Source organism: Salvia hispanica, chromosome 6 (assembly GCF_029641045.1).
Source record: "Salvia hispanica isolate PSC_SH4W2 chromosome 6, Shi_PSC_v1, whole genome shotgun sequence".
In the NCBI taxonomy this organism is placed as follows: Eukaryota; Viridiplantae; Streptophyta; class Magnoliopsida; order Lamiales; family Lamiaceae; genus Salvia; species Salvia hispanica.
The window spans coordinates 41685273-41823109 of record NC_142697.1 but is presented as its reverse complement, the minus strand read 5'-3'; the positions used below and the strand labels follow the sequence as shown (position 1 = coordinate 41823109).

At 35.5% G+C, this 137837-nt stretch overlaps 20 protein-coding genes, 1 long non-coding RNA gene, 1 other non-coding gene and 1 pseudogene across 39 annotated transcripts in view; 11 read left to right on the top strand and 12 right to left on the bottom strand.

The window, feature by feature from the left end:
* The window catches only part of LOC125204441 (NAC domain-containing protein 92-like), a 1657-nt gene extending 982 nt beyond the window's left edge, over window positions 1-675 (top strand). The window contains exon 3 of the mRNA XM_048103104.2: window positions 1-675. This exon is cut by the window's left edge and continues 41 nt beyond it. Coding sequence (XP_047959061.1) covers window positions 1-505 — 505 coding nt within the window. The 3' untranslated portion in view covers window positions 506-675.
* A 9749-nt stretch (window positions 676-10424) lies between these two features.
* On the top strand, window positions 10425-12421 carry LOC125208171 (transcription factor MYB16-like). 2 transcript variants are annotated; one of them, XM_048107750.2, is made up of 4 exons: window positions 10425-10732; window positions 10847-10976; window positions 11348-11654; window positions 11733-12421. In XM_048107750.2, exons 1-4 carry the CDS (start codon window positions 10600-10602, stop codon window positions 12249-12251), a joined length of 1089 nt encoding a protein of 362 aa, XP_047963707.1. In that variant the 5' UTR covers window positions 10425-10599; the 3' UTR covers window positions 12252-12421. The 2 variants fall into 2 exon arrangements, with proteins under 2 accessions (XP_047963707.1, XP_047963705.1); XM_048107748.2 differs by having other exon boundaries at window positions 10429-10732; window positions 11748-12421.
* A 4685-nt stretch (window positions 12422-17106) lies between these two features.
* Window positions 17107-21389, bottom strand: LOC125208173 (uncharacterized). The gene is made up of 9 exons (XM_048107751.2): window positions 21196-21389; window positions 20386-20426; window positions 20105-20159; window positions 19743-19819; window positions 19232-19498; window positions 19036-19162; window positions 18682-18967; window positions 18494-18607; window positions 17107-17677 (listed from the first exon to the last, which is right to left on the bottom strand). Exons 7-9 carry the CDS (start codon window positions 18835-18837, stop codon window positions 17216-17218), a joined length of 732 nt encoding a protein of 243 aa, XP_047963708.1. The 5' UTR covers window positions 18838-18967; window positions 19036-19162; window positions 19232-19498; window positions 19743-19819; window positions 20105-20159; window positions 20386-20426; window positions 21196-21389; the 3' UTR covers window positions 17107-17215.
* LOC148923836 (uncharacterized) lies at window positions 19124-24832 on the bottom strand. The gene is made up of 6 exons (XM_089061620.1): window positions 22671-24832; window positions 22496-22595; window positions 21789-22418; window positions 20105-20159; window positions 19321-19484; window positions 19124-19162 (listed from the first exon to the last, which is right to left on the bottom strand). The coding sequence occupies exons 1-6, from the start codon at window positions 24830-24832 to the stop codon at window positions 19124-19126; spliced, it is 3150 nt and encodes a 1049-aa protein (XP_088917746.1).
* Window positions 24833-34695: 9863 nt separating this feature from the next.
* On the top strand, window positions 34696-38533 carry MTO1 (Pyridoxal phosphate (PLP)-dependent transferases superfamily protein). The gene is made up of 11 exons (XM_089061366.1): window positions 34696-35276; window positions 35665-35768; window positions 36013-36086; window positions 36188-36356; window positions 36607-36666; window positions 36750-36953; window positions 37054-37140; window positions 37333-37440; window positions 37772-37867; window positions 37961-38079; window positions 38174-38533. Exons 1-11 carry the CDS (start codon window positions 34799-34801, stop codon window positions 38295-38297), a joined length of 1623 nt encoding a protein of 540 aa, XP_088917492.1. The 5' UTR covers window positions 34696-34798; the 3' UTR covers window positions 38298-38533.
* Window positions 38534-52302: 13769 nt separating this feature from the next.
* On the bottom strand, window positions 52303-53640 carry LOC148923834 (uncharacterized). 3 transcript variants are annotated; one of them, XR_016132930.1, is made up of 3 exons: window positions 53456-53640; window positions 53280-53361; window positions 52303-53053 (listed from the first exon to the last, which is right to left on the bottom strand). It is a non-coding gene; the product is annotated as an uncharacterized LOC148923834 (long non-coding RNA). The 3 variants fall into 3 exon arrangements; XR_016132931.1 differs by lacking the exon at window positions 53456-53640 and having other exon boundaries at window positions 52303-52672; window positions 52750-53053; window positions 53280-53444; XR_016132929.1 differs by lacking the exon at window positions 53456-53640 and having other exon boundaries at window positions 53280-53444.
* Window positions 52666-55382, top strand: LOC148923833 (SPX domain-containing protein 4-like). Its single transcript, XM_089061765.1, has 3 exons — window positions 52666-52949; window positions 54407-54572; window positions 54676-55382. The coding sequence occupies exons 1-3, from the start codon at window positions 52704-52706 to the stop codon at window positions 55119-55121; spliced, it is 858 nt and encodes a 285-aa protein (XP_088917891.1). The 5' UTR covers window positions 52666-52703; the 3' UTR covers window positions 55122-55382.
* A 299-nt stretch (window positions 55383-55681) lies between these two features.
* LOC148923832 (phosphate transporter PHO1 homolog 9-like) lies at window positions 55682-59505 on the bottom strand. The gene is made up of 13 exons (XM_089061890.1): window positions 58803-59505; window positions 58411-58681; window positions 58289-58337; window positions 58114-58185; window positions 57918-58047; window positions 57633-57753; window positions 57265-57523; window positions 57079-57183; window positions 56942-56986; window positions 56703-56855; window positions 56318-56608; window positions 56086-56222; window positions 55682-55935 (listed from the first exon to the last, which is right to left on the bottom strand). The coding sequence occupies exons 1-13, from the start codon at window positions 59341-59343 to the stop codon at window positions 55842-55844; spliced, it is 2268 nt and encodes a 755-aa protein (XP_088918016.1). The 5' UTR covers window positions 59344-59505; the 3' UTR covers window positions 55682-55841.
* A 1136-nt stretch (window positions 59506-60641) lies between these two features.
* On the bottom strand, window positions 60642-64588 carry LOC148923831 (phosphate transporter PHO1 homolog 9-like). Its single transcript, XM_089061963.1, has 13 exons — window positions 63890-64588; window positions 63445-63739; window positions 63297-63345; window positions 63131-63202; window positions 62930-63059; window positions 62648-62768; window positions 62283-62541; window positions 62094-62198; window positions 61959-62003; window positions 61723-61875; window positions 61326-61628; window positions 61094-61230; window positions 60642-60939 (listed from the first exon to the last, which is right to left on the bottom strand). Exons 1-13 carry the CDS (start codon window positions 64446-64448, stop codon window positions 60846-60848), a joined length of 2322 nt encoding a protein of 773 aa, XP_088918089.1. The 5' UTR covers window positions 64449-64588; the 3' UTR covers window positions 60642-60845.
* Window positions 64589-67864: 3276 nt separating this feature from the next.
* LOC148923830 (glycine-rich protein) lies at window positions 67865-69919 on the bottom strand. Its single transcript, XM_089061273.1, has 2 exons — window positions 68956-69919; window positions 67865-68206 (listed from the first exon to the last, which is right to left on the bottom strand). The coding sequence occupies exons 1-2, from the start codon at window positions 69871-69873 to the stop codon at window positions 68132-68134; spliced, it is 993 nt and encodes a 330-aa protein (XP_088917399.1). The 5' UTR covers window positions 69874-69919; the 3' UTR covers window positions 67865-68131.
* A 744-nt stretch (window positions 69920-70663) lies between these two features.
* Window positions 70664-79305, top strand: LOC148923829 (sister-chromatid cohesion protein 3-like; annotated as a pseudogene).
* A 299-nt stretch (window positions 79306-79604) lies between these two features.
* Window positions 79605-82197, top strand: PME31 (pectin methylesterase 31). 2 transcript variants are annotated; one of them, XM_089060231.1, is made up of 6 exons: window positions 79605-79794; window positions 79932-80281; window positions 80403-80480; window positions 80888-81075; window positions 81582-81755; window positions 81851-82197. In XM_089060231.1, exons 1-6 carry the CDS (start codon window positions 79785-79787, stop codon window positions 82011-82013), a joined length of 963 nt encoding a protein of 320 aa, XP_088916357.1. In that variant the 5' UTR covers window positions 79605-79784; the 3' UTR covers window positions 82014-82197. The 2 variants fall into 2 exon arrangements, with proteins under 2 accessions (XP_088916357.1, XP_088916358.1); XM_089060232.1 differs by having other exon boundaries at window positions 79606-79794; window positions 79900-80281.
* A 626-nt stretch (window positions 82198-82823) lies between these two features.
* On the top strand, window positions 82824-84731 carry LOC148923827 (uncharacterized). Its single transcript, XM_089060361.1, has 5 exons — window positions 82824-83168; window positions 83241-83327; window positions 83983-84132; window positions 84214-84411; window positions 84499-84731. Exons 1-5 carry the CDS (start codon window positions 82968-82970, stop codon window positions 84598-84600), a joined length of 738 nt encoding a protein of 245 aa, XP_088916487.1. The 5' UTR covers window positions 82824-82967; the 3' UTR covers window positions 84601-84731.
* Window positions 84732-84881: 150 nt separating this feature from the next.
* TRNAA-UGC (transfer RNA alanine (anticodon UGC)) lies at window positions 84882-84954 on the bottom strand. The gene has a single exon. It is a non-coding gene; the product is annotated as a tRNA-Ala (tRNA).
* Window positions 84955-85044: 90 nt separating this feature from the next.
* Window positions 85045-87195, bottom strand: LOC148923825 (Pentatricopeptide repeat (PPR) superfamily protein). Its single transcript, XM_089060402.1, has one exon. It carries the CDS (start codon window positions 87111-87113, stop codon window positions 85221-85223), a length of 1893 nt encoding a protein of 630 aa, XP_088916528.1. The 5' UTR covers window positions 87114-87195; the 3' UTR covers window positions 85045-85220.
* A 129-nt stretch (window positions 87196-87324) lies between these two features.
* LOC148923824 (ARF guanine-nucleotide exchange factor GNOM-like) lies at window positions 87325-93464 on the bottom strand. The gene is made up of 3 exons (XM_089060400.1): window positions 93309-93464; window positions 91692-92495; window positions 87325-91263 (listed from the first exon to the last, which is right to left on the bottom strand). Exons 2-3 carry the CDS (start codon window positions 92424-92426, stop codon window positions 87676-87678), a joined length of 4323 nt encoding a protein of 1440 aa, XP_088916526.1. The 5' UTR covers window positions 92427-92495; window positions 93309-93464; the 3' UTR covers window positions 87325-87675.
* A 4245-nt stretch (window positions 93465-97709) lies between these two features.
* Window positions 97710-103806, top strand: LOC148923823 (hyperosmolality-gated Ca2+ permeable channel 2.3-like). Of its 3 annotated transcripts, none has more exons than XM_089061741.1 (11): window positions 97710-97859; window positions 98179-98604; window positions 99363-99515; window positions 100420-100483; window positions 100577-100786; window positions 101210-101398; window positions 101756-102054; window positions 102181-102457; window positions 102661-102936; window positions 103047-103280; window positions 103392-103806. In XM_089061741.1, exons 2-11 carry the CDS (start codon window positions 98324-98326, stop codon window positions 103557-103559), a joined length of 2151 nt encoding a protein of 716 aa, XP_088917867.1. In that variant the 5' UTR covers window positions 97710-97859; window positions 98179-98323; the 3' UTR covers window positions 103560-103806. The 3 variants fall into 3 exon arrangements, with proteins under 3 accessions (XP_088917867.1, XP_088917869.1, XP_088917868.1); XM_089061743.1 differs by lacking the exon at window positions 97710-97859 and adding an exon at window positions 98797-98872 and having other exon boundaries at window positions 98478-98604; XM_089061742.1 differs by lacking the exon at window positions 97710-97859 and adding an exon at window positions 98797-98875 and having other exon boundaries at window positions 98478-98604.
* Window positions 103807-104708: 902 nt separating this feature from the next.
* Window positions 104709-111244, top strand: LOC125207599 (hyperosmolality-gated Ca2+ permeable channel 2.3-like). Of its 5 annotated transcripts, XM_089061370.1 has the most exons (12): window positions 104709-104818; window positions 105378-105807; window positions 106301-106453; window positions 107492-107555; window positions 107648-107857; window positions 108276-108464; window positions 109074-109372; window positions 109519-109795; window positions 109931-110209; window positions 110368-110601; window positions 110708-110908; window positions 110994-111244. In XM_089061370.1, exons 2-11 carry the CDS (start codon window positions 105527-105529, stop codon window positions 110864-110866), a joined length of 2145 nt encoding a protein of 714 aa, XP_088917496.1. In that variant the 5' UTR covers window positions 104709-104818; window positions 105378-105526; the 3' UTR covers window positions 110867-110908; window positions 110994-111244. The 5 variants fall into 5 exon arrangements, with proteins under 5 accessions (XP_088917496.1, XP_088917493.1, XP_088917494.1 ...); XM_089061367.1 differs by having other exon boundaries at window positions 110708-111244; XM_089061368.1 differs by having other exon boundaries at window positions 105347-105807; window positions 110708-111244.
* Window positions 111245-114092: 2848 nt separating this feature from the next.
* Window positions 114093-115236, top strand: LOC148923822 (uncharacterized). Its single transcript, XM_089060092.1, has one exon. The coding sequence runs from the start codon at window positions 114108-114110 to the stop codon at window positions 115227-115229; it is 1122 nt and encodes a 373-aa protein (XP_088916218.1). The 5' UTR covers window positions 114093-114107; the 3' UTR covers window positions 115230-115236.
* A 233-nt stretch (window positions 115237-115469) lies between these two features.
* On the bottom strand, window positions 115470-120317 carry LOC148923821 (SNF1-related protein kinase catalytic subunit alpha KIN10-like). Of its 2 annotated transcripts, none has more exons than XM_089061772.1 (11): window positions 120093-120317; window positions 119245-119434; window positions 118561-118745; window positions 118294-118476; window positions 118056-118187; window positions 117488-117673; window positions 117095-117184; window positions 116693-116776; window positions 116279-116413; window positions 115962-116183; window positions 115470-115838 (listed from the first exon to the last, which is right to left on the bottom strand). In XM_089061772.1, the coding sequence occupies exons 2-11, from the start codon at window positions 119429-119431 to the stop codon at window positions 115725-115727; spliced, it is 1518 nt and encodes a 505-aa protein (XP_088917898.1). In that variant the 5' UTR covers window positions 119432-119434; window positions 120093-120317; the 3' UTR covers window positions 115470-115724. The 2 variants fall into 2 exon arrangements, with proteins under 2 accessions (XP_088917898.1, XP_088917899.1); XM_089061773.1 differs by lacking the exon at window positions 120093-120317 and adding an exon at window positions 119888-120034.
* A 4636-nt stretch (window positions 120318-124953) lies between these two features.
* On the top strand, window positions 124954-129540 carry LOC148923820 (uncharacterized). 7 transcript variants are annotated; one of them, XM_089060187.1, is made up of 11 exons: window positions 124955-125155; window positions 125941-126074; window positions 126340-126529; window positions 126950-127033; window positions 127326-127739; window positions 127837-127969; window positions 128052-128214; window positions 128356-128484; window positions 128611-128805; window positions 128892-129014; window positions 129129-129540. In XM_089060187.1, exons 3-11 carry the CDS (start codon window positions 126364-126366, stop codon window positions 129237-129239), a joined length of 1518 nt encoding a protein of 505 aa, XP_088916313.1. In that variant the 5' UTR covers window positions 124955-125155; window positions 125941-126074; window positions 126340-126363; the 3' UTR covers window positions 129240-129540. The 7 variants fall into 7 exon arrangements, with proteins under 7 accessions (XP_088916319.1, XP_088916313.1, XP_088916316.1 ...); XM_089060190.1 differs by having other exon boundaries at window positions 124955-125173; XM_089060192.1 differs by lacking the exon at window positions 124955-125155 and adding an exon at window positions 125278-125298.
* A 365-nt stretch (window positions 129541-129905) lies between these two features.
* On the bottom strand, window positions 129906-132835 carry LOC148923819 (cyclin-dependent kinase C-2 C-like). Its single transcript, XM_089060439.1, has 7 exons — window positions 132240-132835; window positions 131526-132128; window positions 131195-131422; window positions 131029-131126; window positions 130849-130954; window positions 130355-130713; window positions 129906-130263 (listed from the first exon to the last, which is right to left on the bottom strand). The coding sequence occupies exons 1-6, from the start codon at window positions 132615-132617 to the stop codon at window positions 130366-130368; spliced, it is 1761 nt and encodes a 586-aa protein (XP_088916565.1). The 5' UTR covers window positions 132618-132835; the 3' UTR covers window positions 129906-130263; window positions 130355-130365.
* A 137-nt stretch (window positions 132836-132972) lies between these two features.
* Window positions 132973-135562, bottom strand: LOC148923818 (putative WRKY transcription factor 4). Its single transcript, XM_089060440.1, has 4 exons — window positions 134974-135562; window positions 133859-134463; window positions 133618-133779; window positions 132973-133508 (listed from the first exon to the last, which is right to left on the bottom strand). The coding sequence occupies exons 1-4, from the start codon at window positions 135388-135390 to the stop codon at window positions 133235-133237; spliced, it is 1458 nt and encodes a 485-aa protein (XP_088916566.1). The 5' UTR covers window positions 135391-135562; the 3' UTR covers window positions 132973-133234.
* Between the last annotated feature and the right edge of the window lie 2275 nt (window positions 135563-137837).

The following is a 137837-nucleotide window of genomic DNA, read 5'->3' as shown; positions in this document are numbered from 1 at the left end:
AGGGAAGAAAGTGCATATATCAGGTCTGACGAGTGGTGCTGGTGCTGATACCCGGTCTTCGGATTTGCCTCCACTGATGGAGTTCTCATCTGATGACAATCATCGCATGGCTACTACTGGGCCGGAGGTATCTAACGACACATGTTTCTCTAATAACCCAATGGAGAATAAATCTCAAGAGAAGGTCTTGGAAGAATTCACTTCTTCTTCATCAAGGAACTACGACTTCTCGCCCTTCCCATTCGCCTTCCCTGAAGTCTCGCCCTTGAATTGTTCTCCTTTTCTAACTCAAATCAATACTCGGGCCGAAACCTTGACCGGCCGCGACTCTGCCATGATGCAAGATGAGTCAGTAATGAGGCTTTTCTTCGACAACAATGGCATGGAGACGAAAACAGAGCCCGAACAGGGCATGCCCGAAGCCGGATTCAAGGCTTATCAAGATCAAGACATCCCTGTGATTTCCACTACCGGGATAGACCTTGATTGTTTATGGGATTACTGAAGCATCAAATTTTTTAGAACATTAGAAGTTTCAAAAGTCTACATTAGGAAAAAGGTGTTGTTTGAATTTGGTGATTGTGAAAAATACCAATTGTAGTTATTGTACATGATTCTGTACCTTAATTCTCTGTGGAAGTGTTGATTTTTCTTAGGGATCATTATTTATCGTTATCGCCTTGTTCAATCATTGAATGTTTATTTAATAATTCAACAATTTAATAGATTGGATTTAGATGTATGTAATAGTTAGCTACTTAATTATAAGTGTGACGTCTTTGTGTATGTTAGGCCATCAACTTTCTGTTTTATGACTAATAAAACTGCAACCGAAAAGTAGACTTTCCATACCAAGAACTTGATAAATAGGGTGATGAACCCCCATACTTGAGTGAGGGCTCCCATGTCATAATTTCTTGGTAAATTACTTGATATTTTTAGGTAAATTTGAATTTACACTTAGCTTTTTAAGACGAATTACACTGAGTTTTTGTCTTTTAAAAAAAAAAAATAACATAATTTGTATTATATGTACAGTGGCGGACATACCAAGAATCGACAAAGAGCATAAGCCCTTACCATTTCTTTTTTCATTTCCTTTTAATCGTAACTATATGTTGAGATCGACACTACTAAACTTTAACCTTTACCGCAATGGCAGTGTTGAAGTCCAAACATTCAATTCGAATTGAGAAGAGGTTGGTAAAAAATTACATAAATATAAATAAGAAGAGAAAAGTGAAAATAGTTTTTAACGATTTTAAACATATTTATATGTGATTTTATTATTTTTATAAAATAATTTGTAGAAAAGGAATAGCCTCTTCATGTAATGTCAAGTGTCATAAAGGAACAAAAAACACAAGTACAGCAACAATAATAATAACAAATAAGTACTCCCTCCGTTCCAAGGAAGATGAACCCTTTCTTGGGCGGCACGAGATTTTATGCAGTTAATTTTTGTGTGTTAAGAGGAGAGAGTAAAGTAAGTGAGAGGGAATAAAGTAGAGATAAAAGTGTTTTCATTTTAAATAATGAGTCATCTTGGTTGAGATAAACCAAAAAGGAAAGTAGGTTATTTTCAATGGGACGGAGTGAGTAATATATAATAATAATTATTACTAGTAATAAGATAAGAACATGGGTACACGGGGAACATGAGGTTGGAGGATGTGTCACACGTATCATCACTCGAAACTGGGCCGCAAACATGATACGTTGGGCCCACGGCCCATCCCACTCGTGGGCGCCTTTATCTGGGCCTATAATTGCCTGACGTATTAGCCGCCTAATCGTGCCACGTCAGTGAATAAGGACCCTACGCTTATTAAGCAAAGGGTGTGTGGGCCACGTGCGCGGTCACAAACGCAAATATGATAAACTTAACATAGACAAGTCATAATCGAATAGAATTGTTAGGCTCTCTTTCCCCATTTATCATTTTTATCAGTTACCATTCAATTGTACATTAATTTACATCAGAACTAATCCAAAATTTCCCCTCTTAACTTCTCATATAAATATAAAATTTATAACGGTATGTAACTATTAACATATATCATATATTAAATATATCATCTATTGAATTAAAAATTACACAATTTTAAAAAATAAAATAAATTAAACATGTCATAATAATATTAAAGCATCAATAAAATATATCACTATTCACTACTCATAAGCATACCATATCATACACTTAAAAAATTATCTAACTTCGTTTCAAAGTTTAAGATGAACATATTTAATTTTTATTTATTTATATTGAGATAAGTATTCTATAAGCCGAGCAACTTTGTTTGATATTATCTCAACTTTTGGTTGTGAAGTCTCATATTGCGATAAATATTTTTGAAATCGAGCAACTTTGTTTGAAATTACCTCAACTTTCGGTTATGGTATGATGGCTCAAGAAAAGAATTATAGAAATCGACCAACTTTTTTGATATTGTCTCAACTTTTGCTTGTGACTTCTCATGTTGTGATAAATATTTTTGAAATCGAGCAACTTCATTTGAAATTACCTCAACTTTCGGTTATGGTATGATGGCTCAAGAAAAAAATTTATTAAAATCGATCAACTTTGTCTGATATGATCTCAACTTTTGGTTGTGACGTCTCATGTTGCGATAAATATTTTTGAAATCGAGCGACTTTGTTTGAAATTACCTCAACTTTTGGTTATGGTATGATGGCTCAAGAAAACAAAATTATTAAAATCGATCAACTTTGTCTGCTACGATCTCAACTTTTGATTGTGACGTCTCATGTTGCGATAAATATTTTTAAAATCGAGCGACTTTGTTTGAAATTACCTCAACTTTCGGTTATGGTATGATGGCTCAAGATAAGAAATATAGAAATCGATCAACTTTTTCGATATTATCTCAACTTTTGGTTGTGACGTCTCATGTTGCGATAAATATTTTTGAAATCGAGCGACTTTGTTTGAAATTACCTAAACTTTCGGTTATGGTATGATGGCTCAAGATAAGAAATATAGAAATCGATCAACTTTTTCGATATTATCTCAACTTTTGGTTGTGACGTGTCATGTTGCGATAAATATTTTTGAAATCGAGCGACTTTGTTTGAAATTACCTTAACTTTCGGTTATGGTATGATGGCTCAAGATAAGAAATATAGAAATCGATCAACTTTTTCGATATTATCTCAACGTTTGGTTGTGATGTCTCATGTTGCGATAAATATTTTTGAAATCGAGCTACTTCGTTTGAAATTACCTCAACTTTCGGTTATGGTATGATGGCTCAAGATAAGAAATATAGAAATCGGTCAACTTTTTCGATATTATCTAAACTTTTGGTTGTGACGTCTCATGTTGCGATAAATATTTTTGAAATCGAGCGACTTTGTTTGAAATTACTTCAACTTTCGGTTATGGTATGATGGCTCAAGATAAGAAATATAGAAATCGATCAACTTTTTCGATATTATCTCAACTTTTGGTTGTGATGTCTCATGTTGCGATAAATATTTTTGAAATCGAGCTACTTCGTTTGAAATTACCTCAACTTTCGTTTATGGTATGATGGCTCAAGAAAAAAATTATTAAATTCGATCAACTTTGTTTGATATAATCTCAACTTTCAGTTATGGCATCTTTTTAGCAACTTGAATTGGAGAACTATAGTTACAATCATTTTAAACTCTTATGGTGTGCAAATATGTAATGTAATACATGTATTCACTACATGGTGCAACATTTATATATCTCAATAACGCACTGTTCATAATATAATTACAAAACATTCTTAATATGAACAATGCGTTATTGAGATATCAACAAGCTTGGAGAACGCAAAATACACATTTACATCTTTTATGTGTGCTTCTTCGTTTATTGCAAAACATGCAATACCGATTGCATGTTATACTTCTTTCCAAATGCATATTTTGTCTTCTTATTTGATTTTTGTAATTTAGTCATTTTTTTATTTTTATTCAATAGTGAATTTTGTTTTTGTTTTTAGGATTTTGTGATACGTTATCATTTTAAATCATTGATATTATTCTAATTATTATTTACTTAAAATTTCCTAATCTGTAATTTTATTCAATTTTTTACAATTACAATTATTATTAATATTATTATTTGTAATAATTGATGATAAAAATACAATTTCAAATATAATTGTGTCAGAATGGACCGAGGATTAATCATTAAACCATAAAAGCTAACTAATTAAATTAAAATGGAATGGTAAAAGGTTTCAGCCCATTAATTAAGTTTGCGGATATTAAATCAAAGACCAAAAAAGTGGCCATTTTTGTTTTGTAAATTTTTTTTACTATTATAATCTGCATATAGTTATTATTTGTAAGAATTAATAGTTAAAAATAAAATATAGAGTAAATTTTGGCTATAACAAAAAAAATTACTCCGTATAACATTCAATAATAATTTCAGCACATTTAACTGATTCACATTCCGGCCCACTAAGCCCAAATGAATAGAAAGAAAAAACCCATATCTTTCCCTAATTTAATTTTATTTAGATTTTTTTAATTAGCGGACAACTTGCTTGTAAAAAATATCCAGAGGGTCTTAAAATAAAGATAAAATAATCACTCTCTCAATAAAAGTCAAGATTTAAAAATAAAGCCATACCGATGAATATTTTTATTTCGTTTGATAGGTGTAGAACTGTTAACCTTTGTCAGTTGATTGGAAATGGAATAATAGGATAATTCACCCGAAATTTCTAATTTTTATGCATAGGTGGTGCATCGTTTGATTGATGTTCCTAAAAAAAAGGAAGATAAAAGGGAAAAGTGCATTTATCATCGATTAATTTGATGACTAAAATAAAAGGATTGTGAAAGGAATAAGCAGGTCAAGTGTGAGGTGGGGTTTGCCGTATAATTTTTAACCTATTTTCAACATTATTCTATTTAAAAGATTGTACGTAATTAAATGGAAAATTGAACCCCTAGTCAAGAAATAACGTACTCACTTGTTCCTAAAAGATGCTCAACATTTGAGCATGAGTTCAAACTTTTAACAAATCTAGTAAGGAGTACTATTATTATTTAGATTGTGAGGGGAAAATGAATCTCACTCTATTGTTGTTTATATTGTAAGGTGAAAATTATCTATTTTTATTGTTGCCTATATTGTGCGTGGTGAAATAATTCAATTAGGGGCATTCTTATGTAATAATTTTGGTTTTTTACGTGTTTAGATATTACTCCCTCCGTCCCCGATTAAGAGTTACACTTTGACCGGGCACGAGTTTTAAGAAATGTAAAGAAAAGTTGGTTGAAAAAGTTAGTGGAATGTGAGACCATTTTTTTATATTAATTTTATAATAAAATATGAGTGAAGTGAGCTAGTGGAATATGAGACCTACTTATCATTTATGGTAAAAATGAAGTGTGACTCCTAATTGGGGACGGACCGAAATAGAAAAGTGTGACTCTTAATCGGGGACGGAGGGAGTATAATCGTAGATTTTGAGTGGTTTTGATGATATTTAAGAGTAATAGTATGTTTTTATTTATATCTGCATTGGTTCTTGAGTTTTGAAAAAAATACGGGGTAAAAGCATGAGTTTCAGTCACTCTTTTATGATCGTCATTCACTTCACTTTCAAAAGACTTCTACATGGATATTTTGCGCGTAATAATCGAAGATTTGCATACAAAATATGATTATTTTACGAAAATTGACATATACTGAAGTCTACTATAGTTACCATCTTAATAGAATGGGATCATAGTAGTCAATTAAATCGAAGTCCTAGGATTACTCTTTATCACTGTATTTCCACAACTTGTTTTTATTCGCATTGTTTTAGTTCTTAATTTTTAAAAATAATTACCATCATAATTTGCTCAGTCTATATAGTACAAGACTACAAGAGGTTATATAAATTAGTAATAAGAATTAGATAATCAATCTTCGTAAATATGATCATACTTGTTTGTCATAGCTATACTATAGTACAAAAGTTGCACCCTTCACTTGCAACCTTACACTTTACATCTTGTAAAGTGATTGCAAAATATATTTCTATGTTCATGGATTTAAGAATATTTTTTTTGCTGCAAAATTTGGATTTAGTGAATTACTTATATTTAAAAAAAAAGCCTCTCAAGCAGGCCTGGATTTGGGCTGGATCTGACCCAAGCCCAAATTCTGACCTAAGGTACGGCAATAACATTAACTAAATAAAACTGTTCATTTACACTATTATCAAAGTTTTTGATTTTGTAATTGGATCTCAGGTGACATTTGTCATCTAGTTCATTTGCTAATCTATTTATTCAATTGTTGAAAATCCTGCATTAACTGATATTTAGTGATAAGAACGAAACAAACGCATTAGAAAATTTACTTTTTGGAAGCTGATTTTTCGTAATTTAGAGATTTCATCTTGCATAGTCAAATATGCAGATTGTTAAACAGAAAAATATAAAGCAAATTCGTTTTTTAACAATTTTTTGTAGCTAATATCTACGTTTAACATTAAACACAAAAATAAATATAATAAAAAATACAAGCATGCATATAATGACAATAAAATTTCATAGTGATATTGGTTTCCAAAACCACAAAATTAGTCAAATTCTGACATTTCTCACAAACTTTAAAAGTGGTCTAAAATATCATAAATTTCACGTTTTGTGTGTTATTTCTCAATCCGACTTTAAGTAAGAACAAAAATTCATTTGAGTCGTCCAATGTTTTACACAAAATTGAACACCATATACCACCTAAAATTTGTATACTACTAAATCACACCTCCATTGTATACAAAACATTTATAACTAGTGTTTATTACAATGTTGGACCATACAGATGGATGGAGCTGACAATAGTATTTAAGATGGGGATGGCCCATTTGGTCCTTTCCAATTAAAAACATTTGTTATTTTTTAAAATTTATTTTTGGGCTTGTATTTAATCTTGATACTTTTGGATCCCTATCAACACCCTTCTTTCAAAGCTAGTAGGCCCACTTTGTCTTTTCCTTTCTACCAAATCAATATATGAACCCATTCCTCTGCTCAACGAAATACCCTTTCTTATATTCCCAAGAATAAACTCAAGTTTGGTATCAATCTATTTTAATATGGTTAATTATAATTTATGGTCCAACCTTCCAAAGTAATATTAATAAATTCAAAAAAAAAAATAAAAATTCAAATACTTTAAAAAGGCGTTTTTGAAACTAGTCGGAAAAATCATTTAGTTTGAACTTGTTCTCAACTGTGGCGTGGTAAAAAATAACTAGTCATCTTCTATATTTAATATATTATTTATATTTTCACCAACGGTGTCGTCTTTTTATAAGTTGGCAGAATTGTTTAACTTGTCGATAGTAACGTCCACATATGATTTTTTAACCGCCGTGTCGATACAATTTCACCATATAATTTTTATCATAGGATAGTTAAGAACAAATTTAAAATCAAGTTTTTCAGCATATTTTTATAATTACGGAATGGACCATGATTTGACCATACTTTATGATATTACCGAAAATTTGGCCTTTGAGTTTTGCATATGATTAATGTAGAAATGTGGCAAAGGAATGTCCTCATCCAAATATTTGTAATCTATTTTTCTAGCAGAGTTATAGATTGTGGAATCAATAAGAATTTGATCATATTTTATAATTTCTTTTGACAATTTTACTTCGAATATTGCATATTTTGAATAATGTAGAAATGTCAAAGGATAGTCCTCATCGCATGGTCGTCATCAATAGATAGATCGTACATTTATGTAAATTGAATGCCTTCAAAAGTAAAAAAAAATATACTTGCGCGATAATTTCAGTTTTAGTATAAAGAAAAGAATTTGGTTCAAATTATAAATCGAATATAGTTGTACAATCGAATATAGGAGTACTATTATAAATCTTGATTGATTTTGGACAATCGAGATTGATTTTCACACATTTACTTTTCAAAATTCACTATTTGATGAAATACATAAATTTCTCATTCATACACCAATCTCTTCAATTAATTTGAACCTTTTTTTGATATATATTTACTCATCGACGTATTTCATCTTATGCTTCAATTAAAATAATCGACTGTCTTTGGTCCAATATTGGTTCATACTATGATTTAGATATATAGTTGTACCTATCACAAAGCAATTAATTTATGTAACTAGCTAATAATTTTAATTATGTCAAGAGACATAACAATCGAATTTAGCCCAATCTTTTTTTTTCACTATATTTTAAGAATTTTACAGAAAATGAAAAGGCTAATATGACACGGTTTAGACTCAATTTCAGGCCTAGCTTATTTAGTCCAATATGTTAAAAAAAAAACATCACATTATCACACAATATCAAATATTAAGTGAATGTAACATAATTAGAAGGGTAAACTACCCTAAAAATCAGAGACAAAGTCATAAAAATTGGATTTGTTGCAATTATACCTTGACAAAAAAAATCTGGTCACCTAAGTATAATATACTTATTATGTTTTTCACACGAATTAAACAACATCATTTTAAGTCTGAATAGATGACATCGTTTAACTGAACGACGACATCCACGTATGATTTCTCAATTATGATATAAATTTGCAATCAAATCTATACTTTATCATACTCAATTATGATATAAATTTGCAATCAAAGCTATACTTTATAGTTTTGCAGCATCAAAATTGAGTTGATATAAAAACAATATTAAAATAAAAAACTGTGGTTTTGTCGACAAATACTATTGAGTGGCCAATATGAATTTACCCCTGTGTTAAATGGGGAGGCGTAAGACAAATAAATATGTGCATTGAGTGTTTTGTTTTGTCACTTCAAATAGCTTTATGGAAGGTAATAATATTTGTACTCTCTCAATTATTTGATGATTTATTGATCACCGCTCACATAAATGCGCTGTTTTTGACGAATTCGTATTCACTACAAAGACCCTATCAAACTCCAATTATTGTGTCCGTACCCGTATTCACACAATATATAACAATTATTTAAATAATAGCAATATATAGTTGTGATTTTATTTGACCCATAACAGTTTGATTTTGAATTCTCTGTTCATTCAATGCCCTGCAAATTTGTCACTATTATTTTAAAGAGAATTGATTATGTTATCAAAACTAGAAAAGGTTATGGTGATATGGTCCGAATGAAATTAATAACTTAGATAAATTATTTATCTAGGAGCTATGTGACATTGGATTATTATTATTCTTTGTTTGCTAATAACTTTTGCATAGTACATGCATACAAAACGTGGACTCTCAAATGCTGAATAATTGAACATATAATAAAGAGCTTACACAACTACAAGAGTTATTAAGTAAAAAATTACCAACTTTGGATGTGATATAAAAATGCAAAAGGTTTTGGTGTGTAGTCAATTTCTCTTAAAATTGTATTCAGTGTGGCATGTCGAAATTTCCAAAATGATATCATCTTAGTCTTACATGGCATGTTGAAATAACTAGCTAGGAAGTTATTCATAAAAAAATTAAATTTCAAAGTGCATATACAAAATCCACCTAACTTATTTTATGTTTTATAAATTTGTCATTGGACACACTTATATAAGATTTAATTTTGTTATAATATTTGATCATGAATTGACTATACACTAAAAACTCATGTACTACTATTGTTTAACCACATTCAAGGTTAGTAGGCAAGGACTTGAATTGGTTCATGATTGACGTATTTTTCAATTACTAGACAAAAATGAACTACTAATCTAATTACTTCGATTCATTTTCGAGGCTTTTTTAGGGAGATTATATATTCCTGTAATATAGGAAAATTAGCCTTTTCATTTATTAACCACATTAATAGCAACAACGTTACATAAGTACATGCGAAAAGTCAGATTTTATCTTTTGGATTACAGCAAACTGAGCTAACTCATGGTCCCCTACCATAGCATTAGTTTTGTTATATATGCATTATTTTTATGGTGAATTTTATGTATAATACCACTATACTTATATTATTCATTGTATTTTTTTTATGTGAATATGATTAAAAAGAATTGCTTGAGGCCTCATGCATGCACTAAATAGTGATCATATTCAGCCCCATATTGTGAACGTACGAATATGACATTTATCTTAACAAAAAGGGGAAGGAGTTTCCAATTGAAAATTGAAAATTTGTTTTCATAAATCCATTACACAAATACACAAATTGAATGAGTATACATACCACATGTAAAATAACATACGAAACCGAGGAATTTCATAATACAAAAGAATCCAAATGCACTTTATCTTTACCGAACTAACATAAACAAAAACATGAAATTAGACAAAAAGAAAGCATCCAAAATAAATCATGATCTCCAAAGCTCATTAAATGAGAGCAATGTTATTATATAAGCTTTAAGGCGCCGGAGAAAGAGCATTTCATAAATTCTTTACTCAAATTGCAACCCTACATATAAGGGCAATAACGTTATTTTCCACTTGCAAAAAAACTTAAATACCTTCTTCTTCCCATCTCCATCCATCTCTCACTCTCTCTCCTTATTTACTCCTCACTCCTCTTCACTCCACTCTGGCCACTTACATCAATTTCAAAGCTCTCCCATCTTGATTTCCGTTATCGTATCAATGGGCCGGTCTCCGTGTTGTGACAAGATCGGGCTGAAGAAGGGGCCGTGGACGCCCGAGGAAGATCAGAAGCTCTTGGCGTATATCGAAAAACACGGCCACGGGAGCTGGAGGGCCTTGCCTGTCAAAGCTGGTGAAACTCACAAACAAACAACTTGTTACTTACTATATATAGTAGTGTTGTTGGATTAGGGTTTTTGGAGGTTGTAATGAAACTAAATAATTTTTTAATTTTTTTTTTGTGTAGGGCTTCAGAGATGTGGTAAGAGCTGCAGATTGAGGTGGACTAACTATTTGAGGCCAGATATTAAAAGGGGAAAATTCAGTTTACAGGAGGAGCAAACAATCATTCAACTCCATGCTCTTTTGGGAAATAGGTGACATTATAAATGTGTACTTTTAATTTAACTTTTTGCTTCTTCTTATCAATCTTTGCAATACTATGCCATTCACTATTTTAAGGTTTTATTTTTTTGATTCATTGCAAGAATTTGGTGGTGGCATTTTACTTGGTTTAGTATAAGCCTTGAACCTTTTCTCCCCAAAATTAAAGTAGGTCTAATTCTACTAGGAAAACAAAGTGATTATAGCAGTTAATATTTTTCTTGGTTTGGACATAGAAAAAGATGTCAATTCTTGTCCGTTTCTTGTCTTGGCGAATCCAAACAAAAAATGTGGAAGTAGCCAAGAACAATGATTGTGATTCAAAAGCCAATGTTTTTTTGGTTTGTTGTTGTCTTGTGCATAGGTGGTCGGCCATCGCGACCCATCTGCCTAAGCGGACAGATAACGAGATTAAGAATTATTGGAACACACATCTGAAGAAACGCTTGGCAAAAATGGGGATCGACCCGATCACCCATAAGCCCAAAAACGACGCCCTGTTGTCCAGTGACGGCCAATCCAAAAGCGCCGCCAATCTGAGCCACATGGCTCAGTGGGAGAGCGCCCGCCTCGAAGCCGAAGCCAGACTGGTCCGCCAGTCCAAGCTCCGCGGAGGTGGTGGCGGAGCTTCTGCCTCAGCCTCAGCCTCCGCCTCCTCAGGACCTTTTCAGGTCAAATTAATATAATTAATTATTTATTTTATTTGCCATACTCATTTCATTCCACTTTAAGTGACACGTTTTCCTAAGATTGTGAAAATGCAGGCAGAGTTCGCCTCCACTTCGGCTCAGTTTCAGAAGCCGGGAGGTGCGGCGCAGCCGTGCCTCGACGTGCTCAAGGCATGGACCGGCGGAGCGGCGGCGGGTGTCGGCGGGGAGCTGGAGTCGCCGACGTCGACGCTGAGCTCGGCGGCGGGGGTGGGGGAGAGCTCCGCCGCTGTGACGGAGTCCGACAGCGGGCTCATGAAGGAGGAAGGGGTGGAGGAGTGGAAGCATCTGGCGGCGCTGCCGGAGGCGGCGGAGTGGGCGGCGGCAGGTGCCGAGCACGTGCCAACCGGGAATTTCGTGGAGAAGTTCACCGATCTTCTTCTCAGCACGTCGTCGGGGGATCGGCGATTCTCCGACGACGGCGCAGAATCCGATAACGGCAGCGGCGGCGAGGGCGAGGGCGGAAGCAGGGGCGGTGATTATTATGAAGATAACAAGAATTATTGGAATAGCATTCTTAATTTGGTGAATGCTTCGCCTTCTGATTCGCCGATATTTTGAGGGATTAATCAATCTTCCATTTTGTGTTTCATCAAATTCAAATGTAGAGATCAGTTTTTTTTTTTTTTTCTTTGTTTCGGCCATTGTTAGATTAAACTCTTTAATATTTTCACGTGCCATGTTCATACCTCCATTTTCCTTAGATTCTAATAAAACTAAGCTTTATTCAACGTGTTCGTATATAACTTAATAATGAATTAAATTAAATTTATGTCATAAACTCATAATTCCCTTTATTCATTTTATTTTATTGACATATGTTGCACATGGCATAATGTAGTGCGTTCGATTTGATGATATTACTAAGTAAATGGTTGTCAATTTTTTGAATTTGTTTAATTTTTATTCTAAATTCAGCTAATTAAGTGTTTTCACCTTCTCTTAACATCAAACTTATATTTTAACCTATTAAATTCAGTCATTCGTTGGTTAGAAACTACGGGGAGGTAATAAAAATGAATTATATCCCAATGATCACTTGTTGTAAGCAAAAATTACATAGGAAAAAATTCAATTGACGAAATGGTGACGGACAGAATTTAATGCAATTAGTTTGATGTCACAATCCAGCAAACAATGAAAGATGTACATACATGCTTTTGATCATCTCTTGCCATCCACTAGTATAACTCAATTATAAACGTATATATATGAACATCTAATGTCACACTTGTCTAATCAAGTCCTTGTGTTTCAGCGTCTAATTATAGATACAAATTAATGTCATATGGAAATCTTATTATTTGAATTTAATGATGTCAATTTATACTTTGTGAAAAAATGCACAAGGAAAGTCACAGACCAAGTTTTAATTAGCATGTATACACCTAAAATAACACAATCTATTTTGTAGTGAAACCAAAATAATCAATTATATTAATAATCCTGAAAGAACAGACTTTTAAACTGTGTAACGTGTTATTTATATGGAATACATCGACATTCGACACGATGTTTGTCTACCGTATTTACGAAGTAAGTACTTAATATATATACATAAAAAAAAATTTAAAATTGCACGATATTATGTAAGTATATACATTTTGCAATATATAACATGCATGTTCGCCCTTATTATAAATGTTTGTTTTCATTTTTTTTTTAATTAGAGTACAATATATGCTCTTGCCGCAATAATAGGTGGAACATAAGGAAAAAAAAAAAAAAAACCAACACTAAGCTACCATAATCTACTCTTAAAAAAACAACAAATCACATCAACTTACTAACAACGAGCTAGTACTAATCAAAAGACCACATGCACCAAAATAACGTGGGGGCACCCACAACAACTAGCCTAAAACAACTCTCATCTCAAAGGCCTAGAGAGAAAGGTAAGCTAACAAATAGTCAAGGGACATACCAAACCATACGCAATCTCCGCAACAAACTAGTTGCAACAAACTGTTCGGTGATAGTTTAACATATTTGATGAGTGCTAGATACATCTTCTTTTTCCGACATTCATCTCATAAGAACTCTATGGTTGCATGAACTTGGGATGGTGAAAAGTTTATTAGGGAACGTGTGAATGGTGACAAAATATGTTGGAATGACTTGTGTTGATCAACCGTCAGTTAGTCTGAGAGATGGATCATTATACAAATGTAGCTGTCTCTTATCCATCTCATGATTCGCTTAGTTTCACTTTTTAACGATGTTTACATATTACAGTAACTATGCATTTAATACAACTATATATATCAAGAGAATGGTTTTTATAACCGTCCCTCTGTAGTAGAGGTGTTTCATTTTAAGTATACTCATTTTGGAAAAATAATAATAAATTGTTAAAGTGGACAGAGAATAAAGTAAGAGAGAGATAATATATAGAAGACTCTTCTCTATATTATTCTCTTTCTTACTTTACGTTCTATCTGTTTTAATTATTTATAACTATCATTTTCTAAAAATGAGTGTTGAAAATGAAACGCCTCCTTTACAAAGGGATGGAGAAATTATTTGGTTATAAACGGTGCTTAGATAGTTGCAAAATGTCACTTATGCATGGTTAATTTGTTTTTTTTTTTTTGGGTGACTAGATTTAGTTATTTAAATAAATTGCAATTAAATCAGAATCGGGTGTGAAATATAGGCTTTTGTCTTGGATTTCAAATGATTAATGAGTTCCTCATGAATCATCTTAATTAGAGCGTGAAGAATTAAATTTACACGTACCATTCATTTAATTAACATAAATACTTAAATGGTAGTACCAGTAATGGTAATAGTAGTACTACCTAATAACGCAACGATTCATAGTTTCACATGTAAAATCATTTTCACAAAATCTCATTAAAAATACATTCAACACCTAGAAGTTTCTGATATAACACTGGGGATACAATATTTGTCCCATTTATCATCTTTATTCCTAATGAAAATACGAACTTAGAAAATGATCAGTTCATTATATCAAAAACATTGCTCCTATTATGCAATAAGTCAATAGGGTCCACGACATTAATGCATTAGTAATTTATACAGACCTATCATCAACCAATAAAAAGGTCTGCTTGAAACTGGAAATAGGAAAACACAAAAACAGTTTCTATATTTATTAATTAATATTTCGGCAGCGACGTCAATTTTATGAATTTATAATCGACAATAATTAAACCAAATCTCTCAAAAACAATAATTAAAGCTAATATATATTGTCTCACATATATAAGACAAACCACTCGTGTTGACTGTCCAAATTTAACATGAAAAAACATATATTATCAGTAAAAACATATACAATCAAGACTTTAATAATTGATAAATAATAAGTTTTGTTTGATAATATTAATGCTTAATTAAGAAAAACTTAGATATCCAGCTAATTAGTTGTAATCACTACTTTAACAATATTACATACACATAAAATTGCCCTTTGAACTGATATGATCATTTCTATTTTTAACATTTAATAGAATGTGCGAGACTTAAAATTGTAGTCAATAATGTAAGAGAAATAGCAAGATTAATATATTTCTCTTTCATTATATATATATATATATATTTTCTCTCTCTCTCTCTCTCTCTTTTTTGAGTTTAACAATATTATAATTGTGCACGGATATAATTATAAATGATATGAAAACAGAGACTCCAATAATAACAGAAAACAGTATCTTGATGACACATTACTTTCAAGCATTTAATAAGTAGTTAAACATTGGGAAAGCGAAGCACATCACCAAATTAAATAAAATTAAATGAATAAAGAAGAGGTTGGCCTATTTGCTTAATAATGATACATAAAAATAGAGTAAAAAAACTCAAAAAGAGCAAATAGTAAATGTGAGATAGGGCATATGTGTGTATATAAATATCAACCAATTAATAACTGTATAATTTAGATTGGCATCATAGGATTTAATTGCGTGAGAGGACCAAACTTTTAATGGTTACTTTTATTTTTGCTTTCAAAGGTAAAAACAATCATGTGTCCTTATAGAAATTTGACAAATGGCATGAAGGTCCCCTCACGTTTTGTCATCAAACATTCATTAAATTCTGGATTTAATTCCATATCCTTTTCTTTTTGTTCTTTGAAATAATGTATTACAAATATTGTATCCATTATAAAAGAGACCATTTTTCATAAAATTAGATTTTTTATTACAATCATTATAAAGACATACAGTATAAATTTATTCATACTATTGTAAATTAAAGCGTGCACCTTTAAAGAATGGCTAAATTATTTACTCACACAATTTTTAAAAACATAGTATTTCCGGCCAACAAGCATGTGATGGAAATAGTAGAAATGAATTTATGAATTGACAGGCATGTGATCCATTTATTTTATTTATCAAAGTAAATGATATTAAAAATAACAATTGTTGAGATCTATAATCTCAAACTAAAAATGTGGTTCATATTTCACCATAGTCAACTTCATACACAGCCTGTCATAATAAATGACACTAACATTTAATGCCCAAAGGAAAAAAAAAGGTTAATTTCTAGTGTATTTTTAGATACTCTTAACATTTTATAATATACTTAATTATGTAATGATCATGCATGACAGTTAATTTAGTCGAATTTAATTTGCTAATAAATTGGCACATGGGGCAGTTTCGTTCTTGCCTTTTCTGGCATACATCTTGGTGTGGACTATATTAATTGTGCTATTTGATTTAGTCTTGTTCTTAATTTAAACATTGGAAAGAATCAGCTATATATCCAATCAAATTATTAGTTGTCTTAGTAATTTGTTAGGTTGCCACACATCAATAGGAATAAAATGCTAGGTTGTGTTTCAAAATTGAAACATATAATCCTATCAAGACATAATTAGAAGCTTAATACAATCTTAGTAGGACTACCAACATATACCAAATTTCATATATTCTATACCAATTTATAGGCGAAGCAACACTACAAAAAACGGTGCCTTAACCTAGCACCGAAAGTGCTAGGAAAACCCCGAAAGTGCTAGGAAAAATGGGGGTTTCCTAGCACATTTCCGAGCACCTTAAGTGCTAGTAATTCGCTCCCTCGGAATTTTCTCCGAGCGCATGTCCGAGCAAAATGCTGGTTTTTCCTAGCACCCGAAACGTGCTCGGAAAGTTGGTGAACTCCTCTATGAGATTCCAAGCACCAGAAGTGCTCAGAAGTTCGAAGTATGATACCTGACAGCATATCCTAGCACCAGCGTGTGCTCGAAATATTGCCATTCGAGAATCCTAGCACATCTTAGCTTGTGCTAGGAAAGGGATATTTCTGCCATGTAATTGTCCGAGCACTCATGTCCTCGGATTCTTTGATTATTTTATTATTATTATTATTATAGCTTCATTTTAAATTGTTAATTCAATGAAATCAAAATAGCATTAAACTAAAAGTAGGAATAATATATCAAATTAAAATACCCAATGGATTGATGAGAATAAAATTGTTTCACAGACGAATTAAAGAGTTGCACAATATCATGAGTCAAAATGCTCAAAGTCTCAAGTCTATATCTATAGTTTACCCAAATTTTTCAATTTTTCAGTAAATAAAGTCTGAAGGTGTTCTTGCATCTCTTCCTTCATCAATTCCATTTTCTTCTCCGACTCTTCCTTCATCAATTCCATTTTCTTCTCCGACTCTTCCTTCATCAATTCCATTTTCTTCTCCGATGCTTCTTCTATCTTTCTAACTCTCTCTTCCATCCGGGCTTCCGTTTGGGCTTCCATTCGCTCCCGTTCTTCTTGAAGTCGTTGCTCGTAGAGCTCGTCCATTTTCCTAGGGTCGCTGCCTGTCGAACGTCCAGATGCATATGCTGAAGTAGCTGACGGGAAGTATAATTTTGTTACACTTCCTGCACCGGGAATCTGCTTTCTCTTCTTCACCTTACCATGAAGCTCCAAGAAGATGGCATCTTTATCTGGATTGTCTATCCCTTCGGCTCTTAATTCTTCGGCCCTTCTCATAATATCAACCTTCCAATAAGCAAACACAAATCAGATACTATCACAAGCACGCGAACAAACAAACAGTTTCACAGCTTTCTCTTCAATAGTGCAATGCAGCATGTTATCATGTTGATTGAACAAGAGGCAACAACAGATGGTGGACTGACTAATTGGATTATGCTTCATGTATAATCATAAGTAATCTAAAGTTTGAAAATGCTCAGCAAGACAATAGTCAAATCAGAATTTTAGGGCAAGGCAACAGTCAAATTTCATGTACACTCAGAATTGCAGATGTTCTAGCATTTCTGTATTAAAACATTGAACTTTGAGAAGTATACAATTACAGAGTATAGACAATCCAAACCAAGTAACTAGTAAATGCAACATAGAAAATAAGCAGCAATTCATGTATGGATTTAAGCAGCAGAAAATAAGCAGCAACATAGAAAATAAGCAGTAACTTTGGTGAATTTAAACATTGCAGTTTCTATATACACATCAGGAATTTTCATGATTCATGTATGGATTCGCTGCGAGATATGGCAAGGTTATCATGAACTTTTAATGTGACAGGTAATGAATAATCTCATATGTACACTTCATAGAGCAAAGTGGAGAGGGGAATTAATTTAGTGTAGTATAGTATACTGTGTAACCTATAACTCAAGGAGAAGGGTCAACAATAACAATAAGATATCTACAAAACCATTCAAGTTGCAAATTCGATCAAATCTTAAGTTCCCCACTGAACCATTACCAGAAATGACACAGTTACTATCAAATAGAAACGAGCTAATCAGGAGGCTCACCAAGTAAGTAGAATATGAGAATGAATCTTACATTAATCCGAGTGGCGTTTTGCGAAACCATCCCTTGTGAATCTTTTGTTTTGAACGTGTGGGTCTTACCAAAGACATCTACAAATGGAGGTATTATCCCGTTGTTTTCCTCAGTCTGCAAACAACATTAAAAAGGATTTAAAAAATAACTAAAAAGTAAAAATTAAACTAGAAAAATATAAATTTTACCATTTTCTCAACGGTCTCTTCAAATGGAATACAACCATTACAATGTGTTTCCAAAGGCTTTCTCCCGCCCCTGTCTTCGATTATTCGAGCACCTCTCAGAAACCGTGATATTCTCAGGAAGATTCCAGGCATCGGTGCATTTCGTCCACTGGTCATCCGTGAAGTAGGCCGGTTTCTTCATTGTCTTTTTCTTATAACCCATGATATCGCCGTATCTAGCTTTGCATTGACTGTGAAAAGCTTTCTTGCATTCCACCTGATCATAAGCTTCACAGTTCGCATCTTTCTGCAAAATAATAAAGTATTAAATAATATATGATAATTGAGTTATAAATATAAAATGCACAATTTGACCTCAAATTCTTTCCAATAATGTTCAATATATTCATCCGAAAGCGTTGCTTGGCTGTATGCTCCCGGGTCAACTATGTGCTTAAAAGCCTTATTGCATATGTTGGCCACTACACCAGTCGGACACAATCTGCAAATTAATATACAATTAGTAACTTCAAATAATATATTGAGTGCATAAAATTATCCGAGCACGTACTTATCATCCCTTAGGTGTACATATATGCGCCCTCTTGCGTCCCTCTTATATCCATCTTTTTTTGACTTTTTTGCATTATTAGTACTTGCCCTTGCCCCACTTTCAATGCTATCACCGGTTGAATGTCCACCTTCAATGCTATCACCGGCTGAATGTTCTCCTTCACTGTTCTCATCCAATAACTCTAAAGTACCAAGTGGTGGAAAGTCATTGGAGTGTGTAATTGAGCGTCCCAATGATGATCCTCTCATTTCTACAATTAAATAACTACAACAGCCAAGTAGAATTGACTTTAAATTCAGAGCTGTTATAACTACCTCAGACAAGTAGAAATGAATTTAAATTCAATAAACATTGTCCACCAGCATATGTAACCATATTTAACAAACTCATGATTTATGGCACCCTATTCTTAAAGAAACATAAACATTAATCTGTTTGAGTTTGAGTTTGAGTTTGAGTTTAATATTCAAAATCATCTCTCCTCCCTCTCTCATTCTCCATATGTTACCTGACTGACTATATGCCCCAGGTGCTTTTCAAGGAATCCGACTTAAGATCTGAGATGCTCGTTTTATGGAATCAGTGCTACAAAAAAATCATGAAGACAATACAGAAAGAAGCATGTGATTAGTACTTTTCAGTAGCCATGTAGGAAGGAAAAATAATATAGTAATTTTGACTTCACATATATCGCCAAACATTATTGTCATTTTCAAACAAAAACTAATTTTTCAAACAAAATTGAGCACCATTTGGGTTAGCAAGAACATGAAAGTCCAACAATGTAGCAAACATAAAATCGATGTACTCTTCTTAATTACAGAGTGATATGGAATGGCAACGGTATGAACAATAGAGCAATTTCATTACCTAAATAAGTTTCGGATTTATCCAAGAGAGCAGGATGGTCACATAAAGCAAGAACCTGAAAAGTTAGAAGTCGGGATGTTTAGCGATAATAGTAGAGATGGATCTCTGATGATATCATCTGATTTGGTAATACTACCCTTTTCTTGCCAATGACTATGTCTTTCAATGTCATTTTAGAAGAAATAACTATGGTCTTTGACATTTATGGAAGTTATTATACTTGTAATTATATATATGAAGTGGGAAAATTAGTACATAAGTCTAAAAGATTTCCGGAATACCAGTTAATAATTTGAAAGAAGCCGGCAAGGATCTTTGGTGTCTGCAAATAAGACATAAAACTGAATTATAGAAGGAGAAATGAACAATCAAGGGAAATGATATCAGAAAATGAAACACATTAGTATTGCTATTTCATCAAAATGAGAAAGACTTATCAATAATAAAATATGTGTAACTATTTGTTTTACTGATAAATTACTTTATCTAAAAGCTCCTGCTAATCTAAAAGACTCATCACTCAATTGCTTGATCAATATCCAGCATTCCAGTGTATGGCGGTAAGGATTTCTCCCAAACAAATTAAGTTCCAACCATAATAGATACACGAATTGTAAAACAAAAAAAACATAATGATTATTTAAAACTGTAACTGTATATACAGGGAACAAAACATAAGATCCTACACAACTAAAAAGGTATCCGATCAAACCAGTCGTAAATATTAACAACAGGAAGAATTTGTAGAATACGAAATCTATTTTCATGTATAACCGCAACAGATAAGCACAAAAAATACTACTAAACACCAATTTCATGCATATTCTTCTAATTATAAAATTAGAAGATCGACCAAATAAGAAAAGTTATGAATAAGAAATCATCATCCTGTTCTAGCATATTCTTCTAATTAGTAACAAAATTAAACAAAAACCAAACCTACACCAACCCTAGCTAAACCAAATACACCGAATTCAACTAAAATCTAAAATCTCAGTGAAAGCACACGAAGCGATAATCATAGAATCAAAACACCTACAGCAGAAAACCTAAGGTTCCAAAGCATATTGGAGGTGTGACAAATCACTAACCTGCAGGTGTGAGAGAGAGTGGAGATCGGCGACCAAGCGGAGAGAGAACGACGGTAAAGCAGAGAGAGATCGGCGGCGGCCAAGCGGAGAGAGAGCAGCGAGAGGGAGAGAGATCGGCAGCGGCGAGTGAGAGAGAGCGGCGAGAGGGAGAGAGATCGGCAGCGGCGAGTGAGAGAGAGCGGCGAGAGGGAGAGGGAGCGAGCGGAGAGAGAGGGATCCAGAAATGTTTTGGCCTTTGGTTAATTAGAGAGGTATCCCTAATCAAGTCAATAATTTAGTAAATAGTTAATCAAGTCATCTTCGAGTCACTCAGAATAATTGGAATTTGAGAATTAATTCTTACTAATTAATTTGGGAATTTGGGAATCAAATAAGTGCTTCTGAATTTATTTAATGACACAAAATATGCATGACTAAGTAATGAGTTTGTAAATAACATTTAAATCAATGTTTACCATTTCATCATTGTCTTCATTTTCCTCCTCGTCTTCTTCGTCTTCGTCTTCATCTTCATATTCTTCTTCTTCTTCTTCTTCTTCTTCTTCTTCTTCGTATTCTTCATCTCCATCTTCATCTTCATCATTGTCGGCAACTTCTCTCAAAATTGGAATCATTGCACCACTAGGATCACATCGTGGAGGGTCTATTTGAACGTCATCAGAAATTTCATGAACTTCCACTTCATCTTCTTGAAAAGCCGTGTCTTCATTTTTTTCTTTTGGAGCGGCATGACTAGCATAAAATTTATTTACTCGAACTTTGAACACTGCTCGCCAATTCGCCTTGTCTCTTTTCTTGCTCGGAAAAGATACAAAATAAACTTGAGATGCTTGTTTGGCTAAGATGAATGGATCGTACTTTGGATACTCCTTCTGAATATTCACTTCAACAATTTTGTACTTCGGATGAACAATTGTACCACCGCGTGGAGCCGGAGCCGGATTATACCACACACAATTAAACAATACAACTTTCTTTATTGGTAATGCCCGATATTCCACTTCCACAATTTCTTTCAAAATGCCGTAGAAGTCATCCTCATCATAGCTGTAATTTGACCCTCTGATGCATACCCCACTATTGACTGTAGATTTACTCTTTCCATAGGAATCTGTGTGAAATTTATATCCATTGACAAAACAAACATTGTAACTTGTAACCTCGATTAATGGTCCTTGTGACAAATAGTATAGATGACTATCACGAGGCAAGTTATTACGGCCCTGTGTACCAAACACAATTAATGAATAATTATTTTTTCGACAAATAAAGTACAAAGAAAAAAATATAGAAAACTTACATATTCTTTGAACCATGATGCATAATGATCTTCTAATTGTTGCTCTATCTGAGGAGGTGTTATTCCCGGAATCCACTCACGCAATTGTGCAATGAACATACTGTTTTATAAAAAATAATTACTAAATTAACATTTAATCAGTTAAATAAACGAGTATTGAGGAAATCAAACTTACAGCTCGAATTCCTTTGCTTCTTGAGTATTAACTAATATATAAGTTTGTGCCGCTTTGTATTCCACTTCTGACAAGAATCGTCTTCGTCCATTCCCAACACATCTCGTAGCATATGTGAAAATTGGAAGCATATCTTTGGGGTGAGTAGAACCTCCTCCATCGTCATTACGAGGAACATCTCTGCCTCGGCAACGGACATGTGACTCGAAGTAATAAGTGCAGAAATGTGATGCTTCCTCAGTCAAATACGCATTGCATATAGATGCTTCAACTGCAGCTTTGTTCTTGACATTTAACTTCAACTTGCGCATGTACCGTTCAAATGGATACATCCATCGAAAATGCACCGGACCTGCAATCAACGCCTCATATGCTAAGTGGATTGGAAGATGCTCCATGGAGTCAAAGAAAGACGGAGGAAATATCATCTCAAGCTTGCACAAAGTAACTGCAATCGACTCATGATATTTTGTCATATCAATTTCCCTTATCACCGTGGCCGTAAGATCTCTGAAGAAATTGCTCAACTCGGTCAAAGGTTCCCATACTCTGTGTGGAAGTAACTCACGGAGTCCTATTGGTAACAATCGTTGCATAAACACGTGACAGTCGTGACTTTTCATACCGTACAACTTGTGTTTCTTCATATCAATGCACCTTGATAGATTGGAAACATAACCATCCGGGAATTTCAAACCCTGTACCCACTTGAGCAATAATTCCATACTTTCTTTGTCAAGCGTGTAATCAGCCTTATGATATTTTCCGTCACTTGGCCAAAGCTCTGGTCGTATACCAAGCAATTCCAAATCCCTTCTTGCATTAGCGTTGTCTTTTGTCTTGCCTTCTACATTCATAATGGTATTGAAAATATTATCAAAAACATTCTTCTCTATGTGCATGACATCCAAATTGTGGCGAATCACATTTGTTTTCCAATACGGAAGATCCCAAAATATGCTTCGTTTATTCCACCCAAAAATCTTGCTCAACTCAGAGTTTATTTCCGCACCTTCATCAAATACTCTCTTGAATTCAAATTGTTCCAGATGATCAAGTATTTGTTCTCCATTTAAGAATGGGGGAGGACCAGAATGCTCGGTTGTATTCTTTCTAAAGTTCTTTTTGTCTCTGCGGAATCGATGATTTCTGTTGAGAAACCTCCTGTGGCAATCAAACCAAGTGGTTTTCCGTCCATGCTTCAAGGAGAAAGCTTGTGAGTCCTCCATACAATATGGACACGCACGGTGTCCAGATGTGCTCCACCCTGACAACATTGAATACGCAGGGAAGTCACTGATAGTCCACATCAACGCTGCACGTAGCTGAAAGTTCTGTTTTCTTGATATATCATATGCAGGGATTCCTTCGGTCCATAAATCGTTGAGCTCTGCGATCAGGGGTTGTAGAAACACATCAATATTTTGCTTGGGATTCTTCGGACCCGGCACAATCACTGTAAGAAACATGTATGGATCTTTCATGCACATCAATGGTGGCAAGTTGTATGGAGTTAAAATCACTGGCCATAATGAGTACTGCGAACCGGTCTGACCAAATGGCTGAAATCCATCAGTACTAAGTGCTAACCTGACATTTCTTGATTCAGAAGCAAAGAAAGGATGTATCTTGTCGAAGGTTTTCCAGGCTACAGAATCTGCCGGATGAGACATCTCTCCTGGAGTCTGGATGTGCTCTGCATGCCATCGCATGGATTGAGCGGTAATTTCGGATGCATACAAACGCCTCAACCTTGGGCCTAAAGGGAAATAGTACATTTGTTTGAGTGGACTTGTGCCATTACCCTTAAATCTGGTCTGACCACAAACTTTGCATTCAGTTCGGTTCTCATCTTCCCTCCAGTAGATCATGCACCCTCTCTTGCAACAATCTATCTTAAGAACCGGCATATCTAAGGCCTGCATTTGTTTCTTGCACTTATAGAAGCTACTAGGCATACGGTTTGGTTTCGGCAGGCGCTCCTCCATAAATTGGCACAATTCGTCAATAGCTCGTTGAGACATTCGATGTTCAGACTTCATAGTCATCAGTCGAGCATTTGTTGACAGCTCAGAATAATCACAACCCGCCCACAAATCGGCCTGAGACGCTTCTAATAAATTATAGAACTGTTGCGACTCATTAGTGGGGGATTCTGGCATGTAAGTAGGCGGGACATATTGTTCGGAATGTTGCGCCTGGAAATGAAAGGCTCGTGAATGGCTGTCTGTCCCCACACATTGTGTACCATATGTTGGTATGGATCCGATGATGGATCGAAATGCATAGGTTCAACCGATATTGAACTGGATGACGCTTCCACATCGCAATGGAATCTCCAATCATAGTAATTTGGAGTAAACCCCCTTCTCACAAGGTGCTCTTTCACCGTATCAGTAGAAAAAAATTTGCTATTATCACAATGTTTACATGGACATCTAATTTTCGAACCATCCATTTTAGAGGGAAATGACATAGCAAAATTCATAAACATATCTAACCCGTCGATAAAGTCACGATTGAATTCTCCGGTGGGATGCTTTCTCTCATACATCCATTCTCGTCCAAGAATTTTATCCATTTCACTACAAGATCCTGTAGTATGAAATCCAAAGAAAAAAAAATAATACTTTCAATAAATTAACAAAGAGTTTATAGAAAATAATTAGCAAATAAAAATTACACTTGGTCATCAAAACATTACTTGAGTAAAAGTATTATTTCAAGTTATTAAAATTCTTAACTTAGCTAACTATTATTTTCATAGGTAAGTCCATTGTATATTAGTAACTTATCAATTTTACTATCCTATAACATAAATTAATACTATATATTAAAACAGATATAACAATATTTTAGATTATTTAACATAGAAGTTAGAGAGAGTAACTAATAAATATAAATTATACCTTTAGATAACAAAAAGATAATGAGGCGAGATGGCAACGGGCAAAGAGACTACTATGATTCGAAGAAATAAAAAGGTAAGATTGAAAATATGTAGGATAACCTGAAGAAACGAGCTGGAGAGAAAATGGAAGAAGTAAAATGGAAGAAGCCAGATCTAGATCTGGTTTTGAAAAAAAAATCATGGTTTTTCCGAGCACCTTCCAAGTGCTAGGAAATAATTCGAGCACATATACTTTGTGCTAGGAATATTCCAAGCACCTTCCAACAGCTAGGAATATTATCGAGCTGGCAAGTTGTGCTAGGAATTTCCGAGCACCTTCCAAGTGCTAGGAAATATTACAAGTAAAGTCAAGTTGGGCTAGAACAATCCGAGCTCCTTAAGTGCTAGGAATTGTTTCGAGCACCTTGCAAGTGCTAGGAAATATTACGAGTAAAATCAAGTTGGGCTAGAAATATCCGAGCTCCTTAAGTGCTAGGAATATTTCCGAGCACAATCAATCTGTGCTCGGAATATTTCCGAGCAGAATCAATTTGTGCTCGGAAATATTCCGAGCACAGTCATTGTGCTAGCAATTCTGTTGAGCAAGTTGACCATGCTCGAGCTGTGGTCGTATAGATCATAATTTCTTCAACATTCCGAGCACTATCAGAAAATGCTCGGAAAATGCTAGGAAAATTCCGAGCACATATTGGTGCTCGGAAATATGTGCTAGCTAAATGCGCGAATTTTTGTAGTGCAACTTAATCAATTGTTAAATAAAATGTCGTCTTATCCAAAACGAGATTACTAATCCAAATACTAAAATTATATATTGGTGACATCAAATAATAATGACATTTTGTGGCTTGTGGTAATAGGGAGCTTTATGGGCAGGCTTCCAAGTCACGTGGAGATTTGAATAATATATGCACTAAATAATGTCATTTAATGTTGAGTTCAATAACAAGAGAAGAAAAGCTGTAAGTATCAAAAATAAATAGCACGTTACACGTATCATATTAAATGATTTGTGAGGAAAAATCTATCATACTTTAATTCGGGCTCTAAAATCTTAATACATACGAGTACTACTTAAAATGTATTGCTTGGTGGTCAAAAATTTATAATTTTTTTTATGGTTAAATGAACATAAATTTAAAGACTATGCAAATATGAAGACATTTGATTTCAAAAATTCATAATTCTACATCATTGCTTTGTTATCAAAACTTCATTACTTTTAATTTGCGGTCCATCAAGTATGACATTCTATTATCGCTCAATAAAAGAGTTGTTTAAATTACTTTAGTTCAAATATATTGTACATTATCCATCATTTGACCTATATACTTTAAAAAAAACTTTAACAATTATTGAGCCCAATACTATTATATCCATCCATCAGACACAAAAATTATACAATGAGGCATCCTTGCAACAAAATTTCTAGGATTGCTAAATTGTAAATTGAATCCCATCAAAAAGAAAAGCCCAAAATTTGATTGAGGAGAATTGATATTCATAATTATTCTGTCCCAAAAATTTGTTTTTCTCAACATTAATAGTCTCCCTTTTTTCATCCCTTTTCCACCATTTCGATCCAATTTCACAAAAATCAATCTTTCATCGGGAAATTTTCTTCACTCATTCTCCGTTAACATCATTTTATTTAATTTTTCTATTTATCTTTTCTTATTTTATGAGTTTTACATTAAAATATACTCTCTTCGTCCAAAAAAAATAGAGTACAATTACCAATTTTGACAATTCAAAAAAAACAGAATATATTAATTTATAAAAAAATTTCAACAAATAATAACACTTCACATCATTCCACTAACTAACACTATTTCTCACTTTATTTTTTTTTCTGCTCTCTCTTACTTTTTTGACACTATTTCTCATTTATTTTTTCTTCTTCTTTCTTACTTTTTTCCCCTTCTCATAGCCTACACAAGTTGCTCTATTTTTAATGGACAAAGAAAGTACTTTTTTTTCTTCATTTATAAATTTCACATTTAAAAACAAAAATCGCTATTTTCTTGGACGTATATTATTAAATAGAAATGAATGGTTAAATTTATTGCAATTGAAAATATATTTACGTTTAAATCAAACAGCAAGTATAACATCATTTTAAATTATTTGTAATCAAAGTAGTTAATAGCTATGTTACTCATTTTAATTCAAAACTACAATTGGTTTCTATTTTAGGCAAATGTCTCCGGTTCGGTTTCAACTCCTTCATGAATCATGAGTCATGACACGCGCAGTTAGCCCAAAAACATAAAAATAGCAGATTATAGTATTAAACAAATTGTTAAATATACACAGAATTTCTGAATTAAAATTATTGCTATCAATTTCTGTACCCAGATTCACTAGATTTATTATTGTTAGCTGTGTACGATATTTGAGTCAAGCAAAAAGTTATTCAGATCAGTTACCAGATCCGATTGATTGAATCGAACATAATCAGGCTCCTCACCAAATACGCAACGAAATAAAACGAAAAAGAAATTCAAAATTTGAAAAAAAAAATATACGGGCTTTACAGGCAGCAAAAATATAAAGAAATGAATCGATTCAAGCTGCAAAGCGGATCCCAAAATCTTAACTATGCGCACGTTAATTATCGGCTACTGGAAATATATATTTTTCCACAGAACCGTAGTACGGTGCAGAATTACGCCAATTTCACGGATTCACAGTAATTTCATAGCTGAAATCGTAAACTAAGATATATCTAAATATAGGAATAACTATATAAATCACGAGAGAAGAGACATTTAGGAAGAAAGGAAGGGGAGAAGAGTAAGACGACGATGCGGTGGAATGGAAATTGTATGAGAGATTCGGTATTTATAGTAAAGTCCATCTGTTTAGGGTTACGGGCCCAAAATATTAATGGGCTGGGCTTTCTAATTTTGGATAAGATTGCTCTGGCCGGAGATGAGTCCAGTTTTTTGTTTTGATTAAAATTTTGGTTGCAAAAAAATCTATATTAACAGAAATATTACGTTCGTCTCTAAAATACGTGTACAATAGATGAGATGTAGCACAAATTCTAATAAAAATGGTTGGTATATTACGAGTGTATAAGGGGGGTCCTAACTACTACCTTGGACGTGTATTGATAATGATTCTTTCTCCAAATACAAAATACTAGTGCTTATCTTTTTTAATTGTCATAACTCTCTCCGTTCCATAGTAATATAGGCGTTTCTTTTCAGCACGCAGAGTAAGAAAAATTGTGTTAGGTGAATTAAGTAAAGGGAAAATAAAGTGGAAAAAGAAAAAAGGTAGAGAGATGAAGAGAGAGAAAAAATAAGAGAGAGTAAAGTAAGTGTGGAAAAATGTGTTGACTTTTACTAAAAAGAGAAATGACTCTATTATTATGGAACGTACCAAAAAAGCAAAATGACTCTATTTTTATGGAACGGATAGCGTATTTATCTGTGAATTAAAGTTATAAATCTCAAACTTTTAAAATTTCTTCTTAGATAGTTACTTCCGTTGAATTGAAACCGTGGGCCCGCCCCTACTCTACTGCATGATCTATTCACACCCTCAAAAATAATTTCATTTTGATAATAGAAGCATTACGCTACCATATTATAAATATCGTGGAAAAAATCAAGCCAAAAAACTGGATAGAAATTGATATTAATGCATTTGGTTGGTATCATTTGCTCCTCAGGTACCCCTGTTTCGATGAGGAATATAATAAAAAATCACAATTTATATATATGATACAAGTTGAAAATTAGAGACATACCAGTATCTCATATATACTCCATATAAACACTGAGCAATTATTCATTGCTGCAGTGAGTGTCTGGGTTGATGAGATGGGAATGGGACTACTCTCTTAAAGTACAAATATGTGGTAAGAGAGTAAAATATGGATTTGGATCCATGCAAAGTTGGGGTTGCTGTTACACACACTAAATTTTTTAAAATTAAAAAATTAATATTTTATATATTATTTTAATATTATAATTTATTATTTAAAAATTGGTTGTATCTTGGCTGTGTTTGGAGCCATAGCAGGAGATCCAAACCCGTAAAATATAGTGCTCCCTCCCAATGACGGACCTAAAAATATAGATCGTGGGGTCGGATACAATGCATTGAAAAATATTTATTATATTTAAATAATTATTTTTATTAATACATTTTAATTTTTGAAAATAGATTGGAAGTTATAAATTAAATATATTAATAAAAATCAAATCACTAAAGCTTAGTAATTAACATTTTTTAATATTTCAAGCATTGAATGAGTTTTCTAAAATCAAACTAAAACTTGGATCTATACTCAATTACTCATTACTCATAACTTAGCAATTAGTAGAAAAATCAAAATAAAAAAATATAACCCATCTTTCCACCTTTCCGAATAAATATGGGAAGGAAAAAAACTAGCATAGGAATTGTAAAACTTAAAATAATACAAGCAATTAAAAAAGCTTGTAGGTTTAACAGGCTCGCCGCTTCTTCTCAAAACCTTACTCTTCAGATTCAAGCTATCTTTCTCCTAATTCCTTCTAATTTCTTATCTTAATCCATTTTCTTTTATCAAAATATCTATTTCTCTCTTCCTTCTTAAATCTCAAATTTTGTGGGGTCGGATGAGGAGTTGCGCAGTTGCTCGGCGGCCAATCGCAGAGGTTTCCGACAGCACTCATCGGCCAATGGTGGGATTGGTCGACCCCACCCGACCCCACCTGGGTCCGTCAGTGCTCCCTCCGTTCTATAGTAATGGAGGCGTATCTTTTCGGCACTGAGATTAAGAAAAATTGTGTTAGGTGAGTTAAGTAAGGAATAATAAAGTGGACAAAGAAAAAGGTAGAGATCTAGATAAAGAGAAAAAAAAAGTAAGAGAGAGAAAAGTAGGTGTGGAAAAATGTGTTGACTTTTAGAGAAATGACTCTATTACTATGGCACGTACCAAAATAGCAAAATGACTCTATTACTATAGAACGGATGAAGTAGTATAACTAAAAATGAAAACTCTTATAATATTGAATTTTTAACAATTGATCCATCTTAAACATTTTTGTTGGTTGTTTGCAAGCCAGCACTCTAAGTTGCTTCATGGATTAATTAGTTTGTCCCATCACACCATTTAGTTGACTCTCAACAGTCCCCATTTAGCCTGATTGGTGGTTCATTTGTCATGCCATCAGCCCTTCACTATGCCCGCTAATACTCATTTGAAACATAGCTTATCAAAAGGAAGAGACCATTTGATTTATACATCCCTCTTTTATTGAGTTTCACAAAATCAGATTGATTATTATTCGGATCCGTGAAAAAATAAAAGAGAGTTATATATTCCCAATTAAAAAAGGCATACTACTATTAAGCATTTAAACATACACCAAACGACAAGCATGAAAAGTGGGTATCTAGCTGGACCACTTGGACCGCCAAATATTTTTTGTTTTATTTACATAATTATTAGTACTACTAATTATGTGGAGCACCGATCTATTCAGTTACTGTTCGAACAAAATTCAACTCACTAAAATACTAAAAAAATACGTATATTTTTATAAACGTTCCTAATTTTACTCATTTTAGTTATATTTGGTGTGCTACAGAGAATATATATAGTAGGTGACTGACACGGATTTTCTATTGCAAAATACGGATATTCGGTATGTGGTGACAATATAGTAGGTGCGTGACACGTATTTCCATATTAAAAAATTGGTGTATTACGATAAATTTGAAAAAGATGCGACCTCGGTTTTTTTGTGTATATAATACAATTTATATAATCAAACGAGGTCTATGTTTGGTTCAATTTAACTATAATTAAAGTTCAGTGATTGATTGATTGGTGAAATATTGGATAGCATAGACATCCTATCATGCATAGTGGAGTAGTAAACTTTATTATATATGCAAGTACAAATTTGAGATCCTTATTAAATAATTGCACTGGAAGAGAGGACTAAATAACTTTAATATATTTGCAAGTACAAATAATTGCGGAAAAAATTCTGAAAAGAGAAAACCTACAAAAGAATGAAGTTTTTGTAAAAAAAAATTAACATATTATTTCTGGATTTACATTATAACTCAAGTATGCATAATAGTATATAAAAATATGACTTAAATTATATACTCTCTCCGTCCCATAAAAGATGTCACACTTGTGGGATGATACATGATTTTAGGAGGTTTTGTTTTGTGTATTAAATGGAGAGAGAAAATATAATTTTTATATTCATATGAGAGAGAACTTTTTCTAAAAAGAAAAATGTGACATCTTTTGTGGGATAATCTAAAAAGGAAAGTTTGACATCTTTTATGGGATGAAGGGAATACTACTAAATACTAACATTTTTATTTGTTAAAAAATAAGTATATCGAATCAAAATAATGCACATAGAATTGACTATATAATGTTTGAAACAAAATTTCGATGAAGGTCGAAGTATTTTGTTTTAGGTATGAATACGTAAATTAACAACTTCGATTGTACAAATGCATTTTTCATAAAGCAATTACACGTTACTCGTTACGTATAACTCTATCTCTTGTTTTTTTTAAGTTTTCATGAATAGATAAACAGATATATTAAAGTTCACAGCAATATATCATTCCTCTTATACATGTAATGTTTATTCAATATATATCATTCCTCTTATCATTCCTCTTATACATGTAATATTTATTCAATAAATATCATTCCTCTTATAAATGTAATGTTTATTCAATAAAGACAAATAGATTATCCCAGATATACACGGAGTATTTTTTAATGAAGCCCACATATATACATTCTTAAAATTTATAGATAACGGCGAGCTTCTTTATAGGTCACTATGCAAGTTTTTCTCCTAATTATTAGTACTAATTTTTTAATGTGAGAAATCTGAGCAAGTAGGGCAATAAATATGAAATAACATCGCTATCACAATAATTGCATGCCACTGAAATGTTGTTCATTGTATGTGGCCAAAATTATTAATTGACAAACTGCTAGTTGCCTTTCACTATTTGTGACAACAAAGAACTCAAAATATCACAAATAACCAATATTGCAGGTTACATGGAGTAGGTAATTGTTCTCGTACACCAGGAGTTTAAATTCAAAAAAACTTTATTTTTTTAGTAATATCTTTGTATACATAAAAACTTAGATTTTGAATCTGTGAAACATTCCAAAAGGCTGCCAAACATACATAAACCCTTTTTTTTTTGGCAATACATGTAACATTTTCTAATAATTTAAAGTTTCATTAACATTTTCTCTTTTTAAATAGAGGCAAGGGAATATTTATCAATTTGCGTCTACCTTTATATATGTATGGTTGGAGAATGCCCAAAATGAAAGATGCGTCGCCAATTACAAGTAGAAACGGTTTCAATTTTTATGGCGACAAATTGGGCTTTAATTCTTTGCCTATTGAATTCTATGCGGTTTATTTATTTTATTAAAAAAAAAATTATGTTACAATTAAATATGAGGCATGTCTTTCACTCCCCACCAATCTTGGGCCCTCGGGTCATGTACACACAATGACTTAGTATTATATTACTCTAAATTATGTATTTTAAAATTTATTATTTTGGTATCAATGTATCATGTTGAAACTCATAATAAAATTAGCATATTTAACACAACATTTAACCTAATGCATTTTTGGCTTATGAAAAAAGAAAAAGTCAATACGTAAATTTCATTTTCTTAATCCGATTTTTGGATAAGAATATTCAAATAAATTTCATTTTAATAATTTAATTGAATATAAATGTTATCTAAAAAAATCAAATTAAATAAATTACATATTTCTAGATTATATGAGTTAAAAATCAAATAAAAAATTACATATATCAAGACAGGGGAGTGATAAAATTCAAACTCATATACTGCAAAAACTCCAAACTTTTCAATATAGTATCAACACAAAGTCAACATATTCTATTGCTATTATTTTATTCTCTGTTAATATTTTCTAAGTCTAGATCAAAGTTTGGAATTTGTACAATATTTAGAGTTCGCATTTCATCATACTTCTATCAAGATAAGTATGAGTTAAAAAATCAAATTACAAAAATTACATATATCGAGATAGGGGAGTGATCAATTGCTAACTCATCATTTAATTGCTAACTACAACTAATTTAAGGTCATAGGATTTTAGAAAACGTGTGGTCTACAATTTGCCACGTGTAAGTTTTAGATGAAAATGTCAATATAGTGTTTCGGAAATATCAACACAATGCTTTGAGAATGTCAACACGATGCTTTAAGAATGTTAACCCATTGCTTATATTGACATTCTACATGTATTATATTGACATATTTTATATAGTATGTTGACATTTCTGCTTTACAAAAAAATTGAAAAATTTTTGATTTTTTTTTTCAAATTTTGACGTCGGAACATATGCATATATGATATCGTTGGAACCTTTATAAAATTATCTCTGATTTGATATATGTTATATGAATTTAAAATTTTGGGATTTCTTTTAAAAGTTAGTTATAACTAAACATGTAGTTAATTGACATTAATACCCCTATTGATATTTTATGGAATTAATCCTATGGCTTTATTGACGTTTTTTGTTGATCGTATTGATATTTCTTGGTTGATGATTTAGGCCCTTAATTTGAATATTTAATGGCTATTATTTAGTTGTAGTTAGCAATTAGATATTGAGTTAGCAATATAACACTCCCCTGTCGAGATAATGATAGTTAAATAATTAATTATATAGATTTTTTAAAAAATTACTAAAATAGTAGTAATAAATAAGTTTTTGACTAGATAATTATAATTAATTTTGATTGATTATGATTATCGAAAAATGATTTCCAAAATTAACAAAGAATAAAATAATAGAATAAAATTACAAATTAGTCGTTATTATGGTAACACCATTATTTCTACAAATGATTTGAACATTTCAATTTCTCATCACCAAATGGTTTTTGAAGTAATTTCCTTTTCAAATGGAAGAAAATCGAATGGGTAGTAAAAAAGGGAAACAAATTTAAACAATTCTGAATTAAAGTAAAAAATGAAAATGAAGAAGTACAACAACCAAATCCAGTGGAATCAATATCGGAGGGCTATATAAGCACGACACTCTACCCCATTTTAGTACTTACACTTCCTAATCGAAATAGAGAATTTGTGAACTCTATTGAGCCTCCAAAATCCCAAAATTGGCCTCTTCTCTTTCAATTCCGAATCCTCCACCAACCCTAATGGCCGTTTCGAGCTTTGCTAGGGCATTTCCCTCGTTCGAGTGCCGCTCCGATCCCGATTTCTCCCTGCCGGAGATTCCTTCACCCGGTTACTCCGCAGGATCCAAATCCGCGCTCCTCCGCCGCGCCGCCGGAGGGTACGGCCTCTCCTCGCCGATCCTCAAGTTTCCTCCCAATTTCGTGCGCCAGCTGAGCGTCAAGTCGCGGAGAAACTGCAGCAACATTGGCGTCGCGCAAATCGTCGCGGCGTCTTGGTCGAACAACCATGGCGCGCCGGCTCCCACCCCGGCGGCTACGGCTGTTGACGCAGCCGCGGCCGCCGCCGCTGCAGCACCGGTTGAGACAACCGGTGCTGCGAATGGGGTCCTTCCTGCGAAGGATCCGTGTTGTGAAGGCGAAAACGTCCAGATTGACGATTCGCCTAAGCATAAATACGCTTCATTTTTGAATTCGGATGGCAGCGTTGCGATTCATGCTGGTATGTTACTACTGATTCGGATTTATTCCATCCTGTTTGTTTTCCGAGCTTGATTTGTCATATCTGTTTTTAGTACTTTATTTAGAGGTTGCGATAGCTTTAAATGATGCGAAGGTATATGAGGCTGGATTTCTGTGTATTTATGATAAAGTTTTTACCTAAACCTTTATCATTTTTCCGGATCTGATACTCGGATTGGTGCGTTCGTGGTCAATGTATATTCTATATAGTTCAAGATAACAATAAGAGTCTTAGTTTCTTTTGTTTGCTTTTCTTGCTAATTAAAGGTTTTGTTCACTTATTAAGTTTCGAATTTGTACAGCTTTAGGATAACTCACAAACGACTTCTCTATTCTTCTAATTATTGTGGATTTACCGATTTGTTCAGGTGAAAGATTGGGCCGCGCCATTGTTACTGATGCAATCACTACTCCAGTAGTTAATACATCTGCATATTTCTTCAAGAAGACTGCTGATCTCATTGACTTTAAGGTATATTCTACTGTTTCATTGTTAAAGTTACCTTGTTTGTTTGATAGACAAATATTTGATCTCATATAAAAGATCATGTACATTTCCTTGATGTAAACTCCAATCTGAACATGTATGATGTAGCATATATCAGTGGAGTAAATTGCCAGGGGGAAAGGATTACGTAAACCAGATTATAATTTGTGATTACTTAGTTCAGTTAAAACCAACCTTAGTTGCAATCTAAACTTCGTTCTCTTAACAGGAAAAAAGAGCTACCAGTTTTGAATATGGACGCTATGGGAATTATACTACTCTTGTTGCAGAGGAAAAGATAAGGTCAGTGAGATCACCCTTCCTTTCTTATACCAATAGAGTATAAGATAATGACATTAGTGCACTCACAAGTGGCTTCATTCAATTTCATGAAAATGTACCAGTGCACTGGAAGGGGCTGAAACCACACTTCTGATGGCATCTGGAATGTGTGTTAGCACTGTCATGTTGATGGCACTTGTTCCTGCTGGTGGGCACTTAGTGACTACAACTGACTGTTATCGGAAGACTAGGATTTTTATTGAGAACTTTCTTCCCAAAATGGGAATCACTGTATGTTCTTTCTAATCCAATTATCTGAGTTTGATTCCTTTTTTACCAATATGTAAGCCTGTTCACTGTATAACCATAATGCAAAAATGAGGTATTGGGACATTGAATTACATTGTATGTAAGTCCTTAAGCATGAATGTTCCAATATCTCATTTTTTTGCATGAGTGTGTTATTGAACAGTTGTAGACGGAATCTGGATCCAACTCCTGAGATGCCTAATCTTCTTCCTTCCATGATAATAAAATGCAGGCCACTGTCATTGATCCTGCAGATATTGGAGGTCTGGAGTCAGCTTTAGAGAAGAACAATGTTGGTGTTCAATATAAATTTCGTTGTACATTATGATTTGTTTGAAATTTCGATTCCTCATTAGTATTCAACTTTCTTTGCAGGTCTCAATTTTCTTTACGGAGTCTCCAACAAATCCATTCTTGAGATGTGTTGACATTGAGCGAGTCTCGAAGCTTTGCCATGACAAAGGAGCCCTGGTTTGTGTGGATGGGACGTTTGCCACTCCTATGAACCAGAAAGCCTTGGCTCTAGGCGCTGATCTTGTTGTACACTCTGCAACTAAATACATTGCTGGTCATAATGATGTATGCCAGTTTTTCCTCTCTCACATTCTTTACACACATCAATTACATTAAGACTCCAAACACTATATGCCTCATTATTAACCAGCAACACTCTATACAGGTCCTTGCAGGGACAATCAGTGGTCCTGAAAAATTGGTCTCTGTTGTTCGTAACTTGCATCATGTACTTGGCGGTGCTCTTAATCCTGTGAGTTAATTACATAAAACCAATGCCTCATACATCATGAGTGTTTTTTCATGCTTAGCTTGCTTCATTTGTACTTCAGATTCTGCTGAAGTGGATGAACTTGCTGTATACCTTCTATCAATCATTTTGCAGCTGTAGCATTTTGAGCTTATGATATAAGTGGTATTGTCTAACTTTTCTTTTCTTGACCAGAATGCTGCATATCTGATCATCAGAGGAATGAAAACGCTGCATCTTCGTGTACAGCAACAAAACTCGACAGCACAAAGGATGGCCGAGATTTTAGAGGCTCATCCTAAGGTAATCATTGAGCTAAAAAAGATTTATTCAGCTGTGAAGTTTAAGAATCTTTTCATTTTTCATTTTATTTCGTTTACCCCCTAAATTGGTAAAGATGAGCTAATCCTCTGATCATCATGTTCCTCTAGTTTTTTTCTTGGCCTTTTGATGAGCCTACCAGTCATGTTTTTGAAAGTCAGTTATGTATCCATGAAAGTATTTGGTTAAGCTTATTGACATAGTGTGTTGATAACTGTTGTCATGTTAGAACGCTACAAGGCTATTATTTATTTGTTTTGGTATTGACTATGGTTGTTACATATGTATAATGTTCGACTGAAATGAATTGCAGATCAGGTGTGTTTATTACCCAGGGTTAGCTAGTCATCCAGAACATCATCTTGCCAAGAAGCAAATGACTGGTTTTGGTGGAGTGGTTAGTTTTGAGGTCAGTAGATAGGTTTATACAGCTAAAGGCATTTCTTTTCCTTCTTTCTCCTTGGAAGTTAAAACAATTCATCTGAAATTTGAATGAAATTAGGTTGATGGGGATCTGCACAAAACTGCTAAATTTATCGATTCACTGAGGATTCCATACATTGCCCCTTCCTTTGGAGGTTGTGAGAGCATTGTCGATCAACCTGCTATAATGTCATACTGGTATGTACACATTAATGGCTTATCCGAATACAAGTCAAATAAAGGTTTATTATCGACATTCGCTGACCATTACACCAATTATTGTTCGAAATAGGGATCTTCCCCAGTCAGAGAGGGCGAAGTACGGTATCTTGGACAACTTGGTTCGCTTCAGCTTTGGAGTGGAGGACTTTGAAGACCTCAAATCCGACATTCTTCAGGCTCTGGAGATGATATAAGGCGTCTGGTCTGCTGCTGATTTTTCTTTTTGTTATTTTGGTCTGTCTTTGTACCTTGTTTTTGGCTCCGGCTTCGATTTCAATTGGAACCTTCCAACTTCTCAGTATTCATGGTTTAGAGATACTTGAGTTGTTCCCCCTTTTATTTTGGTGGTGTAATGTAACGCTGATGTAGCTATATGTTCACCCGAATATTGTTGTTGATTATTACTCTATTAAGTACTAGCATTATATAACTGTCTCGTTTGAGATGATATGATCACAGCTGCCTTTTGTTTCGGACATAAGAATTAAGAAAGTCGTGTTCGGTGATTACAGAGAATAAAATAGCAGATAGAAATGGATAATGAAGTAAGCTAAAGGAAAAAATGCAGGATGGATTAAAAGTCTATTTTTTTTGCCAAAAGAAGAAATATGTCGTTTAGAAATGCTTTATTAAAGTATATGAATCAAATTATTTTGGGACCGAGTGATCTGTGGTCTGTGGGTATCTCACTAGAATTCCTTCTTTATCAACACCACAATTTGCCGAATATTCTTCCACAACCATTTTATAAAATAATACTAATATCGTTTTCGTCGGATCTACATTGGAATATGCTCATACCATTTGTTGCATGGAGACACCTTAAACCTACACCAGTAAACAAATAGGCTTATATCCGATGATCATTTACAAAGCATATATTGATCAGAGTTTAGGGATATGACATCTTTTAGTATTTTCGGCTCCAATAATAACATCAATATTTTGAAACATTCCTTTATCTTCAAGAGAGTATGAGAGCTAGTAGGGTACCGACTTATAAATTCAGGGCCATTTGCCGACTTATCTTGTCAGCCCGTCCGAAATCGATTACGAGTCTGACTGAGCGAAAGAAAGCATTATTTTATTTATATATATACACATTCATTTAGTGGTTCTTATTTTTACTTTATTTGCAAAATTCTTTCCTATATTCCTTTTATCAAATTTCTATCCAATAATTATTTAGAGGGGGTGTTATAGGGTCATATTCTAATGCTTATAGCACCCTAATCTAAAATCAAGACCAAATTTCCACCCTTAAATTTTAAAATAAGTGGATGAGATTAAATCTTACGAATCTCAATAAATAGTAGACAAAATATCAATAAAAGGGTAATATTGTCATTATGTTATCATATGATAATTTTCGTGAATGTTTTTTATATCAACATAGTGCATTACAAATATCAACAATATGATATAAAAATATCAACACTAGTACAAGAAAATATCAATACATATTTATTGAGATTTTTACATGGTTTTATTGAGATTTTTTGATGTATTTGTTGATAAAAATCTGGTTATCAACATTTACGAAAACTGAAATAAAAATATCAAATTTCAAATTTCAAATTTCATCATCTGAACATCGTCGGAACATATGCAATTGACATCTCGTTGGAATCTTTATAAAATTATCTTTAATTTGATATATTTTTTGCGAAAAAATAATTTAAATCGAGAGAGTTGCATAAATTTAAAGTTTTAAGATGATTTTAATGAGAGAGAATTGACATTAATATCGTCTAATTTTATTTATTAATTTTATTAATTAAAAATATAATCAATGTGACATTATTTCAATCACTAGATCTTCTAATCTAATGGATAAGATTTAGTCTTAGTTTGAGATTGCTAATTAGTTAGCAATTGATCACTTCCCGGGTGTTATATTGCTAACTCATAACTTAATTGCTAACTACAACTAAATAATAGCCATTAGATTTTCAAATTAAGGGCTTAGATCATCAATCCCTAAATGTCAATACGATCAAGGAAAAACGTCAATAAGACCATAGAATTAATTCCAAAAAATATCAATAGGGGTATTAATGTCAATTAACTACATGTTTAGTTATAACTAACTTTTAAAAGAAACCCCAAAACTTTAAATTCATATAACATATATCAAATTAAAGATAATTTCATAAGGATTCCAATGATATCCTACATGCACATGTTCCGACGTCAAAATTTGAAAAAAATTTCAAAATTTTTTAATTTTTTCGTACAACAGAAATGTCAACATACTATATAAAATATGTCAATATAATACATGTAGAATGTCAATATAAGCAATGGGTTAACATTCTTAAAGCATTGTGTTGACATTCTCAAAGCATTGTGTTGATATTTTCGAAATACTATATTGACATTTTCATCCAAAACCCTAATTTGAAGTTTTTTTTTTATTTTATTAATAAAAACGAAAATTACACTTGGCAAATTGTAGACCACACGTTTTCTAAAATCCTATGGCCTTAAATTAGTTGTAGTTAGCAATTAAATGATGAGTTAGCAATTGATCACTCCCCTTATTTGGAGTCCATATAATTTTTTTTAAGTACATGTATATCAACCACTTAAATAATACTGAAATGTCCCGAAGAAACTACCTTCAACATCTTGTACTCACACTTTCCATATGAGCAGATTCTTCTCCACCTTCCAGACAGATGATGGAGTTCACAGGTTTTGGATGTTTTGGTATTCGACGCACTTTGAGCTACTCATCAGGGTACTCTTTTTTCCCTTGGGGAGTTTTATTCCATGGGGTTTTTTCCCTAAGGGATTTTAAAGAGGCCCGCCCACTCTGAGTTTAGATGGGTGACTTAAACTATGATCGTCCTTCGGCTTGCCCCGTGTTGTTCGTTTATTGGTTTTTACCATGCTGCTTTGTACTAGCCAACTGGTGGCTATAGCTCTTGTAATTCCCCGAGTATGCCCGAGTGTATGATGTAAACATTTGGCTTTGATTCTATTTGATTTATTTATTCATAAAATAAAATAAAAATATCCCCGAGAAACACTCATGTTTTTCTATTTTGTTCTTTTTCATCAAAATTAGTTCTATCTATTTATATTAAGTTTCTCTATAATGAAGTTTCAGCTAGTTATTTTTTATGCCTATTGTATAACTTTACCAATTTTGCATATAATCCATAATTAAAATTATTTTTCTTGGCTAAAAATTTAAAAGTAATTATTTAAATTTCTTGCACTAAAAAATAGTCCTACACGGTAGGATAGCGGCACAAAGCCATCCGGTCGGGTTGAGCATTCTGTCTCAAAGTGGGGAGTTCATCCGGCCGAATAAGCAGGCCTAGTGGCACAAAACCCAGACTGGAAGTTCTGTCGCAAACATGATAATCTGCACAAGTTTTTCTTTGATTCGGGCTTTGTCCTATCTCCATTTTCGTCCCAACTCATGTCCTATGGAAAAAAACATCATTACGAGTATAATAACAAAAAGAAAATGCACAAAATCTACGTTGAAAAAGATGAAATATTTGATTCACATCAACGACTCTTGTGCCTCACGTAGTAACATAACCACACCAACTGTTAGATCATATGAACAAATTCTTGCGATGCAAGCTGCTTTATGTGTTTCTGGCGATTCATACCGGGGAAATTGAAAAGTTCAACGATTTCTACGTCGGCAAGATTAGAATGCATGAAGCCGAAGAAGTTACCATGTCAACGTAGAAATCGTCGAACATTTCTCATCCGAGAAATCAAACATTGTGTGATATAGTATAAGTGAGTAGAGAAGTTGAGTTGGGAGTGAATTGGTTGTGAAGATGGTGATTATTTATAGCATGAATTGGTACAAGTAAAAAAAGGTGATATGGTGATATTTGGATGGTATAAAAGTATGTCCATGGTTTATTCCGATTCCTCATCAGAAGACTGCTTTATTTGAACAAACAACAATTCGACAACAATACAATGGGTTCCACTCAGATCTTTCCTTTAATTTAGGTGAATATATACATGATTTCTTCTTTTTTTTCGTTCTTCAATATTCAGATGGTTAAAGTTTTCAGCTCTTAATGGTTATTGTATCAAAGATGCCTCTTTTGTTGGAAGAAATACTACTTTAGTGGAGTAGTAAAAGAAGGTGGTATCATAGTCCCACCACCTCTCTTTTGCTGCCAACATGCAATCAACATTATGTGTACATATGTGATGGTGGAGTGGGCGGCCCAAACCCCTTGACCAGCCAGAAAATCTCCATGGCCGCCCCCTCTGTTGGCTTCCAACGTCGCCTTGGGAAAAATACTATTCGCCATAGCTCATAGTGTTTGAATTGTGCAGTTTTGGGACGACCTGAAAGCCCAATCTATTCCAAAACTAAGCCCATTACTCATTACCCTAACCAAATGTCCAATCCAACTCCAGGCCCAGTTCATCAAACCCAACCAACATTAAGGCCCTAAATCTGAATTACTATTCGCTAGTACATAAGTAGAAGTCATGCTAGGTGATGATACGAGAATTTAGGAGATATTGTTGTAGGGACGTAATCAAATGCAAACCCTAAATATTGTATAAATTCTAAATTATGATTTGAACTGTTAAAAAATGTTAACAGATGATTAAATAATAACAACAATAAATGTCAACATAATGTCAATGGTTGATCTTGTGTTGAAACTGTGTTGACATTTTTTGTTGCTATTATTCTGTTATCTGTTGACATTTTCTAACGGTCCAGATCATAGTTTGTAGTTTGTACAATATTTAAAAATTGCTTTTTATTACTACTCATTTTTTGTGTTAAATGGAGAGAGATTGAAATATATTTTTATACTATATATTAATATAAGAGAATATTTTAAAAAAGAAAAGTATCACATCTTTCTTGAGATTAAGTGAGTTTTAGCTTGGTTGTACAAGTCTTGATCCAACAAACAATTCCTCCGCTTTTCATGTTGATAAACTTATCCTCTTGCTAGTTTTTATGCAAGATTTCTAGCTGACCGTACGATATTGTCTCAAGAACTTCATAATTTTGTTAACATGAAAAGAGATGTCCGATCAATTGGCATCGAAGATTTGAGCAACATAATATTATTGAAATCAGAAAGATATTTTTATCCGTTAGCTTATCACTCAATTGAATTGATATTACACATAATATTATTGAAATCAGAAAGATATTTTTATCCGTTAGCTTATCACTCAATTGAATTGATATTACTCTAACATGTAATGACTTCATCTGTTGAAAGAATATTTATATTTAATTAATTTTTTATTATTTTATTCTTGATCCTGATTCAGCATTCTGCTATACTGTTATGATATATACGCAACACAATTCGTTATTATAGTTCAAGTAATAGGAGTGGTAAGTCAGTTCAGTCCTACCATATAGACATGGAAAATGAATCCAATCTACTAATAGTAATGTAAATATATTAGTAGTTCATTGAAACCATCGATAATAAAAGAGGGGTGATAAACAACCAAATTTTGTACAACCTAAATAAGGTTATATTAATAATTTGATGTATTTTATATATTAAAATAATAAATGTAGTAAGTGGACAAGTTAAAAGGATTTATTAGCCTTTAACTTCATTTTTTATTTTTATATTTGAATTTTCTTTCTATTATTTTTAAAATTTGAATTAAAGTATGCACTAATTACATTTATATTCCAAAAAAGTAAATAAATTATACACAAATCATAAATATGTGACCACAATATTATACACTTTCCATATAGTACTATATATGCATCCATATATTTTAATTAAATGCATAAATAAACCTATTTTTTTTAAAAAAAAACTAGTTTTTGATTGTATTTAATCACTTTGATCATAATAAAACACTTCTAATTACTTAATTGATTATACTCTGTCCCTCCTAATCGGATAAAGTATCATTTGGAGCATATCCTAAAACCACAAGAAATCACCAAACTATTTGGTGCTATGCCAAAATCCAACTAATCACACTTTGATACAAACAAAAATGTGCATAAACTTACTCACCAAAATCTTTTCTCCTATGATAAATCCAATTAAATCAAACCAAGACTACAAACAACATTTATCTATACAACCAAATTGAATTAGGATTTTGTAGCGAATATCCCCTCATAATCCCATTTCTACAGAAGCATATTCTTCCATCTTTACAATCTCAAAGTTGAATTCTTGCTTCCTTGTTAAAATAATCATACTTCGCAATTCAATCATCTCCTCGACCAATAAATCACAAGACTGCAATGGAATATTCCACCACGCCTTCAACCTCTTCGCATGATCTGCGTTTAATAAATAGGCGACATGATCGCGCAATTTCATGAAATTGATCTGAGGCATCGAGATCGCACGCAGAGGGAGAATGAAATTTGGGAGGGAATTCAGGATTCACTTGGAGAAAACCCTACCTGAATGGAGGGACAAGTATCTCCGATACAAGCTGTTGAAGAAGCAGCTGAATAATATGGCCCCGGCAGCCGGAGTTCTGCCTGTGAGGATGCCGACGCCAGAGTTTCAAGGCCGGTTTGTGGCGGTTCTTACTGCTGAAATTGAAAAGTTCAACGATTTCTACGTCGAGATGGAGGAGGATTTCATCATCCACTCTCAGGTATTGATTTGTGTTATTTGCAGAGATTTCATTCCATTCCCCAAGTTTAGTGATGAGATTTACTGTTCAATTTGAAGTTTGAAAATATAGAAAAGGAACTATTTAATTTTAGTTGATGAACTAAAGTAGGAAATTGAGCGATTGGACAGTGGAAAATAATGATCACGTAAGACTCTTACTTTTCATATTTCTGGATCCGCCGTTGCGTACGATTTTATCTCAAGAACTTCAAATTTTTGTTAACATGAAAATAAATGTCCAATCAATTGGTATCGAAGATTCGAGCAACCTATTTCGGAATATTATTGAAATTAGAAAGACATTTTTTCAGTTAGTTTATCCTTCAATTGAATTGATATTACTCTAACATGCAAAGACTTCATTTGTTGAAAGAGTATTTATATTTAATTAATTTTTTATTATTTTATTATCGATTCTGGTTCATCATTCTGCCACTGTTATGATATATATGCAATGCGATATTATTGTTCAAGTAATAGGAGTAGTAGGTCACTTCAGTCTTACCATATAGACATAGAAAATGGATCCAATCTATTAATAGTAATGTAAATACATTAGTTCATTGAAACCAACAATAATAAAACACTTCTAATTACTTAACATAGGTCTGATAATATTCTGTCCCTCATAATTGGAAGAAGGATCATTTTGAGCATATCCTAGAAGAATTGTGATCAATGTCGAATCAATTTAAAGAACGAACTAGAGACCAAATCTCATCCACCTATTAATCACATCTAATAATTATTAATAATTACACATTAACTAACTTTTTTATTTAATTAAATTGACACCAGAGTAGTTTTGGAAGACCCAAAATGATGCAATTACGTGTATACACCTCTTCCCTTCCCAAATCCAATCCACTTCTCTCTCACCTATCCCCGACCCAACTACCTCCATCGTGCGGCCTCCCCCGCTCCACCGCATCGGAGTTGAGGAAGAAACACCACTCTGCAAAGTGGATCTTCGATCTGGTGGAGATGGAGAAGCTCTCCGACCACACATGGAACGAGGCATACAACGTCATCGTGGAACAAGCTGATGGCGGAGCAGAACATATTCATGGAACGGATTCGCGGCAATTTCTCGCTGCATCGCGCATCTATGGGGCGTGAACGCGAATTTGGTGCAGGCAGCGTACAATCTGAATATGATGATGTCGGCGTAATGGTTGGTGGTGATGGGGAGGATGGTAGATAGCATGGTGTGCACTTACTGTTTAGCATAGGGAAGGTGGTGTATAAGAAGATAATTGATGAGGTTATGGGAATGGGCTGGAGGGGATGCTGGACGAGTTGCCGTCAGTGGCTGAGAAGAGGAAGAAGCTGCAGAGCAGCGTCACCTTCTTCAGTCATTGCGATTGATTGAAGGCATTTCTGAGTGGAGAAGAAATTATGGAAATCGTCATTATTTAGATTTCTATATTACTTCAAACACTTAGGCTATAATTTCATTCAGTTAGATTATTACTTCATTCACCAGAGTTATTACTTTATTTGACTAGGTAGGTTATTACTTCATTTTCTATTCTATTACTTCATTCAAATAGCGCCAAGGGTTAAAGTAGTCAGAAAGTTTCACGACTTGAGAAAGAAATAAAGAATATGTCCAAGCCTAACTGTAAATGTGACAAATGTGGCGAGGTTGGTCAGCTTGATTCAAGCAATTGCGACAAGATTCGCAAGAAGAAGAAGAAGAAGAAGAAGAACTGATGAGCTTATTTCCTAATAGTAAATTATTTATTCAAGTTGGTTTCGTACTTCATTCATGTAGTTATTTATTTCATTCTAGTTGTTTATTACTTCACTACACTTTGAATTTGAATTTATTTAAATTTTTGGCACAGCATTAAATCAAATAGACTATATGAAGTGTTTTATTAATGAAGTTTTTATTCTTTATTATAATGTATTCGTATGCTAAGACTGAATCTGCCTATTAATCATCCTTGTATGTTCAATACTTCATTGTCATAGTTTATTACTTCATTCCAGTAATTTATTAATGTGCGTGAACTAAAATCATTTGAATTTTCTCCAAAATAGCGAACTATTTCCAAAGTAGGAGAAAGTTGGTAAACCACACCATGCTCACTATATAAATCTCATAATCAAATACAAACTCTCCATTACAAAAAATAAAAACAAAAACTTTTCCAATATAATAAATCATCTAAAAATGACATACCAACGCATCTCAATGGGATGAGTCATGATTCTGGAAACTGCCCATTTGTTAGGCATGGGGATATCCCATTCAGCGACTGCGCAAATGTCCTCACCAATAGTGCCTCAACTACATCTCCAGGAACTCTTCATCCCCTCCTCCGATTTGATTTCTCATTCAGCTGTGAGTTAGAGGATTTTTTCCTAATATTTTGTTCACCTATATACAAGAAACACATACAACAATTCAGCATTTGAATCATAGTTTATATTACCTTATTAAAATAGTCTGTAACTTCATCATTTAGGTTCTTTAGTTCATTACAAACATACTTCACATCAAAATATGCATACAAAACAGGTCAGTTTATATTACTTCACCAATTAAATTATTTAGTTCATTCAATGTAATTTCTTAGCAAAATATGCATACAAAATAGTGAATTTATATTACTTCATTTCATGAGATTGTTACTTCATCAAGTAGGTTAGTTTATTGATTCAATGTAATTTCTAGCAAAATATGCATACAAAGCAGGCCAGTTTATATTCTTCATTCACTAGGTTATTACTTCATCACATAGGTTATTTAGTTAATTCAATTTTTATTTCTTCACAAATATACATAGAACACAGGTAACTTCATCGTATGAATTTACAATTTCATTATGACTAGGTCATACTTTCATTTTTACCTTTTGGCGTAGGGATTTGGCTTGCAGTACTTGCTTCCGGCTAAACATCAGACAAACTTTCCTTGCGATTTGACTTATCTATTGGCTGTGATTTAGCCACCGGCCTACGAGTATATTTGACGCATACGTTGACCTTCCTCCGCTCTGCTTCATGAACTAATTGAATAGAATCATAAAACAAATTAATCGGCGTTCTTAACCTTCGTTCAAAGAGTTGCGTGTTTCAACCATTTTTGAATCTGTGTCGGATTTGGATTCGCTATTGTAGTTGTCGAACTCAGGAAACTCGATTTGGAGACTTGAAGATGGAGATGAATTTGTTGTTGTAGTTGTTGAATTCGGCGACTGTAGCTGTCGAACTCACCAACTTGATTTGGAGATTTGAAGATGGAGATGAATTCGCTGTTGTAGTTGTTGAACTCGGCAACTGTTGTTATCAAATTCGGCAACTCGATTTGGAGATTCTGGGAAGAAGAAGAGGCGTGAATGTGAATCAGAGTAAATTGTTTGGATGTGTTCGTGGCGATTCATGATACCGGGGAAATTGAAAAGTTCAACGATTTCTACGTCGGCAAGATTAGAATGCATGAAGCATGAAGAACTTCTCCTTGTCAACGTAGAAATCGCCGAACATTTCTCATCCGAGAAATGGAACATTGTGTGATAATTAAGCGAGTAGAGAAGTTGAGTTGGAGTGAATTGGGTGTGAAGATGGTGATATATATAGCATGAATTGGAACAAGTAAAATGAGGTGATATGGTGATATTTGGATGGTATAAAAGTATGTCCATGGTTTATTCCGATTCTTCATCAGAAGACTGCTTTATTTGAACAAACAACAATTCGACAACAATACAATGGGTTCCACTCCAGATCTTTCCTTTAATTAATTTAGGTTCTTGCCAACAAGAATATATACATGATTTCTTTTTTTTTTGTTCTTCAATATTCAGATGGTTAAAGTTTTCATCTCTTAATGGTTATTATGATTAATGCTTATTGTATCAGAGATGCCTCTTTTGTTAGAAGAACTACTACTACTACAACTTTATTAGTGGTAAAAGAAGGTGGTATCATAGTCCCACCACCTCTCTTTTGCTGCCAACATGCAATTAACATTATGTGTATATATGTGATGGCCCATTCCCCCTTGACCACCCAGAAAATCTCCACGGCTGCTCCCTCTGTTGGCTTCCAACGTCGCCCCCGGAAAAAATTACTATTCGCCATAGCCCATATTTGAATTCTGCAGTTTTGGGTCAATCTTAAAGCCCAATCTATTCCAAAACTAAGCTCATTACTCATTACCCTAACCAAATGTCCAATCCAACTCCAGGCCCAATTTCATCAAACCCAACAACACTAAGGCCCTAAATCTAAATTACCATTCGCTGTATAAATATAAGTAATGCTTAGTGATGATATAAGAATTTAGGAGATATTGTTGTATGTATTAGGCGAAGAGGAATATAATATATTTTTAATGTATATTACTATAAGATTGAATATTTTTAAAAAATGAAAGTGTGATATCTTTTTTAAGATAGAGTGAGTACTACTTATTGTGAGTTTATGTATTTTTGAAGTTGAAGTTCTACGGTAGCTATTGAAGTATTTTTATTTACTAGATAGATAGATTTATTTTCATAAAGACCTAAAGTTTAATGATTCTTCTCGTACTATTAGTATGAAATGACATTCCAATCACTAACATGGATTATATTTGCTTCAAAACGAATACACACGAGAAATGATATAAGCTTTACTAACTGTATATGTCTATATGACTATTATTGCATGGAAAGATTTTGCTAGATAATTTGATAATTTTATATCTTATTCATTTATAAAATTAAAATTATTTTATTTCTTTTTAGTTCTTGCGTGACAATTAGATCATTCAGTTATATGATGTAATTGGAAGTAACGGTGTTAGTAGAGACTTAACGAAATGTATTATTTAGGAATACTAAATAAACTTTTTGTATAAAATTTATAAACTTAGTATTTTTGTACTAAATTGAAATAAAGGCAAAATATTTTGTATGAAACGTATAATTATCCCGTTATATACTACTACAAGAGAAGGGAAATCATCGTTCTAAATCGCCACATATTTGCTTGGTTGTACAAAATGTCTGTATTCAACAAACAATTTCTCCACTTTTCACGTTGATAAAATTGTCATCTCGCTAGTTTTTATGTATCCCTCCGTCCCATTAAAAATGACCCACTTTCTTTTTTGGTTTGTCCCAATCAAGATGACTCATTACTTAAAATGGAAACACTTTTATCTCTACTTTATTCCCCCTCTCTTACTTTACTCTCTCATCTTAACACACAAAAATTAACTGCATAAAATCCTGTACCGCCCAAGGAAGGGGTCATCTTCCTTGGGACGGAGGGAGTAGAAGATTTCTCATTAGCTGACCGTATGTTGTCTCAAGAACTTCAAATTTTGGTTAACATCAAAAGAGATGTCCGATCAATTGGCGTTGAAGGTTTGAGCAGCATATTTCGGAATATTATTGAAATAAGAAAGATATTTTTTTCCATTTGATGTAGAGGTTGAAATCTACCCGTTGATGTTTGTTCTATCTTTGATTGGATCCTCCATAATTGATTATTTTAATGGATAAAGAATCAATAACCTTAGATATAATATAGATATGGGGAGTGTTATATTACTAACTACAACTCAATAATAGCCATTAGATATTTAAATTAAAGGCCTAGATCATCTACCACAAAATGTCAATACGATCAACAAAAAACCTCAATAAGGCTATAGGATTAATTCCAATAAAAATCAATAGGGGTATTACTGTCAAGTTAGTTATAACTAACTTTTAAAAGAAATCCCAAAACTTTAAATTCATATAACATATATCAAATTAAAGATAATTTTATAAGGATTCCAACGATATACTACATGCATATGTTCCGACGTCAAAATTTGAAAAAAAAAATCTAGAATTTTCGTATTTTTTGTACACAGGTTAATGTCAATGCAGCTAAGATAATATGTCAATATAAAGCATATACAATGTCAATCCTAAATTTGTATTGACATTCTCAAAGCATTGTGTTGATATTTTTGAAACACTATATTCACATTTTCATCCAAAACCCTAATTTGGCGTTTTTTTTTATCCTTTTCGATTTAATTAATAAAAACGAAAATTACATGTGGCAAATTGTAGACCACACGTTTTTTAAAATCATGTGGCCTTAAATTAGTTGTAGTTAACAATTAAATGATAAGTTAGCAATTGATCACTCCCCATATATATATATATATATATGGACCGATAGTAACCTTATATATACATGTGTGTATGTGAATGCCTTAATCACATACATGTAATTGCCGTGAGATTCTTATAACATGCAACTACTTTAAACATGTATTCTCACAGATGTATATATACACCTTACATGTGTAACTACTATTATTTTGCATGCATGAGAATGCAATTACCCCTTTATATAAGAAATATATGGTTGTTCATGAATTGACGCGTCTGTTCAAGTTTAATAACTACATGGTAGTTATTAAACTTCTTTTTATTATGTCCAATTCAACCGCCACTTATTTCATTTAGGGTAAACAGACGGCACACACATAAATATATACACATATATTTATTTCATATATTATTAAATAATAAGGTAAGAGAGAAGGGTTATCAATACACCCGATTCTAATTCTTTAATCAAAACCGATCCATCATGGTATCGTCTTTAATTTTAGAACCTCTTTTAGTTTAATATTATGAACTTAAACTTTAATATTAAACCAATTGATACCTAGGTCACATAAGAATATAAATATTCTTACAGTAACGGTTTCATTTGTTGAAAGAGCATTTATATTTAAATAATTTTTATTATTTTATCCCTGATCTTGGTTCAACATTCTGCCACTGTCATGATACACTCCCTTCGTTCCATAAAGATTGTCCCATTTTTTTTATTTCTATCCGTCCCACAAAATTTATCTCATTTCACTTTTTTTTTATCATTTTTTATAATGGACCCTATATTCAACTAACTCATTTCTAGTCACATTTTATTATAAAACTAATATATAAAAGTAAGACCCGTACCCGGTTAAAATGAGACAATCTTTGTGGAACATATGGAGTATATTCAAATACGTTATTATTGTTCAACTAATAGGAGTAGGAAATCAATTCAGTCCTACCATATACACATAGAAAATGAATCCAATGGTAGTTCATTGAAACATCGATAATAAAACACTTCTAAATAATACTCCTTTCGTCCCAGATAATTCGACCCAATATTCCATTTCGGGTTGTGCCACATAATTTGTCTCATTTCACTTTTACCATTTTTAGTAGTGGACCTCATATTCCACTAACGCATTTCTACTCATATTTTATTATAAAACTAATACTTTAAAAGTAGGACCCACATCCCACCAACTTTTTCAACTCATTTTCCATTAGATTTCTTAAAACTAATGCTGGATTAAAGTGTCCCAAATTATCTAGAACGGAGGGAGTAAAACACTTCTAATTACTTAATTGATTATATTCTGTCCCTCCTAATTGGAAAAGGGATCATTTGGAGCATATCCTAATAAGAGACCACAAGAATTCACCAAACTATTTTGGTGCTATGCCAAAATCCAACTGATCACACTTTGATACAAACAAAAATGTGCATAAACTTACTCACCAAAATCTTTTCTCCTATGATAAATCCAATTTACATCAAACCAAGACTACAAACAACATTTTTCTATACAACCAAACTGAATTAGGGATTTTGTAGCGAATATTCTCTCATAATCCCATTTCTACAGAAGCATATTCTTCAATCTTTACAATCTCAAAGTTGAATTCTTGCTTCTTTGTTAAAATAATCATACTTCACAATTCAATCATCTCCTCGACCAATAAATCACAAGACTGCAATGGAATATTCCACCACGCCTTCAACCTCTTCGCATGATCTGCGTTTAATAAATAGGCGACATGATCGCGCAATTCCTATTCCAGATCGGATTGCATTCCGGAGCGCAATTTCATGAAATTGATCTGATACATCGAGATCGCACGCAGAGGGAGAATGAAATTTGGGAGGGAATTCAGGATTCACTTGGAAAAAACCCTACCTGGATGGAGGGACAAGTATCTGCGATACAAGCTGTTGAAGAAGCTGCTGAATAATATTGCGCCGGCCGCCGGAGTTCTGCCGGTGAGGATGCCGATGCCGGAGTTTCAAGTCTGGTTTGTGGCGGTTCTAACTGGTGAAATTGAAAAGTTCAACGATTTCTACGTCGAGATGGAGGAGGATCTCATCATCCGCTCTCAGGTATTTGATTTATCTATGGAGTTGTGTTATTTGCAGAGATTTCATTCCATTCCCCAAGTTTAGTGATGAGTTTTACTGTTTCATGTTCAATTGAAGTTTGATGCCTGATTAGAACAAAACAGAGGAAAAAATAGAATAGGAATTATTTAATTTTAGTTGATGAGCTAAAGTAGGAAACTTGAGCGATTGAAAAATTAAAAAATAATGATCATAAAAGACTCTTGTTTTTTTATTTATCAACAAAAAATGTGTTTTTCCCCTTATAGTAAGTTACTAATGAGTGGAGGTGAGTGTGCATGAAGATGGTGGTGAAGAGATTCAAGAATTTACTTATTTTGAAACTAGTTAGTCTGAGGCTCCTCTCCTTGTCCACGTAGAAATCGTCGAGCCTTTCTCAACCCTGAAACCGAACCTGCAAGAAAGAAACCATACAAAAGAAGGCAATTTAGCCATTTATATTTATACAATCATGTTATAGGGTTAGATTAGTGTGGGATGAAGCTTACTGTAGGCATGCGAAAGCTAGATAGAGACGGTACTTGTAGGAGCTGTATGAGATTGAGTGAGGTATGGTTGGAGTAATTATCTTCTAGTGATGGATGTTGACACTTAATAATAGAGTAGTGTTGAGGAAAAAAAATGATCTATTTTACTCAGCATTCAAAGTGGAGATGAGGACATCACCCTATGATGGATGGATGGTTTAAAGGATCTTCAGGGTATATTCTGATTTAGGGGATTTATTAAAACTATCAATAATTCACGTCTTTAAATGTCTTGATGTGTCAATCTGTTTTTTTAATAATAAATGCTTTACACCATGCTAATTTCCTACCAAAAAGAGTGTAAGGATAAACAGTGCTCAGTTCATGTGGTGTAGTTTTTATTGATTGTAAGGATCTCAGCAATCAGCATGAGAGACAAAAGGTCTGATAGATTTTGGTTGTCAGGAGAGCGTATATGCTCTCAGATACCGCCGGAAGATTTGGCTAAAAAGGAATGATGTCTAAAGTAGGAAATTAAATGTTGAAACTGGAAAAACTCCAACATGTCATGAAGTAAACTGGTGCTCTCTTTCTAATCTAGAATAGCCTCTTTCCACTGTGTATACAAAAGTAACAAAACGATGTCATGAACGTCATGGTTCATGTTTTAAGCTAGTTAGATTCATGGTTATTATTTGCCTTGAACATGCCTCTTTTTTCAGGAATTTTAGAAGATGATTACTTGTTCTATGAACTGTCACTTCTGACTAATATATATGGAGTATTTAACTTTGTACATATTTAAAGCTATGCTTTATAATCACACAAAAATTCTGCCTGATGAGCTGCCTACCATCGTGCTTTCTAACTCATACAAGAATGTCTGAGACATGCATAGTTGCTTCGATGATGACAACATGTTTTGGATCAACCAATGTCGTTTCTGATTATCATCTGATGCTGGTGTCTCAGGCCCTTAATGAGGCCATTAAGCAAGTGAATACTGGAGAACCATACCATGATATGTTCACCTCAGAGTTTGAGTTTAGCGAGTTTATGACTAAGATACGCAAGGACTTGGTTGTGATGCATGGTGAGATGATTCTTCTGATTAGCTACAGCTCCCTCAACTTTGCAGGTAAAAAAAAAGGGCTTCCCATTTGTCCAGTTCTCCAATTTAAGCTTATTAAACATAGAAATATGATAGTTGATGATGAAACACCTCGTGTATCTTCTGCTAGGCCTTATAAAGATATTGAAGAAATATGATAAGCGCACTGGGGCAATGCTAAGTATGCCTTTCACTCAGCTTGCCTTTCACCAGCCCTTCTTCAAAACTGAGCCTCTAAGAAGGTTAGTTCACGATTGTGAGGCCATTCGTGAGGTTTTGTTTCCACGTAGAGCAGAAGTGGTGGACAAGCACATGAGCACTAATAATGCCTCCTTGGAGACACTGTTGCTCCTAAAAGAGACCGGGGATGTGTATCGAAGCACCATGGCTACGATAAGCACTATAGAGGAACTGAAAAAGCCAAGCTCCACGTACAACAACTTGTCCATGTCGTATCTGTTTAGGGGCAAGGATGATGACACCACTGGTGCTGTTACTGCTGAAAACTCGCCCTGCAACTCATTTGTGGAGGATGAAGATGAAGATGAGGATGAGGACGTCTCTTCCCTTCGTTAAAATATGAACCTTTCTGGTTTCAGGTTGATCCTACTCTGAAATGAATTGTGTGTATATCATGCAGCCATTTCTCTGAATAATACAGTACTACAATAAAGCTGCTGATACAATGCTCTTTTCCTTGTTCATTAAATCCTATGTTGTTGTCGTCGTCGTCTTTATCACTTGTAATAAATCATATTGTCGATTGTCGTTATCCGTGCAGAAACCAAAACGTAAAATTGTGACATTTCGTTTTTAAAATCTTTTAGATGTTTATAACAGTCTGTTCTTGAGCTTTCGACAATATTTTTATCAATTCAATAACAGCTTGATTGACTTATTAATCAACATTTTGATATGTATTCGTCGGCAAATTTTCTTAAATCACACTATTATTTTGAATTTTCAACACGGAATTATGTTTTGATCTAATTTTATCTGTATTCACTTATTTGTCGTATCTTTTCCTATGATTTGAAGTTTAACTCCAAATTATCTAAATTGAATATCAACTATAGTTCAAAAGTAATTTCATCAGACCCCATAAAACTAGAAAAAGATTAACCAAATTTGATTTAACTTACATTCATTTAGAGCTCAAAACTGTACACAAAATTTCTCGAGTACTATCTCGATTGCATGAAGATTTCTACACACAACAAACAATAACCAAATTTGTCTGTATACCTCTCTGTCGTTTTTAAAGAGTCTGAAAGAGAGCAAAAAAATAATTTTCTATCAAATGATCTTCTCATCTTCGTAGTGAAACGGCAGTGGCACTGCCTTGAAAGCTCGATATTTTCCAACGTTGTTGAAGTGTTCATTCTCCACCCTGTCCAATTCAAACAAGTCTATTTGTTAAAGCCATTTTTGATTCTATGTCTCCACTAGTTTTAGGCTTTGGTTTCTGCTAAAAGATTAGGTTGTGTTTGTAGAGCTTTTGGAGTTCTCTGCATCTGAAAAAGATGAGGCAAAAACAAACCTAAAGAAGTTCCACATGCCACGACGGAGGATCTCTAAGCAGGCAATGAGTGCAACCATACCCTTTGGATGGAGGAACGAAATTTGAAAATCAAGAACTAGCTGCATCCATACTAGCCTCAGAAGCATGTTTAGTACCTGCAATTCAAGTAAACTGGAACGTTCAAAACTGCAATTTTTGCATACTGCAAACAATATAAACAGACCAAAAGAGGTCTTAGTAGAATACTCACAATGGCAACAAAGTATACAGCCTTGTTAGAAATCAGCAGCTTGTCTCTCAGCCATGGATTTCTTGAATTCCTTTGCATAAGCCCCCAATCAATGACAATATCCCAATATGTGTTGAAGATGGTTGTAAATCCCGACGTTGATGTTGCCATGATTTTCCAAAACAAGGCGCTAGGTCCCTTTTGCTTTTGACTAAACATTGTCCTCATCACAAGCGCCACAACTGTTGAGAAATACTTAAAGGCATTGACAGCTTGATTGTTATCTTTCTCCTCAATTAAGCGTCGAAGGCACTGAATTAATGTAAGCAACAGGGTTTAAGTTTAGGTTGCAAGTGAAATAAATGAAGATGGCTGACATGAATCTTTTATAGTTTCAACTCATAACCTGAAGAAAACGCGACCAGTACGGGATGATGGCAACAACAATGTACATAATATGGTAGTATTTGCTCTTCGTCAGGAACCCATTAGACCGTGTTGTGAAATCTCCAAAAAAGTAGTAGTAGCCATAAAAGAGCAAACTTCTGAGACTTTGCACCTGAAAGCAAATATATCACAAGCAAGACTAGTTCTAAGTTCAAATTCATATTCTTAATTACGATTTTGTTGAGGATGGTTACACACGTGACTTGTTAGCTGATCGGCCAAGAAGAAATCCGGAAGAGTGATCTACATAAACAGGAAGACAAGAAGTGAGAATCGAGGTAAATTTTCTCTGTTTCTTCGTGTCCTGTCTATTTGTTTTAAGTGCTTTTAAGTACCTTGTAAAGTGGAGCACAAAGACAATGCCATACACAGCGTATGAGAAAATAACGGCTTGAACGATATATTATGTTGAACGGGCAGACGGTTATAATAAACACAACCTGTAAATGAAACATCCATGAGTTAATCCGCACCAGGACAAATCGACACATGTATGACCCTTCAAGTAAAAAGGATCATACAAAGACCAAGGTTAATGGAACCAATTCCGTTAGAGTACTATATTCTTTTGTATCTGGATCCATCTCCATGTCGAGGTTTGAAAGCACGGCTACCAATGAGAGTACTGATAGGCCAGAAGCAAGGAGGAAGATTTCTCTAAAGCCTAGTTCTGTTCCTGGTCTGAATCCAAATATAAACGGGTAGTTCACCCGATATCGCCTCCAGAAAAACGTGTCCAGTCCATACATGAGCATGTGCAGGACAATAAAACCAAACAAGCTGCATTCAGAAAGATTATAGTAGTTGAAATTTTTTATTAACAACATAGAAATGAAGAAAAGAAAAGTGATTATGGTTTTAATGTGTTTGAAAGTGGCTAAAAAGGTACCTATAGAGTGGAAATATGGATTCCATGTATTTTGACCGTTCCTCCGCCTCCACGAGAGCACGACCATGCAGACTGACCATAATGGCGGCAACAAGTGCTATCGAGCAACCCGTAAACAGACCTAATGACAACAAATATTTCACCTTAGCCAAACAGTTGAAATCAAAGAGTACTTGTGAGAGTTAAATCTTTTTTATCAAACCAATGAACTGCCAGAAGATGAAACCTGTTCCAAATTTGCATATGAGATATTTTATTATCATATTACTACGTTTTTAAGCTTACCAAGGAAGAACGTTGTTCTGTGCTTCTCCCTTTTATGCCCCGGCTTCAAAGATTTCATCCCATTTCTACGATTTCCATTTGCAAAGTGTTTGATGAATGTAGCTTCTATTCTTGCCATGATCTTGTTCACCTATTAAAACGGGACATAAATGCAAAATCTCGTGAGAGTAACAACAACGCGTCTCAGAACACAAACCTCGTCAGAGGTGCCAAGACAAGAATTCTCCACCGTCTGTAAATAAGCTTTTGAAGCACTCCTCGAGGTGACCTGCAACAAAACAACTCCGAGTTTCAGCAACAGCAACGACAAACATAAAGACGCACATGTCAACATTGAAGCAAGCCAGCAGTATGTATGTATGTATGTATACCTTGTCGTACTTCTTCATAATCTTGGAGAAGGCAAGAACATTCATGAAACTGCAAAACCAATTCACCACCACAGCAGTAAAACAAACGCATTCGATTTATATTGGATAAGACATTTCCTCACCAATAGCTTTTGAGCAATCTTAGCTGCTGGTAAAATTCAGTCAAGGCATGCCTCAGTTGCACTTCCGCCTTCGTCAGCTCATCCTTGCTGTACGATAAATCTGATTTGTTACTCCCAACCATATTTCTCAAGGTTGAAACTGGAGCATCCGGTTCGACATTGATCTTTACATGATCCAACACATCCAAAGAAGCAGGCTTGTAATCCTTGTTTCCCGTAGCCGTCACACCATCGCCTTCATCTTCTCGAATCGTATCCATCTGCACTCTATCTACATAAGATCAAAACCCATCAACATTATGTTTCTGTATAAGAGCAGCGCAATCAAGTTGTGCATCATGAATCAATTAATCCCCAAAACCACATAAGCCCTAAAATTCACCAAATCTGACCTCCCGTGTCTGGAGCGTCGCTGAACTGAGGAGGTGCAACCGTGGAAGGCTTATCGACCATAATCCTCAAAGCAATTAGGGCATTCATTTGTTTAGTAAGCATCTCCGCCTCCGCCTTCACTTGCTCGACCTTCTCCGAGTAAAATTTGACCACCTTGTTGAATTCCTCATCGAGCATCCTGAAGAACTCGACCTCGATCAGGCCGCCCTCGTCGGACGAGCGGAGGAACATCGTCTGGTAATAGTTCTCATCGGATCCTTCCTGCTGCACGGAGCTCACTAGAATGACCTCTTCGTCGGCCTTCTTCGACGCTCCCCTCTGAAGGCCGCTGAAGGCTCTGTACAATGTGATCCTCCTCTTCAGCGACCGCGATTGCGACACCTCTGCCGGCGGCGCGGACGACGACGACGACGACGCCGCCGCGGGGTTATCCCCTAATGCGACATGGCTTTTGAGGAGCGTTTTGAGGGCTTGGTAGTCGACGTATGCTGCCTGCCATTCCTGGACCATTTGGGAAGCTAGCTCCCTCCCAAACTTCATCTTTCCGTAATCTGTGTTGGATTAATTGTTGATTATGAATGCAATTGTTGATTCATTGAAGAAGGAGAGAGGGCAATGTGATTGATTCAAATCAATGAAGAAGGAGAGAGGGATGTTTTGCGCGCTAAATTTGCTCCGTGTATTTCTGTTGGAGAATCAATGTCTACCTGTTTTTTTTTTTTTTTTTTGAGAGAGATTTTTTGACATAAATGTTTCATGCATTTTTTCTTTTTGATATTATCAAGAAGTAATACGTCTCTTTTATTGTCATCTAAGTATTTTTTTTTTTTAATGTCCTAATAATGAATTTTATACAATATGATCCAGGGAGTAATTTTTGTCATTTCATAGTAGTTGTGAATTAGTGGCTGTTACACATTTCCTACTCCATCTTCTACTGCATACGTATAATCATGATAAGTGATGATGGATCCATCACTCATGGTTGTGTGTATATAGTAGGAAATGACATAGGTGATCCTCATCGAAAGTCAAGATTAATTTTTTTTACTTATACTCCATCTTATCATACTTTTATTTTATATCGTAAATTTTAAATTGATTTTTTAATATAATTAAATTAGTATTTTAAGTGTAATAAAAAAATTACTTAATAAGAAAATATTTAATTAATTTTAATATATATTAATCAAATAACTTCATTCATAAAATAGAAATAGTGTAGCCAAAATAGAAAAGTGCAAGTAACATAAACAAAGGGCTATTTTCAGTGTAATGAGAGATCACTTTATAGTAACATAAACAAAGGGCTATTTTTGAGAGATCACTTTATAAGGGAATACTTAAGTAACTCAAATAGTGTTAAATAAATACTTTAATTTTTACCTAAAAAAAATAATGTAAGTAGTTTGAGACAAAAAAGAGTAGTAAGAGTAACACAATTAATTTACGACGTCAAAGACTGAAAAAAATGTAAATGTTAAAAAAATTTGTGAGCTCACATTGCTCCAAGACGTCGCTGATCATTTAAGGGAGAGCATTCGGATTATTTGATTTTTGCCAAATTTGATTTGGAATTTTGAAATTTCATGAAAATGAATTCAATCTGATCCAAAATCTGAATATGTATAAAAAAAAATAAAAAAAAACAGATTTGATCCAAAAATCTAAAATTGCATAAAAATTAATATAATTCTGAAAAATCCAATAATACTCCAATGCTAAAATCCGATTGGAGGCGCGCGCGGTCCCTGAAATCCCAAACTCCGAAATTATAAACAAAAATTCCTTAACACTCCCTTTTTCAGACTCAATAAAATTAGGAAAGATTAACAAACTTGAAAGAAGTAAGCTAAGTAGTATAACAAATTTGATTCAGCTTACATTCATTTAGAGATCTTATTGTACACAAAATTTCGAATACTATTAACTCGATCACATGGAGATTTCTACACACAACTGACAACACAAACCAAATTTGGCTGTACAACTCTCAGTCGTTTTTAAAGAATTTGAAAGAAAGCAAAAAATGAATTTTTTTATCACATGATCTTCTCATCTTCGTAGTGAAACGGCAGTGGCACTGTCTTGAAAGCTCGATATTTTCCAACGTTGTTGAAGTGTTCATTCTCCACCCTGTTCAAATCAAACAAGTCTATTTGTTAAAGCCATTTTCTATATTACATGTATCCACTAGTTTTAGGCTTTGGTTTCTGCTAAAAGATTAGGTTGTGTTTTTAGAATTTTTGGAGTTCTCTGCATCTGAGAAAGATGAGGTTCATGAACAAACCTAAAGAAGTTCCAAATGCCACGACGCAGGATCTCTAAGCAGGCAATGAGTGCAACCATGCCCTTTTCGTGGAGGAATGAAATTTGAAAATCAAGAACTAGCTGCATCCATACTAGCCTCAGAAGGATGTTTACTACCTGCAATTCAAGTTCGTTGGAGCGTTCAAAACTGCAGTTTTTGCACATTGCAAACAATATAAACAGACCAAAAGAGATCTTAGTAGAATACTCACAATGGCAACAAAGTATACAGCCTTGTTAGAAATCAGCAGCTTGTCTCTCAGCCATGGATTTCTTGAATTCCTTTGCAAAAGGCCCCAATCGATGACTATATCCCAATATGTGTTGAAAATGGTTGTAAATCCCGACGTTGATGATGCCATAATTCTCCAGAACATGAGGCTAGGTGGCTTTGGCTTTTGATTTTTCTTTTGACCAAATATTGTCCTCGCCACAAGCGCCACAATAGTTGAGAAATACTTTAAGGCATTGGCACCTTGACTGCGATCTTTCTCCTCAATTAAGCGACGAAGGCTCTGAATTAATGTAAGCAACAGAGTTTAAGTTTCGGTTGAGAGTGAGAGAAATGAAGATGACTGACATGAATCTTTTGTAGTCTCAACTCATTACCTGAATTAAACGCGACCAGAATGGGATGATGGCAACAACAATGTACAGAATATCGTAGTTCTTGCTGTCCTCCAGGAAACTATTTGTCCGCGTTGTGAAATCTCCCGAAAAGTAGTAGTAGGCATAAAAGAGCAAACATCTGAAAGCTTGCACCTGAAAGGAAGATCACAAGCAAGACTAGTTCTAAGTACAAATTCATATTCTTGATTATGATTTAATTGAGGGTGGTTACAAACCTGACTTGTTAACTGATCTGCCAAGAAGAAATCAGAAAGAGTGATCTACATAAACAGGAAGACAAGAAGTGAGAATCGAGGTAAATTTTCTCAGTTACTCATGTCCTGTCTATTTGTACAAGTGCTTTTAAGTACCTTGTAAAGTGGAGCACAGACACAATGCCATGCACTGTGTATGAGAAAATAACGGCTTGAACGATATATTATGTTGAATGGGCAGATGGTTATAACAAACACAGCCTGTAAATGAAACATCCATAAGTTAATAATCTGCACTAGGACAATCGACACATGTATGACTCTTCAAGTAAATAAGGATCTTACAGCGACTAAGGTTAATGGAACCAATTCCGTTAGAGTACTATATTCTTTTGTATTTGAATCCATCTCCATGTCGAGGTTTGAAAGCACAGCTGCCAACGAGAGTACAGATAGGCCAGAAGCAAGGAGGAGGACTTCTCTAAAGCCTAGTTCTGTTCCTGGTTTGAATCCAAATATAAAAGGGTAGTTCACCCGATACCGCCTCCAAAAAAAAGTGTCTGCTCCATACATGAGCATGTGCAGGACAATGAAACCAAACAAGCTGCATTCATGAAGATTATAGTTTTACAATATTTTATTACAATGGAGAAATGAAGAAAAAGAAAAGTGATTGTGGTTTTAACGTGTGAAAGTGGCTAAAAAAGTACCTATAGAGTGGAAATATGGATTGCATGTATTTTGTCTGTTCCTCCTGCTCTAGGAGAGCACGGCCATGCAAACTGACCAGTATGGCAACAATAAGTGCTATCGAGCAACCAGTAAACAGACCTAAAGATAACAAATATTTCACCTTAGCCAAACAGTTGAAAATAAAGAGTTCTTTGTTCCTAGAGAGTCAAATCTTTTAATCAAACTAATAAACTGCCAGAAGATGAAGCCAGTCCAAATTTTGCATATGAGACATTTTATTAGGATCATATCAAGCTTACCAAGGAAGAATGTTGTTCTGTGCTTCTCCTTTTTATGCCCCGGCTTCAAAGATTTCATCCCTTTCCTACGATTTCCATTTGCAAAGTACTTGATGAATGTGGCTTCTATTCTTTCTATGAGCTTGTTCACCTGTCAAAACCGGACAAGGTTTAAAATGCAAAACCTCGCAAGAGTAAATCAACGCATCTCAGAACACAAACCTCATCAGAGGTGCCAAGATAAGAATTGTCCACCATCTCTAGGTAAGCTTTTGAAGCACTCCTAGAGGTGATCTGCAACAAACAACTCCGAGACTCAGCAGCAGCAACAACAAACATAGAGATGCACATGTCAACATTGAAGCAAGCCAGCAGTATGTATCTATACCTTGTCATACTTCTTCATTATCTTGGAGAAGGCAAGCACATTCATGAAACTGCAAAACCAATTGACCATAATCTAAGTCTACTTCACTTCACCACCACAACAGTGAAACAAGCACATTCAATTCATATTGCATAAAACATTTCCTTACCAGTAGCTTTTGAGCAACCTTAGCTGCTGGTAAAATTCAGTCAAGGCCTGTCTCAGTTGCACTTCCGCCTTCGTTAGCTCATCCTTGCTGAACGATAAATCCGATTTGGAACTCCCAACCATAGTCCTCAAGGTCGAAACTGGAGTATCCGGTTCGACATTGATCTTCACATGATCCAACACTTCCAAAGAAGCAGGCCTAAAAGCCCTGCTTCTCTTAGCCCTCACCTCTCCATCTCCATCCCCGCCTTCGGAGCTCATCTCAACTTCCTGAATCGCATCCAGCTGCAATCCACCTACATAAGATTATACCCAAACCTCACACGTTGATTAAACACCATCAACATACTGTTTTCTATCTAAAATTAGGTCAACCATCAACTTGTGCATTATCAATCAATTCAATCCCCAAATTTATAACAAGCCCTAAAATCACCAAATCTGACCTTGTTTGACTCCATTGACAGAAGCAACGACGGTTGCCGGAGCCGCAGAGCCGACAAACTGAGCGGCAACCGTGGGAGGCTTATCAACTATAATCCTCAAAGCAATTAACGCATCCATTTGCTTCGTGAGCTCCTCCGCCTCCACCTTCACTTGCTCGACCTTCTCCGAGTAAAATTTCACCACCTTGTTGAACTCATGATCGAGCTTCCTGAAGAACTCGAGCTCGATCTGTCCGCCCTCCTCGGACGAGCGGAGGAACATCGTCTGGTAAAAGCTCTGATCGGATCCCTCCTGCTGCACGGAGCTCACCAGTATGACCTCGTCGTCGGCCTTCTTCGGAGATCCCCTGAGGTTGTTGAGGCCGCTGAAGGCTCTGTACATTGTGAGCCTCCGCTTCAGCGAGCGCGAGCGCGACACCTCCGGCGGCGGCGACGACGAGGCGGTGTTCTTCAGGAATGCGATGTGGTTTTTCAGCAGCGTCTTGAGGCCTTGGTAGTCCATGTATGCTGTCTGCCATTCCTGCACCATTTGGGAAGCTAGCTCCCTCCCGAACTTCATCTTTCCGTATCTCTCTCTGTGTGTTGTGATGGATTGATTGATTAATTGTTGTTGATGAGCAGATTATAAATGCATCTCATTGTCATTGTTGTTCCATTGAAGAAAGGAGAGAGGGCAGAGTGATGATTTATAAGAAGAAGTTGATTCATTGAAGAAGGAGAGAGGAAATGTGATTAATTTTAATTAATTAATTGGAAGAAGGTGAATTGGTCGTGTGATTTATCAAATCTGTCTCTGATAATTTTGGATTATTGCTTAATTAATAATTCCACCTTTCACGCTGTGTTGACTAATGCAGATTTGGTGTGTGTGTGAGTATTTCATTTCCGGCTGGAGATTGATGTGTTACGCGCTAAATTAACTCCGTCTATTTCTGTTGGAGAATTAATGTCTACATGTTTTTTTGACATCAATGGAACATGCATTTTTTTTGTGTGAGATATTTTCAATAAGTAATAAGTCTGTTTTTTTTATAAGTATTGATTTTTATTTAAGTTCTAATATCAACTTTATACAATATGATTCAGGTTATTTTTTTGAAATTGATGTAAATTATTGGTCAAGATTAATGTTATAACCTCATAGTAAAGAATAAAATGATTTATTTGCGATGTTAAAGACCAGAAAAACATAACAAATGTTCAAAGAAATTGAGTGCGGAGCATTCAAATTTCGATCTGGTCGGATTTTTGTCAAATTCGATTCGACAATTCAAAATTTTATGAAAAATGAATCTGATCTGATCTGACTTGTTGAAATATATGAATATGATTATATGAAATGGAATTGCAAACTTCGAAAAAATAAACTGAAATTCATTACACTCTAATTGTCTATTTCGATCAAATTCCTTCTTTTTTTGCATGATTTTTGAAGTTAAACATTCTAGTTCTTCTTGAAACATGACTATTGAGTTTATGGTCGAATTTTTCTAAAGATTAATGAATTTTATTTCAAATCCTATTATTTTTAACGTTCTTGGGTTCTCAATACATGTGTAAATTGATCTTTTTGATTCCCAAAATATGAATTTTTTTTTTTTAAATCGAGTGTTAACCTTTAACCTTTCCATCTTAAAAGGATAAAAACTTTAAAATAATAACTCAATTTCTTAATTTGTGGTAAATTTGAAAATATCGTCAATCATCTCAAATTGTAGATTCAAATATATGAAACTAAGTAAAAGGTGTTGAATTTGCATTTAACTGTTACTTTATTCAACCTCGATCGGTTGTGTCTGTATTGGAATAAGGTCTTATGGTCTAATATTCTCAAATTTCTTTCGTAATTACCCATTTTTCTTAACCACTTGTATCTATCTGACCTCACTTCTCACAAGAGTCTATGACATACTAATAACTTATTCTTTGTAGTGTTACTCAGTTGAGACTAATTTTTTAATATTGTAACTAAAATATACTATATTCCAACTACACACCACATGGAAACTAATTTAAAAGCAAATAAATAAAGATATACACAAGGGTAAAACATGCAAGTAGCTAATAGCCTAATACTTCATGTTGATGATGTGATGGTACAACTTCCTAATAATATTTTCGTGTACGAACAGAACAATATGCTCATAAGTTTTGGCAAAACATTAATAACATGACAAGGACCATTTAATATACTTGTTTCAATTTAATGAGAAAAAATTACATAATTGCTGGTATGTTATTTTCAATTGCAACTTGACATTTAGTGTAGAAGATGGACTTGGTCATGTAGCAGAACGGCTAGTCCAATGAATTCATAATTTTAATTTTCAATCGTACTTTGAAATGTACGTCTGTAAATAAATAAATAAACATTGTGAATTACTAGTACGACTTAGACGAATTCTATAACGAAATGAGAATTCAAAATTAAATGTACATTGTATCCAAAAATTAGCATAAACAAACAGTTGCAATATAGTTGATGACTTTGCCCGAAATCTGATTAAACAAAAGTGACAAGAAGTTGAAATTGTTTACATGTAGCTTTCTATTTTTGTTGATCCAAAAGAATCCCTTTCATGCAAATTTTTAAAAGCAAAGTTGTCAACGGGTTAATAGTAATATATTCAAGAAATTAGTCTTTTATCAAACATCCTCTCATTCTCCAACCTGTACAATCTAACAAGTGCCTTTTTCTCAACCTTTGATGTAACATTTTTTCTCAACCAAGTTTTAGCCAAGTTGATTGAAAGCTTAGGATAATCGGGTAATGTTATGCTACACACCGTCGACGAACTTGAAGAAGGATTTTCAAGCAGGCAACGAGCGTTACGACAGCTCTCCTATGAAAAAATTCAGTTCCATTGAAATCAAGAACTGATTGGATTCAAACAAGTCTCATAAGCAAATTTACCACTTGCAGCAACTCATCTAAATTGCACCAGTTAATTGATTCTCTGTTTTTTTTTCTTATAACAAGAAAATTGGTCAAAAAAGGACACATAAAAGGAAAATAGATCCAATCAATGTTAAATTGTGTATTTAATTAAATACACAATACCTTATACAGAATTAAAATATCCAATCTATATTTCAAGATTAACTCTCAAAAACAAAAAAAAAGGAAAATAGAAGATGACTGGAATCCTTTTGTATATTTATCATATAATAATAAAAAATAATTTTGTAGGATTGGAGAATATTATATGTGAGACATTGACTATGGTAATTACATTTGTTTTAAATTAAAGGCAAAAATACAGGTTTGGATAATATTACCACATATGAATAAAATTATCCTAACAAGAACCTGTATATTATGACTATCATCTTCCATAATTAGTCACAAATATACCAAATAAATAAAGAAATTCAAAAGCATATACTTTATTGAATTATTTATCCTTTGGTCTGGTAGAAGTAAGAACACGCACAACACACACTACATTATACACACATACATAAAATAGAATGGACATTGGGGGTATTCTGCCTGTCATAGGAGCCTATTTACTCTTGTATGCCTTGGTATGTCTCGGTGTTTTTGTTGGGCGTATTTACTTTTTTTGTTTTGTAGGGACAAGTTTCGTCTCCGCTCCACCGGTAAGGCAGCTGAGCGGGGCTGGAATGGTGTTTGACATGTGCACCAGCAAGGAGGGAACAGACGGTGGCTGCCCCATCTGCCTCAGTGAGTACGAGGTCGGGGAGCAGCGCACAACAATATCCGACTGCAGCCACCGCTTCCACGCACTTTGTATAGAGACATGGCTCGAGCACAAGTTCACTTGCCCCCTATGCAGGCATAACCTTGTTTGATGTACACAATTAATTTCATTCAAATTTAGTAAAATTATGTACATCAGCAATTCTAATAAGAAAGATATGTTCCTTCCTATATAGTTCCTCCAATATTTGTAGTGTATTGAGCTAATAGATTTATTTCAAAGGCTAAATAGACGAAGAAGTGAAAAAACATACGAGGCAAAAATGAGTAAAATCATATAAGTCCCCACAAACAAGAGGAGAATTCATATAAACAAACACATAAAATTATAACAAAACCACAAAGAGTCATTAGGCCTACATTGGGCAGCATAGGTTGTCTCTTTATTTCAAGCATACGGCTCTACGCAGAGCTCAATATGCATCACAACACAAACAGCAAAGTAAAGAAGAAACACACAAGTCTTTTATTTAGCAGAGCAGTAGGAAGCGGAAATGGCAATGGCAGCAGCAACATCATCAGTCATCATACTGCCTGCGGTGGTGGTGTTGCCTGCGACGCTTATCCTCGTCCTCAGAGTCATCATCATCTCCCTGCACATTATCCATGTTTAGATACTTCACACTAAAACTCCACCAACATCATCAAAAACAGCATACTACATATGTTTCAAGAACATGACACAATTTGGACATCCTATTACATCAATGAAACAAGCAAGAAACCAACTTAATGACAGCTCAAGACATTGTTAGGTCACTCTGAAATCAACATGATATGAAATCCTAGTCCTTTAATATTTTTATCCCAATCCTAGTCCTTTCAACATGATATGAAATCAAACAAATTATAGGAATAGTCAAAGGTCCATAGGATATCACAAGTTTTCAAGTCATCTTAGGTGGCATTCAGTTTGTTAGTGAGATACAGTATGTGATAAACCAAAACGAAGTTTGGTTGAGAAAAAGGCAACCAAAGAGATAAGATTAGACATGACATGTAGTCACAAGTAAACAGGACAATCGAACGACACTTAGTGAACAACTCTTTTAGCCTAAACTATATTTATCCATCTAAACAACAATGAGTTTTAACCTACAATGAAGAAGCTAGACTAACATGGCAATCGACCGACACGTGATGAACAGCTATTTTAGCCTAAACTGTATTCATCCATCTAACCAACAATGAGTTTAACCCTACAATGAAGAAGCCAAATTAATATGATTACCATTCAATCCTAAACCTTAGAATCAAGATATGAACTAAAAGGTAAACACAGACACAAACACAAACATTAAGAAATAGCAATCGAATTCAAATAAAATAGAAGAAAACAAACATATTTCTTGCGGCGGCCGCCTTCATCATCGTCCCTGTCGTAGCTAGGCTTCTTGTAATCCTCTTCCTCAGACCTCCCATAGCTAGGCCTTTCATACCCCTCACTCTGATACTCACTCCTCTCCGGCCTCCGCCCGTACCCCCCACTCTCCTCCTCACTCTTCCTCCCATAACCACCGCCCGATCCATACTCCGATTCCGACTCCTGCCTCCTCCCATAACCACCACCCGATTCAGACTCCTGCCTCCTCCCATAACCACCGCCCGATCCATACTCCGATTCAGATTCCTGCTTCCTCCCATAACCGCCGCCCGATCCATACTCAGATTCAGAATCAGGCCTCCTCCCATACCCGCCGCCGCCTCCGGATCCGTATTCGGATCCTTCCTCCCCATATTGGGGCTTCCTACCATACCCTCCGCCGCCGCCAGATCCGTATTCGGATCCTTGCTCACCATATTCAGGCTTCCTGCCATAACCTCCACCGCCGCCGCCAGATCCGTATTCAGATCCTTGCTCACCATACTCAGGCTTCCTACCATAACCTCCGCCGCCGCCGCCGGATCCATATTCGGGCTCCGATCTACCGTAATCGGCCCTCCCGCCGCCCGATCCGTACTCGGTGGGGCGATTGGCTCCGGGGCGGGGCTTGGGGCGGGCGTAGCTCTTGTACTCGTTGTCGAGGGCGTCCTGACCATAAGCGGAGGGCTCGGCGGAGGAGGTGTACTGGGGGCGATCGTAGTCGAAGTCGTCGGAGGCGGAGGAGTTGTTGGCGTAGCAGGTCTCCTCGGAGGGGGGGAGGGGGCGGCCGTAGGTCAATTCGATGTTGTAGCCGCCGCCGTAGGGGGTGGGATCGTACTCATCGAAGTCGTCGACCTCATCGCCGGTGTCGTGGTGGCCTTTTGGGAAGTAGGACATTTTCGATTGATTGCTTTTTCTGGATATTTTTTGTGTGTGAAATGCGAGGCTCAATTATTAGCTATTTATAGTAGTCGGAATTTCGTCATCCGATGCAAGTCGTTATTGTAGTTTGGGACACGTGGCGCTTGGAAGAGCAGCTGCCACGCGTTGCTGCGGATTGATAGGATCTTAATGATTGATTGTAGTTGTACACTGTCGGCATGATTTTTTTTGACGAAATTTCAATATATTTGACCGAGATAGATAAATTGAGACGATAATAAAAGAGGTAATTTCGCAAATTTGAAGATTTCTCATACTAATATTTACTATTTCTTTGTTCTTAATTTAGATCAAATATTACATACTCCCTCCGTCCCAAAATAAATGACCATAAACCTTTTAACACGGAATTTAAGGAAATGAGATTTTCTTAGTAAAATGAAAAATGAATAAAATAAGAGAGCGAATAAAGTAGAATGAAAAAATAAGAGAGAATATCAAAAAAGGAAATGAGTCACTTATCTTAGCACGTCCCAAAAAGGAATATGAGTCACTTATCTTGGGACGGAGGGAGTACATTTTTTGCAATACATAGGGTAAAAAAGATATAGTACTGAAATAAATCAAATCAAATCCCAATAACTATAATAATAAATCATAAAATATAGCTAAATAATATTAATATGGAGGGATACAAAAAGATAAAGTACTAAAATAAATCAATACCATTGAAGCTATTTTTCTACTCTATTTTAAGTTTTAGTAGTTGTTTTTGAGTAGAGATAGTTGGTGATTTGAGTAGAAAATGGGTAGGAGGAGAAAGGTTGAAGAGAGGGAAGAAGAATGTGAACAAGCTGGCCGGAAAGCTAAGAGAAATAGTGGTGCTTCAACATGTTGTAAAGCCAACCTCAGCTTGATTGGTAACCACCACTTTCCTCTTATTAGTTTACTTTATTGTAACCTCATTTCATCGTTTTTCATCACATAAGTAATGTATATTTTTTGTTGACTTGTTCAGAGGTTATGAAAGGTGATCGGAAGGAAATTCCAGAGGCAGTCAAAAGATGGGTTGAACATTATGAGAGCAACCAAAACTCCGCAATGGCCAAACTCTTAACTATGCTATTTCAGGTTATTATAATAGCTAGATTTCATCACTTTGCAAATGCACTATCACTATCACTATCACATGCAGGCTTGTGGAGCAAAATACAGTATTCTGGAAAAGGATATTGATGAGACCAATGCTGACAGCGTGGTTGCTCATCTTGTCAACATGGTACGTGTCCTTTCGTTCTACAAAATCAGATGAATTATTCATCTGTCTTGTTATTAAAACACATTTCTTTCACAACTTAATAATTAGGGGGAAGTTGAGGCTTATCCGTGCCCCAAAAGAGGCTTCAAGAATTTCAAAATAAATCTTGTAAATTGGTGGGACAATTTGGTTACAGAATGCCAGAATGGAGCACTGTTTGATAAGGCATTGTTTCAGAAATGTTTGTGCTACATCGCTGCGCTGTCAAGGTAAGTACATGCAATCAAGTTTCCAACAAGATTGAAGTAGCTTTAGCAGTTTTCTTTGGGAGTGCCACTCCTACAATTTGTCGGCAGATGGCATCGTTGATGGGACTTCAACTCGTAACATCCTTCATCAGAGTTGCTAACATCCTTGGCCCGCAGAGGGAAGCCACTCAGAGGCAGTTAGATGCTGAAAAGGAGAAGAATGTTGATGGGCCTCCACTGGAGTCGCTCACTGAAAGCTTATCGTTGACAATTGAGAAGATAACTACACTGGAAGCGATGATGATGGGAATCTTTACTTGGTACACTTTCTATATTCTCAAGTTTTTGTTCATTAACTGTGATAAGATCTTCTGTATCCTCAAGTTTTCATGCCGCTTTAAGTTCATGATGAATACCTTTTTTTTTGTTAAGGTTATTCAAGCATCGTCGCCTAGACATTGATCCAGATATCCGATTGTCATGCGTAGAGTCATTTGGCGTGTGGGTACGGTCATATCCCTCACTTTTCTTGCGGGATGAATATGTAGAGTTTCTTGGATCTCCATTGCGTGACGACAATGTAAGTTCCATTTGGTTAAATCATTGTTGAGTGTTCTTTTCTTCCAAATGCTGAACATTTTCTTGTTTGTAGATACCTGTTAGAAAAGCTTGTGTCCTTGCATTGCAAAATATTTTTGAGGTGGATGACATTGCACCATCTCTGAAACTTTTCAACAAGAGATATCAACAGAGGATGCTTCAGATGGCTTATGATATCGACATATCTGTTTCAGTATGTGCAATAGAGCTCCTAAAACAGCTCTTCACGTAATACGACTTGCAATTATATAGTATGTGTGTGTGTACATTCGACATAATGCAAGGTGATCGTACATAAAACAATGGTTGAGCAGAGGGGACTTATCTGATAACTAGACATAATACATCAAACTTGTCGTGATTTGGGATATATTGCAGACATGGACTTGTATCTGATGAAGAAGCAGACTCTTTATATGACTTATTAATCGATCACCGACCTGCTGCTCGACGTGCCATTGGAGCACTAGTATATGTTGATATGATTACTCACAATGCAGAATCTCACTCAACAGGTTACCACTGTCTACATATGCATCTAAGTATATCTTAACTCTTCCATTTCCCTGATTACCATTTTATACTTTCAGACGATTCTCCCGAGGTCCACATCAGTATAATGTTGAAGGCACTCAGAATCTATCCTTTTCCCACTCAGGGTCTATGTTTCGTTGATGCTATCTGGGATTACATGGCAGCCATGAAGGTACGAAACTGCTAACGATACGTTCAGTTAAAAACGTTTAGAGATCACTAGTTGGAAACATCCTTGCAGGATTGGAAGTGCATCATTGGCATGCTTCTGCCAGATTATCCATCAGCTGAGCTTGATGATGAAGATGCTACAAATTTGACCAGGCTTCTCTTTGCATCAGTTAGGAAGGCAGTCGGAGAGTGGATTAGCCCTGATACTAACACTAGAAACCCGCGTCATACCAAAGCTCAGAAGGTTATACAGTTACAGTTTTCTCATACTAATTTGTTTGTCAGAATTCCAAACTAATTTGCCTGCTTTCTCTTTACTATTACCAGAAAAAGTTTGAAAACAGTAAGTGCGACATAGCGACTGCCTTGCTGGAGACATATCCCTGGCTCTTGCGCAAATTTATGCCTGACAAGGACAAAGTAGTTCCACTAGTACAAATTATTTGCCACATGAATCTTAAGGGACATGGACAACAACAGGTGGATACCTTAAATTGCTTTTCTACACAGTTTAATAACACTACAGTGAAACAATATATGCTGTGCTCTGTCTATCAGAATTTCAAGGATATTCTGAAACTTATAATAGAAGCCTATTGCAAGCATGAGGACGAAGTTACTTTGAGAGCATGTGCGAAAGCATTTAAGTTCTGTGCCTCTGAGAGTCGAGGGGAATTGCAAGTCTTTGCCCGTAGTCAGATCAAGTGCCTTGGGGATGATTTGGTTGCCAAATTAAAACCGGCTATGAAAGTCGTTGTGGTAGAAACCTTGCAAAGCTAATACTTTATGTATTTGCATGATCGATGATCGACTCTCTTCTTGTGTGCAGAATGGCGGGGATAAACACTCCTTGCTAGTAATTCTGAAAAGGGTGCATGAACTCCACTTTTTTTTCAACGTTCCTCTATGCCGCTTGTATCAGGACCTAGTAGATATTCGTAAGCGTCTTCAAGTAGATGACGAGGTCTGCAAATGTCAAAACCATTTGCTCTTCTATCATATCATATCATGTCATGCTTCTTGAGATGCGGTTTTTCTATACAGGTTGGTCCGTTTTTGTTGCTGAATATGTTCCTTCATGTCTCTTGGCGCGTGCACCTGATTCGATCTAGTGGAACATTTTCAGCGACATCTTTATCGTCCCTATTACAGAAGCGTGATGCCTTGTTGGAAGATCTAAATTACTTTTTATGCAACTCAGTTGGAATTAATAAGCCCAAAACTATTCTTGCATATCGGGTTAGCACTCTATCCTACGATTTCTTAACATATGAGCCGGCCCTGCCTTGTTTTGACATTGCCGGTGTGCATACTTTTGGTAGGTCTGTGCTACTCTGCCATGTGCCTGGCGTTTGTTCGAAAGGACTAAATTTGCGACGACAAAGCTGGAAATCTTGGGGTACAGTCCAGATATAAAAATTATTGAAAAGTACTGGAGTATGTGCGAGCAACTGCTTCAAGATGAAGATGAAGGAGAAAACGGAGAACATGCTAAAGTATTAACGAGGATCGTTATGTTTGCTCTAGTCAATTTCGCGATCACCGATCCTGATGCAGTTGCTAAGGTATCTCAACCTTCTGTTCTGTTTCTAGATGTTGATAATGTGAATCCATATATAAGCATGTTTGGTAGTATATTCATGGTGTTCTGACTGAGTGCAGGAACATATTGTCTCAAAGGTTATCTCTCATATGGAGAAGTATGATGCTATTGTCAGTGACAGAGTTAATCAACTAATTACTGTCTTAAAGAAAAAAGGAGGCATCTCAAATATTCTTCTAAAAGCTTTGAAAATGGTAAGGCTAATCTAATTTTTGTAATGATAGAATAGCTTTGTTATTGAGTACTTCACTAATTTTATGGTCTGAGTAGGCATTCCTAAGGTATAGGGCCTGTGGTTATCATGAAAAATCAAAATCAAGCAAGCTCGAGGAATGTAAACGTCTTGCTGCATATCTATGTGGGTTGTACGATGGTGCTACTCGAAAGGAGTATAAAGCTGATATTTTGAATATTGTTAGAGAAGGTATTGATTTTGCATTATCCGATATGCGGCTGTTGTTTCTCACGTGTGCAATGCAGCCTTTTGTGTTGAGACTTCCTCAGTCCGCCATACCTGACATGTAAGTAAGAGCTTCTTCTACTTCCAACACTTAAAACTCACACTAATCACATTTACATGTTTGTGTGACTAGCATTGAAGGAGTTAAGAGAGTACCAAGAAAGTTTGACTGGTGGGTCGAATGTTGGCTCAACAACAAAAAGACAGATTAAGATCCAAGTGTTTGACGTGCTTATTATACATTTTTGGTGACAAATATCACAACAATGAAGCGACTCTACAAGGAGAAAGGCTTTGTTGTAGGCAAACTTGTAGTGAAAATGATGATCAGATACTACTTATTTTTCTTTCATTTTTTGTAATTTTTTTAGTGAGAGTAGGACCCATAATTATCATACTAACATTTTTGTTAGCATGAAAGGAAATGGAGTAATCATAACATATTTCGTACTCAATTGCTGGTCATCGTTTGGTTACTGTGATACTTTGTAATTTGGGTTAACTAATAATTTTGGGAGTTTGGGTTAGGTTCGCATGATCCATTAAAATATATTTATTTTAAAATATTACTTCATTTGTGCATAAAAAATAGGCTCATCTTTTTGGATATCAACAAAAAATAGTTTCATCCAAAAATAGAAAGTTTCCCTCAAATCATTATCCTTATATTTCTACTTAATTGCACACCTATCATCTATCCACTTATTTTATTTTTCTCTCATATTTCATCTACTTTTCTTTTTCTCTTTCCTACTCTACCCTAAACTATTGAGTACTCCAACCTTTCTCTTTCGTTCTCATATTTTACTCACTTTTTCTCTTTTTCTTTATTACTTAACACACTTTTTTTCTTTTTTACTTTATCAATTTATCATTAAAATTTGTGCCGTCTACCCATGTGACTTTTTGGTGGACGGAGGGAGTATATTTTGTTTTTATTCTCTAAATTCGTGTAAATCATGTTTAATCGTGTAAATCAAGTTTATCAGGAGTAATATTTAGGTTTTAATAATGTAAATCAGATTTGAATCGGGGCTATTATTATGTTGTGTATGAGTCGAATTCAGTTTTGAATGTACTAGATTTGGCTAATGTTCAACATGAGAATTTCCTTAACATGTCGGATTCAAATTAGATCTTACTATTAGATTAGGTCGTTATCAAGTTGACCCAATAACCACTCAACCTCACGATTTGCCACTCCTGTTTGAAACATAGTGGAGTATAAAATTCCATCGAAAACTTTCTCCATAAGATTATATATCACCCTTCCTTTTTCCATAATAAAACAAAAGGTATAATCCACATTTAGTAGGCAGTGAAAAGTTTGGAATTCATCCTTTATTAATATGATCTCCACCATTTACAGTTTCATCAGGCTGTAAAGTGCAGTGAATAATCTGTTATATATCTTCATCTTTATGATACGAATTATTAAAGTCGAATTTTGCAGATTACGCAAAAATGAAAAAAAAAAAAAAAAAAAAAAAAGAGAAAAAAAAAAAAAGAGAGAGAAAGGATAAATCTGTGATTATTTTCTCCCATCATCTGATAGGGGCTTTCAATCCCGACAGACGTGGATCACTTTCCATAAAATTCAATAAAAATTTTCATGCATACGTTTAAGAGGGAACTACACTAATAGTCCCTGATCTTGCCTAAAAATACATTAATTGTCCCTAAAAATATTTTATATCATTTTTGATAGGATAAGACAAAACTAATCTTAAGTACCACTAGTGTGAATATTTAAAATTATGGGGCATTTTGGACCTTTCTATTCTTTTATTTTTTTTTCATTTTTTCTTCCATCACCATTTTCTTTTATAAACTCAATTATACTTTCATTTAAATAATATTTGATGCTTTATGATTTCAAAATTTTAAATAAGAAAACATATGTTTTAATTATGCTTTATTAATTTTTAAAATTAAATATTATTTTTTATACAAATTAATCTATATATTTGCGAAGAAAATATTATATTTAATAGTAATATTTTTAAATATAAATGTTAAACTGAATTATAGAAAATTCTTTGCGGGATTTATTTTTACTTAAAAATTTTACTAAATATTTTAAAATTTTAGAAGAAAAAATATTATAGTGAATTATAGTAATTTTTTATTCAAAAAATATTACTTAAATATTTAATTGTTACTATACTTAAGTGATAAATAAATATTTTAATTGTGTTAATTAAAATATAGTATAGCGAAGCAAGTAACATTTTTTTACTAAAAAATAAAATGAACTGTAGTAATTTTTTCATTATAAAGCTTAATCTATACATTATTCAAGTAATTATTTAAAAAATTTAAGTGAATTAATTTAAAAGAAAATATTTTTGTTGTAAAAGGTGCTTTTATGTATGTCTAAAATAATTACATGATTGAAGAGGTACCAATTATAATTTCTAGGTACCAAAAATGCCCTCCATGACATTTAGGAGATTTTTCAAATGTAGAGGGGTATAATAGACCGACATGTACTAAAAATGTAATTTTTAGGGACCAAAAATGCTATAAAACTTTTGCAGGGACCATTGGTGTATTTTATAACAAGATCAGGGATTAATTGTGTAGTTCACTCTACATTTAAAAAGTGTGGGACAATAATTGATTTATAAAAAATTTATTATTAGAGGAAAATTCCAAAAGTTTGGAAGAAGTTATAGAAAACTTCAAAAGTTCATGTATTTTCAAGCGAATTACCCTTTTCATTCAAACAACGTCATTTAATACTCGCTGCTTTTTGCTACGTTAGCACTTCCAATGAACACGTCAACTTTAATTTATAGAAAAATTAATTTTTGCGGAAAAACAGAAAAACTAAAAGTTCACATTGTATCCTTTCGTTCTACCGAATCAGATGAATTATTTATCTGTCTTGTTAATCAAACACATTTCTTTCACAACTTAATAATTAGGGGGAAGTTGAGGCGTAGCCATGCCCAAAAAGAGGCTTCAAGAAATTTCAAAATAAATCTTGTAAATTGGTGGGACAATTTGGTTAGAGAATGCCAGAATGGAGCACTGTTTAAGCTTGCAAGTTTTCTTTGGCTATGCCACTCCTATAATTTATCGTAGGATGGCATTGGTCATAAATTATATCCTGGCATGTTTGGTAGGGGTGATAACTCATCTAGTTGTTCATGGATTTCCATCTCTAGATGAGTTATCACCCCTATCAAACATGGCCTAAAACTATAACTAATTTAAAGAGTATAATTTATATTACAATTTTTGGAAATTTATCTTTTACTAGTGATAAACATTCATAAATTATACTACATGGAGTACATAATTAAACTTTATTAAAAAAATTTATTTATATACGTTTATGAAAATCGAAAATTTTAGGTTCATAACATATGAAAATTGAAAAATTTTGTATTTGTTCAATAGCTTGTTTTTCACTTATGCATGATTTTCAAAACGTTCTACCATTCTGAATTTGTCTTTCCTTGTTAGATTTTGATATTTTATTGGGATTTGCAAAATCATATCTCTAAAGTAATTGTTAAACAGTTTTACATGAGCATGTTTGTATTCTTTAATACTGCAGATGAAGAAGAAAACAGAGGATATGCTGAGAAGACTAAAGAATCAACGACGATTGTTATGCTTACTCTGCCGATTTCATGGTTACCAATACTACTACAGTTGCTAAGGTATCTCAACCTTTTGTTTTCTTTCTACATTAATATTATTTTTGTATGTCAAGGTTTTTAATTATTGCAATCTTTTTTGCTTAGTATTTCTTTTTTTGCTATGTGGGTGATACATTTGTCAATTTCGAGGGAAAGATAAAGCTATATTTAAAGTATGAAGTGTTTTTACTTATATGTGCATTTTTTATACTGACTACAGGAACATCTTTTCTCAAAGGTTCTCTCTCATATGGAGAAGTATGATGCTATTGTCATTTGTCACTGACAAAGTTAATCAACTAATTAATGTCTTAAAAAAAAAAGGAGGCATCTCAAATATTCTTCTACAAGCCTATGGTAAGGATAATCTAATTTCTATAATTGATAGAATAGCTTTTTAATGGAGTACTACTAATTTTATGGTAAGAGTAGGCAGGTATAAGGCATGCGGTGATGATGAAAAGTCAAAATCAAAATCAAGCAAGTGATTCGAGGAATGTAAAAGTCTTGCTGCTCATCTGTCTGGGTCATACGTTGGTGCTATTCGAAACGAGTATAAAGCTATTGTTAGAGAAGGTAACGATTTTGCGTTCTCATAAGCACCAAAGCAGTTGTCATTTCTCAAGTGTGCAATGCTGCATTTTGTGTCCAAACTTCCTCGGTCTGACATACTTGACATGTAAGAGCTTCTTCTACTTCCAACATTTAAAAGGCACCAAAGGGTACCGACTAATCACAGTAGCATCAAAGGAGTTAAGAGAAGAACTGGATATGTGAAGAAAGATGAAGATCCAAGTGGTTGGCGTGCTTATTATACATTTTTGGACATCCTTGGTGACAAATATCCCAAAAATGAAGCGGTCCAGAATTTATCCTTATCCCACCATAACATAGAAAATGATTTATCTAAAATCCTTTAATTTTAATTTAATATAGTTCAAACTACTTTTCACTGTTTAAAACCCTTTTTTAGTGAATTTTTTTTATTAAATATATAATTCATCTATATTTCTTCCTTTTCTTTTTTCACTTTTTCCCATTATCTTCTTACTCTTTTCCAATAACAATCCAATCTCACAATTCGTCGGCCCTAACAAAAAGTATAAAAATGGAATAAAAATTCTTTCCTTCCATTTAAAACTTTCTATTATGCAATATATCACAATATCACTATCACTCTTTCACCCTTCCTTTTTCCCAAAAATAAAAAGGAAATCCACATTTAGTAGGCTTTGAAACAAAAAATGTTTAGAATTTGGAATTCATTCTTTACAAATGCAATTTATTGATATGGTCTCCACCATTTACAGTTTCATCACACTGTAAAGTGCAATGAATAATCTGTTACTTTATCTTCATCTCTGTCTTTTATGATGCGAATTAAGTCGAATTGCAGATTATGCAAAAAGGTGAAAAAAGAGAGAATAAATCGTTGATTCGTTTCTTCAAGGAACCTTTTTTGTGTGTATAAATCTCCAGCATCGTAAACGCAGATTTATTCACTGATCTCTCAGATATCTCACTCCACTCCACATTTCCGACGCAGCAATGGGCTCCAGAGTAATCACGGTGGCGCAGGACGGCTCCGGCGACTGCCGCACCGTGCAGGAGGCCATCGACGCCGTGCCCCTCGGCAACGCCTGCCGCACCGTCATCCGCGTAGCTCCAGGCGTCTATCGCCAGCCTCTCTACGTGCCTAAGACCAAAAACCTCATCACTCTCGCTGGAATCGGCCCCGAGGCCACCGTCCTCACCTGGCAAAACACCGCCACCAGCATCGAGCACCATCAGGCGGCGCGCGTGATCGGCACCGGCACCTTTGGCTGCGGCAGCACTATTGTTGAAGGGGAGGACTTCATCGCCGAGAACATCACCTTCGAAAACTCCGCTCCTCAGGTGCGACTGATTGATTTCTTTTCTTCTTCTTTTTATGTCTACAATCATTCATTTGATTTACTGTGTGTTTCAAGTTATGTTATGAATTTTGCCCTAATTTGATTCAATTTTGTGTGGTTAGGGTTCGGGACAAGCTGTGGCGCTTAGAGTGACGGCTGATCGTTGTGCCTTCTATAATTGCAGATTTCTTGGTTGGCAGGTTTCTATCTCTTCTCTCTCTCTCTAGTTTTCACCATTTGTTTAGATTGAGGAATAGGAGAAGAGGTTTGTTAGTAGAAACCTGTCAAGTTTATTGAATTGTTTGAGTTTTGTGCTTAATAACTAGCTAAGCTCAGAAGATGAATGACACAGAGCAAGAGCTGAGTAGGTAGCTAAGTTACAACGAACAATGGTTGAACATAGGTATAGCACGTTTGTCTTGATCGCATGCCTCCTTCGTGTAAAATATGACTCGATTTGTGCTTTCCGATGATGATATAACCACTCACTAATAGCTCGGATGTTAGCACATCTTTTTTGCTTGTGCTTTTGTTCATGTAACAAGGACGTCTCGCCTAGATTTGGATTGATCTACTATATTCAATTGGTATGTATGAACTTATGCAGGATACGCTGTATTTGCACTACGGGAAGCAGTATTTGAGGGATTGCTACGTCGAAGGAAGTGTGGACTTCATTTTTGGCAATAGCACTGCCCTCTTGGAGCATTGTCATATCCACTGCAAATCTGATGGTTTTATTACAGCTCAAAGCAGGAAAACATCGACAGAGACCACAGGATATATATTCTTGAGGTTTGTGATGTGTTATAATTTTGCCGTTGTCTTTGACATAAATTTGTGAATTTGAAAATGTATGCTTGACTTGTTACATATCATAAAGGATTGCCTTGTTCATACAGAATGGGTTAAAAACATTTCTTTAGAGGTGGCTGAGGATAATTTGGTATACAGATGTTTATAGGATGTACCTCCTTTGTTTTGAAGAGAATGAATCACATCTTTTTAGAACATGAAAGAACTAACCTTTCGCTTACTATCCATTATCTCAAACACTTTGAATTTTAACAACAGTTTCTATCTGTTCAAACACTGTATAGATCTGAATGCTGCAATAAATGTATAAATCATTGGATTTTGGCCAAATCTTTCCATGTTGGGATGACTACCATGATCTTGTGCCTACTCATTTGCAATTTGAGTAGAACTAATTATTGTACTAATGCTTCATTCTTTGCTATATCAAGATCATTGCTGCAAACAAAGATTGCTTGAAAAAATTTGAATATATTGTGATGCAGATGTGTGATTACTGGTAACGGGAAAAAGGAGTATACCCATCTTGGGCGACCATGGGGACCTTTTGGAAGGGTGGTGTTTGCGTACTCATATTTGGATGCCTGTGTTAAGCCAGTGGGGTGGCATAACTGGGGAAAGGTTGAAAACGAAAGAAGCGCCTGCTTTTATGAATACAAGTAAGTGAATGCACCTCCCAAGTATGAATACTTGTGCATACACAGATTTCGAGTATGAATGATGTGTATGATTGCTTGTGTTTTGAAATGGTCAGGTGCTTCGGGCCGGGCAGTTGCCCCTCAAAGCGTGTAACTTGGTGCAGAGAACTGATAGATGAGGAGGCTGAGGAGTTTGTTGCACACAGTTTCATCGATCCAGATCGACAGCGGCCATGGCTGGCGCCAAAGATGGCTATAAGAGTGCCATATTCGGCTTAGTTGTGTTGGTTGGATATTGTTGTAAAACAAATTACTACTTCAAACTTCATTACTACTACTATGTATTGTCTTGTTATCAGTCTACACCTCAGAGAACAAAAGAGGAGCTTACTGTTTTTAGCTACTTAATTTGTGCACCACAGTTATTATATTTATATCCAATACTTCTTTGTTATACTTTTAATACAGTAATTTTTAGATGAATTTATATTACTCCTAACTTTTAGATAAACTATTGTTCAAGTATACCATTTTTTGTAATTTTGGGTCATTCACCAAATCTCCTCTCTATTTTTTTAAAAAAAATAGGTAGTATTTCTCTCTAGTGAGGTGACTTATTTTCCAATAATAACACTTTAACCATTTTTTTCTCTTTATCCACATGTTATTTCACCAAATTTTGATTAAACAACGTGACTTTACTATTGTTGGTGAGAATGGAGGTAATATTTATTATAGAAATGCAACTAAGTAATTAATAATGTATGTGTCCATAATATCACATACTAGTTCACACGAGCCGAAACTTGGTATTTTCCACAGACATAAAATATGATACAGTAGTAAAAATCAATAGAGTGTAATAAATTTTCCATGATTTAGAATTTGAGCGAAATGTGAAAGAAATTTTAAACTCAAGTAATATAGAGAATGACATTGTTTACACACATAAAAAAACGACACTTAGAAACTAAATTTTCAAATTAAAAAAAAAAAAAAAGAAAAATAAAAAGAAGCAAAAAAACAGGGACGGAAGGAATAGCATGAGAGGGAGCAACATGATCATCAGAAAGCGGTGGGCGCGATTTCAGCAGAGAGAGAGAGATGAAGTGGGGCCTACTTATGAGGCAGGTTGGCCACTGATAGTTGGGCATGTGTAGGAAGCATAGATATGGTTGTCCTCTTCAATCTCTAACAATTACCTTTCTCTCCACTTATCAAATTCTGTAATTAATGACCGAGGTTGCGCCGCCGCCGTGCCGGGCCGCCCTTGCACCCGCCGGATTCAGGAGAGACCGGCCAATCCTCAAACTCAAATGGCAATGCGCCGTTACGAAACCTTTGCGGCTGATGAAGATAGACGCTCAAATGGTGAATCCAACCACCTACACTTCACGAATTTCCACTGACATCCCTCTCTACGAAATTCCCGGGGTAAATTTACACTTTCTGCTTCTCTCTCTCTCTCTCTGTGGTGATGAGTTTGATCAATTTTGAAATGTGCAGGCTTCCTTTGATGAGTATTTGGAAGATAAGCCCAGGGTTTTTAAGGCCATCTTTCCAGATAAGCGTAGGAGCGACCAAATCAATCAGGTTTTCTCTCTCAATTTCTTTCCTTTCATTCTAGGGTATAAATTCGGGAAATTGGATACATTTATTACTTCACTTCAATTCATTAACAGTGGAAGATAGCAGAGAGATTATTTATGCCCCTCTACCTCAAAATCTGATCTCTCATGCCCAAATCTGTAGCATTGCAATTCAACTTTGGAGATTTAGCTTGAAAACAAGGGGGAAACAGGGCCAAAGATGTAAATTAGGCAATAGAAGCCCAAAATCCCCCTAGCTTTGATTCATATGCCTCCCCCTTAGGTGTTTTATGTAATCTCAACTTCCTTGTTTACGAGTCGAGTTTGAAACGGGGAGTAATGAAAGCTTGTTTGGTCAAGAAATAGACATGTGGGAATGACTACTTCACAAGCATTCAAATACTGCCTTGATAGTTAGTGTAGGAAGCTTTTTTGTTGCATAGCACCATGGAGTTGCATCAAGTAGCCTTACTGTACTAGTTAAAAGTGACAACCACACCCAAAAAGACGAACAACTCTTGAGAGATTCACAAACGAGCGTGTGTTTCATGTATATGTACACTGATGGTGGCATGTCTTTCTATCTACCTGCAAAATTTGCGATTTTTATGTGTGTTGGTGAGTGTGTGATGATCTGATTTTGTGTTAGCTGCTTACAGGACGTGTGGAGGGTACGGATGCTACCAATAGAATTCCTATTTCTGACTGCGTCACCAGTAGTCGACATGAGGCTTAGATGTAAATCTAATGGGATTGGATACCCACACGGAATCCCTTCCGATATTTCAAAAGTTCTTGATCTTGAAATCGTAAGTGAATCATACTATATATATACCCACAGTCATCACTTCTGCCTCCAACTTCTTCACAACGAGTTTTGCATCTTGCAGATTAAGTGGGAGCTGCAGGGCCTAGATGACATTATCAAGCCGTCAGAATTCTCCCTATGCGTGAAAGGGGCTCTCTATCCCGACAGACGTGGATCACGCAGCAGGTTGAAAGGCCAACTACAGATGAGCATAAGTTTCGTCCTACCTCCCGTGCTTTCGCTGATTCCTGAGGACATCCGAAGAGATGTTGCAGAGTCGGTTAGACATCTTCGTCCATCCTGTTTTCTAAAGGCACAAGTCGTTTCTTAACTAATTTTGTAACACTGCGTTGTTTGTATGATGCAGGTTTTGAAGAGTTTGGTTGGCAATATGAAAGATAGAGTAAACGGAAGCTTGACTGCAGACTATAGTCAATTCAAGAGAGAAAGACCAAAGGCTTTAGCATGATGGGATTCAACACAATAAATGCAACAAATTCCTACTCTTTTGTGAATAATTGTCTTATCAAGAAGATTCACATACTGTAATGAAAATGCTATCTTTTTTTTATTTCCAAAAATAGCAAGTTATGTATTCAAGATTTGTTCATGAGCCATTTTATGGTGAGAGTGTGGGAAAATGTGGTTTTCCCTTTCTAAAATATAAACTCTTTAATTAAAATAAGGAAAAAACACAGTGAAAATGTACTTAAAAATGTAATTAAAATAAGAAAAGACATAGTTAAAAATTGGAGATGCGGGGGATCGAACCCCGTGCCTCTCGCATGCAAAGCGAGCGCTCTACCATTTGAGCTACATCCCCTTTAGCTATGCTTCCTTATATCTAACTTTATATCCCTTAAAACGGAAGTGGGTAAATTTACCTTTATTGCATGGAAAAATAGAGAGTGTGTATCATAAAATGGTAAGTTAAATCTTTTATCCATAAAATTGTACATAGCATCTATTATAGATCAAGAACAAGATGATGGCCCTCATCATCTATCTAGACTAGATCACAAATTAAGCCAGAGTTACAAAAACAAATTCATGTTAGTCCTCCTCATCATCTATCTAGAGTAGATATGGTCACCAATAATCAGAACAAGAGCAACCACCATTCTTGAACTTGTGGAAACGGTTGCGGTCTCTAATAGTAATCTCCCTATCATATATCTTCGAAACCATCTTCATTGCCGAATGGCAATCTCTGCAAATTCTCAAGTTCTTGAAAATACAAAGAGGCGTACCAGCTTTGGTACTCATCAGCCCAAAACACACCGCCAGTTTCTCACTATGACACAGCAACGCTCGCTCCTTCTCTTCCTCGTTCCCATCCTCGTCCCCGGATATGGTTTGGGAGCTCGTATCCGGTACATAACCAGCCATTTTCAACCTCCCTATCACCTCATCCAGCTTCAAATACACCTCCTTGATCCGTGGATGCGACCTCTCCCCTGCAGCGAACTGGTGCATCTTCCCGTCGACATACATTGTGCTGATCCCAGGCACTTTTCTGATCCCTCTGTTTCTAAGATCCTTCCGGAAAGAATCAGCTTTGGCCGTCTTGCCCGACAAAGTATACATGTTTGATAGCAGGACGTGATGCTCGGTGTTGTGTGGATGCATTCGGGTCAGATCTTTGAGAAGACGCTCTGCCACGTCGTGTGCTCTGTGCACGCTGCAGGCGCCTAACAGGGACCCTAACACGACCTCGTTCGGCCTCATTGGCATGCTGCGTATCACGGCCTCTGCTTCTTGCAAACGCCCTGCCCGGCCCAGGAGATCCACTATGCAAGCGTAGTTGTCCATTGATGGCCGGAGCTGAAAAGCGTTCTCAAGCATGTCGAACAGTCTCTGGCCCTCGTCAACCAGCCCCGAGTGGCTGCAAGCGGCTAAAACAGCTGTGATAGTGACATCGTTTGGTTTGATCTCTTCCACCATCTGATTGAACATGTCGAGAGCCTTAGCGCCCTTCCCGTGCATCGCCAATCCACCGAGCATGGCGTTCCATGTGATAACATTCTTCGTCTCCATGGACTCGAAGACCCGAACAGCAGTGTCGATCCGGCCACATTTTGAATACATGTCAAGCACAGCTGTGCCGAATTTGACATCTGTTGATGCGTCCCGTGTCACCTTGAGAGCGTACGCGTGCACCCATCTACCCATCGCGACATCCCCCGACTGCGTGCAAGACGACAAGATGGAGCAAAGGGAGGAACTCGAATCCAGGCAGAATCCACAACTGAACACCATTTCAGCAACAAGATCAAACGCCTCCCGAATAAGCCCATTCTCGACGTGCCTCGCGATCATTATCGTCCAAGCAATCACATTCCTCTCCGGCATTTCATCAAACAGTTTCATCCCTCTCTCCAGCCCCTCCCATTTCAACACACCCCACAAAAGCACAGTCCAAGAAACGACATTTCTCTCCGGCATTTCGTCGAACACCATCTTCGCATCATCCATCAGCCCGCATTTCACATACATATCCATCGCAGCATTCCGCGATTTAGCGGAGAAATCCAAACCCATCTTCATCATACAAGCATGCCCCTGAATCCCGAACACAATGTTCCCCACCTTCGTGCAAGTCCCGAACAACGAAACCATCGCGACGTGGTCGATCGGGACGCCCTCTCTCCGCATTGAAACGAACAAGGTGAGCGCATCCAGCGCCGCGCCGGTGTGGCTGCAGCAGTCCATGAGCGTGGTCCAGTCCACGGCGTCTTTAAACGAGAGAGGAATTTCGTCGAACACCTTGCGTGCAGACGTCGCATCTTTACATGCGACATACATTTGCATTAGTACATTGCCGACGAATAGCTGGGGGAGGGTGAGGAGGCCGGAGGTGACGGCGGCGGCGTGAAGCTTGTGGCCGCCGGCGATATCTGAGCGTTGAGCGCATGATCTTATGAGGGCCCTGCAATGGCGAGCCAGTGCAGAGGCGGTAGTGGGCGAAATTGGCCATCTCATAAGAGGAAAAAGGAGTTGCTGCAAATTTGTTGTGAAAAAAAATTGAAATTTGCTCTCATCATTTACCACTCTTTACGATTATTTATGTTTTGTAAGAGAAACGATTATTTACCAAATCTTGTTGATCAAAATAAGCAAGTCATAATCAAGATTTGCCAAAATTAATTGCCATGTCATCAAAAGGGGTGAAAAAAAAGAAAGCAAAACCCTATTGAAAATAGGAAGCCTTTGAAACATTGAAAAACTACTTATTTGAATTATAAAGTCCACTGTAATAGTATGTTTAAGCTATATAATATCAGAGAATACGTTATAGTACAAACAATAGCAAGTAATACTTCTCTAAGGATACACTGCTGCAAAAAAGTTTCAACCATATTCATATATCATTACTCCTCTTCATCATCCTCCAAAACAATGGGCAACAGAGCCACCCAATTGATGCTCTTTACCCTTCACTATAAACCTAGGGCTTCCAGTTTCTGTATCTCTAGGAATTTCAACATCTTCTCCCTCGGGGTGGGGGGAATGCACAACAAAACGGATGAACGAATAAATATCCTCAAGCTGCAGTTTCGTTTGGCGGAACGAGCACACTTCCATCGGGGAGAGGGCTGCAGTTAGCCTTGGCGTGATTCTCTTTCAACTTCTCTAGCTCTTCTATGGGGAAAACTTCTGACTGCAAAGTTGGTTCTATGTTGTTCACGTGCGACCAAGTCAGTTGCCAAAAGCTGTCTCCTCCAACGGGATCGCAAGGTACGAGAATTCCATTCGTCTTCATCACTAACAGAGTGTTCTTTAGAAGCTCCGGGACTAATTCATGGATCTTTTCACTTCTTTTCCCTCTGAATCTCATCTTCATGTATTTTTCCATACAACCAAGCACCTTTAACCAGAGTTGGCAGAATGAAGTTGACTGGGATAGATCAACCAGGGCTTGTAAAAATGTTTTCGACAAGAGTTTGAGAGACAGTGTCATTGATCCTTCCACACTTCGATACTCCTTGGCAGATTGTTGCTGAGCCATTTCCGGTAGTTCATCAAGCAATGTGAAGATCACGAGATCAAAACATTGCAGCCACAGTTCAGTCGGTATAGAGATGCCATCCACTCCTGTCAAGCATCTTTGTAACAACACGATGGCATGATTCCTGACCTCTTCTCTCTGATCCACGCAAACTTTTCTCAATCCCTGCACAAGCCTCATCCACATTTCCAGAATATCCTGGGACATCTTAACTGCAGTTTCCTCACCCGCTGCTTCCTTAGTCTGGGAAAACCACGTCACCAGACAAACGACTGAACCAGACATCAGGTCCAAGGATTTGACAGACCGATCGACATTGCCAACACGAGACTCAGCAAACTGCCTTGCAGCGTTCACGCAAAGCACGTAATTAGCAGGTGACAGGTGGGCACCCTCAGACATAATATAAGACAGTGTCTCGAACCCTGATTCAGATGCCTCTGGGTGCCGAGCTGTGATTGAAACTAAGGATATGATTGTCCGCCAACCCAAATGAGATCTTATCTGCATTGCATTTGCTTTCACAAGATGCATGACCTCCTGTGTGATCTGCTCGCAATAAGCATCAGCTACCCGGGCATCAAGTTTCAATACTAGTTGCAGAGACTTGAGAAGCTCCTCAGTAAGATTTTCCTTGTAAGGAAGCAATCGCTGGCATATGCGAAGGAGACCAAAGACAGCCTTCTCTACAAGAGTACAAGGCATCACTGTTGATTGAACAACATTTGCTATGTGCTCATACACATTTTGCCATAGAAGCATGATCCTATCCCGATTGTTTAGAGTGATTGCAATCAGCAACTCCAGACAAAAAACAGCTGTATCTTCATCTTCTGAAGAGCTATTCCCTTTGAGAGGACGTCCTGCAGCCAAGACAAGAGCACGGACAAGCTCTGTCAACGATTCTGCTTGCAGAAACTTACTCTCAGCAAAAATGCTATCAATGTGACAATTTTGTATTGTCTGCAGAGTACGCTGACGAGCAGCAAGCTGTTCTTCTGAGGGTTGGGGTGCAGGTTCTTCTGCATCATATGATAACAACAGGCTAAACCGGCTCATAAGCCCAGATGATTTCCTGGGAATTGTTGCTGGCACCTGAGCTACAGGTGAATAAGTAGCTGATGTTTTCACTTGACCATTATCAGGAGAAGACTCCAACTCATCAGTGGCATCACTCGCAAGGCGTGCAGGAAGAAGGCCAATTTTATGCAAACTCAAGATGCAGTCCAGTATATTTCTCCAGCCTGATCGAATACTGTCACTGTAACGGTTTGCAATGGTAAAAACTGCTACAGTTGCCATCTTAGCTTTTATGTCATGCGCAAAATAAAGAATTGATTTCTCATTGAAAGATGGACTCAACAAGGTTGTAAACTTGCAAAGAGAGATAACCAAATCATCCAAGACTTCACCCAGATTATACGAAGCTGAAAGCCTAGCGATGGCCAAGAATCCATCAATGCATGACTGTGAAACATCTTCATCCTCCGCATGATCAAGCACTACGGATATGGCAGCAATTGCAGGACCAGACAAAAGAGTAAACATATCATAGTCAAGGTGGGATCCTGAATCAGATACAATGTATGGCGATGTATGTTTTGCTCTGTGTGTCAGACCAATCCAGTGGCTTCGTGTCAGAATCCCAGCAGAACCTCCTTGATCTGGAACCATGCGAATTTCATTTTCACATATAGAGTGATACAGCTCAGATAAGAAATCTCGAGGCAGATCATTTCCACCATTGATTTTGCGATTGTTACGTATGAAATCTTCTTCACTCATCTTCTTCTTGACCTGTGCATTGTGTTGGTCGGTATTGAGCAATATTATAGAATATGACAACAGCAGAGCAGCATCCTTATTGACCAAAATATCTGATGATTGCTCATAATAGCTTTCAGAAAATGCTTCAAGCACTCTCTGTATCTTCTGGGATTCTCCAGGCAATCTGAAAGTTTCCAAGAACACGCGCAAAGCAGTATCCAAATTCATGTTCCGGAAATCAAAAGTTCTAGCAAATTCATAAAGAACTTGAATACAGAATTCATCGTGACCTCCTAGAAATTCCCCAATCTTATTTTTATCTATTCCCACTGTATACCTGAAGAAAAATGCTACACTTTGGGCATCCAGTTTGTCAGGCAACAATTTTAATCCTTGAAGAAATTCCAGACCCTTCTTGGGATCCTTGTTAAAGTGATCAACGCCAATCATCAACTTCCTCTTGATGTTCTTTCTACTATGAACATATGGAACCCAGTGAACAGGTTCTCCATAATCATCACATCTGAGAATCCAAAAAGAACTATATTCTTCAAGTTCTGGAATGGCTTCCCTTAAACTTGATGAATCGTGCTCTATTCTTTCAGCCATGCCCTGAACCAAAGCAATCAGACCATCCAAAGCAAGCGTGTTCATGGCCGACAAAGGGCTGTTAACAGGAAAAGCACTCCTTGACAGCAGGTTAGCAAGGCCTTCAAACACATTTCCGCATGATATATCACAATCATAATTGGCATACAACTCGGCGACAAACATAGGCTGCCTGCAGAAGTCAATAAGAGCTTCCATAGCAACCTCCTGTTGTTGATAAGAAGCTCCATGCTTACTTTGTGCAATCCTCAACAGCACATCGGAAATAAAAGATTCAAGCTGTAGTTTTAATTTAGTTCGGAGATGGTGATAGAGATTCAGAACTATGCTACATACAGTTGAGAGAATAAGCGGACTCATTGACAAGCCAAACTGCATCAGATTGTAAAATAGTTCTTCCTGTATCAGAGCTAATAATTTAGGATGATTCCCAAAAGAAGATCCGCCCAATTCTATCGCAGAATTAATCAAACCCAGTGCAAAAAGAGGAACATCTTCATGATATGCTATTGGATTGGATTTTGGACCCATTTCTATATTATCCATCACATTCAGAAGAGAGCACAAGAAATGAAATATTTCCACCATTGATGGGACTCCATATGGGTCCATCATTGAAGAATCATCCTTTAAGGAGCCATCATTCCCAGGAGAACTCTCAGTCTTTTCATTTTCAGATTCTGCAGGAATGCAAATTTCATTTTTTGCCTTCCCCTCAGATGTAGGACTCTGTGTGGCGGCATTGTCCTGCAATGGGCACTCTAGCTTCAGAAATACATAACTTAGCATGGCTTGTATCAGCGTAAAATAGTTATACAAACAGACAACTACTTTAAAAATAATAATTTTTGTAATGACCACTTGATTTCAACTGATCATGTTCTTGCACAAAAAGTGAATTTCAGCTTAACTTACATTTAGGATTTGGAAATTCACTAATACTATCTCTAAAATCATGTTGTTCAGAAACTTATATGCAAACATTATAAGCAATGGAAGATTCTTTCTGCTGGTTTACTTTATTCTAGTATCTTTATATTAGTGTTAGTCAGTGAAACAGTTCAACTTGTAAGCCAAACTAATGTCTAAAGTTTATGGTTGTCATCAATATGATGGAGGCAAAAGCACATTTAGTTCGTAATGTTGGTATTAATTTAAATAAGAACACTTGTTACCTCTACAATTGAAGAAGACTTCTCTCCACAAGGTAATTGATTCCTTTCACCCTCCAACTCAGGAAGGTGCAAAAATATACACCTAACCAGCTCATGCATTGTGTGGCGAGATATCCTTTGCAGCAATTCACTTTTTGAGCTTGCTTGATGAACTATACGGAAGCAAGTATTCACAATGCTACATACATGATGGTTGTTCAAATTAACAGATGCCTTGCTTTTCATGCAAGCCAAAAGAACTTGCAGAATTTTCATCAGAACAACTTCTTCAGAAGCAGGATCAGTCACCTCAAAACGACAGCTTGTGACAGCATCCACAATTAGGTTTAAGGCATTGTCTACATTCACAGTTTCTGAGTCAAGTATCTGCAGATTTAAGATTTTGTAAACAGATGACAACGCAACACCAGTGATTGGTGCACCAGTTTCATCAGATTTAATGACGTCCAAAAATGGCTGGACGTACAGAACAGGATCAATCGTATGCCAATGATTTTTAAAAGAAAATATCTTTTTTCGGAGTTCCTTGAAAGATTTTATGAGAAAGTGCTCTATCTGCTCATCATCAGATGCATATTGCACTCCCCATCTCACATTTCTTCTCATCACAGCCAAAACCGCACCAATCTCAGAGTTCACCATGCATGCTAAAGCTCCGCCAGAAAGCTTGAGTGGGCAATCGGGTTGCTCAGCCAAGCCATTGAACCCATTCTGCTGATTTGGCAAACTCGTCATCTTGTTTCTTTACTGCCGCAAATTAGGCTTCTAGAGCATACATAAAGTGCCCTGCAGCTCGATTTAGTACTGCATTTCACAGTTTATTCGTAGATTGACAAAGTTTAGTAAGATTGAATATAATTGATGGCATGGAATGTTAAATAACAAAAATGGTGGCTAGTTAATAGCACCTACTCTAAATTCTTAATACATGTTTAAAGAGGAACCTCAACTAAAGAGAATGAAATTGGACTACCAGATATCTAAAACAGCTTTCCAAATTTGAGGGAACACTCAGTGCACAAGAGCAGGTTGATTTAAAAACCTAGAAAAAAAAGTAAAATTCACAACATCGAGATTTGCCTTTGCCTTCACATTTAGAGACAAACAACTCAAAGCAAGCCGGATAGTATACATTAAAAACTAAGATCTCGGAAAGCAAGTATCCCATCGCCAATCTAAATGCAAGAGGTCTCAAATCACTGCTTCGTAAGAAAGTGATCTAATATACTATTATGATTGGGCCGATCAAACGAAAGAAAATTCACCCAATGTACCTGCTTAAAATCATATAGTAGCATAAGAAAAGAAAGCAGAATTCCAAACTCAATTCCACTCCTGAGAACAATACAGCCCCCAAATCACATAATACCTAACTACATTTTCCCGCCCCGCGAATCAAACGCATAGAAAACAGGTCGAGAGCTCAGATCTAAACCAGTGACAATGAAAGATCCAACACGCAATCAAATTCACATCTAGATCCCTAACAGCCGAATCAAACTGATAGAGGCTCCAGAAATGGGAAGTGAGGAGTGAGAAAAACAGAGAGCGAACAGCTTGATAATGAGAATTCGAAATTTCACGAAGCGAATAGAGACGAATCGGAGAGGGGATTACCAGTGCGATTGGAGATCGGAGACGACGCAACGGAAAAGGTAGTTTTTGCTTCTCCGCAGGGGGGTCGTCGCCTGCTTGCTACCTGCGGTGACGGAGGCGACAATTGTTGCGATTTGAATTAAAATAAAATAAAATAAAATTATTTGGGTTAAATGCGAAATCTGGGAAATATCACGTTTCTCCGTTATGGCGAATAGCGTTTTTTGCGCCTCTGGCCACCCACGAGGCCTGATTAAAAATGGGAGTAATTAAATATTAATATGATTAATATTTTAATCCATGTAATTAATGGTATTTATGGTAGCATAAACGAGAAAAAATTTCCTAGACTAGACGTGTTAAAGTGGAAAGATGATTGTGGCGTGTCCTATCTATAATATTTTGACAAATGAAAATATACATGGCTCCACTTCCAATCAGAAATTACATCTCCACACATGATAATTATCAAAATTTGTAATATAAGAAATTATGAATATCCCATATACTCTCCAAAAAATATGCACATCGGATTTGATACGGATTTTAATGTAAAATTGGTAAAATAAGAGAGAAGTAAAGAAGAAAAAGTAATTACAATATTGTTAGTGGATAATGGATCACGCCTCATTAGAGAGAAAAGACTTTTCAAAATTATAAAATGCATATTCTTGTGGGACGAACTAAAAAGAAAAGAGTACATATTCTTGTAGGTCGGAAGTAGTATTACATTAAAATCTGTGTCAAACCCAAAGTGCATGTTCGTTGGGGATGAAATGAAGTATATGCAATATTCATAGTTCCATAGTACTACAAATTTTGATAATTATCATGTGTGGAGGTGTAATTTTCGATTGGAAGTGGAGCTATGTATATTTTTTATTTGTCAAATTATACTACTCCATCCGTCCGCGATTAGGAGTCCCAGTCACTTTTGCGAACTTGTTTTATAAAAATAATAAAAAATAGTTAAAATGGAGAAATGGTAAAGTAACAGAGAGAATAATGTTGAGACAAGAGTCTTCTCAACATTATTCTATTTTTTACTTTACCATTTCACCACTTTAACTATTTTTTATCATTTTTATAAAATAGGTGCGCAAAAGTAACCGGACTCTTAATTGCAGACGGAGGGAGTACTACTACTAGATAGGACACATCACATCATCTTTCTATTTTGGTATGTCTAGACTAGAGAATTTTTTATCTACCATAACACCTACGCAAAATATACGTACGCACTCTTTCTATGATTTAGATATTCCGTCTTCTTCAAATCAATTAAAAAAATCTTCATTGCAATCAATGGATTTCAAAGGATTGCCATTTTTTATGCCCACATAGATAGATGTATTATGTATATGTTCGTTTATGTGTACCGGCTACATACTTATTTATCTAAATGCTCTTTTACATCATTACATGATTATTTATTTATCTAAATGTTATTTCATGTACATCATTACATAATTATGTATAATCGAATGAACTAAAATTTATTCTTCTTAATCAGTAAAATTATTTTTTGATCATCTTAATATCATTAGCTACCTTTATATTTTAACATGGCATATATAATTTAACACTTTAAGCTATACAATAATGATTATAAATACAGGTAAATAAAAATACTTAACCTATATAATCATATTTATTGTGTTCAATGCTATTAATTAAAGAAAAAATATTCACGTGAAACGTGATTACACTGTATTATGTGTGTTCACATAGTATATATTAAAAATATATATTACGTTTATAATGAAATAGTTTCATAGTTTACCATCGCAAAATTATTTTTTCAGTTGATGGAAAGATAATAGAAGATTTAAGTCATAAGTAACATTTATATTTACATTTGTCAATTCATCTTTCCATGCACCTTAGTATAATTAGACTAGGGAATTTTTTTCTCAGCACGGATAGGGTTGACATAAGTCTTTTTCTTATAGGAAAATGTATAAATCGATGAATAGCAGTGGTAATAATTTTGTAAGAATATTTTCAGAATTTTCTATGATATAATAGAGGAGGATTAGATAATCAAGTCACATTTGGAGTGAAATAATCATTTAAATAGGTGGTTAAGTTTAAGTGCGGGTCAAACTATCTATCACGGATTAATCATGCAATCCAAAATGTAATTAGATTAGATTAGATTATTTTATCTATTACTATGTCACTCAAATTAAACTTCCCTCAAAAATTTTGTATAATTAGTTATAATTCACCTTGTTCGTTTTATCATTTAATTTATGCAACGCTTATTTTAATAAATCTAACATCCTTTTGATGTAGTAATGTTTTTCAATGATAATTTACTTAATATGTCAAGTTGTCAACTACTAATATTGACATGGATATGATTGACATTATAATGTGTTTTTTGGATGTAGCCAAAGACATTTTTCTTCCCAAAATAAAAAGTCAACATCTTTAGTATAAGATCTACACACGTGCATATGGATCCGTGCAGAAAAAAAATCATATAATTTGTCATTATATAATGTCCATAGATATTTGGTACAGTAATATTTTTTAAAAAATATAAACACTGTAAATAATATTACTACTACCTATTAGAGCATCTCCAACAAGGAAGGGTAAATAAAAGAGGTATATCATCTATATATCTCCTCAAAAAGTGAAATATACCCTTTCAAAAAGAAATATACTCCAAAGGAAAAAGGTATATAGAAAAGAAGGCAAATATGCATTAAAAAAAGGCAAATATGGTAGTTATAAAATTTTATCTTCTTAAATACTTTCTCCTTTGGAGAATGATTTTTTTCATGAAAAGAAGGCATGGCAGTTATAAAATTTTACCAATGGAGAGGTAAAGTCGTAAAGATACCTCTTCAAAATGAAAAAAGGTATAATACCTCTTTATTTACCTTTCCTCTTAGAGAATGATTTTTCATAAAAAAAAGATAAATATGGTAGTTATATAGCTTTATCTTTCCATTTACCCATCCCCTTGGAGATGCTCTTAGTGCGATATCCATAAACTAACTCGCTTAGAAATCATATTTGCGGAACAGAGTTATAAAACCAAATTCATGTGTTTCACTTGTGTGGAAAGGTGCGTTTAATACATCCAAATAGAACTAGAATTTTGCAGAACTGAATTTAATAGGAAATTGAATTTAATAAAAAATTGTGCATGCACACACAAGATACATTACGTGTGTCGTGTGTATTTTATGTATAATGTATATAATGTGCAATTGTGTATTTTGTGTATGTGTGTATGCTATGAATATATGCAGTGAAGATATCCAATTTATAACTATTCGAAATTTTAATTATTCACTTTAGATTTGGAATTGAAGATCTCAATTCCAATTTCAAACCCCCAATTACACATATCAAATGGAACCTTAACTACGTGCGCGAGTTGGTCAAGCGGTAGAGCCTAAGGGCACTCATGCCCCATCTGCCTGCCCTATGCCTAGGTCGAGCCTATTGATCGACCGATGTGATCAGGCGCGCGTCATCCACTATTGCACACTCCCGACCGATTACACGCCTGACGAATTTCTGATTTTTTTTATTTGGTCACGTAACCGTTGAAACGTGGGCCGATATGATTGTAGAAATTTGATCACATAACTGTTAAAACTTATTTGTTGTTTTTTATAGTTCTCTCGCGTTGTTATTTTTCATAATTTTAATATCATGAAGATTTGCATACTATATTGTTAAATTATATTATTTTGATATTTTATTTTATTTAGAAACACAAAAATATTTAAAAAGATCAAAATGGTTGCAGGATGGATGGATTTATTGGGCAGATTATTGCATATATATGGGTTGAAAGATAAAAATGCTAACGTAACAAGGAAAATGCTAATGTAATAGAAAAAAATTGGAGATAAAACGAACCACTTCGAATGGTTAAGACCAAAAGTCTTGAATTCAAATATATCATGACATTACATTTAATTTAAATTCATTTATCTATAAAAAAAATAAAACCTTAACTAAGAATTAGATCTAAACTAATTATCTCCTTATTACACTTAAAAAATTTGATCAGTAGTTAAAAAGATAAATCTAGCCTTTCCACTTGGCTACCCCATCTGAAAGACAAACCCTTCATTTTGCATCTCTCCTTCAAATTAAAAACAAAACAAAATATAATCACTTGAATTATTATGGGACGAAGTAGTTTGATTACCATTTTAATTTGACAGGGTGGGCATACAATTGCACTTTCGAGATATTTTTCAGCCACGTGCGCCTTCAGCTTTTTTGTATGTCGACTAAATTAGATAAAAAAAAATTAAAGAAAAATGGGTAACCCAAAAAAAAACACATCGGCTATAACTAAATAAGCATTACCTCAAATTAATCACGCATCCTATCACGACATGCCACAGCTTAATAAATTAATGGTTTTCTTTTTTTCTTCTTTTCCTTTTTTTGTTTTCTTTTTTTTTTTCAAACTTTTTTTTGTTGAAGATAGTTCTATAAACGAAGCTTTGCGACAGTTAACAAAAACAGAAACTGAAACCAGTGAAAGCTAACTCTCAGCTTCAATCTTCGAATTCTCTGCAAAAAACAAAGGTATGATATTTTCCCAGGGCTTTGGTTTTCCCAGTCAATACCTAGGGATGCTTATGCCACAAGCTACTCGTTTTATTTCTGGCAATCGAGCCAATTCAACTTTTGTGAAGTTTTGCAGTAGAAATTGATATCTCAAATCATATGCTCCGAACCTTTTTCTGTTCTGTTGCGAGTCTATGTGTATGTGTGTGCGCTTTTGGAAAAAGGAATTTCATAAACCATGTGAAGTGCGATTTTTGAGAATTAAGTAGATCAAATATTTGAAACTCTGCTTGACCAATTGACTACTTCTGTTCGCGTTATAATTTTCCTGCTACAGGAATTTTGCTTGCTTTTGCGCTGGTCTAATTATCGAGCTCATGCTTAGTTGAAGCTGAAATTAAAGTTTCAAATGTGATTCTGCGCTGGTGTTGCAGTTGTGGATGATAAAAGGGTTGAACAAGTTGATTTGAGAGTTCAGAGGGATGATTCTTTCTGCACTTGTAACCTCAGTGGGGATAAACACAGCTCTGTGTTTCCTTTTTCTCATTCTCTACACTATACTGAGAAACCGGCCAAGTAATGCTGCACTATATTTACCACGCTTGGTTGCTGAAGGGAATCTTCGAGAGGCCAATGTATTTGGCTTGCGAAAGTGCTTATCTTCTTTCAGTTGGGTGAAAAGAGCATGGGAGGCTACTGAAGCCGAGCTTTTAGAAAATTCCGGATTGGATGCTGTGGTGTTCATGCGCATTTTTGTATTCGAGTCAGTGAAAAACAAACTTCTTCTGAATTTTGGGATATGTGGGGGAAGAATGAAATGTGAACATAGTGCTGGGGTCTTGGTGTTTAAGTTCAGTTCTGAATTTGCGTGATTTTGTTCGACTCATGTCTTGTTTTGCGTATTTGGCAAAGGAATGCAAAAATACCTATAGAAATAAAATTACTTTTTTGACAGGAAAACAGCATATGCGAAGCAAACATTTGTATCTACCTAGAAGAATGTAGAACATAATGCTGGAAAGTGGTTCTAGGTGGTAAAACTCAATTTCAAATTCACGGAGTAATAAGTCTCAAAATTTTGTTTGAACTATATCTTGTGTGGCCAATTTGGTATTTTGTAGCAAAAGGATGCAAAAATACCTATAGAAATAAAGAATATAAAATTTCTTTGTAAATACAGGAAAATAGTATATTGTGAAGTAAAGATGTGCATGTCTTGATTGCAAAATATCCCGCATCATGATTTTCAACTGTCTGAATTGTAAACATTTTGGTATTGATTATGAGGGTTCATATTTCCTCTGTCCCTGCAACTCAGTGATTTCCACTTTCTAAAAATTTAACTGGAGGGTTCTTGAAATGTAATGAGCTTGATAGTTTTATTGTTTGGTCCAATTCCTTGATTTATTCCACTTAATGCTATAAAATGCTGTCTGAAAATCTGATTGTTATGCTAATTTTTCTAGTTGTCCTTTTTCAGCAGCTTGACCTGACCACCCTACACTTTTTCCTTGTATGCAGGCTTAGAGTATTTCAATTTGCTACAATTATTGGAATATTCATTCTTCTTCCATTCAATTATATGGGGAACCAGCTAGATATTGACTTTACTGACTTAGCAAACAAGTCACTGGATTCCTTCAGCATTTCTAATGTTGATGATGGTTCAAACAGGTTTTTTCTGTATTGTTTAATCAGTCTAAAGTTTCCATGTAAGAACTAGTTTGAGCTGTGCATGTATTTAAGTAGAAGAAAGACTTGGGATTATTCAAGTCTGTGTTGCCTACTGCTTAACAAAATCAAGTCTGATGGATAGATATCAGTCAAGTAGACCTTTGGAAAATATCTATACTGTCAATTAGGAGAACCATTGATCTATCATTCCGAGACTTATTAACGCACTCTCATAACTCATTTCTATACTTATAATTATCTGAACCTCACTGCTCTAATTCTGTCTATGAAATGATCCTTTCACCTTTTTTATGGTGCTTCTTTGTCTAGTAAACCTTTTTTTCACTTTAGGCTTGAATTTAGTTTAGACTTACTAAAGTAGCACTCATGTGATTCTTGGATAAGAAAAGCAGTAGGGACCACCTTGAATGTTTTCCTCTCTTGCCTTGTCATCGACTAAGTAAAACGACGTGTTTGATGCACTGCATGAAATTGGCAATACTATATTACTATTATATTGAAAACATATGATAAGTATATTAAATGTTATTTTAACTATCAAACAATTGAACTAGTAATTATATACCGGGGTATATAGAGAATGAAAATATTGGTATTGCTTAGAACGTATCTATAAGGACATTGAAAGTACTTTTTTGACTGTTTAAAACACACACACAAGCACACACTTTTGATGTTCCTGCATGACTTTGTTCTCAAATAAATATAGAATATAGATGCAGATACATCTGTGGCGTTGTTCTCTCTTGTGTGATGTATCATGCTAAGTTTATATGATAGTAGAGTAAGCTAACACTCAACTTGGAAAGACATTTACTTTTGCTTAAGCACTCATACCTTTCTGTTTGCTCTATAAGTGACATAATGTTTTGGATTCTCAAAGGTTGTGGATACACTTCACTGCTGTTTATATATTCACAGCTGTCGTCTGTTATCTTCTTTACTCTGTAAGCATATTATTTTCATTTGACTTGAGTTTCTTTCATAGTAGATAGAAAAGTTAATGGTTCATAAAATCGTACTCCTACTTTTCCCTGCAGGAATATGACGATATTGCAGCATTGCGGATTTCTTCCTTCTATTCGTCAAAACCTCAGCCCAAACAGTTCACTGTTTTAGTTCGGAGTATTCCTGTCACTTCTGAGAAGACCTTCAGTGATAGTGTTGGGAGCTTTTTTAGTGAATGTTATCCATCCACCTATCTTTCCCATTCAGTGATTCATCGAACAGACAAACTGAAAGGGCTAATTGTAAGCAAACAGTTATGCTCTAACTCTTTAACCATATATGTTATGCTAGATAAGTGTTGGCTCGTTCATTTTACTCGTCCCGTTCAATGCTTTTGTCTGTCTTGAATACATCAACAGAGTTGTTACTTGCAGGACACCTTATACACTGCATCTCTATTCATTTTATAAGTTACATTCTTGTTTGTTTAGATGCATGTAATCAAGTTATATGATAAGTTGAATGTATACTTTTGTGATGAAAGGTATCCTAGCCACCCAAGTAAAAGTCCGAGGTAAAAGAACTGGGAAGCACCCTTAGCCTCTACGTCTAGGTGCACCTTCATATAATTAAGTGCAGAGGTCAAGCTTCATTGTTAGATGCAATGCAAGTTATAGCATCTACAATGTTATTTTTTTGCTGATATTGTTATACATTTTATGTAGAACAAGGCAGACAATGTCTACAAGGGACTTGTTCATCTGAAATCAGAGGTCTCTGCTCATAAAATTTTCAACAGAGATGGTTGTTTTGGCATTTTTGGGCAAAAATCCGAACCTGTAGATCAGTATGACAAGGATGTAGAAGATATGGAGCGTAATATGAGTGCAGAACAATTTTCTCTTATTGGAGAGGTGAAGACCATTAACTTCTGTCATTGGTTCGGAATTGAACCCGTCTTTTTTCTTTTTTCTTTTTGGAGGCCACTTCCCGCACAATTAATTTTCACTGTCTTAATTTACAAATGGGAGTGATTTATGCGCGGATACTGATGAGAATTTACAAATTAGCTTCGATGATCATTATTCATATTCTTTGTCATTTACTTTCTTAAATTTAAAATACTTTCTATAAGTTGCTTCTCAGATGACCTAGAACAGAAATTTTAGTATCATAATTACTGGTCTTTTTCCACTTCCTGTTGTATTGGTTCTACATTATGGTTTGGGAGTTGGCACACCATCTGATGTTATGCTTTCAATTTGTAATAGGCAGTTCCAGCTGCATTTGTATCTTTCAAGTCTCGTTTTAGCGCGGCAATAGTTTCACACCTCCAGCAAGGGGTTAATCCCACAGATTGGCAAACTGAGCCTGCTCCCGATCCACAAGATGTATATTGGCCCTTCTTTTCTGCATCGTTCATTACAAGATGGATGTGCAGTGTTATTGTTTTTTTTGCATGTCTTATTATAACCATCTTGTTCCTTGTACCTGTTTTCATAGCCCAAGGGCTTACTAATTTGACTCAGTTGGAGACCATGCTGCCCTTTTTGAGTGGCATATTAAGGATGTAAGTTATTTTGTATATCAGTATGTAAAATGAAATTCTTAACTAGAGTTAGTCGGTTATGAATATAATGGCAGCTTGTTCTAGCTTAATAGTATGACATAAACTCTTATGTTCAAATAAATGCAGGAAAATCGTCACCCAAGTGGTTACAGGATATCTTCCGAGTCTCATCCTTGAGATATTTTTAGTTTTAGTGCCACCAGTCATGATTGTGCTCTCTTCCATGCAAGGACACGTTGCCCTTAGTCAGATTGAGAAAAGTGCGTGTATCAAAATGTTATGGTTCACCATTTGGAACATCTTCTTTGCCAATGTGTTATCTGGATCAGCCCTATACAGGTTCGGCATTATTCTGGAGCCTAAAAAATTTACTGAACTATTAGCAGTGGCTGTTCCTGGACAGGTATCTATCAATTCGACTCTAAGCATCTCGTACTTATTAATACATGTTTTCTACTTAGGCACTGCATATTTCCCCACTTATACTCGGGCATTTATAAGAAGTAGAATATTGTCTGTCACTCCTTTTATGTAGTTTCCAAGTAGTGCATTTGCTTGTGGTCCTCATATTCTAAGTCAAAATATGTTTTAATGTTTCTTTTTCAGGCCTCATTCTTCATCGCATATGTTGTAACATCTGGATGGACCGTTATATTTTGTATAGAACTTTTCCGGCTAAAGTTCCTCATATTTAGAATTTTGAAAGGAGCTTTGTGCTGCTGTTCTAATGAAGATGAGTTCATTTCCAATCCATATCACAAACAAATCCCCAGGATTCTCTTTTTCAGCCTTCTTGGTATAATATACTTCTTCCTCTCACCCCTCATTCTGCCATTTGTTATGATTTTCTATGGCCTCGGATATATCATCTACCGTAACCAAGTAAGCCCATTTCCTCATCTTTGTACTTTAACTTGAAAGTGTCTGTCTCATTTATCTTTTGATATTTCACATACTGGCAGCTGATTTGTTTCATTGTTCTTCATGGGCAGCTATTGAATGTGTATATACCAAAGTATGAAACTGGCGGAAAGTTTTGGCCCGTTGTTCATGATGCAACAATAGTTTTCCTAATATTGATGCATGTTATCGCCATTGGGGTATTTGCTGTGAAGAAAGTTCATTTTGCTTCAACCTTAACAGTTCCTCTTCCAATTCTCACTTTGTTATTCAATAGTTATTGCCAGAAACGGTTCTTACCAAGCTTCAAAGGTTACCCTGCTGAGGTAAATTCGGCATTCTAGCTTCACTGTTCACTTGATTGATGCATATATCAGTTTCTTGACCGCTTGTTGTATGAGTGCCATCATCATCAACTATCCAATTTTCTGATGCAGTGCTTGATTAACAAGGATCGACTCGATCTTAATGACCCCTCAATATCTTCTTTCTATGAGAGACTAACCACTGCCTATGAAGATCCCGCTATGGAGGCAGTCAGAGATTATCTAGCCGGTGAAACTAGTGCAACTACTCCTCTTCTGCGTGATGTCTCTGAAGTCTAACGTTCTCTTCTTACCACGAGCTAGTGAGATAGATTTGTAGGCCTAATTTATGTAGAGCAGAGTATATGGTGCAGGCTGAGCTAATCATCTCTTTTGAAATGGCTTTTCTCTCTCTGATTTCTGGACTTACACATTGATATGTCTTTCTACTGTCTGTCTGTATAAAAATTGTATACATGCTTTTGGTTTTATACGATTATTATACATGTGGTTTCACTTTGGCTATACTGGAAATAGTTTCTTTGTATGACAGATTGTTTCTATTCAGTCAATTCCTTGGAAAATTTGCTTATTGCGCACACAGTCACAACTCACACACACAAACACAATGACACAATGATGCAATATGTTGATTCCACTCTTTTTTTTAATGGAAAAAGGTAAAAAGTTTAGCACATGAAGGTTGAAGGATATATATTGGGTTAGTTGCCTGTATTTCAAAAATAAGAAGTATAGAAATTCTAAATCATGGAGGCAGGTATCACTTTGCTATATTTTTTTAGGAATATGTAATAAATGAAATGGAAACTTCTTTACATTTTCCTTCTACTATCATTTAAAGTATATCATTCGACTGTGATATTCTCGACCACGTGCCACAATTGTGGCACAATTATTATGACACTACGCGAAGATTGAGATTTTCAAATAAATAAGGTTTAGTCTATTTTCAGATATTTCAAAGATAAGATTATAAACTAGATTTAGTCACTTACTATATATGCCGAAATTACTATTGTTACTATTTCCTACCTGCATAAAGTTTATTTATTTACATTTCAAATCCATTTTATTTAACTATCAACAACACGGATATTCGTGGGAAATTAATTTAAATAATTACACACATATATATAAAATAAAATATTCAGCTTATTGTATTATTATCGTATTTATTAATTTTCAATACTTATCATTCATGACAGAAATTCAATATTGTAAAAGAATACAATTTCGAAAATATGTGATAAGGAATTCGAAATACGTTGCCAAAGTCACTGGATTGTAGCATAGTCCCTTTTAGTTTTCACAGTTTGACATTATAATTATACTCCTAGGAATAATTTACTGTTACTTTAAAATGTTAAATATGGAATAAATAAAATATATTGCACCACTCTTTTTTGTTTATATTATTTCTTCTTTTCCTCTCCTTTGCAACTTTGCAACAGTTAACCAAACAGAAAATAAACCACTTTTTCACTTCGAAACCAGCGAAAAGTCTTCTGCTTCAAAGTTCGAATTCTCTACATAAATAGGTATGATTCTTTTTCCCTCTGAATTTATTTCTCAAGTTCTACCACTTAATCAGTTCATTTGTTTATCGATTAGGGTTTTGATTCTCCCAGTCAATTCCTAGATTCATTTTGGATGCTGAAGATGTGCTACATACTTTTACAATGTGATTGATATTTTAATCGGTCGAAGCTCAAAATTGAGCTGACAAACACTGCTTGCAATAAATTATCGTGATCGTTTTATGTGTGGCAGCCAGGCTTAGTTTTTCTAGTGTTCTGCCGTTGGAATTTATGTGTGTGTGTGTGTGTCTATGTGTTTTTTTTAAATTTTAACACTTGTTCATCATGTGATGCTGTACTTGAGAATAAGTTAGATCATAGATGAACATGTTTACATGTATGTGTGTGTGTGTTTTTTTATTTTTTTAATTTATAGAAACTTTCACCATGTGATGTTAACTTGAGAATGAAATTAGATAAAATCTTTGGTATCTCCTATACAGCTGAGAATGATACTTTGCTTGAGCCAGTTACCTTCACCTCTGGCAGATTTGTGGATAACCATATGCTAATCTTTCAGCTACGGGCATTTTGCTGCCATTTGCGGTTATCTGATTACTGAGCTGCTTAGTTGAAGCTGAAAATATAGTTACAAATGGACTTCTAAGTTGGTGGTTGCAGTTGTGGAGCATAATAAGTTTGAAAGGGTTGATTTGAGAGTCTGGAGGAATGATTCTCTCTGCACTTTTAACTTCAGTGGGGATAAACGTTGCGCTGTGTTTTCTCTTTCTCATCCTCTACACAATACTGAGAAATCGACCAAGTAATGCTGAACTCTATGTGCCACGCTTGGTTGCTGAAGGGAAATATCGGGAGTATAATGCATCCGGCATGAGAGGGTTCTTTTCATCTTTCAGTTGGGTGAAAAGAGCATGGCAGCCTACTGAAAATGAGCTTTTGGAAAACTCTGGATTGGATGCTGTGGTATTCATGCGCATTTTCATCTTTGGGTAAGTGGAAAAGAATGAACTCAAATTAAGGATCTGCATAGACGCATGAAATCTCATCTTTTGTAGAACGTAGTGCTGATATGTGGTTAAGTTAGTTCTAAATATACGGAGAAATATGTAGCGGAATTTTGTTTGAATTTTGTCTTCTTCTGCAAAATTTTCTTTTTCGACAGGAAAATAACATATGCAGAGACATTTTTAAGTTTTTATTGAGTAAAATTCTGCCGCATGATATTTCATTGTCTGAATCAAGAACATTTTGGTATTACTTATGACGGTCGTAGTTTTTCTCTGCCCTTGAAACTAGGTTAAATAAGTGGTTTTTCCACTTTGTGATAGTTTAGAAGGATGTCTCTAAAACTGTAATGAGTTTGATAGATTTATTGTTTGGTTTACTCCTTGATTTATTCTGCTCATTGTTCGCAATTACTGTCTATAATTCTGATAGTTATGGTATTTCGGTATTCTGCTAATTTTTTCCTCTTGTATGCAGGCTAAGAGTATTTCGGTTTGCAGCGATTGTTGGCATATTTATTCTTCTCCCATTCAATTATATGGGGAACCAGCTGAATATTGATTTCACTGACTTACCGAACAAGTCGCTAGAAACCTTCAGCATTTCAAATGTTGATGATGGTTCAAACAGGTTTTTTGCTGTATTATTTATTTATTTATCTAATATTAATGTGTCATGTAAGAACTAGTTTGAGTTGTGCGTTTATCTGAGAACAAGTTAGCATGTTTCAAGGCTCTATGCTTGGCTAAATCCAATCTGAAGCACAAATATCCACACTCAGTTTAACAAGAGTCAATTAGGAGAAGCCATTGATCTATCTTCCTTAGACTTCTTATCACACTCTCATTTATGTCTTTACATTTGTCTGAACTTCACTTTGAACCTGTTTGTCAAATATTTTCTGATTTGTATTTTAGAAAGAAGCTTTTCATCTTTTGGTGGTGCTTATTTGTTGTTGCTGGTGTCTTCTTAATTTCCTTCTGGTTAAAATTTTGGTCTTAAGAGTAGAACCCATGTTATTAATAGATAAGGACGACAATAGGGTCAAGCTTGCAGGTTTTCTTGTCTTGCATTGTCCATCAGTCAAGCAAAACGGCCCGTTACACACTTTAAGAATATGAAGACATTTTGCCATTCTCTTTCAAACTAATTTAATTTCTAATTATTGCTAGATATTTGAAATTTCGTACAAGTAATTATATATAGACTGTATGGTAACTTAATTAAATATTATTCCAAATATCTAGCAATAACTTTAGAAATTATAAGAAAGAGAACAAAAAATGTGTTTCTTTATATTCTCAAATCATATTTAGAGGCACTTTTGAGTGTTTAAACTCAATAAAATGTTTACTCCATATTAATACTATATCTTGTTAACATTGGTATATTAATTATAGTGTAATTGAGTTTATACACACTAGCGAACACTTAGTAGCACTTGTTATATAATACTATATACCTTGGCTGCGTGGTTACCGAATCTGTGTAGATAGAGATACGATTAGAGGCTTGCAACATTGGTGTTATGTGCTTGTTAAAGTATGCTAAAATTCACCTAAAAGAACCGGTTACATCTAGCTTTTAGCATTCACACTTTTTATTGGTAGTTTGTTACTAACTTTTATGTTGGGTCTATTAGTGACATGTATTTTTTTATTCTCAAAGGTTGTGGATACACTTCTCTGCTGTTTATATTTTCACAGCTGTTGTCTGCTATCTTCTTTACTCTGTAAGCATATTATTTTCATATCTTCCTGGTAATTTTTCTTTCATAATAGGTAAAAAAGTTCGTGGTTCATAATGTTATGTTTTTTTCTGCAGGAATATGACGATATTGCAGCACTGAGGCTTTCTTACTTCTACTCTTCAAAACCTCGGCCCAGCCAGTTCACTGTTTTGGTTCGAAGTATTCCTGTCATTGCTGGGAGGAGCTTCAGTGAGACTATTGAGAGCTTTTTTAGTGAATATTATCCTTCCACCTATCTTTCTCATTCGGTGATTCATCGAACAGGCAAACTGCAAGGACTAGTTGTAAGCAAACTGTGTAGATCTAATGCTTTAACTAAATATTCTTTAGTAGATAAGGGTTGATTAGTTTCTTTTTCTTGTCATGTGTAATGCGCCATTGAATTCAGTTGTCCCTATTGAACACCAGTGTTGTTTCTTGCAGAACAACTAATACCTATTGCAGTTTCTTAGTTCTGCTGACATATCTATTCATTTTATATATTACATTCTTGTCTGCTTAGATGCATGATATCAAGTTATATGGTGAGCCAATGCATACTTTTGTAATGAAAATTATGCTAGTGACACAAATAAACTTCCGAGGTAAAAGAATGGGGAAGCACTTTATATAATCAAGTGCAGAGGTCAAACTTTATTGTTAGATACAGCATAACATTTGTTATGTTACATGTTTGCTGACATTGCTCTATATTTTATGTAGAACAAGGCAGACAAGACCTACAAGAAGCTTGTTCATCTGGAATCAAAGAAATATCCTAAAGAAAATTCCAAAAGAGGTTGTTGTTTGGGTATTTGTGGCCGAAAAGCTGAACGTGTAGACCAGTATGAGAAGAAGCTAGAAGATGTGGAGGGTGATATGAGAGCAGAACAATTATCTCTTGCTGGAAAGGTGAATATCATGAACTGGTGTCATTGGTTCAGATTTAAATCTCCTTTTTGTGCCTGGTTTATCTAAATTGATTACTCCCTCCTATCCAGAACATAGTGCACACCTTGGTGTGACATGCGTTCTAATAAAAGCGCCCCATTTTGTAGTTTTTTATGTTAGTTAATTCTAGATGGTGCTTTGTCATTATTTTTTTATAAATATGTAAATGAGGGTAAAGTATAAAGGAAACGTGCTAAAAAGGGAAAGTTAAAGAAGTGTGCATTTTATACTTGGACGAAGGGAGTCAGAATTACTGAGATAAAAGAATCCTAGATTTAATCAATTGACTGATCTGTCACAGAACATAATTACAAAGTACATTTCCCATTCCACATATGGGGTTGTTATAATAATGTGTTCTTTCATGGAGTATAACACAGAGTGATGAACAGTTATACTCTTACTCTTTAACTTTTTCTAAATCTAAAATTCCATAGATGTGTTGCTTCTCAGAAGGCGTTAGTACAGAAACTCAAAGTATTATGATGACTGGTCTTTTTCAGTCATATTTTAGTGATTCTATATTTTGATTTGGTACACCTTCTGATGCTCTATCTTCAATTGCAATAGGAAGTTCCAGCTGCATTCGTGTCTTTCAAGACTCGTTTTAGCGCTGCAATAGTTTCACACCTCCAACAAGGGGTTAAACCCACAGATTGGGTTACTGAGCCAGCTCCAGATCCCCAAGATATACATTGGCCCTTCTTTTCTGCATCATTCTTCAAAAGATGGATGTGTAACATTGCAGTTGTTTTTACTTGTCTTCTTATAACCATAATGTTCCTTGTACCTGTTCTCATAGCCCAAGGGCTTACTAATTTGGCTCAGCTGGAGACCTGGCTACCCTTTTTGAGTAGCATATTAAGGCTGTAAGTATTTTCCCATTAGTATTTTCTAGTACAAAATGTGATCTAGACAATTCCTTACAAGCTTTAATGTGTATGTCATATGGTTATTAGTTATGAAATTAATCACAGCTTTCATTTTATGACGAATCTCTTACACATTAATGCAGGGAAATTGTCACCCAAGTAGTTACAGGATATCTTCCGAGTCTCATACTTGAGACGTTTCTAGATTTAGTGCCACCAGTCATGATTGTTCTTTCATCCATTCAAGGATACATTGCCCATAGTCAGATTGAGAAGAGTGCATGTATCAAAATGTTATGGTTCACAGTATGGAACGTCTTCTTTGCCAACGTGTTATCTGGATCAGCACTATACAGGTTCGATGTCTTTCTCGAGCCTAAAAGAATTCCTGAACTATTAGCGGTGGCTGTTCCTGGACAGGTATTCTTCATTTTGACTGTTAGCAACTCGTATTTTTCTCTCCTTTCCTGTAGTTCTCAAGTAGCAATGGCGCAAGGCCATATTTTCTGGACATCATATTCTTCTAAGTCATGAATATTATGATTTTCTTTTCAGGCTTCATTCTTCATTGCGTATGTTGTAACATCTGGATGGACCAAAACATTTTCTTCAGAACTTTTTCGGGTGAAGCGCCTCATGTTGAATATTTTGAAAGGAAGTTTGTGCTGCGACTTTGATGATGAACTCGAGGTCCCTTCCAATCCTTATCACAAAGAAATTCCCAGGATTCTCTTTTTCAGCCTTCTTGGTATAACCTACTTCTTCCTCGCACCCCTCATTTTGCCATTTGTAATGATTTACTATGGCCTCGGATACATCATCTACCGCAACCAGGTCAGTCATCGTCCTCCTTGCTAGTCCACGTTGATGTTATGTCGTCGCCTTATAGAATTTGTGAATATATTATGATAAGACTGACTGCTATGTTTTGTTATTTCGAATAATAGTGTCCCATACTGTAGCTGATTTGTTTCATTGTCCTTCTTGGGCAGCTATTGAATGTTTATTCACCAAAGTTTGAAACTGGTGGAAAGTTTTGGCCTGTGGTTCACGACGCGACAATAGTTTTCTTAGTATTGATGCATGTTATAGCCATTGGGATATTTGGTTTGAAGAAACTCCCTTTAGCTTCAAGCTTAACAATTCCCCTTCCAATTCTCACTCTGTTATTCAATGGTTATTGCCGGAGACGTTTCTTACCTAGTTTCAAAGGTTTTCCAGCTGAGGTAAATTGACATTCTATCGTGGCTTATCACTCAAAGTTAACGACCTATCATTTTCTTGATTGCTTGTCTTATCAATAAAATCAACTATATAAAATGTATGATGCAGTGCTTGATCAACAAGGATAGACTTGATCAGAACGATCCCACGATATCTTCTTTCTACGAGAAACTAGCCACAGCCTACCAAGATCCTGCTATGGAGCGAGTCAGACGTTCGGAAGCCAGCGAAAGTAGCACAACTCCACTTCTGGCCAGTTATCGATGAAGTCAAAGTTTTGTTTTTTTTTCTCACCACAAGATTGCATTTGTAAGCATAATGTCTGTACACTTGCTGTGTATATGCTTATCTTATCAACTAATTTCTGAAAATACACATTTCTTTGTCCTTTTAGTGTCTGTCTGTAAAAAACTGTGATCTGCACCTCTCACTCTCTCCTGTTGAAACATTTGGAGGCTCAAATCACTTATTAACAGCTATGAAGATTGTGCTGTAAATTGTATGGCTGCATAGTGGAGTTTGTTTGTTTGTTTATTTGAGTCAATTAGTTGGGATTAAATAGTTGATTGTATAATGGTGAAGAAGAAGACTGGTGGGATTTTGATGAAACTCCATGTGGAGCAATCAGAATTGATGGTTGACATATTCCTTTCCTTGTACTTATTTTGTATTATCAGGCGCCTCCTCTCTCTCATCTTTTTGGTTTTTTTTTTGCTGAAATTTTATTTGTATTATATATTTATATCACACCAAACACCAAATATTCCTCTCTTTGTATCTACGCACACACAATGGCTATGAGAGTGATAATGACATGGGGAAGCAAGAAAGAGAGGCAATTGGTTGGTTAGAATTTTGCATATTAATATGAAATAATTCGGACTAGGCAAAATTGTTGACATCAGTTATTTCAACTGTTGGATTATGACTATGACTATTTTATTTTTAATTATTTACATTCATCAAACATATCATTGTAACTTACAAAATAAACGAATTTTAAAGTAAAGATGATTTAATTAGTTATAATATTAAATTTATGTTATAGATATATTTAGAGGCTGCACCTTTTTGAAGAGACCTTTTTTTCATTTAATTTTAGTAGTTTATCTAATTTTACGAATAAATATATTAAACTAATTTGTTATGTTTGTGGAACATATTTTTAGCTATTACTCTGCCATTAATTTTGAAGGCCCCCACATTGAATACAGAAATGAAAAATTAGTTTGCAATTCAGTTGTAATTACCATTTATATTATGAAGCATGAGATAAGTAATTAAAAGAAAACAGAGCAAGAAACAGAAGAGTGATGCATTGTAACACTAGGTATGTTTTTTCTGTTGTTCTAAACATACCCCACAAAATCTCTCATGTCTCTTCCTTTGGCTCTCTTCTTTCATTGTTTGCATGAAAATTATTTTTTACTTTTAAAAGTTAGTGTTTTATTAATTTGTTCGTCCATTAAATATGCTTGGCATATACCACCGGTAATGAAAATGAAATATCAGATCACACCACATATGTATTAGGTTCTTACACCTTCTTAGTGTAAAATACAGCACAAATCATAGCCCTTGGATTGGATGGTTGCGATAATATTATTAGACTGAAAATCTACATTATTAGACTAAAAAGCTACACTATTAGCCGAGCTACATTGTTAGACTAATAATCTATTTTATTAGATTACATGTGACATTAATCTAATTAGATCACAACATCTAGTGGACTGATAAATATTTTGTGTTTTTTGCATATATTTAGAGTTAGGATATGAATACATGCCTATAACTATATCAATATTCCTTTTTTGGAGGTTAATATCAATATTATACTACATAGATCATGGTAATTTCGGAGACTATTATAAGAGCTAAATGGGGAAATAGATCTGAATAGTTACGAAATAGTTTAGTATAACTATCATAATATTTGAATTACCAAATTTATTAGCACCAAATGTGAACAAAATCGTGGAACAAATTTGCAATTGCATATGATATCTCTGTAGATGAATAACTTTTAAAACTGAGAAAAGATTTATTATAATTCAAAAGCATTTTACCTCTGTGTCAGCAATCAGCATCAACAGTGAAAAAAAAATCGTTGTCAATTGTCTTGGGTAATATCGCTGTAAATTGACAATAATTGAGTATACACCAAATATCTTGTTAGTGAGATAATGTTATGTTTAATAGTATTTTACTATTTCGACTTATAAAAACTATTAATATTTGTTTCTTTAACGCAAGGAAGAGAAGTGCAAACTAATCGTGAAGCTAAAAAATTGCCGAACTTCGTAAGAATCTTTGAGCCAAAACCCAAAATCCTAATATTAAAATCGATAGAGAAAAAAGGAGAATCGAATAAGAAACAAACAAATACAAGGAGAATCGAATAAGAAACAAACACATACTGAGATAAGTACCTACATTATTAGCAGCGTCTTACCAATTAAGTTGCGTTTAATTGATTCATTACACTTTTATTTGTTACTCTCTCCGTCCCATAAAAGATGTCACATTTTCTTTTTTATTTTGTCCTACAAAAGATGTCACATTTCCCTTTTTGGAAAAAGTTATCTCTCACATGAATATAAAGATTATATTTTATCTCTCCATTTAACATATAAAACAAAACCTCCTAAAATCTCATGCCGTCCTACAAGTGTGATATCTTTTGTGGGGCGGAGGGAGTAGTATTTAAGTTCATGCAAAATGGTAGGTATTGAAGAAGCTCTCATAAGTAAGGATCCCAATTACAACATTAATAAAAATTTTGGAAAATGATAATTTCCCTTCTTTAAAAGTTCATTGAACAAAATGACTATTTTATGTTTTCTCTCTTAATATATGATTCATAATAGTTGATAACATTTTCCACCATTAAATACCTTATAAACATCTCATGTAAAGTAGATATTTTTTAGATCAAAGGGTTCAATATCAAATTCTATTAGTAATATTTATATAGGTTTGAATATATTTGATTTTTTAAAGATAGGGATTGATTGTACGGTAAAAATAGTACTTAGCATATTTCCTTGGCATCACTAATTGTGTGCCTTCACCATTAAACCATCGTAAATGCCAAACAAATACAAGCGATCTCACTATTTACCATCGTTAATATCAACTTGTTTTTGTATCTTCGATTATAGTATGTAATAAATCAAATGTGTCATTTTCAAAAAAATTGATAATTCCAATGTCTTTAAATCCCACAAATTAAAATAAACAACTTGATGGAGAGACACTCTAGTTTTTTTCTATAAAATATTTCAATGATATTAAATGAAATCAATGATCATTCAATATGGCCGAGTCCCTTCTCTCTAGAAAACTAACAAAACTAGAAGCAACCAAAATGATACTATAAATTAAAAAACTTAGACCATTTCAACTCTACAGTCCCTAATTTTAGCATATAAAACCAACCATTTATCCGACAAAAATCACTAAACTCTCACACTCCAAAATCACTTCACTTCTTTGAAGGAAACAAATGGCAAGAAAGAGAAAGTCTTGTGATTTTGTAGATGATCAAGAAAAACTCAACCCCGGGGAGGGACACCTATCCCCCAACTGGGACGAGATGGTCAAGGAGGCGGCCGCCGTGGCCGCGTTGGGCGGCGTTAGGCGAGCGCGCAAGCGTTTTGTGGGGGTCCGCCAGCGCCCCTCGGGGCGCTGGGTGGCCGAGATTAAAGACACTATACAAAAAATAAGGGTATGGTTGGGCACATTTGACACCGCAGAGGAGGCTGCCCGTGCCTACGACGAGGCAGCCTGCCTCCTCCGCGGGGCCAACACTCGAACTAATTTCTGGCCCACAAATTCAAATTCTTCAACAACTCCCGCCCTCTCCTCGAAAATCACCAACCTCCTACTGAGTAGGATCAAGGCACGTAACAGTGCTTTGATCGCTACTAATTACATAACTACCCCACATTCGTCCTCGCCTATGTCCCCCACTCCGCCTATTGGCAACGAAGGCGACGCGCAACAAATCCCCGACTACTTGGAGTCAAACTTCACCGACTTCCTCAACGATCCCGACGAGGATTACCCCGTCGAAAACAACGTCATCGAAGCTAGTGATCACAAATACGTGAGTTACGACACGTTCGCAACGGAGGCTGACGACAAGTCAGAATCGGTCGAGATATCAAACGAAATGGAGGTAGGAAACGAGACGATCCTGGAGCCGGTGGACTTCCAGTTCGTGGACGAGATCGGATCGTCGATCGAGTACTCGGCTTTCGAGATTGCTGAGGAGATTTCAAGGCCAATGGTGCAAGAAGAAGAGCCGGTGATGCTGAGTGAAGCGATGAAGAGGATGAACTATGAGAGGAAGTTCTCTGCTTGTTTGTATGCATTTAATGGCATCAACGAGTGCCTCAAATTAAGCTCGAGTAGGCTCGATAGATCCGATCAGCTCACGAGGCTCATGAATGCTTGTCAAATGAACCGCGACGAGACGACAAACAACAGCAACAACAACAACGACAACAGCAACAACGACGAAACAGCGAGGGAAGACGAGAGCGCGGGTGTTGGCTCCAATTTTGATGGAGAATCAATGCTGTGGAGCTCCATCGACCTTCCAACCATATGCTACGTCAACTAATTTTATGTTTTTACTCAACATCTACCTAATTCACATGTTTTTTCACTTGTCTTTCTAATTTTATGGCCATTGGGAAATCATGGTTTTTTCAATCATGGTTTTAGTGGACTTAAAAAGAAATGACATGTTGCTGATGTTTTAGACATTCTTTGACAGTTAGTGTTGGTTATATTCGAGCTTGAAATAGCTCTAATTGCACTTCAATTTTTTTTATATTTGTACTAGTTGAGTAAGATAATATGATATGAAAAATAAGATTAATAATTAAAAAATTACACTAGAGCATCAGAAGGGGGGGCTCATATCAACTACTTGTAGAATTGAAGGATCAAATTCATGAAAAAAGTTACAGTTAGTGAATGGGAAGAGAGAACTCGTAGCAGAAGCCAACTCCGAATGGCGACATGGCGCGACATTCATCTTAAGGAGCTTGCAAGAATTATGTACAACATCAAGTTCTAACTCCCCACACTGATCAAAAGGAGTTTGTGGATTTCAAAGTACACGAAGCTGGGCGAGAAAAGCTGCGCAAAGATCAAGGAAGAGCAACTGCGGCCCCTGAACTCTCTGCAGGTCGAGCAGATACTTGTCTTCGCGAGTTTTGTAGAGCTGAAATAATGAAACATGTCAATCAACAGTAGTCATATGCAATGATCACAGTTATAGCGACAAGCACCAGTTTTCAGCTACGTGGGAATGAACATCGATTCATTGCTCTATCGAAAAATGTACCTGCACTTCAAACTTGACAACATTTGGGGTTCCAATACTTCCTTCGTTCTCAGTAATGGCAGATTCATCTCCAAAAAAATTGGTGCCGTGCATGGAACTGTTAGGAGCACCGGGAGCCCATCTGCATTTCATGTTATAATGTCCAATCTTTTTCCAGTAAACTTTCAGTTCTTGTAGCGCTTTGAGAACTTCCATCATGATCTCACGGGGATGGGCTCGAGACTGTCACAGAAATCAAATGAGTAAGTTTTTAGTATTAATCCTCAATAAGTTAGTATTTCTCTATAGAAAGGCAGGGGATAAAGCAGGAAAGCAACCTGGAGTCCGAGTGCCCATTTCTTGTCAGCTGGAAGTTGCCTTGCTCCAAATTGCTGGTGATCGATAACTCCAGGAAGCCGTTCCCCAACAGGAGATGCTAGAGGCTCACTTGGATTGCGGTTGTACCCAAATTCCTATGGGTATACAGAAATTCATGTAAGCATGTAAGGTCAGCAGAAACTCATGCGTGGGCATGAAAAGAGATAAATACGTGAAGTTCAGTAAAAGGAAATCAGCAGTAACAATAATTAACAGAACATGTAATAGTGGTAAATGGTGATTGACAACTTGCAATAGGTAGCACGGTGTTCTTTTATCAACATTTGGTCGTGCAGAGTAAATAGTATGTAAAAGCTCTAGTTCCCTTAAAACATTTTAAATAGTACATCTAATCTATTGACAGAAAAGCGTACCGCCGTCTCTTGGAACTCAGCTCCAAGGTAGCCATTGGCAACGCGAAATCGATTGTCTAAGAGCAGATAGTATGAAACAGTACCCTGAAAAACGGTTGAGCGTTGAGAATGAACACAACTTCAATAACAATACAGATAACATTCCTTTCACATGTGCAACGATTCAAAAGTCATGATAAATATAAAAACATTGTTCCTTGTGCAATTGCGTTAACAACCAAGAAAATGTGCCGCGATCATGATGATATTAGGATAGATTTTATAATTGCAAAAGTTGCTAAGGTTGTGTTGTTGTATATAATTTTTAAGGTCTGTGCTGTAATCCAGAAAACGTGTCAATGTGAGGTTGTTAGATGCGATTAACCCATAACAATGTTACCATGTTAGAGTAACAAAATTTACCTCGTTTTGGACCCTGTTTCGAATGGAATCAACAAGTGCAGTCCTGTCAAATCCCATCTTAATCACTTCTTGGAGAATATCTTCATCAATCTGCACATTATGAAATTTCTTCACTATAAACAACCATATAAATGATTCTGGGCATTAAAATTTCAGGTCATGTGATGAGCAAAAGTACGATGAGTAAGGAGAACATTATGAAGGTCAAATCATCTGGATGGTAAAATAAGGAGAGGAAGGTGGTGCAGGAACAACACTAATGCCAGAAAAACATTGTATAGAGATACAAAGAAATGGAAAGATGCTCATAATTTTACTCTCATTTCTTGGTCATTGGTCAGTCATTGAGAATCTTGTAGAAATTTCTCAGTTTTCACAGAATCGGCCAGTTACCTTTTTAGCTTGTTGGGTTGTATCTGGTGGTGGCACAGCCAGATAACGCGGGAGATGAGCTTGGAACCAAGGATGGGCACGGATCTCTGGAATACTTATTCGTTTCATGGGATCAACTATAAGCATCCTGGGAATCAAATCTCTTGCACAAGCAGATAAATGGCTTGGAAGAGTGTATATTCCACCCTAGAGAAAAAATGAACAGATTAGCAATTTAGCATTAAGAGCACCACGATATGTGAAAGTCTTCCTTTCATTTACAGTTTTACACCGAATGCTATGAATAGGATTCAATCTAGGTTCCATGGAATACTTATGAATTAATGAGAGTAGGCCAGCTAGCAATTTTGTGGAACATTTAAAGCTTCAAAACAACAATGATATATGGTCAAGAGGAAGCTCAGAAGTCAGAAGTCAGCTCTGAACTGCACCCCTTATGAGCTCAAAAATGTAATGATGAACATTGTCTTAAGCGATGCAGTGGTTGCTATTTATAACTAAACTTCCAGGCATAAAATATATGAAGAGGAAAGAACAAACATAATAACATGAGCTTATGTGGATGCACCTTTATTTTTTTAAACAGGTTTGGAATATTCTCGTCATCGAATGGGAGGGTGCCACAGAGAAGTGCATAAAGAATTACACCACAGCTCCATACATCCACCTCAGGCCCCGCATATAGTTTACCCGATATAACCTATGATAGAAACACACATCATACTTTGAATTGCACATTTCTGAAACGCTCAAAATCTCTGTCTAAATTCTAGCTACATCTTTGCCTCATGGGTATTTTAGAGTACCTCTGGTGCAGCGTAGTTAGGGCTTCCGCAACTAGTCTTCAGAAAATGACCGTCACGCATAATGTTACTCAAACCAAAATCAGCAATCTTTACGTTGTGCTTAGAATCCAAAAGCAAGTTTTCTGGCTTCAGATCTCGATGAACCACCATGTTCCTATGGCAGTATTCCACTCCAGATATTATCTGCAATCATCAGCACCACAAAGACATTGCTACACTCATCGTAGATGAAAAATATCTTGATAAGTCTAAAAGGAAAAATCTAACCTGTTGAAAGAACATGCGTGCCTCCTCTTCATGTAACCTGCCTTTCTCCACAATATAATCAAACAATTCACCAGACTTCACATATTCCATCACAACATATATGTCCGAATTTGTCTCTACGACCTCATAGAGACGTATGATGTGGGGATGCATAAACAATCTCAAAATTTTGATTTCTCTTCGGACTGCAAGAGGCAACCAACTGTTATAAAAACTGGTGTGTGCTTGATTTAACTAACAGTTGAATTGCTAAAGAGAGCATTGTAAAGAATAACATCAACATAAATACCAAGCATGGGAATAAAATACCTCAAACACAGCTAGACACCACTGGAGTATATTAAAGTAAAATTTGTGCACTACTCGTACATTAATAATTACTCCTAGTATTTACTCCAAGAAAAGTTGCATGGACAGTGGACCTTACATGCCTGATATGATGCTCATGTAAAACCAGATTATTGTGAAATTTCGTGTATTCGGTGCAATTACCCCTATATTGAAAGCATGATTAATTACATAACCGTAGTTCCTCAAACAAGGAAATTGGAAAATGAACATGGAGGGGGAAGGGGAGGAACAGCAGTACAACAAAGGAGCCACATGCCATGGTCATATAGATGGCGAACACATCAATTGGAGAAGACATATTATTAACATATAGTGAATATGGTTTGCACTAACCTTTTTCTTCCATATCCATATTCTTTATCTTCTTACGATTTAGAATCTTGACAGCAACTTTGTGCCCTGTGAGTGCATGTTCAGCAATTTTAACTTTGCCAAATGAACCAATCCCAAGAGTCTTCCCAAGTTTGTAGTTCCGTAAGAACGAATCAACACTGTTGCCATCTTGGTTTAATCCATCCATAATCTGAAAAAGACATAATGTCAGATTTGACCTTCATAAACCACACTTCAGGAAGGCAACAACTATGTTAAGATTGAAAGTAATTACCACAGAATTGAATTATAGAGACATGAATTTACTAGATTGGTCGAAAATCAACAGATTATAACTAAAAGGACAAAAACATTCAATAGCAAAAAACCAGCATAAGTTACTCCTTCAGCATGCTAAGTAAATTTGTCCAGATTTTCCTTTCTACCTCATTTCCTCTTTTGAAACAAGTTACTATAATGAAACACCCATCAGGAAGCGATCAAAACACACAATTTGTTATAATGAAAATAAAATTGTAAATGTAAATTAAACAATGACATGCAAATTCAAAAACACAAAGGCAATCAACAAATCGAAATCTCCCAAAAATCCATACAATTACAACCAACTAAAACAAAATCACGACGCCCAGTTACACCGTACCCTAAAGCTCAAACCTTTACCAACAACCACACAAAACCCTTCAAAATTCACAAATGCAAACAATTCATAAACTCGCAATGCCTCTCTCCAACACAGATCTGCAGAGCCCGCGGGAAAAGAGAAAACCAGCTTCTCCAAATTCACCGCCGCATAGTCAAATTCCAAATCAATAAATCCCCCCAACAAACTCAGAAATCAAACTTACACAGAAACTGCCCCGCAACAAGGCCTTGAATTGAAGCTACGAATGTATTATCCCAACAAAATTGGGCGAGGATGGGAAAAGAGAGAGAATAAAATGGAAATCGTGAGGGGATTTGATTCAGTACGAACGAAGTGTGTGCGGGGTGGGGGCAATGGCCTCCTCCAATGCAGGTTGAGGAGATGATGATGATGGTGATGGCGATGGCGATGGCGATGCTGAAAGCTAAGTTTGCTTTCTTTTTTTTATCAGTATTTAATTTTGATTTTGAAGAATTAAGGCGTTAATTAGAGTTGATTAATTAGGGATTTGATTGAAAATACAGTTACACAAATGGAAGTTTAGTTGGGTGGGGAAGAAAGATCCAATTATTGAGAGGAAAGCGTGGGGCCCGCGTGTGACAAGCTTTCTTTGGTGTTATTTTCACGCTATGTCTATTTCAAGCATTATTTCATTTTCTATTATCATTAGCACAAATCAGAATAGGAAAGTAACATTTTTTACAAAATTAAGAAATTATACTCTTTTTCACTCAAAACACTCGAGATTTGGTTAGTATATATAGGAGGGTTTCTCTCTGTATTATGTATTTGATTTTGATAAGTAGTAAATGTCAAGATTTGTTTTCTTTTTTAATGAAGTGAAAATGAGATATTTCTCCTCCAACATTTTCAAATAATAACACTAGTAGCATTATTCATGTGGAATCAATATGTAACACAACATTTATTATTAGTATTACTCCCTAATTAGGGCTTGAACTTTGGTGTTTATGTCAAGCAAATCTTTAATTGTTTTGGGATTTGTTCATACATTTTTATATGTACTAGGACGATATCATATTACATACAGCACACTTCATCTTATATTTTATGTAAAGATAGATATTGGGGTCTACACCATTTTTCATTAAATCAAAATGTGATAAGTACTAATTTATAATCATGCGTACGTAGTTCAAATCATTTTCCAAATTTCATAAATCAGATTAAATGTATTCACGTGCGATAGTCTCAACAATTAGAGGGCCTTTTCTATTACGTACTTTAAACGTTGAATATATTATACAGTATTATAATTATTATTTAATAGAATATTTATTCCGCAGACATAACTAAATAATTTTTGTATTTAATGTAGTAAACCTTTAAATGAGCGGTCATGATTCAAAGTTCAAGAGAGCCTTTTATTGTTCATATAATTAATATTAAAAGGATATTATTGTTAAAATACAATTTACAGATGACCGACCATTGAGAATCATGCGGTTTAATATTTAAAAACGCAGATATATAATATATGCACAATATAAATATACTAAGTAATTTACTATAATATCCACACTAAGTTAAATCTAGTTGCAAAGTATTTTTTCTGTAATAAAAGAAAAATAACTGAGCTAACAAGGGGTGAACAGTAAATAACAAGTATTGTTACTAAAAGTTAGTACTATTCGTATTATTTAGTATAATAAAACATACAAATAGTGGAGTTATATTTGTTGAGATTATAATAATACAGTAATAAAATGATTGAATATGTAAGCTTTATAGTGTTGTCGACTGGGCTGGGCCAGCTCGAGTAGACCCGCCGCAGTTTAGGCTAGGTCCGGTCAGGACAAATAACTAAGTAGGCCGGGTTGGGCCTGTTCTGATTTTGACTATTTTAAATTTTTTAGTGGTCTCATGTGTAATAGTACTCCCTCCGTCCCAAGATATTAGAGTCATTTCTTTTGGACACAAGAATTTAGGAGATGTTGTTAAGTGGTGTAAATGGAGTTGGTAGTAAAGTAAATTTTTATCAAAAATAGAAATGACTCAAATATGTTAGGACACTCCAAAAAATAATAAGAGTCTAATATCTTGGGAATGGGGAGTAGTATTTTATACGAAGTACTTAAATATTTAATGATAGGCGTAGTTTTCAATATTGCTGAAAATTAGGGTTGATTGCACATTATTGTTTGGATTCAATGCACCTAAGCCTTTAAATTAGCATCAAATTAATATGGGCTAGATTTGATGTGTTCGATGTGCCACACACTCACACTCACTCAATTTTTTGGAAGTGTAAACGGGGAAATGAGTAAAAATATCGAGTCTATAATTGACCACTAGAAGGTTTTTTTTATGTTCTTTTAATAAAAAAAATTGAACTCTATTAATTGTCAAAAGGCAAATGAAGTAATTTCCACGATATGGTAAACGATAAACCATTTTTCCAATCTTGATTTTCTTTTCTTCTTTTAATAAAAGGAAAGTCATTTATACTTTGCGTAGGTTCAAGAGTGGATCCACTTCTAATATTTTATACGAAATTAAGAAATAGTATCTCTTTTTTTTCGTACCACAAAACATAAAGGAAAGTCATTTATGCTTGTAATTAGCAGTACTAGCTAGATTCCAAATTGATTAACCGAAAAAATGTTAATTACCATAAAAAGAGAAACAAAAAAAGATGATAAATATCTGTGATCATAGAAAATCTAATTGTTTGGCATTATGAATTAGCTGGAATCAACTTGATCTGGAAAAACATCCCCATTAAAACCCAGTGATTATATGCCTATTTGTCCATATATAAATAAAAATAATAATTTAACAAAGTCTCAAATCATGTGATACGTTGACATAAAAAAAACCACGAACTTTAGGTTATAAAGTATTACTATAATGTACTGAAATGATGCTAAAATAAACTCGATTATGCGTGGAATTTGAGAATTCTAATAATTGAAGCAACTATGTCACATGGAATAGTTATTGTATTTGTTGTATAAGTGTGACATATGACATTAATGTGACTCTCGAGATTGTTGCTTCTATTTTATCACATGATCTGTTTTTCCTCCACTAACAATTCCAAAATATTCCATGCCTTTGGATTTCGAATACTTTATAAAATATTATTAATCCAATTTATAGTTGAGATTCTACTTAGCTTCTTAAAAATTATAGTAGTAGATAAAATAAGATAGTGGAGTACAAATTATGATCACATGATAAAACCTAGATTTGCAACTAGCTATATTTAATTTATTATTCCATGCAGGTATTCCAAACCCTAAGTGCGTGCAAAATATTGGTAATACTCCATATTCGAATACCCAAATCAAATTATTCAGTATCGAAGTGGACCTCTTTTTTTTCAAAAATTGGATTTTTTTTCCATTCATTTTAATTATTTTTTAAAAACCGAGAAAAGCCCAAAAAAATCTGATTATATTTAATATTTAGAATTTCATTTATACAATTGTTTAAACATTCTAAGTGTAATAATTAAAAAAGTATTTTGGATTTTTTTTTAATTTTGGAGTTCTGGCTTATAAAAGAAACTAATTTCGGACGTAGTTAATTTATTTTGGCTCGATTTAAATCTCAAAATTATATATTTTCAAAGTAGTTCACACTCGGAACAAGTTTGATATGAAATCAAAATGCTGACGTTACCAAATCTCATATTAGATTTTTACATGATTAAGTGAGATTTGTAGGAGCAGATAATTAGTTATTTACATAAAGTATAGAGTATTTAAAAGATTTGTTCGTAAACTAGTACTCCATGAAATATAACCTCATAATTTTTTTTTCAAGTAGTGAGGTATATTAGTATACATGTAGTTTTTATTTATACATGTATAGTATGGGGAGTGATCAATTGCTAACTCATTATTTAATTGCTAACCACAACTAATTTAAGGTCATAGGATTTTAGAAAACGCGTGGTCTACAATTTGTCACGTGTAATTTTCGTTTTCATTAATTAAATCGAAAAAGATAAAAAAAAAATCAAATTAGGATTTTGGATGAAAATGTCAATATAGTGTTCCAAAAATATCAATTCAATGCTTTGAGAATGTCAATATAATGCTTTTAAGAATGTTAACTCATTGCTTATATTGACATATTTTATATAGTATATTGACATTTGTGTTGTACAATAAAATTAAAAAAAATTCATTTTTTTTTCAAATTTTGACGTCGGAACATATGCATGTAGTATATCGTTGGAATCCTTACAAAATTATCTTTAATTTGATACTATATGTTACATGAATTTAAAGTTTTGGGATTTCTTTTAAAAGTTAGTTATAACTAATTTTATAGTTAATTGACATTAATACCCCTATTAATATTTTTTGAAATTAATCCTATGGTCTTATTGACGTTTTCCGTTGATTGTATTGACATTTAGGGATTAATGATCTAAGCCCTTAATTTGAATATCTAATAGAGTAGCTATTATTTAATTATAGTTAGCAATTAAGTTATGAGTTAGCAATATAATACTCCAATAGTATACGTATAGTTGTTCATTTATTACTAAATGAAAAACTAATATGTACAGTTGTACACCGTAGTCTGAGTTAGGCATTCATTCACTTTAGCTATTAAGTACTACGTAATTAAGCAAAAATCAAAATTACATGTTATATTTGCGATATTTATAAACGTGATCTGAAAAGTTACTTACTACGGCACTATATAAATTAAAATAAACTTATTTAAATTTTATCCTTAGTAGATGTAATTTGCAAGCAATAATTTTTAAATGTAGAATTATAAATCTATCGTATTGTATATTTAAAATGTTAAAAGAATAATTTTTATACAATAGTAGTATATTTTAATATACAAAAATTATAAAATATTTAAGAATAATAAGTTTGTTTTTTGGCGGGGGCTTTCATCCTTAAAATCTGAATACGTTTCGAATTTTGACGCCAAAATTTTCAATTAAGGCCGAGAATTGTGTTCCAAGTATTTATTATGGGTTTATTATCTTTATTTATGGTATTAATACAATAAATTTATTGTACTAACAGAGAGGAAAAAGTGGCAAAACAACAATTAAAAATCCACGTAGATATACATGATCGTCTCTCTCCTCTGTATATTCTGCAACCAAATTGAAAAATCCATGCCAAATACTAACAGGAAAAGCAAATCATAAACAAGGATCGGTGTTGGGTAAAGGCTGCATCAATCGGGACTGGTACGAAATTCGCATCCGACACCTTCGGGCCCACATCTCCCCGCTGAGAAGACGAAGCGTTTTTCTCCCATGTATGAAAAAATTCGCACGTGCGTGCTTGTTCTTTATCATTGGTGTTTTCTGTTGAGAGATTGGGGTTTTTGTTTCCTTTTTTCAATTGATATTATTTGCTGCATTTTCCGAGAACTCCCCTCTTCTTTTTTTAATGGCAAAGGTTTGGTCTTTCTTGATTATTGTTAAATTAATTGATTTGGGTGGGGAGAATTATGCGTCATCAGTTACGATATTACAGCTTTTTTGGATTGGAATTATGCTTTTGCTTTGGTGTGATTTTATCTGATTTATGGAATGTGGATTTTGGCATCTCATTTAAGTTCATTGGTGTGCCAAATTTATGTGGGGCTTATTTATTTATGCTGTTGATAATGACAACTAGCTCTCTTGTCTCTCTGTCTATTGGCATTTCCATACAACCCTAAGCCTCACCATCACAAATTCAGAACCTCTCTCTTGATTTCTGTGGAATGGTACATTTGCCAAGGTCTTTTTCTCCTCATTCTTTCCCAAAATCTTTAATTACCACTTTCACAACACACTGAAAGATAAAGGTCATTTGGAAAAGGTTGTTTAGGTCATGATCCCTGCATATGTTGTGTCACTTTTGCTTTTCTTGGTTTTGTTTTATGTGATCACATGGAGCTGCTTCACTTTTATTTTCCCCCCCTTTAAAAAAAATTCAAAAACTTCCGACCAGTTTGCTTTTAGTGGTTCAGAATTGAGAAAAAGGAGATGTGAAGTTGTTAATTTTCACCCCTCTTGCTGATTATTGACATAACACTCTTTGATGTCTTGGTAGGTCCTAAGAAGAGGTGGAAAATTCATTTCTGAATCTTTGAGTTAAAAAAGATTTTAGCAAGATTCTTGCTTATCGGACCAGTAGGAAACGAGCGTTGCTAGTTGCATAGCAGGAGCATTCTTAGAAATATTATGGTAAGCTATGCCCTTTATGATCCAAAACACTGAAAATACAATTAATTTTCTAGAGATAAAGCTGAATAGATGAGGATGATCAGTTGGAATGGTCTCACCTTTGATGGACCTCATTTTGTTTCGTTCCTCTTTTTTAGTATTGATGGTCTGAATGTGCTTATTGTGTATGAATTGTTAGCAGTGAACTGCTAAAACCGTTTATAAATTTGCTGACCTTTGTACTCTGTAATATCAAGTTCCTTACATGTTATATACGTTGTTGCAGAAATTTAGAGACTGAGTGATCATAATGGGCGCTTGTGTATCGACCTCAGCAGCTACCTCACGTAAACATTTGAAAACCGTTAAGCTGAGGAGAAAGTGCCGTGGTAGGAAGCATCGTTCAGCTTCTATTACAGATGGAAGCAGAAAAAGAAACAGCGACTGCGGAGCTCGAGTTTCAGATTTTTCAGTAGGTGAGTTTCAAACGACTACCACCTGGAGAAAATCCGAGGTCTCTACTCTCTAATTCTACAGTCCATCTCATTCAGTTGCAGTGTCCTCATAGTCAAATTGATGCTAATTGTCTATATTATCTAGCTTGAAACTCTTGACTTTTCATGAAAAGGGCAGAGCACCATTAACCGTAACTCGTAGGCTATGCGAATTAGAAATCATTCGTTAAGAGCCAGAAGTTCTGTTACTACGTGACCCAGAAACACACAAATGCACACATTGTATATTAAGGAGGGTTGAACTTCAGCACTTTGTTAAATTCTTATGGATTGTGCTCTTTGCCTTTCTTCTATTGTTAAATGAGTCTGTTTGTTAGGTGTTGCTAATAAAATTTCTTTCACTAACCGGCTGATAAACCTTTTGTTATGCTGTGCTCGCAGGGATTTGCGGAGAAGAAGCATGGTTCGACACTCTCAGCATTCTGGATTCTGACTCGGATGATGACGTCGACAGTGACCATGGAGGTAAAGAACATCAATTTCTGTAATACTTTTTTTTTCTGGAAATAAACTAATTTGCTGAACTTTTTAGATATTCCAGTGGTTAATTTATTTAACGTTATATTTGATTCATTAGCAAATGAAGTCACAATACACATAGTCACATAGTACAACTTTACTGAACCATGGGAACTTAGGTGGCTGCATTTGATGATTTGAATCTATCTCGATGCTGTGTTAAACATATTATTCTTTTTTATCAAACTCTGAAATGAGTTGCAACTTATTTTGACTTCTTCTAGTTCTCATCTTGTAGATATCTATCCTAGGAATGGACAAGAGTTGCAGCATGATACTTCGTCTAACCATGAGTCGTCCGTGACTAAAGATGGAGGCAAGGAGCCAAACGGCTCTTCGTTAGTAATCACCCAAAGTAAAGAGCTTCTTGCCCCAGCAAAGAGTGATGAGTCTACTAGCAAGAGGAAAAAGAACATGGATCGATCCTACGTGAGTTTTAAAGGAGTGAAAGATGAAAAAAATGATCACGATGATATAATTCCTGAGAAATTATTGAAGTCTGTTTTACCCCGCCTAGTTCCTTCAGTGAGTTTTAACGATAAGATCAGCAGCTCGTTGAATCCAGGACCTCATTCTCACAGGAAGAAATCAGCTGTTATTCGACTTTCTTTCAAGAGAAAATCTGTAGACGGGGAAGAAATGGATGAAATCTGTGAGTATATTATCGGCATTGTGCCTCGTCTATACCATTAAATTGCGTTATAGAGTATATCCTGTCCCAGATTTTGAAATAACATAGATGAATTCAGGTTCATCGAAGTTTCTTTATCGTCCCAGAGCTGGATTAATGATTCCGTGTTGTTCCGATGAGAAATCAACTTCTGGAACTTGGTCCAAGATTGCCCCCTCGACCTTTAAGCTACGTGGAGAAAATTACTTCAAGTATGTCAAAAAAATTATGTAGTAGTATTTCTCTAAATAAAGGGCTTAGCATTCCTTATTATCTTACAACTTATAACCACAGAGATAAGAAGAAAGCCCCAGCACCAAATGTTTCTCCTTACACTCCAATCGGCGTTGATTTATTTGCATCTCCAAGAAAGATCAGTCACATTGCCCAACAGCTCGAGCTGCCTTCCCTAAAAGCTGATGGGGAAATCCCGGCCTTGCTAATTGTTAACATTCAGGTAATTCTTTGATTTATCGCACTATCTTAAATCATGCTGGAAGGGGTTGGCTGCCTTCCCTCAACCCCACATCTTATCTAATAAGTAATAACTATGTCTTCATCTGATAATGGCTCGTCTCCTTTGTTTATCTTGTGGTAGCTGCCCACTTATCCCGCGCCTATGTTTCTCGGTGATGGTGATGGGGAGGGCTTGAGCCTCGTAATGTATTTCAAGCTTTCTGAGGGTTTCGAGAAAGAAGTATCTCCTCAGTTTCAAGACTGTATAAAGGTAACAATTCAAATACCTTCGAAAATGTTAAGAGGAAACAATGGATATCTTGCAGCGATGATTATGTGTGCTGTTTTCGAGTTAGCACACGATAGTTTTGTTCATATAGAAATGTTTATGCTGCAGAGATTGGTCGCCGATGATACAGAAAAGATTAGAGGATTTGCTAAAGACTCAACTGTTCCTTTCCGAGAAAGGCTAAAAATTATGGTTGGGGTGGTTAATCCAGAAGATCTCGTCGGGAGTTCCACCGAGAAAAAACTCCTCAACGCTTACAATGAAAAGCCAGTTCTCTCCCGCCCCCAGCACGAGTTTTATCAGGTGGGACTTGTAAAATATGAAAGAATACATTGCTTTTCTTCATAACATGATGTTGATTCTTATTGTGAGCATTCTCTTTTATACAGGGATCGAATTACTTTGAAATTGACCTCAACATTCATCGGTTCAGTTACATTGCAAGAAAGGGACTCGAAGCATTCCGAGAGCGGCTAGCTACCGGAAAATTGGATCTCGGTTTAACAATTCAGGTAACTAAAAAAAAAATTTATGAGCATTGGCTCTTTCTTGATGCATGCAACTATCAATACTCGCGAAGATTCTCTCTAGTCTTGACTTTAATGATGTCGTCTCTAATGAAACAGGCACAGAAACCGGAAGAGCTACCCGAGAAGGTCCTGTGTTGTGTGAGGTTGAACAAGATTGATTTTGTCAACCATGGACAGATACCTACGATCGTCAAGCTCGAAGAGTGATGTCCCCGACGAGTCGCCACCACCAACACCATCAGCCTTTGTGAAGCTCAAGGCAGTTGAACTATCACTAATTCATGACTAGAACATTGATTTTTAATGGTCTGATACAATAATGTCTAGAAATGGCCCAGCCCCCTCTCTCATCAGTGTAACATGTTGTATGAATCCATAGACTATTGTGCTATGGTATGTAAATTTTTTATTTTATTTATTGTTTCTTCTTGTTCTATGTCACAACGATATTGGATGGTATTTTTCTCCGAAGCCCCCTTTGAATGAAGCCCTTTTATTTTTCTGTCAATCTATTAGTAACTCCGTTGATTATAGATGCTGAATATATCCCCTTTGCGCCTTTTAATTTTAATAAATTCACATTTTTATTATTCACATGTCAATTTAATCAGGACATAGAGTAAATATACACAGTTATAAATTATACTCCTACGAAGTAAAGAAAATACTTTAAAAGATGAGGGATGCTAATGAGAGAATAAAAGTATAAAACCAATAGTATATGTAGAATTCGACCATTATAGTAATGTAGTAGTATTATTTTCTGTTTATTTATTCAATAGATATGAACATTAAAAAAATGGGATTAGTTAATATCTAAAATATTTTTAGCATTTAGAAATAATGGCCTGCCAAAATAACTAAATTATGTAAACAAAAATAGCGATACATATAATCTTGATAAATAATGTTGGACATATATACAATTTGTACATTCACAAATATATGTCGTACCCAAACATTTCTGAGACACTAACCATTATTTACCCTCTTGAAAAAAAAAAGAATGACTTATCTATACTACAATTGATGTTATGTGATTACAACAATATAAACAAATCATCTGTACTGTTTTCTCAATACATAGTTGGAAGTTAACAAAAAAGGAAAAATAAATACAGACAAATCCTTCCTCACAAACAATGCTTGATGTTATAAGATCTCTGCTGCATTCTTCTGAATTATTCAGCAAAAAATACTCTCTAAAGAATCTTGTAGTGTTTCAGTTAATCTGCAAATGGTTAATGGTTGGTTGAAATATTCAGTGATGATCTAAATTGAGTGGTTTGAAGCATCAAAGAATGTGATTTTGTGTAGTCTACCTCGGAGAGTTTCAGCGGATCCGGACGAGGCTGTCAGTGCGCGTGGCGGATTGGTCGAACGACGCATACTCCTGGTGTAGGATGGGGTTAGAGCTCACGGATTTCAGCGACTTAGAGGTGGAGTTGTTGTTGCTGAGCCTCGTGAACACGGGGAGCTGCTTGTGCCTCTGCACCGGGACGGACTTGGTGCTGGTGATTGAGTCCTGTGTCGAGTTGGAGGCGGCCGAGATGTCTGATTTCGTGTCCAGGGACTGCTTTGATGCTGCACGTGGCGCCATCATCCCGCTCCTCGCCGCCTTCTTGCTGCTAACTGTGTTGCTCTTTTGCACTGCCCCGGCATTCTCCTCCTCGATCTCCTCCTGCACCATAAATAAGTTCGTTTTATTAGCGTTTTCTTGTTTAACATGTAACATTAGTGCTTTCATTGAGCCGCCTAAAAACTCGGAAAAGTGCCCTAACAAAAAAACCAGCCGTAACCAACAAGGACGGGGTACCTCAACCAGTTTGCAGAAGTCACTCGTTTCGTGCAGAGTCTTGCGCATTCTCCTCGGGTTTCTCGAAACTGCAGCTGCTTCTTGCCTTGCTGAGAGTCCCTTCATCCTGAAAAAAAACCCACCATTATTGGTAAATAATGAATTTGATTATGAAAGGAAAAAACACAGGTAGATGCAGACCTTCTCTCATCTTCTCTGGCTTTGGCATCCATCTCTTTGTTAGGGGGGAATTTCGGCATGCTGGAGGGGTCGCACGCGTACGGCCTCGTGTTGAAATACTGCGCACACGCACACAAAAATATTAACCCGAGACGACAAAGATTGAGCGGTGAAGATTGATACGAACCTCGGATTGGAGAGCAGAGGCAGCGGTCCCGCGCTTGGCAGGCTGTATGGCCAGCAGCGACTCAATGAGATCGACCGCGGTTTCAGGCAGCTCGGCGCACCTCTCCCTCAGCGTGCTATCGTATGGCTGCTGCGGCTTGAACATGCTCGCTAGAGGCAGACGCGACGCCCTCCAGTACTCGTTCGCTGGCGTCCCGCATAGCCTGAAGATCTTGTGCAATTGCTCCACCTAATAATCATGGAATTTTGATGTTTTTATTTTTAGAAATGAAATGTATCGTTTCGAACGAAACATCGAAATGAGACGGATGAAGTAGTAATAACGAACCAACCTCGGTTCTGCCCTTGAGTATAGGCCTTCCCATGAAAAGCTCAGCAAAGACACAGCCGGCACTCCAAAGATCGACCTCGCCTCCGTAGTTGGTGGAGCCGAGGAGGAGCTCGGGTGGGCGGTACCAGAGAGTCACGACGCGGCTCGTGAGCGGCTCCCGGTTCCTAGGTCTGGTGAAATAAGCCAAACCAAAGTCGGCAATCTTCAACACGCCTTGGTTGTTCACCAATATGTTCGAGGACTTGATGTCCCGATGCATGATCCCGCGCGAATGGCAGTGTTCGAGCCCGCTCAACAACTGCTTCATGTAGCATTTGATCTGCGACTCGGTGAACGTGATCTCAGGACACGACAGCAGCCCTGCGAGATCATGCTCCATGTACTCGAATACTAGGTAAATTGTGCAAGATAGTTTTGATGTAATAATCCCCTCCAACTTCATCACGTTCGGATGATCCATCATTCGCAAGATCATGATCTCCCGCGACATGAACCTCACGCTTTCCGCTTGGAAATTGTCGAAACGAACCTTCTTCACCGCCACGATCTTGTTCGTTTTCAGATCACGAGCGCGGTAAACATTGCTGTACGTCCCTTGCCCGATCTACATGTCTCACAACGACGTTGTTTCATTAAAATAAGAAAAATAAAATTTAATTGTAATAATATGATGTTGTTTGGTATACGAGCGTGATTTAATATTTCGATTTCAAACCTTATCCAATCTCTCGTACGCATCTGCTCTCAAAGGGACCCAACCATCGATGGCCTCCGCTGCGACGGCAGTGAGCCAGGACGGCCAGCCAGCGGCGATGAGCTCGCTTTCCGACTGCCTCCCGTAGTAAGCATGCTTCTTCTCTCTCTGCGACTCCCTCGAGGAGTCTTTGTGATTGCGTCTCTTGCTCTCCGCCTCCGATTCCCTGCCGCCTTCCGCCTCCGTCTCCGCCTCTGTCTTCACCACCAGGATCTCCTCCGTTAGGAGAGGGTGGCGGTGGGACCGCTTGCGGCTGCCGATGCCGATGCAGGAGGTGGAGTAGACTTCGTCATAGGTAGGCGAATCGCACCTGATTTTCTTGGAGCTGACACACCCCATCGCTCCTGACGCCGGAAAAATGCAAATGCGATGCGGCGGCAAAAGCTGACCCAGCCCAGATAGGGAAATGGGCCGAATACCGGAGGGGCGGGAAGTTCCGAACACGCCCCTATAGTTGATCAGAGCGCGTCGGGGTTTAAAATGGAAAGAAGAATGAAGAGAATGAGAGACAGGTTAGAAGATTTTCTTGTCATTTTGCTGCGAGGAATGCGGAGGAGAGGAGGGGGAGACGGACATCTGCACCTCCTCCCTCCAATCATCGTGATACTATTTTCGGTATGGTGAATTTCAATATCGACTCAATTATAATTAAGATTATTTGACTTTGTTGTTTCTTATAGTTTGATTCAATCAATTTAATCAAAAACATTATAAACTTGCATTATATCGTGTAACACCATTATCCAACAAACTTACATAACTATCATGTATTTGCATTCGCTCATTCAAAACACAAAAAATAAATATACATATGATTCAAACTTCAACAAAACAACACTATTGTCAACACATTTTAGCAGCAAAACAGTACTTACAGCATGAACTCCTCCCCCACACAAGGTGGAATTCGGTTCACCGCGATTCTTATTCTGTTCATCGCGTGGTAGTCGGAGGGATCAAACTGCGACCTCTTCTTCTTTCAGATGTAGAGTGATCGGAGCTTCGCTACCAAACTCCATCTCCGAAGGCGCCTTAGCCATCACCCTTTGCATCTTCGACAGCTGCGCATTGGCAGCAGGCAAGCCTTGGTTACTGCTCATGTATTTTCCAGCCGGGATTTCGTGACTGTGCTTCCCTTCATACGAGGTGATGACCGCTTTGGGGTCGGCCGAAGACCTCTCCACCTGCTTACGAACATTGCATCCCGCGTATGTGCACCTGTAGTAGCTCCTGCAGCAAAAGGACGAGCCAATGTTAGTCGTAGCTATTAGGACATGTTTTGCTAAGATAGAAACAAACGAGACCCGGACCGGCCAGTGATTGATGAAAAGAGTTGCACCTTGGATGAGGATTTCCCTTGACCACTTTCTGCCCATATTTTCTCCATTTGTATCCGTCGTCTAAAAGATCAACTTCGCTTCTTGTCTGCACCACAATCTTCGATTCAGTAATAGTTTGATGTGATGTAGCCGGCATTGACTGCTGCCTGTTATCCGAGCTCCTGCCCGAAGCACAAGTCAGTGTGCATGAGTTACAAATGGAGGAAAAAGTATGACCAAATGAAGGAAACTAATTCTTACCTCTTTTTAGCAAGTGGCTCGCTATCCTTCTCGTCATCTATTACTATCACAGAACCTTCCGTTTCATCATTCTGCGATTCCTGTGTGTTCTCATCTAGGCAGTTCGCCTCTCCATCCAACGCCACAGAACTGTCCTTTTTCCGTTTATTAGATTGGGGCAGGTCATGGTTATGCTCTCCTTTATATACAATCTCTGATACACGGCCATCACAAGACCGTTCCACTTTCTTCTTCACAAGGCAATTCGCGTATGTACATTTATAGTAGCTCCGGGGGCACTCACTGGCCTTAACACACTTCTGCCCGTATTTCCTCCAGTTATAGCCATCGCTTGCTGGCTTATCGCCTGTGGTGACATACGCAGCCTTTTTATCGGATTGAGAAACTTCAGAAGGCTCAAGTTTTGAGTTCTCCCGTTGCGGTAGACTGATCTGTTCTGTCAAGGTCTCACTCGGTGCAGGGGACGAATGGCTAATTGGTGCTTCGGAGGTGGGAGCCACAGATGAGCGCTGAAGCTCCATGTTCATCTGCATATGAGATTGAGAAAACACAGCCTGAGCTGTCACGTGCGCCAGCGCTTGTTGGTGGGACATTCCAAAAGGGCTCTGCAGAGAGATTAAGATGCAAGAATTGATCACTTTTGCAAGACCATATACGAGTTCTTGATGTCAAGAACCACGCTTTACAAAACCGCTTATACGGATGATCAAAATGACTGCATTTTCTATCAATCTAAGGATAAGTAGCTCAGATTAAAGCAACCAATTGAAGAATCCAGCCTTCAAAAGCTCAAACTACTAATGCTCACAATGAGAGTTTGCTATCTTTTCTAGCACTACTTGGATCAATCAAGCAAGATAATGCATTATGAGATCTGATCATTCTCCAATATTTCAATACTTTGTTTCCCTAAATTGCACCAATTCACTTCTCTGTTGAACAACTTCAAACTCAATAATTCTCACTTACAAATAGCAATTTCAAATTTAGGGACACTCAATTGTAAAGGTAAGGCCTTGAAATTGGGAAATTTTTCTAAACCTAATTTCAATTGGATAAAAATGTCATCAAAATCCCAATCGTCGTTGAATAAAAATCAAATCTAGAAAGGTTACCTGAAGCGGGGAAAGGAACGCCGGCGAGTTGAGGAAGCCGGAGGGGGTGAGCCCCGGCGGCACCATGAAGAGCGGGCTCATGCTGTCCAGCTGCTGCGGCGCCACCACCAGAGTCATCGGCCTGTTCCGCTTGAACCCGGCGCCGTCGTTTTCAGAAGAATCGTCGCCTTTGGGCGGCGGCGCCGCAATCGGCGAAGCAATGGCGCCGGCCAAGAGCTGGGAGAAGGAAAAGGGGCCCTGGTCAGAGAAGAAGCTGGAGACCAGCGACATCGGGCCCGGGCTGAAGCCCATACCGCTGAGGCCGTTCGTGAATAGAGACTCCGCCACGGAGCCACGTGGCGGCACGGCGATGGTAGCCGGCTTGGGCCTCGCTGCTGCCACGGCGCCCGCTGCATCTGCGACACTTGTCTCGCCCATTGATTTGTTATTGTTATTATCCTCTCAATGTTATGTTGAGTATTGAGCAATGGATTGGATTGGAAGAGGTGTGGGTTGCGAATTTGTTGTTGTTCTTGGAACTCACTCCTCCATTGCTGCCAGCTCCACTGCAAATATATAAATATAGAGAGATACACATTACAGAGACTATTTAGATGAGATTTGAAGAGAGTCAAGCAAGTTGGGAGAGAGAGAGGGGCCCACGTGGTAGTTTATTAGAAAGGGATTTTAAAGTATCTGCAACTTGCATTCTCTCTCTCTCTCTTCTGTCTTATCTGCATCGTGCAACAAATAGCTGGACTGTTGGAGACTATTTATCGTTTACTTCATCACATTTTTATTATTTTGGATTGCATTTTTGGTGTACACAAGCTTGTTTTGCTAAAATAATGTGTCAATGAAAATGTAAAGTTACTAAATTGAAAGACAAATAATACTCCTTCCTTCTGCGAGTACTATTTTTGATAATATTCCTCAATTTACACTAATTTTATCTCATTTTACTTAACTTATGTTTAATTTTTAATTACATTTCTTAAATTTTGAATTGAGTTAAATGAACTAATTAATGGTGGATGAAAGAACTAGTGTATAAAAATGAAGTTTTTTTTCTTTCTAAAATAAGAGTTTTCTAAAATAAGAGTTGAAGTAACAATTTTTCAAAGTTCTAACTAGAGAGCTTTTGGTCATTCGTTGAGTCTAACAGGTTTGATAATTTATAATATTAGCTCTAACAATGTTGATGGGAAGTGATCTAAAATGAAGTTTAATTTTTGGAATGAAATATTGGAACATTTGATGAAGAGATGTGACTTTTAATTTTTTAAAGGGGACACGAGGAATTTAAAAAGTGTTATAACACATGTCATCAACATAATAAAAATGTTGGAGACTCTTATAACGAATGGTAGAATTCTAGGTGTTGTTCGATCGCCTAGTTTGATTTGTTGCAAATCATTTTAAGAGGCGCGACTACTTCTCTTAAAGGAGGTTTGGGAATGGCTTTAGTTGAACACTAGTACTTCATTACTATGATTTAGGAGATTTAAATGTGTGTATCGGTAGATAATGTAGAACTGTTCTACATTTATACAAAATTTGGATGCATCTTATATGATCCTCATCTAGCAAATGATTGTGTTTCTTATTTTCAATAATTTTCTAGATTCACCCTCATGTTTCTACAAAAAAAAATTCAATAGAATGGTGAGTTTACATAGCATAAAATATCTATTACGTTTATTTAAATTAAAGTACTGAAATTTAGGGTAAAATAATATTGACTGTCATGCCCTTGAATGACGTGTGTTGTATGTTCAACTCAACGTCATGGCAGTGAAATAGTAATGTTTTACGTAATTATTCAATTAATTACTAGTACTAGTGCCTAAATTGCAATAAATATTGATGTTATGTTTAGTTGAAAATTTGACAACGTACGTTCATTTAATGATGGGAGAAGCAGTCTGTACAAATGCAACTAGCTACCCAACTTGAACTTGTTCATTTTCATCGATAATAAAAAGTGCATGCACTAAACCTACCAATTTTTTTATTTTAAATTTATTCACACATACTAATATTTACAAAAATAATACCACGAACTAACTAATATAAGTAGTATATTAATCAATACCTTTGCGTGATTGCCATTTGTTGTGTTGAGCTGTTTTTTGTTTTTTATCAATCTTTTAGTAGTATTTTACTTTTAATTTGCTACTGTTGTCATCCAATTTTTGGCTTTGACAATTTTTCACTAATTCATAATTTAAGGTCAAGGTTCAATTGTGTAACTAATTACGTTACACGCACTCAGAAAAATAATTTGTCAATGTCATATATGGAGTACTAATAGTATTATGAGAAACTAATTTTTATAGTAGATATTAATCACTCCTCCATTTTCATTTACAAGTAATTAATTGATTGGAAGCATCATTAGCGTGGTTGGCACTCAGTCGCTGTAGAGTGTAGAATCTGCGTATGTGTGTTTACCAAAATATGTCACTTCATTTCAACTCATAATATCTAATCTAAAATGTCATTATTTTATTATTTTAAATAGTTTTGAGAAACTTTCATTCATACACCAACAAAAAAAAAAACACAGCTGCTTTCTAGCATTAATAACCTAACATTATTTCTAAATTCCTCCATCATTCAACCCAAAAAATCCGTCAGTTTTACTACATGATGCATATTTTAAAGAAATGCACACTTTTCCCAAAATAGTTATACACATTATAAACGCCCACATCATACACACCCTCGGAATCTGGTAGTTCGGACCTCAGCACCGGTTGGGGGGCTGGCTGGCTGGCGGTTCATGACAATCCGCACTTTTAACTATAGTCACCGTATGTATCATAGTAGTTTCTTTTGATCATTCTCTGATTACTTCTCTTTCATAATCAATCTCTCTCGCA

Coding starts and splice junctions, on each gene's coding strand:
- LOC125208171 (XM_048107750.2), top strand. CDS start 10,600: ATGGGCCGGTCTCCGTGTTGTGACAAGATCGGGCTGAAGAAGGGGCCG. Junction 10,733..10,846: donor GGCCTTGCCTGTCAAAGCTG/GTGAAACTCACA, acceptor TTTTTTGTGTAG/GGCTTCAGAGATGTGGTAAG. Junction 11,655..11,732: donor CCTCCTCAGGACCTTTTCAG/GTCAAATTAATA, acceptor CGTTTTCCTAAG/ATTGTGAAAATGCAGGCAGA.
- LOC125208173 (XM_048107751.2), bottom strand. CDS start 18,837: ATGACCAGTGGACGAAATGCACCGATGCCTGGAATCTTCCTGAGAATA. Junction 18,608..18,681: donor AAGAGACCGTTGAGAAAATG/GTAAAATTTATA, acceptor TGTTGTTTGCAG/ACTGAGGAAAACAACGGGAT. Junction 17,678..18,493: donor AAAACGCCACTCGGATTAAT/GTAAGATTCATT, acceptor GCTTATTGGAAG/GTTGATATTATGAGAAGGGC.
- LOC148923836 (XM_089061620.1), bottom strand. CDS start 24,832: ATGCCAGAATCCCCCACTAATGAGTCGCAACAGTTCTATAATTTATTA. Junction 22,419..22,495: donor CATCATGGTTCAAAGAATAT/GTAAGTTTTCTA, acceptor TTTGGTACACAG/GGCCGTAATAACTTGCCTCG. Junction 20,160..21,788: donor TGATTCCAATTTTGAGAGAA/GTTGCCGACAAT, acceptor CTAACTTTTCAG/GTTCTTGCTTTATGTGACCA.
- MTO1 (XM_089061366.1), top strand. CDS start 34,799: ATGGCCGTTTCGAGCTTTGCTAGGGCATTTCCCTCGTTCGAGTGCCGC. Junction 36,357..36,606: donor TTCCCAAAATGGGAATCACT/GTATGTTCTTTC, acceptor AATAAAATGCAG/GCCACTGTCATTGATCCTGC. Junction 38,080..38,173: donor CCTGCTATAATGTCATACTG/GTATGTACACAT, acceptor TGTTCGAAATAG/GGATCTTCCCCAGTCAGAGA.
- LOC148923833 (XM_089061765.1), top strand. CDS start 52,704: ATGAAATTTGGGAGGGAATTCAGGATTCACTTGGAAAAAACCCTACCT. Junction 52,950..54,406: donor ATCTCATCATCCGCTCTCAG/GTATTTGATTTA, acceptor CTGGTGTCTCAG/GCCCTTAATGAGGCCATTAA. Junction 54,573..54,675: donor CAGCTCCCTCAACTTTGCAG/GTAAAAAAAAAG, acceptor ATCTTCTGCTAG/GCCTTATAAAGATATTGAAG.
- LOC148923832 (XM_089061890.1), bottom strand. CDS start 59,343: ATGAAGTTTGGGAGGGAGCTAGCTTCCCAAATGGTCCAGGAATGGCAG. Junction 56,856..56,941: donor CCGATCAGCTAACAAGTCAC/GTGTGTAACCAT, acceptor ATTTGCTTTCAG/GTGCAAAGTCTCAGAAGTTT. Junction 56,609..56,702: donor ACTGGTCGCGTTTTCTTCAG/GTTATGAGTTGA, acceptor ACATTAATTCAG/TGCCTTCGACGCTTAATTGA.
- LOC148923831 (XM_089061963.1), bottom strand. CDS start 64,448: ATGAAGTTCGGGAGGGAGCTAGCTTCCCAAATGGTGCAGGAATGGCAG. Junction 63,203..63,296: donor TAATGAAGAAGTATGACAAG/GTATAGATACAT, acceptor TGTTTGTTGCAG/ATCACCTCTAGGAGTGCTTC. Junction 61,231..61,325: donor CTGTATACTTTGTTGCCATT/GTGAGTATTCTA, acceptor CTTGAATTGCAG/GTAGTAAACATCCTTCTGAG.
- LOC148923830 (XM_089061273.1), bottom strand. CDS start 69,873: ATGTCCTACTTCCCAAAAGGCCACCACGACACCGGCGATGAGGTCGAC. Junction 68,207..68,955: donor GCGGCCGCCGCAAGAAATAT/GTTTGTTTTCTT, acceptor GATAATGTGCAG/GGAGATGATGATGACTCTGA.
- PME31 (XM_089060231.1), top strand. Junction 80,282..80,402: donor TCGAAAACTCCGCTCCTCAG/GTGCGACTGATT, acceptor TTGTGTGGTTAG/GGTTCGGGACAAGCTGTGGC. Junction 81,076..81,581: donor ACAGGATATATATTCTTGAG/GTTTGTGATGTG, acceptor ATTGTGATGCAG/ATGTGTGATTACTGGTAACG.
- LOC148923827 (XM_089060361.1), top strand. CDS start 82,968: ATGACCGAGGTTGCGCCGCCGCCGTGCCGGGCCGCCCTTGCACCCGCC. Junction 83,169..83,240: donor CTCTCTACGAAATTCCCGGG/GTAAATTTACAC, acceptor TGAAATGTGCAG/GCTTCCTTTGATGAGTATTT. Junction 84,412..84,498: donor GAAGAGATGTTGCAGAGTCG/GTTAGACATCTT, acceptor TGTATGATGCAG/GTTTTGAAGAGTTTGGTTGG.
- LOC148923825 (XM_089060402.1), bottom strand. CDS start 87,113: ATGAGATGGCCAATTTCGCCCACTACCGCCTCTGCACTGGCTCGCCAT.
- LOC148923824 (XM_089060400.1), bottom strand. CDS start 92,426: ATGACGAGTTTGCCAAATCAGCAGAATGGGTTCAATGGCTTGGCTGAG. Junction 91,264..91,691: donor AGTCTTCTTCAATTGTAGAG/GTAACAAGTGTT, acceptor TGCCCATTGCAG/GACAATGCCGCCACACAGAG.
- LOC148923823 (XM_089061741.1), top strand. CDS start 98,324: ATGATTCTTTCTGCACTTGTAACCTCAGTGGGGATAAACACAGCTCTG. Junction 100,787..101,209: donor ACAAACTGAAAGGGCTAATT/GTAAGCAAACAG, acceptor CATTTTATGTAG/AACAAGGCAGACAATGTCTA. Junction 102,937..103,046: donor ATATCATCTACCGTAACCAA/GTAAGCCCATTT, acceptor CTTCATGGGCAG/CTATTGAATGTGTATATACC.
- LOC125207599 (XM_089061370.1), top strand. CDS start 105,527: ATGATTCTCTCTGCACTTTTAACTTCAGTGGGGATAAACGTTGCGCTG. Junction 105,808..106,300: donor ATGCGCATTTTCATCTTTGG/GTAAGTGGAAAA, acceptor TCTTGTATGCAG/GCTAAGAGTATTTCGGTTTG. Junction 108,465..109,073: donor AATTATCTCTTGCTGGAAAG/GTGAATATCATG, acceptor CAATTGCAATAG/GAAGTTCCAGCTGCATTCGT.
- LOC148923822 (XM_089060092.1), top strand. CDS start 114,108: ATGGCAAGAAAGAGAAAGTCTTGTGATTTTGTAGATGATCAAGAAAAA.
- LOC148923821 (XM_089061772.1), bottom strand. CDS start 119,431: ATGGATGGATTAAACCAAGATGGCAACAGTGTTGATTCGTTCTTACGG. Junction 116,777..117,094: donor GAAACAGGGTCCAAAACGAG/GTAAATTTTGTT, acceptor ACCGTTTTTCAG/GGTACTGTTTCATACTATCT. Junction 115,839..115,961: donor TTGTCAAGTTTGAAGTGCAG/GTACATTTTTCG, acceptor TCATTATTTCAG/CTCTACAAAACTCGCGAAGA.
- LOC148923820 (XM_089060193.1), top strand. CDS start 126,364: ATGGGCGCTTGTGTATCGACCTCAGCAGCTACCTCACGTAAACATTTG. Junction 127,034..127,325: donor CGTCGACAGTGACCATGGAG/GTAAAGAACATC, acceptor CTCATCTTGTAG/ATATCTATCCTAGGAATGGA. Junction 127,740..127,836: donor GGAAGAAATGGATGAAATCT/GTGAGTATATTA, acceptor AGATGAATTCAG/GTTCATCGAAGTTTCTTTAT.
- LOC148923819 (XM_089060439.1), bottom strand. CDS start 132,617: ATGGGGTGTGTCAGCTCCAAGAAAATCAGGTGCGATTCGCCTACCTAT. Junction 131,127..131,194: donor CCTCTGCTCTCCAATCCGAG/GTTCGTATCAAT, acceptor GCGTGTGCGCAG/TATTTCAACACGAGGCCGTA. Junction 130,714..130,848: donor ACTTCTGCAAACTGGTTGAG/GTACCCCGTCCT, acceptor TTTATGGTGCAG/GAGGAGATCGAGGAGGAGAA.
- LOC148923818 (XM_089060440.1), bottom strand. CDS start 135,390: ATGGGCGAGACAAGTGTCGCAGATGCAGCGGGCGCCGTGGCAGCAGCG. Junction 134,464..134,973: donor CGTTCCTTTCCCCGCTTCAG/GTAACCTTTCTA, acceptor ATCTCTCTGCAG/AGCCCTTTTGGAATGTCCCA. Junction 133,509..133,617: donor AAGGGAAATCCTCATCCAAG/GTGCAACTCTTT, acceptor CTTTTGCTGCAG/GAGCTACTACAGGTGCACAT.